Below are 105,074 nucleotides of genomic sequence, written 5' to 3' on the forward strand. Positions count from 1 at the left end.
AGGGTTGACGTTTTCCCCTCAGAGATTATCTTTCAGCTCCTCCTATAGGTTAACACTGCCCTCTGATTTTTTTTAACCCCCCCCATAGGTTAGAATGATTTTCAGCACCCCCTAGAGGTTAAAATGACTTTCTTTCAGCGCCCCCTAAAGGTTAGAGTGACTTTCTTTTGGCTCCTTCTAGAAGTTAGAATGACTTCCTTCCAGCTCCCCCTAGAGGTTAAAACGACTTTCTTTCAGCTCAGAGTGTGGGGTTAATTGTTCCATAAAATTGTATGGACTACTACATTTCAGATACGGTGCTAGCTGCTCAAGACACAGAAGGAGCAAACTGGAAAGATGTGGCTGTGTGAGTAAAGAGTGGGCAAGAAAGTGAAGGAGGAAATTGGAAAATGTTGGACATTGCCTATGGTCTATATTCCTTGCCTCCATTTCCTAAACTCCCCTTTTTTCAAGCCACTGCAATTTATCTTTTGCCCCTTCCACTTCCCTGAAAGTGCACTAACAAGTCTCTAGGGACCTCCCCACCTTCAGGCCCAATGGGAAATTTTCAGATTTTTCAGTCATTTTAATTGACCCTGTAGAGAGCTCCCTCCTTAGCATTGCTGATACTGTTAGCTGCTTTTTCTGGGCCACCCCATCTCTTCTTCAGCCTGCCTCTTAAATGTTGATGCGTTTTAGGATTTTGTCCCTAAGCTGCTGCTTCAGATGATCTGTTTTCGTCTGTACCCATTGCTTTCACCTACATAAGCTAAAGACTCCCAAATCCCAAAAGACCAGATGAGGTCTCTATTTTCCTCTCCAGCCTCATTTCCTATATTAGCAAATTATTAGTATTTTTGTAATGGTGCCTTGGTCTCCTCTTGCCTGTATTCTATTTCCGTCTACCTGATCCCTACCTCCATCCCAAGTTTGTTCTTCAAGATTCAGCTTCAGGGGACCTCTTCTAGGAAGCACTCTAGAGCCACAGCCCAGGCTATTTTGGGTGCCCACCCTTTGTGCTCCCCAGCACATTCTAATCAGGGTTTCCAATGGTCGGTGAACTTCTGTTTATTGCACTCTGCTGGTTTCCTTTAAGGCTTGAACTTAATCTGCATTTACAGTTCCCAGCACAGGGCTCAATAAATACTTGTTAAATTAATGAATATAAGAAATTCCTGGGACTGGGAGTAGTATCTCATGTCTGTAATCCTAGTACTCTGGGAGGCCAAGGCAGGATTGCTTGAGGTCAGGAGTTCAAGACCAGCCTGCACGAGAGAGAGAGAGAGAGAGAGTGCACCCCCCATTTGTACAAAAAATAGAAAAATTAGCTGGGCACTGTTGTGTATGCCTGTAATCACAGCTACTTGGGAGGCTGAGGCAGGAGGATTGCTTGAGCTCAGGATTTTGAGGTTGCAGTGAGCTATGAGGATGCTACTGCACTCCAGCCTGGGTGACAGAGTGCAATTCTATTTTTTAAAATTTCTGAGCTATGAACAGTTAAACAAAGAAAAGCATGTGAACCAGGGGTATTTAAAACACAAATACTTAGATCCTCTTCCCTTCCTTCTGCAGAGGCAGCCAGGGCTGGTGGGCATCAGGATTGGAGCCAAGAAGAGAGCCAGGGCTGAGCGGGGAGCTAGGGTGGCAGCTGGCAGGGCAGGAGATGCGTTATACACAGGAGAAAGGAGTAATTATACTGAGATAAAGGGAGTCAGGTTTCTCAGAAAATGGAGTTACAAAGTAGGGTTAGGCCTGGTTAGTAAAAGGATGAGAGAAAATAGTTACAAACATGGATAGTGTGCACACCGTAATGAACTCTGTGGTGTTAAACTGGAATCAGATATAGTCTGAACTCATGATTTTAATAGATGAATGAATATAGATATGTGTATATGTGGACATATACACATTTACATGGTGTATATATACACAAATTATGTGTTTTCTTTGTGCTCTGAGAAGGCCTTTGAACGATAATACCCCAGTAGCAATGATCATACCTAGTGCCCATTCCTTAGTTTTAGAATACTGTTCTCTATTAAAAAGATTCAGGGCACCTTAGAGCAGTGATTTTCAGCTGATGTGACTCAGCATGCTAGTGGGCCATGAGAAGATCTTAGGTGTGCCTCGAAAAATTTTAAAGATCATTAATTAAATTATTTTCAACAGAAGTTCAAAGCATAGTAAGTATATTCCTTTTCACTCTTATTGCTCAACATAGTTTAAGTGAGCCGCGGAAGTTTATAGGTTCATGTGTGCCTTGAGATAAACAAGGTTGAAAAACACTGCCTTAGAGAAATGGCTGATCACAGGGGCTGGGGCAAGAAAACTACAAATCTGGGATATCTTGTGCCAGAAAGCAAAAACACTGCTCAAAAATGATAGGAATTTATCAAACAGACATAGGAGTAAGCTTGGAGGAGCTCTCACTGTCCGAATCTGAGATAACCTGATTATCAAAACACTTATGGTAATGGATTAAAACTCACTGACTAAAACAGGAGTCTGTGAGTCCACACTGATGCAAATAAATGAAGAAAAGTTGTTCTCTATAGCAGAATGCTAACTAATGAATGTAAAATGAATGATGGGATCAGTCACGATTAGGTGATATCATACCATCAGGCTAGAAAGAACAATGAATACTAAGTCCATGAAAGTCTGATGAGAAGACAGAATATTTATATAGTCTCAAAGTATCTCCACATAAAATGCTTTAATTTCAATGACAAAAAGACTAAGGTACAGTGGAGAAACATGGTAGATACCACCTTAACCAAGGGATCAAGGTTACCATCACTAATAACAGGACGAAGGGACCCCATATGCTTCCTAAAATGATACACTGAGAATGCAGCATGACTTCTGTAGGTTTTCTGTCCAAATGCATAACCTGAATTTAATCCCAAGGAAACAGTCCAAACCCACACTGAGAGACATCTTTCAAAATCACTGGCCAGTACTTTTCAAAGTTATGAAGATCACAAACGACAAGGACTAAGGGATTTCCTGGCTCGGCACCTGTAGCTCAGTGATTAGGGCCCCGGCCACATACACCGAGGCTGGTGGCTTCGAACCCATCCTGGGCCTGCTAAACAATGACAACAACAACAAAGAAATTGCTGGGCATTGTAGCAGGCGCCTGTAGTCCCAGCTACTTGGGAGGCTGAGGCAAGAGAATCACTTAAGCTCAAGAGTTGGAGGTTGCTGGAACCTGTGACGCCACAGCACTCTGCTGAGAGTGACATAGTGAGACCCCGTCTCAAAAAAAATAAATAAATAAAAAAGACTGGGGGGCCTTCCAGATTGAGAGAGACTTAAAATACATAATGTCTGGATTGACTCCTGGACCAGAAGAAAAAAATTTTGTTTTTCCTTTTGCTGTCATACATTATTGGTACCATAGGCTGTAAATAAGTTGGCAGTTTTGTATCAGAGTTAATTTCCTGATTTTGATCGTCATAATGTGGTTATGTAGAATTTCCTTAGGAAATTTATACTGAACCAGGTAAGGGCAATGGGGTACCATATCTGCAACTCATTCTCAGATGGTTCAGAAAAAATGTGTATGTGTGTGTGTGAGAGAGAGAGAGAGAGAGAGAGAGAGAGAGAGAGAGGGAGAAAAAAGGTCAAAGCAAATGGGGTTAAATGTTAACAACTGGGGAATCTGGGTGAAGGCTATATGGGTGTTCTTTGGGCTATTCTTGCAACGCTTTTCTAGGTTTGAAACTATGTCAAAGTGTGAAGTCGAAGTAATTAATACATTTTTTAACTGAAAATAAAATTGATAACCTAAGTTAAATATGAAAGGATTTTTGCTTGTTTACCCACCCCCCAGCTTGTTCTCAAAATACTTTACAGAGGCTTATAAATATGTAAAAATGTAACAAGATAAACTAAAAACAAGCAAGCAAGATGTGTGACCCTGGCAAGAACTTTCTGGGTTTTTTGTTTGTTTTTTTGACATTCAAGTGCTGGATTTGTGAAAAGGAAACTTCTAAATTGTGAAACTGTACAAGATAATCTTGAAAATTTGACAGATCATATGGAGAGGTTTCTCTTTGTTTTGGGAAACAGCCCAAACTTTAATATAGCTATTGGTTCTTATGTGTTCCTGACAGCCTTTCTTTCGAAACTTGACCTGTAATTAGACACAGAGAATGAACTACTGGGATATGGAGGCAGAAAATAATTATCAGTAAGAATAAAAAAATAGACTTTTAAAACACTGGTAAATTTTATACATGTACACACTTTATTAAATTTGCATTCTACATAAGGCTGGCATTTCACAAAACTTTCTATTATTCCAAAAGCTGTTATCACGAAATATAGTGATTATATAAGTTGATCAAGCAAAAACAGTTTTATCTATAGTATTTTCTTATTGATCATCTCTTATACTTGTTTGCAAATAGAAGCCTGAAATATATGATATAATATTAGAATAGGAAGAGAGAATTTTACTTTATAGCAATGATCTTTTGCAAATATTAGTCTCTCTATAAAAATGAAACGGTACCGTCAACAAAGGTAATCTACGGGTTAGTGTATCTTTTACTTATTGAAAAACAATCCCTGCGCAAACTTAACTTTCTAGTCCGTATGAACACTAAAAACTAAACGCAAACCTTGATTTAAATAGTAAAGTGAATCATTTTACCTCTTAGTTCTCATGCCATCAGAACAATTTCAATTTTCTGCTCCAGTTCTACCCTTCCACTGAATTTCAAAAACAAATGTAAATATCATATCTCAAAGTTCTTTCTTAACAGTTCTAAATCATAGCCTAAAAATGATGGCCAAAAGTGTCCCTTTAAGGCAAAGAAGACAGTAGAGTAAAGGTGGATAAATCTCCTGTAAGACAAAACCATCTATTATCATTATAGATGCAGCGACATTTCAACATGGATCTTTATAAGCAGAGTAGAGACACTAAATACCATCAAAGAAATTTTCTTTATAGTGGCCAACATGGGGACAAGCTTCATAATAGATACATTTACGTTAGGTTTGAAGGATTATGGGATTTGCGCAGGCAAGAGCACAAGAAATAAAGCCATTAATGGCCGTTATGATTACATTTTAAAGAACACACCTGATGCGATAACAGCACTACTGCAAGCTAAGTGATGCTCCCTTGTCAGTCATTATAAGAAAATGGGTTTCCCTTCAAGCCATATACTATTACTAGTCTGTGAGTACCTTCAAAACACATCATCTTCCTTTAAAATCCAAGGATTTTTGCCTTCGAAAGACACAAATGCAGTTTTCATTTCTTACATTCAAGAATGGAATATTACGATCTTAGCAGGCAAATTTACACATTAAATACAGGCAATCCAACTGCTACATCTGAACATTAAAAGAAGTCTCTCATGACAGACATTTCACACAGTTATAAATTAGAAAGAACACAACAACAGACTACACTCAGATTTCTGAACTAGCTCAGTCAGGAGTTTTCTCTTTGCAAAACTAAATAACTTACAGTGCCTCACACTTAAGACTAGCACGAACACTGCTCATAGCTCACACAACTTCTTAAAAGCAGAATGCACAATAACATTGACTTTTTCAGCTCCTAAAAGCGTCCTCACACATATTAAACTGCTCTTTACTATAAGGCAGTGTGAACAAGAACTGGATTCTGATTCTAGTGGCAACGTAATAACCAAAACACCAATCACCACACGACAGAACAAACAAATGCAAGGACAAAAAGGAATAAAAAAAAAGCAGCAACCAAAATGGTATGTGGCAATCACACACATAAAGCCCCCTATGTCACCCTACCTTATGATAAACATCCCTTACAGCACGACAATATACTCCAAGGCACCTGAGGCCTCGTAATACCACCCAAGGTACTGACAGCTCCACGGATGCTTTAGTACACAGTGGTTTGTGTGTTAATAACATTATTCATTCATTTGTAGATGCTCCACACATCTGGTCAAGGCAGGAATTTCTTCTCCTTGATAACACCACCTAGAAATATCAATAATATTTTATATATTCCTTAGGGCAACAGGTTTGGGGGGGGAAATTTCAACTATGGTAGCAAAGTCATAAGAACCTGTGGTGACTGATCTGGGCACCCTATAAATCCATTTACATTCTCAGCACAAAAATTAATCCTCACTTCACACATTCCAACAGCAAAGAAGCAAAAAGGGTAGTAATGAAAGCAACTATGTGTTTCTTCCCCTCTGTGAGAAATGGCATGAGCAGCTCAAACAGGAAAAGGAAATGAAACAATGTACTTTAAGCTGATGCAGAAAAATAAAAATTTAATATAACCCAAAGCAATTTGTATATTACTATGAAATGAAGAGATTTGAAACTATGTAGTCAACTGAGAACAACAAAAACTAATCTCTCAAGCAAGAGAATTTCTGATCAATTCTGTCGTATCACTGCTGGAGGAAAGAACCAGGATAGAGAGTGTATCAGTGCCTTCTTTAAATGCATAGGCTTAAAATAGGTGCTCTTTGAGGCACTAAGAAAAAAAAAATCCTCTAAGCAATCAAAAATAAGTGTTTGAGATTTAGCCACTAAATTCAAAATCAGATCACCAAAAATAGAAGTTAGTAAGGTCTAAATACAATTGCAAAATTGAATTTTAGAGAAGAGAGATGCCAAAAAAAGTTAACAGCATCGGGATAGCTGAAATCTGCCAAACTTTAATCCTCATTATGGATCAAAGTTCTCTGCGTGCCTCACTAAACATTTTATGTCAGAACAGCAGTTAAAACGCTGAATCAGAAATGACTAATCAATTGGGTGAGAGATCATCCATCAAGATGAGCGGAGAGCATGGATTGGAGCATGCTCCTGGAGACTCTGCGGGAGCGCTGCCTTTAGCCAGTGAGTCTGAGGACAAGCCACTGCTGCTACTACTGCCATCCAAAATATCTGAACTGAGGACAAAGCAAAAAGAATTATAAGCAAATGCATCTATAAGGGTAAACATAACATGCAACGACATAGTTTCAAAGAACTCACAAATCAGTACAGCACTTGTAAATAATAAAAAGCACAAAAGAAACAGCAATGAACTATGTAATATGCTCTTCAGGTACCCGCCAAATCATAAAGTTACAGAAATCCAAAGTAAGATTCTCGTGCTCTTGGACCATTTGAGTGCCCCCCTAGAGGAACCAGTTTCCATGAGAGAGTTTCCTCCCTCCAGCTCAAGAGATTTCTACCTTTCTATTTCTCTTCTTACCTTCCCGCCAGGCTTGGAGTTAGAAGAATGATTACTCATTGATGTAACCATCCTTGGACTGCCTGAAATATTAACTACTTGATAGTTCCTCTACTCTAAAACAGTCTTTCAACTGCCCTAGAGTCGACCACTTCCCCACTCCCAAAGGACCTTCAATTCCAACACATTTTTTAATGATTTCCCTCTTCAATTATATGCCTTTTATGTTCTCCTCAGTTTATGAATTCCTTACGCTGTTTCCTTTTGCTTTCGAAACCCAAAGGTTTCCCTACTATCTCGAAGACTCCTTTTCTTTGTTCCTTTCAGTTATTCTCTAGGTAAACTTCGAAAATGAATCATCTAAACCCATAGTCTCAATATCCTCTAAGTCCACTCCCTCTATAACCCTGACAACTGGTTCCTGCTCTCATCCTTCCACTAAAACTCCTTTGGCCATCAAGAGCCTCTATACCCAGCCCAGCGATACAGTCCCCATCCAGCCCTGGTGCTCGCTGCTCCCAACAATCCATCTGGCCTGCCTCATAAATCTGGCTTCATACTTCAGCATGGAACTGAGAGCCTCCGCAATTTGACATCAAGCTGTCTTCCTGGCTTTGATTTTCCATCAATCCAATATATAAACTCTATATTTGTCCTGAATTCACTCCTTCACTTATTCTAATACTTACTGAGTGCCTGCCAAGTGTAGGAAGTAGGCTAGATATTAGGAGTATAATGGTGTTTAACATTGACATGGTCCCCACCCTCACTACAGTATCATGAATGCATGCATTTAAATAATGATGCTAATAAATATCTGATTATAATTTGCCATAATAAAGGAAAGCTACAGGGGGCTACGAGGGTATATAACATGGGTAACCTGATATAATCTGGCATAAGAGGGAAAGGCTCCCCAGAGTGGTATCTGTGCTCTAACCTGAAGGATGAGTAGGCACCAAGTAGGTCAAGTTTGGGAGGAAGCAACAGTAGTTCTAGGAACCAAAAGCAGACTAGTGACTAGTGTGGCTGTGATACAAAGAGTAAAGAGAATATAGCAAGGGAAAAGCTGAAGAGGTAGGCAGTTTTAGAATTTACACAGACATACTTCTTATTTGTGAAAAGGAAAAATAGCATAGGATTGGAGAAACAATTATGAATCAGGAAACATGGATTCTAGATTAAGATTGGTCTCTAGCTCCTTTGCAAAAGCCCATTCCTGTCTAAGGTGCTTCAAGTTGAAATGTCATGCATCTTTACTATTATCATGTTTATGAATTTACAAGTTACTATATTACCATCATGAAGTAACTTACAGTGCATGTGGAAGTTTCGGGGCCTCTACGACCCTCAGCGAAATAGGTCCCATCCCCCCAGCTCTGCTTCTCTACTCTTTACTCTTCTAAGTTTCTTCAAAATAGCATCTTGTTCTATCGCCTGTGGATTGTATTTAGGTGGAGACAGACTACAAATAGGCTTCGGAAAAGTAAAAATGAAAATGGAAACAGTATATTCCACACTACTCCTACTCTATGCTCGCTGCTGTCAAATGCATCATTAATAATTCTACTTTTAAGTTACAAGTTCGGAAAGTTTAGCTGGCTCTGATATTTTTTCAACCAAAAGGCAAAATGGGTCTAAAATATGAATTATTCAAACTACTGAAAGAAAGTTGCACAGATAATCCAAGACATTGGAAAATCAAAAGACCTTTCTATTTGCCTTTGGAACATATGTGATTTTTCCTCCTGTAGCTTTTTGCCTAGACTAATATTAAAATGAATTTACTTTCCTAAAGCACATATTGGCCAGGCAGCTGAAGGACATGCTCTATGTTGCTTGGCAGGAAGAAACAGGCTTAGATTAAAATTTGGCCACCAAGCAGATAATCTGAATCTAAATAAAAAACGCCTTATTCCAACCACCAGACTTATGCTGAGCCCTTGGTTAAAAGATTCCATTTGTAATAAGACCTGCTTGTAGGGGGTGAATCCTGTATTCATTCGAATGCACAAAACATGACTCGTGCAGTGAAAACTGGTCTTCCAATGTGTTTAGAGAACCTTAAGAGAAATAAGCTAATGGAAAATTCACCAAGAAAATGAGAAAAAAATAAACATTTCATTTCAAAATGTCTTCTCTATTTATAAAATAAAAATGTATACCATTTTGTTCATAACAGAAAAATAGCATACTTGCATCTAATTTTCACTGCAATTTAGATTCAGAACTTGGTAAACCTTTAACCATACCCTTTCACTCAGCTAAAATCTAGTTTCTGTGCAAATTAACCTGGCATGACTACACATGGTCATGGAAATAGAGACTACAGGTCACAAATCATTCATTGTTATTATATCCATATTAATCAAGCCTTTGGTGATTTTTTAATCCACAGAGAGATCCCTGTACAAAAGTAATTTTCATAGTGTCCTATATTAAATCTTCTACCAGAGTTTCTAAAAGCAACAAAGCCTGGTCCAATTTGGGTTTCTCTCTTCTTCCTTTCCTCGCTTAAGCTCTGATGGAGGTGCTAATGATAATGAGCCTTACTTATACTGATGGCTGAAAGCCAGACACAGTAGAAAAGCAAAGGACCTAGGCAATTCAAATTAAACACAGAAGTACCTGAATCAAAACTCAGCTAATTTATATCCAGTCACTGAATGTACATATTGAAGCAATATTTGAACCGTGCAACCAAAAGTACTTATGACTTAAAGTAACACCCTCTGTCCAGAAAAATAAGGGTGAAAGTATAAGCGAATCATTAAAATATTCCAATGATAAAGTAACAACAAAGCAGGGATGTCCAGTGTGACTCATGGAATCACCCCATCTTGCTCACCCACTTTGTGCTTTGACTGGTCAATAAGCTGGGTTCTATCAGATTAATGGTAGGCATGTAAATGTGCTAGAAATTAGCCACAGCACTATCAAGTATAGGTATATACTTAGATTTTAGTATAACTGACTACAGGCTGTCCCCACACCCCTTATCATGGGCTAAACTGATACATATGGTGTGTTCTCTACTATCTTGCCTTAGGAGGGCCCAGCATTATCTTACTACAACATCTTTTAAGTTCGTAAGACCACATATTTATTTATTTTCCTTTCTTTGTAAATTTTTTTCTTTTATATTACTTTTTAGCTTCTCATTTATTTTATTTTTTTTTTGGTCTTATTATTTTTGTGTTTTATCATTGTCTTTTTCTTCTTCTTTTTTATTGTTTTTTTCTTTTATCATTTTTTTTTGAGACCACCTATTTAAATGTGATCATTTCCATAGTCATGTAGGACATAGGAGTGTTTAAAGTATCAGCACAGATGTCTAAGCTGCTCGTATAAACATCTCTAAGGTACATATCCACACTCCTATTATTTATTAAATAAATTAAGATTAAAACTTGTTTTTTAATGCTCTGGTTTCTCTTCAGAACAAACAAATCTTTTGCTTTCTACTTAAACTTAGTTTTTACACCTGTCACATATTCACAATGAAATTTCGCTACAACACATACATTAAAATAACGTTTGAACCACTAAGATAAATCTAATGATGGATGTGAAAACACAGCCCATCACACTAACACTGTATAGCTAGTGAAGACGTCTTTACTTTACATAGCATGCCGCAGATGCATGCAGTCATTTTGCCAACAGAATGAGCAGCAGAGTAAGAGTTCCCGACATGCAAAAACAAACAAAGCACCATGCAAAGGTGTACTTGTGAGTTACACTCCAACTCTTGGTGTTCATAAGGACTAAATGCAGAAATGTCCTATTTTCTGCCTTGTGATTGATGATGTTCCCCGGATTTGGTTGGCAAAGATGTAAGAATGTTCATTTAGTTTAAAAAAATAAATAAATAAAAAGTACACCTAACTGGACACAAACTCCAAATGGGTCAGTACTAACATTTCAAATTTTAATTATACTTCAAAGATGTCAAAATTTAAAGGTTATTATCTAATATATAAACTTTAATTAAAGGGTTATAAAACTCGTATTTTCCTTTTCTTTGTGGGGTGGGATAGGGAACAAACTATAAAGATTTAAATGATGATGGGCAGTGCCTGTGGCTCAAGGGGTAGGGCACCAACCCCATATACCAGAGGTGGCAGGTTCAAACACAGCCCTGAAAAAAAAAAAAAAAGATTTAAATGATGAAATAATGTCTACTAATGATCTGATCCTTTCTCCACTCTCTAAAACGTAGCAAAAAAATGGTTTCCTTAACCTCAAAGCACTCAAGCTAGACCTCCCATTTGATCCTGCAATCCCATTACTGGGCATCTACCCAGAAGGAAAATAATCCTTTTATCATAAGGACACTTGTACTAGACTGTTTATTGCAGCTCAATTTACAATTGCCAAAATGTGGAAACAGTCTAAATGCCCACCAGCCCAGGAATGGATTAACAAGCTGTTTATATGTATACCATGGAATACTATTCATCTATTAAAAAAAATGGAGACTTTACATCCTTTGTATTAACCTGGATGGAAGTGGAAGACATTATTCTTAGTAAAGCATCACAAGAATGGAGAAGCATGAATCCTATGTACTCAATTTTGATATGAGGACAATTAATGGCAATTAAGGTCATGGGGGGGAGGAAAAGCAGAGAGAGGGAAGGAGGGAGAGGGGTGGGGGCCTTGGTGTGTGCCACACCCCTTCTGGGGGCAAGACATGATTGCAAGAGGGACTTTACCTAACAAATGCAATCAGTGTAACCTGGCTTATTGTACCCTCAATGAATCCCCAACAATAAAAAAAAAAAAAAAATGGTTTCCTTAGTTATCAAGTAGATTGCCATCCAGAATGCAGCTGGTTCCTATCTCTGTCCCCATTTCTTAGAATATGGATATGTGATTCTGATAATGAAACTACATTATAGAAAAAGAAGACTGGGTGTGGTGGCTTACACCTGTAACCATAGCACTTTGGGAGGCCACGCCAGGAGGCTCACTTATGGCTAGGAGTTTGAGACCCTGTCTATACAAAAAATAGAAAAAAATTAGCTGGCATGGTGGCACATGCTTATAGACACAGATGCTTGGGAGGCTAAAGCAGGATTGCTTGAACCCAAGAGTTCGAGGTTTCAAAGAGCTATGATGACACAACTACACTCTAGCCTAGGCAAGAGTGTGAGACACTCTCTGCCCCCAACAACAACAACAAAAAAAGGACATAGAAGAAAAGTTCTGCAAAAGCAGCATCCAATTTTTACATAAAAGGAATAGCTTATATTTAAAATCTCTTACCTACAGACAAAAATGTCAGCATCATTAGTATATAGGGTACCCCAAAGTCTTAGCACAATTTTAAGCTTTAATAACCTCAGAAGTATGAATGCTATTGACTAAAAACATTATTTGAACATCTAAGTATTAAACTATCTTTGACTTTTAAGTAGCAGATATCTTTTTCAGATTATGTGAGCCCTATGTTGGCTTGTTAATACACTGAGTAGCTTCAAATAAAGCCTTCATTATTGTTGTTGTATGCTTTTGTGTGTTGTACCGTGATAGCTCTGATGATCATTCCTGAAAAAGAGTTCCAAAATTGCTTTGAAGGGTTGACTAGGCACTGGCATCAGTGCATAGCTTCCCAAGGGGAGTACTTTGAAGGAGACTCTAGTGATATTGAGCAATGAGGTACATAGCACTTTTTTTAGGATGAGTGTGCAAACTTAATTGTCCAACCTTGTATGCCTATGTTAAAACACACTTTACCACCAAAAAGTGATATGTAGTTCCACTAAGTAGAGCATTTCATCCACTAGTCCTCGACAAGCTTCAGAAGTTTTCTCTTTGCAATCATATACATACCTGGAAAGGCATTCTGCCTCAAAACTGGAGTGCTAAAGTACCAAGGACAGATAGAGATGAGAGAAAAAAGAGACTGTGGAGCTGAAAATAGCTAGAACAATCTAAAATACATCTGTTCTAAGGCTATAAAAGTGCTGATCAAGAAGTCTAATAAACTAGAATAATCTGTGACTACAACTACACATTATCTCACAGAAAACAATGAATAAGTGATTTGTAAAAAAGGAACCATCAGTCAATCCCTACACCTTGGATGTGGCTTATAGGCTTCTTCCATTTAGAGGTTATATAATCCTGCTGCTTTTGTTTTTTTGAGATGGGGTCTCACCATGTTGCCCCTGCTGGAGTGCAGTGACTATTCACTTGCATGATCATGCCGCACTGCAGCCTCCAACTGCTGGCCTCAAGTGATGCTCCCACTTCAGCCTCCCAAGCAGCTGGGACTATAGGTGTGCATCACTGGGTCTGGTGATCCTGCTATTTGTAAAGTGTTCTCATGGGGTTTTAAAAAAAGATCCTCAGCCGTAAAACTCAGGGACCCAAAAGGACCCCCAAATTAAAAAAAAAAAAAAAACACTATAGGATTTAATAGATGGATACTCAAGTAATGAGTTGATTAGAACATATTGAAATCTTTTAAAATATTAGCTGGGTACTGCTACTATCCCTTTCCCTTCCTTCCAATATGCCAGCCTCCAAGTGTTCAACTTCAGATAGAGGAAATTAACTTTCCCACAAAAACACTGAAGGTCTTTAAGTTAGAGATGTAAACTAGGACGGGTAAGACTAAAAAAACAAACATACGTTTGTGTCACTAGACATAAGAATCAGGAAGGATCACTGTAAAAATGAAACCTTAGTTATCACTGTGATGGAATACACCAAAAACTTTAAAAAGATTTTATAACAGGGTGGTGCCTGTGGCTCAACAGAGTAGGGTACTGGCCCCATATGCCGGAGGTGGCAGGTTCAAACCCAGCCCTGGCCAAAAACTGCAAAAAAAAAAAAAAAAAAGATTTTATAACAATAGATAATGCTATTCAGGGCATACCATGCTTAAGAGAATGCTGGTGTCCTCTGCTAAGTCTGAAGGATTTAATACAAAACGCACACGGGGCAGCTACAATCAGTGCACATTACCCACAGCAACCCAGAGACTCTCACACCATCCAGCTGTTGACACTTTACCACACCATTACCACCAATCCAGAGAGGGTGACCTAATAAGAGCTAGGAATGAAGGTGAAGGTGCCAAAAACATACACATACTTCCAAAGGAAGTACTCATGACTCTCAAATAATCTGTCTTTTCATATTATCTACACCTTGAAGATTTCCCCTCTATGGAAACATGCATAAACCATTGAAAAGATTTTAAATTATCCCAAAATACTTCTGATGTGGCTCCTGTTAAATGAATTATACCCTGACATCCTTTTGATTTTGTTTCATTTTTTACCATGAACTGAGATCAGATAACTCTGTGGCCTCCCCAGATTGCACATTGGAGGTGCCTTGGAAGAGTCTCTTGGGCTGGCTTTCTGTCTCCATTTCACCTAAAACAGAAAGAGATGATGCTACTGCAAAACAGTTTTACAAATACAGGCTCAGTACTAAAATAGGGTAACATTTGTTTACCAAAGCTTTGAATACTTCTTTAAGTCATTCCTTTTTTTTTTTTTTTTTGAGACAGTCTCACTTTGTCACCCTCCATAGAGTGCCAAGTAGCTGGGACTACAGGCACCCACCACAATGCCCGGATCAAGCCATTACTTAAAGGCTATTTTCCCACGTGCTTTAACATAGAAGAAATATGCTTCCACATAAATGCAACCAAAAAGTCAACAGTACTAAAAACTACTTCTTTTTCTTTTTTTGCAGTTTTTGGACGGGGCTGGGTTTGAACCTGCCACCTCCGGTATATGGGGCTGGTGCCCTACTCCTTTGAGCCACAGGTGCCGCCCCCTAAAAACTACTTTTTATTCATTATATGTAGCATGCTATAGACGTATTCATGTTCTTTAATCGAAGACACTGACTACATCAGGACTCACCAGAGTAGAAATGAAGTACTCCCAAATAGCTGAATCTCCTAGTGAATACTATTTTATACAAGATGGTTGGCAAAAACTATTGATTTCATATATATTTTAATATCTGAACATTTCCTAAGATGATGTTAAATGGATTAAAAAATGTGTAGTCTGGCCAGGCGTGATGGCTCACATCTGTAATACTAGCACTCTGGGAGGCCCAGGTGGGTGGACTGCTTGAACTTCGGAGTTCAAGACCAACCTGAGCAGGAGCAAAACCTTGTGTCTCCTAAAAATAGAAAAAGTAGCCAGGCATTGTGGCAGGTGCCTGCAGGTCCAGCTACTTGGGAGGCTGAGGCAGGAGGATCTCCTGAACCCAAGAGTTTGAGGTTGCTGTGAACTGGGCTGAGGTCATGGCACTCTAGCCTGGAGCAACAGAGTGAGACTCTATCTCAAAAAAAAAAAAATGTGTAGTATGATAAATAGTAGAAAAGTAAAAAGTTACTTTAGACTATTTGGTGAAAATGAAGGTAAAAATGTGTTTGAAAGTACAACTCTAATTGAAAGCAATTATTATTCAATTCACAAAATTGGTATTATATTGACAACCTCAATCCTATATATTTTCTCAGAACTGGTAATCGAAAATCTTTGCAGCAATGAGAATAAAACTTAACATTTTATCACCTGGAATATAAAGACTAAAAACCTTAAATCAGACAGAAAAAGCTCCTTTCAAAATAAGCTATGAGTTGGACATAGTGGCTCGCACCTGGGAACTCTGGGAGGCCGAGGCAAAGAGGATTAGTTGAGCCCAGGAGTTTGAGACCAGCCTGGGCAACATAGTGAGACCATGTCTTATTTGTGGAAAAAATTATATAAAATAAGCTATGATTTGAAATATGCACATTCCTTGATTTTGAAGCCCCTTATCTGAGCTTGAAAATGGACTGTTAAAGACAATTTGATTCAGGCTTGGTACCTGTCGCTCAGTGGTTAAGGCACTGGCCACATACACCGGTGACATGTTCGAACCTGGCTCGGGCCAGCTGAACAACAATGACAACTACAACAAAAAAATAGCCAGGCGCTGTGAAGGTGCCTGTAGTCCCAGCTACTTGGGAGGCTGAGGCAAGAGAATCACTTAAGTCCAAGAGTTTGAGGTTGCTGTGAGCTGTGATGCCACAGCACTCTACCGAGGGCAACATAATGAGACTCTGTCTAAAAAAATAAAAATAAAAATAAAAAGAGAGACAATTTGATTCAAGGAACGATCTATACTCCAGTGGGAAATTGGTAACTTAAAACTATACGAGATTTTTCTAATAAAAAGAAATTAAGGAAGAACAAATACAACATTCAGTTTCCTCATATTATTAATTCATATTATCTTTCCTCTGAAGCTATTCTGAAAATTACTGAAATTCAGGAAAAATTGTATTTGTATTTGCATTTTGTATGCAGCTTTTAAAAGCTATTGCCAGGTTTTCTACTCTACCTCACAAGCAAAGGACTCTGGACTTTTATGCAAAGAATTTCTCCATCTACTGGTATATTTTGGAATAGCTATTAAACTAAACAACACTACCAATTCCATCAATTTCCTGCAACAGATTTTAAGTTAATAATAACTTTATTTCTAAGTGTCATTTTCACTTAATAGCCACTGAGAATGTTCATTGGATTGCAGATGCTTTCTTACAAGATTAAGGAAAAAGACTGTAAAATAAACTTATACACTAAACACAAATATTGTTACCATTATTACTATATTAGGTTCTGGAAAGAGTATACTATTTTTAAGTTGTCTGAAATATAGCACATTTTGAATCTGTGTATGATCCCATGACTGGAAAGTTTCCCCCAAAGCCACAGGTACCCGTTCCCTTAATATTAGGAAAGTTGATTTGTTTATGGGCCCTGAAGGTTTCTTTGTGTACAAAGAACCCATTTACTAAATTTCTTTTTTAAAGTTATTGTTAAAACTCTTGTTTAAAATGGCAGCTGATACCGGAAATCCTGTGGTCATATGCCCAGGAATAATGGCTAAACCTGTGTTAAGTTTCTTTGCCTTTTTAAAAACGGGAGCCCGGCTCAGCGCCTATAGGTCAAGCGGCTAAGGCACCAGCCACATACACCAGAGCTGGTGGGTTCAAATCCAGCCCAGGCCTGCCAAACAACAATGACAACTTTAACCAAAAAATAGCTGAGCGTTGTGGCAGGTGCCTATAGTCCCAGCTACTTGGGAGGCTGAGGCAAAAGAATCCCTTAAGCCCAGGGATTGGAGGTTGCTGTGAGCTGTGATGCCACAGCACTCCACCCAGGGTGACAGCTTGAGGCTCCGTCTCAAAAAAATAAATAAATAAAATAAAAACAGGAGCCCTCAGGTGGTCTCTGTAAGCATATAAAACTAGCCTTGATGGAGACCATTTTGGTTTAGTGCTTTGGGATTCAAAACAAGGTAGTTAAGAGAGTACCTCATTATATCAAAAACTCTACAGACATGAATATAAGGCAATTCCTGCTTCACTGAGGCATAACTTGATGATGGGGGGGTGAACCTCATATACGTATTTGACCACACAGCATGTTTATGGAAATATCTGCTAAGACATTACCATATATGTCTGCAACTTATCAACTGTGTATCTCTTTTACATTCAGATCACCGAGAGGCAACATATTTTTGGAATATATAATGATAATATGAATATATGAATAAGGTTCAGTCAGGAAGTATAAGAAAATATACACATATCAAATGACTAATTTACAAAATTAAGAATCAGTAGGGCATACATTGGGAAGAATACCCCATATTTCTTTAGGAAAGAGGAAAACAATGCTATATGCTCATTTCTGACAGGAATTCTAATTTTTAACTCATGCTTGGCTAGGTTTAATACTAGAAGTGTGATACCTCTTTTCTTTTTTTTCCAGATTTACTGAGGTAGCGTTGACAAAACTGTATATATTTAGGGTATACAACGTGATGATTTGATATATGTACATACTATGAAATGATGACTGCAATTAGTTTAGTTAACACATCTATCACCTCACCTAGTTACCGTGTGTGTGTGTGCGCGTGTGCGCGCGCGCGTGTGTGTGTGTGTGTGTGTGTGTGTGTGTGTGTGTGTGGTGAGAACTCTAAGATTTACTCTTTTAGCAAATTTCAAGTATACAATCCAGGATCGTTGATTATAGTCACCATGCGGCCACATACCTTTTCTCTTAACAGGACCAAGAACACTGGGCCTAATGCACTTGACTGGACTCTGACTCCGCCTGCTTTGATGAATAAACAAACAGGATGACATGAAGTACTTCCAAGATGCAAGATAGATAGCATTACAGCCCAACAAATAAATGAAATTGATAGTCATACGGGGGAAATGGAGAATTCTTATGTAACTGACTAACTGAAATGCCAATACATGATTTGACCTGGCATATGGCAATCTGGAATAACATGGCATTTTAAGCCATTTAAAAAGATCATTCTATAAGACAAAACACCCACAAGAGTTTATAGAAAAATATACCTTATTAAAAAGTTATTTGGATTTTGACCAGTCTGCGATATTAAAACATTTTTTTCCTTATCCTTAAAAAGGATATATTATCATGTATGCATGCCTCTGGGTGTGTGGGTCCCTTCTGAATATAAATCAGCACTAAGTCTAACAAAAAAGAATCTGGTAAAATGTTAATAGAATATAAGCGGTTGGTATATGGGTGGTCACTATGAAATTCTTTCAATTTTGCTGTATGTTTTAAATTTTTCATAGTGAAATACTAGGTAAAAAGTTAATCTAAGAGACAAATGTAATGAGTGGCCCTTCAACCTTATTTAAAATTGACGTTTTCTTACCTTGAAAATTGTCTTGGACTAGAAACTGGGCTTGATGGCAATCCACTGCTGCTCACAAGCATTTGCAAGGATGGTGAAAAGCATTGCTAGAAAAAAAAACATATTTAACATTAAAATGGTTCTAGTGCTCCAGTTTTCAAAAGGTTCTCTTCGCAATGACAGAGCAACATCTTTAGAATTGCTTAGCTATGTGTGTTACATGTATATGTTTTTTTCTCAAATCATATATTTCCACTGATTTCCCCTCGAGTCACTAGGTCCTTTAAAAGTGAGGTGCTTTGTGTATATGTATTTTCAAGAGTAAACAGCTCAGTGTGTGAAAGAGAATTAATACCTTGTCAATCATCCTACCTTTCCAAGTCCTCTGGTGGGTGAAGGTGCCGGAGAAACTGGAGTGAAGTCAATTCTCTTAGGAGAATATAATTTCTCCGGCTTCTCAAAATCACTATCACTCTGTAAATATAAAGTGTCATCTCTTCACAACAAATTCAGCACATCACAGCTCTTACTTACTACTGCAACACACCTACATTTTTCAGGTAAAATTTATAGAATATGATATTCTGCTAGAAAAGCAGAGATCAAAAAATGAGTATCCATTTGGAAGCAGAAGGGACAGAAATTTGAAAAAGTTAATGAAGCCAGTGAACAACATAAAGGTTTCTAGAAAATAAAAACCAGGCAGACATGGGTAAACTTTACCAGGTTCAAGCTCTCATCCCAAGACTGGCTTATCTGCATTGCCATTTGTAGTTCCCTAAAACAAAATTAAAGGCCATCAGCATTCTCAAATAAGACATATATTAGGCTAGGGCCCAGGGATGTCCAACCTGTGGCCCATGGGCCACATGCAGATTATTTGAGGGCTATTTTGCTTATCTGTGGTGTCAGATATCACAAAGTGTGCACGGACCTTTTCTTTTGCTCATCAGCTTTCATTAGTATAAAGATAAAAGGTTGGACACCCCTGGCTAGACCTTGCTCTTGCAAAGCACTAACCTTTCATGCGCAGTTTCTCTGTTCATCAGATCCAGGCCTTCTTCCTGCAAAAACAAACGCATATGCTAAAGACATAATTTTTTTAAATTAACTCAGAATTTAGCGATAAAGACAAATTTTTATCCAGAGTTTTCTATTTCAAACAAAATAAAAAGACTTTTCTACCTCCTCTGACATAATCAAACTAGAGCAGAACTAAAGTCCTAAGATAATCACCCATGCCACATCTACATTTTATCCACATACTTAGAAGAACTGTAATCTGTCTCCAACTAACTAGAGTTGCATCCTAACTTCTTTTAATAACTAAATCTTCAAAATGAAAATTAAAAAAATGTAAAATCCAAAAAATTTCCCACCTAAGCTAGTAAGTAAAATTTACCCTTTTGATTTGTTGCAGTCTGCTACTAGGAATACGATTAGGTGAGGATGACAGCAACTGCAAAGAAAAAGTAAACATTTACTATTTTCTGAATCACAGAGCAGCAGTCTGCTGTCAGTACTGGTGTACAACCTCTTTCTAGATAATTTTTCATATTCTTCTTAGAAATTTAGCTCTTTAAATCACTGAACATTAATGCACTAGAGGCAGTACATTCAGTCTTTAGAAAGTACACCAGGTGTCCAACCTCAAAGCACCATCTGTCGCTAGACAGACACTGACTTTAGCACTTTTCCCAAATGAATGCAAAGCTGCGTAAATTTAGGGAATAAAAGACTCTGGGCCTTGGAAATATCCCTTATCCCACTTCAGTAAAATAAGAGACTATATGAGATGGGAAAGAAAAAAACCACCAATGTTATTAATTTTTATTACCAATGCACCAATGGAGGAAGACAGGCTAATAAGCTTAGTATAATATTTTGTCTATGATTAACGTCTATAGAAAGTACTTTAAAATTGCAATAAGGAGATTTTGCTGACATGATCTAAATCAATTCTATAATTTGATCACTAATGCTATTGCCACAAACCTTACTTTACTAGTTAAAGAAAAATCAATGTGGAAAGGCAAGGTGTATCTTTAAAATAACTGATGCTTTCCCTTAGATCATCATTTTTTTATTTCAAAATATTAAATCCTTATTTTTTAATAGCACAAAACACAAATGATTGGGGAGCCAAATTATGTTCCTTTGTAATAATCACAATCTAGTCACAAACTGTAAGATACAATTCATATCAACAGATCTTACACAGCTCTAACAGCCATAATATAAACAACTACTATTTATTCCCTAATGAAATGCAAATGAACTTGTAACACTATAAAATCAAATAAGACAATTATCCTGTTTAAGAGGCGCCATGCTATGAAGACTTTTTTGAATACTAATGTAGCGAGCAGGATAAAATGGTGATAAAATGCTCTAAGTTTTTTTAAGGCAAAGGCCAATTCAGGTAAAATTTTACAAAGTTATCCACTGTACTATGATTTTACCTTAAAAGATATCCCTTCTTTATCCACCCCTTCCTTCTTTTTCCTCTCCCAGGCTTTGAAAAGAGAAACACTTTACCAGTAAAATCCATTTACAAAGTAATTTTTTCCATTGTGAAAGTAATACGTGTTTACTGGTGAATTCTGCATAAGGTCATTTGAAAAACAGTACCCTATGAGGCAGGGAAGTGTCACAGAAGACTCTCTAACAGCATAATGTGGATGGGAGCACGGATGAGTCAGTTGGAGAAGCAAAGAGACCCAAGAGGCAGTGAAATTATCAGGAAAAGCCAGCGTGAAGATGGACAAATACTGGGGAGAAAATAAGAAATTTAAATGCAACATCTATATAATATACAACTTGACAATTTTAGACCAAACTGGAAAGTAGACCAGAAAGGAACAGAGAGCAGCAAAGCTGTGTCTAGTATCAGAAATAAGAGAGTAACCTACAGGGGGGAGGCAAGCATGTTGCTGGCTAAAAGGGTTAAGTAATGCAAAGACTGCAAGGGGGAAAGAAATGAAGCCCCTGACCTCAGCAGCCAAGAGGGAACTGGGAATTTTGTAAGAACAGTTCTTTAATAACGGAGTTGTGGTAGAAGCATGGAGATTACAAGCCAGCCAGAAATGAGGGGACTGGGAATTAGAGGCAGTGGAGTGTAGGTTATGCTTTGAAAAAGTTTGAAAGAAAGGAGGAGAGACCTATGAAAAAGAAAACAGTTTGTTACCTTGTATCAGATGTGTGAGTCAGGAGAAGGTGGAAGGAAAAGAGCCGAAAAAGAAGGGAGCAAAGACATAAGACGGAGGAGATAATAGACTGAGCAAAGTGACAAGAGAGTCAAAAGCTTTTATGAACCATTAGGGAGACACGCCACATGTGAAGAAGGTAAAGACACTTCAAGGCTCTGCTCAAAGTGAAAAGTGGTGACGCAGGAAGCTGGCAGTGACAAAAAAAAAAAAAAAAATTAGAATATTGCTTTAGAGAACAGCATGAGGCCAACATGCCCCAAAAGGACCCATCTTCTTTTCCTTCAAATTACTGATCCTCTCAATTTCTGTTTTCCTAATCAAGGCACCACCATTCCGGAACCCCGTCAGGTCACCAAAAAACAGAATTAGTCACTTGGAGTCGTCCTTCTTCCAACCCTTTTATCTATCTAATCCGCTGGTGACCATGAAGATCCTACTTCCATGCACCTCTTTCCTAGAACCCCCCTTTCCATTTCAATCACTGACACCTTACTCTTTGTAAGTTACCTTGGGACTCAGATAAGAGTATTAAGATTTATAGAGCACTTGTGATATAATGTACACAGTGTAATTAATATTACGATAGTTGTGGAAGCCTGCGCAGAGGAGATATAAGGATTACACTCAGTTTTCAAGGACCAGAAAGCTAGAAGGGAAAGGGGGATGGGATGAAGGCTAGCACAGAGATCAACAAAGAGCAGTGAATCACCACCATGGCCCCTTCAGAAATGAGGTATTTCAGCATAGCAGAGCAAAGGGCATTTGTCAGGGAACAGCGAGAGATGAGCCTAGACCAGAGTTGATAAGAATCTTCATATCTTACAAAAGAGGTAAGTGAAGTGTAAAGAGGCAAATTCATTTTCCCGTCTTTGCTGTGCTACTGTTATCAGCTGTATAACACCTATAAACATTTTTCATATGTCCAGCAAAAATAAGTAATATTTTTCTGTATTTTCAGGGAAGGAGGTGAAGTGAGTCAAACCTCCAGACAGCTAACATTTCTCCCTTTAAGTATATTTAGCCACTTTAGCTGGAAATCTTTCTAAAATGTATTATGTTTCCCTTTATTAAACAGATTATACTGAAGAATGACACTGGAAGATCTCTATTCTAATCCCAGCTCTGCCACTTAATAATTGTGTGATTCTGAGCAAGTCACGTAGATGGTCTGAGTCTCAGCTGCTGTTTCTTTTAATTGGGAAAAATATCTTTTGCCCTGCCTACTCATAGGGGTTGTTATGAGAATTAAATGTGTGAAAGTATTTTGCAACATGTAAAATACAAGTGTAGGGTATTACTAGAATTTAAGAAAAACCTAACGGCCCTGATATCCTTAAGAACATAAATTATTATCTGGTTCTATACCAGTGACATCTTCAGGGTTATGTTAACAGACTCTTAGCCCTTATACTAAGCCACAAACTAATTTTTTAAAAACCCCTGTATGCTTTTCAGTTTTTTCCCCTCTCTTCCCTCGCTAGCAGCTCTTAGTATACCTTTCACCCAAATGTACCTCTTCTGATTTGCTGTTTCTCACACATTATTGGGCTGGAAGCTTATTCTAATTGTGCATAAATTTTAGATGATTCAGAGGTCAGAGAGGCTCTCCTATAAATAAACTGATGAACCTTTGTGCACGGACTATGGAAATCTAGTTCAGCCATTTAGAGGTCTGTTTGCTTACATCCAATGTCTTCTACAGAATTAAAGCTGCTGGATAAGTGAGCTCTGCAGGTGAACTGCCACTGTATAAAAACTTCCTCGTAATTTTCCCCAATGTAACCAACTAATAAAGTGATCCCTGACAGCTCTGGCTGTAAAGAACAGTCACAATCAGCTAACTTGTCTAAGAATATAAATATAAGGATTTTAAAGGAGTCTTTACTTTGGAAAACCAGCATGGTTTATAATAGACAAACGTCAGAAACAAACACTCTGCTATTGTTTAAGTCATTTTTGCATTCTAGTGCAAATGGAGACCACTGTTTTCAACTATAATTAGAAGTTAATTCCGACTTACCTTAAAACCATGATGCATGTAGTGATAAATGATAATTAACAATTTTTAAAAATATGTAAGTCTAATGGCAAAGAAAATTTTTTAACCATTTCTCTTTTTTTTGTACCAAAAGCTCAATGGCCACAGCATACGCAGTAAACAAGGTAGGTAAAATAATAAACCCTTCCTTATTTAAAGAATTGTGCACAGCACATAATTTTAAGAACTAAATTTGGAAAAGTGTCTTCTCTAATCCAAATCACTTCAGATACTTACTTCTATACCTACCAAGCTATGACGGCTCATGACGGTTGTACTATTTCTCCGTCCTCTAACAGTATATGGTTCAAAAACCGGCGAAAAGTCACTGAAAAGTAAAAAGAAAATTATTAATGTCTTTTTAATTGAAGAGCTCTTTCAAATATATGAGCATCAATTCTCTAGTTAATAATGAAATCTTCGAGGGCTCCTCATTTCATACAGAGAATAAACTCCTCACCGTCCTCTCTGCAGCGCTTCCCAACTGGTATGCTGTGGATTACAGGTTTTCCAAGATACTGATCTCCTCAGTGGCTGGGAGGCAGGCTCTGAGAGGTATGGGGCGGAGCTCCAGGCTGGTTGCTTCTAGCTGCTTCTAGTCAGGGCTACGCCCCCAAACCGGTTACCACCAGATATGAGCAGCCTCATCTTTTTACCCCAGAGGACCTACAAGTATTACCATTCTTTGTGTGTGTCATGACATGAAAAACGCTGGGAACCCTGTTCTAACGCATGCGCCTGATAAGCACATCTCCCATTATTACCCTAAACATGTGTCCTACCTTTGAACCCTGCTGTTCAACTGAATAAACATACCTGAGGTTTTGGTCATGTTGCCCCTTCTGTGCAAATGCCCTTCCTCCTACCACCATCAGTCAAAATCCTTCCTGCCCTTTCACACCCATCTTGAATACCATGTCCTCCATGAAGGAGGCACATGAATACCTCCATGACTACCATGCCCTCCATGGCATAAACTTCTCTTCATTCAACAAACGGAATGCAGTCATTCCTCCTTTTACCCCACAGAGCATACTCACTGGAAGATGAAATGCTTCTTGAGACTCCTACTTCACCTCTTATTAAAGTGTGCATGTGTCTTAAACCCCTTGGTACAGAGGTGTTTTATTCATCTTTGTATAATATCCCTTCAGTACCTAGCAGAGTGCCATGCCTACGATAAGAGCTAAGTAGCATTTTCAGAACTGAACTGGATTGGGCTTCCAGACACCACAGAGATCCCCTAATTCAGCTCTCTTACTTTTTAAATGAGTAAACAGAGACTGAGAAAGGTTAAATGACTCATTCATGATTATAGCTAGTTATTTAAAATAAGGACCAGGCCTGGTCTCCTCACCTTCTTCCGTCATATCATGCTACCTTTCCAATAATTACTTCAACTGCGACTCAAAAAACAGTATGTTTTTTCTACAATGGTCTATATGCAGGTCACTAGGCTTGCCCAAGTCCCTAGCAATGGCTTGCTTACCAGATTTAAAAGGACAACTGGAAAAAGATCAGTTTATACTTAAAGTATCAAAATAAATGCTGGCCAAGGACAGCAACAGGAAAGCAAAAAGTCACTCCCTCATTCCCTCCCTTTCAAAATGATACTTAACAAAAGAAAAAGCAAACCTGTTTCAAAATAGCAATGTTATCTGCATTTCCAGAGACAAAGATTACTTCTTTCTTCCTCTTCACTGTACTTGATTAATATGTTGTTGGCTACTTCCAGTCCCATCCCCTTTTTGGACTAATGCCATTTCTACAGGGTCTCACAAATTGGCTCTCTACCTAAGATGAATTGTCTACTTATAAAAGTGAAATGTAATAGGCTCAGGAGGTGAGCAGAACTAACCTTCACGATCACAACATTCTACCTTAAAATAGACTCTCTGGGGACTTATTCACATGAAAACACAAGACCCTACGACTAAAATTCAAGAGTCACTTCTCTCCATTGTCTTCTACAATCTGTGTTTTCACTGGTGGCCAGCTGCAGGACACCGTTCTTTTCTTTTATTCACTAAAATGCATTTCAGGCAGTTTTAGAATCTGAAAACATTAGGACAAATCTAAATCACTTACTATGATATAAACACACCATTTAATTACAAGTTATTAGATAAACCCGTGATTTATTAAAGTAAACCTCTGTTAATGCCAGGGTTCCTAAACTAAGCTTGGAAATAGCTGCTCTTACAGACAGGTGTCAAGTTGCAAGTCTAGTTCCAGGGGCTTTGGTCTGACATTCCGTGGTGTAAATTAGGCAGAGCAAGCAACCTGTCAGAAGAGCCAGAAGCTCTCTGTAGTTCCCCTTTGAGTGGGACAACATGTCCCCAGGTAGAGAGAGGCCCCGTTTTCTTCCACATCGCCCGGAGTTTGGGGTCAAACTTTCATTCCACCATGGGACTCAAGTCAGTGTCGAGCAAAAAACTGCCTAACCCCTCAGTCTGGAGAGCCCAAACGAGCTTGAACTCGCACTTTAGGGAAGGAAGACTGCTTGCACGGGGTCAAGGAGCCTCTGAATCCCCTGCTCCATCCTCCCCAATCCTACTCACCTGAGCCCATGGATCAGGGGAGCGCTGTTAGATCTCCTCAGGGTTCCCACATCAGAGGTGTCAGGCTCAAAGTCCAGATCCATTTTCTCCTGAGCCATGTCGAGACTTGCGGGCAGGCGCAGCAGGCAATGCTCAGCTCCTGGTGCTTAGCTATGGACTCCCAAGTCTCTCACTGCAGGACTGAGCTGCTGGGGACTGGCAGCTGGGGGCGGGGGCTAAGGGGCGGAGGCTTGGGGGCGGGGGCTAGGGGCGGAGAAAAGTAAGGGAGGACAAGGAGGGAAGGCGAATGGTGAAGAGAAGAGGATGGAGACTGTGGTGAAATGAAGGGAGAGGATGGAGGGAAAAAAGAGGGATGGAAGGAAGACAAGGATGGAGAGAAAAAGGAAATGGGGACAAGGGAGGGAAAAGGATAGATGGAAAAGCAGGAAGAGTGAATAAGAGGAGGGCTGTAGTGGTAAAGGAAGACGGGCCAAAGGGGACAGGGGATGCGGGTCAGGGGACAGGAGAGTAATGGGGCAAGAAAGAAGTACGAGGTATGGGGAAGAGGAGAGAGGAAGGGGAAGGAGAACTGAGGGAGCAGAGGAGGGGTAGGAAACTAGGTAGCGGTGCAACTCATGCTGCTATCTTTCCAGCCAAGGACCACAAGTGGGACCTGGCTACTGATGCCACGGCTGCACGAGTAGCGCTAGCGCTTTAGACCTGACAGTGGAGTAGGACCCGGCTGGAGGGCATCGGCAGCTCCAGCTCTCCATGCTGAGGGACGCGATCCAGGCCCCCATGCTACGGGACCCGGTCCTGAAGGCTCCTCAGCCCCGGGATCGGTGCTTCTCCCCCCGACCCCCCTCCTGCCTCGAGGACAGGTAGAGGGGTTCGGCCTCTCAGCCGCAGCTGCAGAGCCACCTCTTCCTCTCTTGGGTTCTAACTGGTTCGAGGTAACCAGTTGGGACCAAGATCAAAATCTACAACCTGCCACCACTTCCGCCTCCTACGCTTCCAAAGTGGGAGCGTCCTAGGGACCAATTCTTCCGTGTCCGGGCACCCATTGGGTCCTGCGCAGGCGCCCGGCGGTAGCTCCGAAGGGGGCCCAAGCTCACGGAGCATGCGTGGGAGCCCCGCTCCGGCAACCCGCCTCCAAAGAGGCGGAGCATTTTCAGGAGGCCCGGCCCTTTCCTCTATGGCATTGGCCGGAGTACCCTGGCGCCCAATTTCGAAAAGAACCAGTAGTTTGGAGATGCTGGAGCAGCGGCTTTCAGCAGGAGTTTGGAACAATATTCATGGGAAATAGAGAAAACATGGGGTTTCCACTTTACTTCATTCCCAGGGTGTACGCTTTGACATCTGCGATCCCTGCTCATTTCTTAAATCCCTCGATCTTCTTGATCTTTGTCTAGAAGAGCCAATTCCTTTTTCAGATCATTCCTTTGGATGAACTACTAGACAAAAGAGAAGGGAAACAATCAAAATCAATGAAGTAAAAATAAAGAGAATCTCATGAGAATTCATGTAGCTAGTGAGAAACATCTCCATTTTGCAAGCACCGTTAGCTTCAACAATGTTAGGAAAAGTTCTGAAGAACAGGTAGCAGAATCATTCTATTTTTATTTTTATTTTTATTTTTAGAATTTACGATGTCCCTAACAATCATGATCTGTGTGTGTGAGAGACCTGGAGTTATTTATTTATTTAACACTTACAGCTAGACAGTTCTCTAAGAGTTTTAGAAATACTAACTTTTTTAATCTCCACCATTTGAATGGCTCTGGGGGAGAGAAGGCCATCGCACTGAACTGCAATAGTTAAGAAACTGCCTTCAAAATGTAGCAAAAATAATAATTTTGCCTCTCTCTTCAATTCAGTTGCCTCATATTACATTTTTCAAGCCCAATTGTAATTTTTATTCTTCAATGTTTATGCTTTCTTCTTGTAATATGAAAGGTTTTGAAAGACTTTGGATAGTCTCCTTTAAATTGCCTGTATTTTTCTGCCAGCTATTGAGCAATTTATGTTATCTGTTTTTGAGAAATTTATGTATTTTTTTCATCTCAAGGTCTCAGGAACTCTTGATCCTCATCCTTTCACTCCCAGCTCAATAATTACAATACAATACAATACCCTTTGTTCGGAGTAGCTACTAAATAATCACTTGTTGGACACATGCCTGGGCCCTAATTCTGATAAGTTATAAGCAATTGGGCAAAACCCCTAACTTTCAGGAGCTTAACAATTTAGGAGGAGCCTCGAAGGCCGCTACTTTGGCAACCATTGCCAGGAAAATGTATTCACATAGATCTTGTCTATCTAGCCTTTTTAACTTTTCACATAAGTCTTTTGGGAGGTTTGGGGTGTTTGTGGTTGGGAGCTTGAGTTCAACTTGTATTTGACTTGCTCTTGTGCTAACTAAAGGTTAAAGTGTAGCTTAAGGGTTGCTGCGGTAACTGGCAAAATAAAGAGCTGATTATGACATGTTTGTGGGATACCTTTTATAGATAAGTGGCCTAGGACAGATGGTAGCAGACTGGGACATATAAAGAGAGGAGTAGCATAAGTGTCAAAGTATAGATCTAAGGAAACCAGTTCCCCAAGATCATGGCATATCACTGTGGAACCAGAAGAGCAGATCATGAAACACAGCTTGGTTGGTATAATAATATATAGGTAGAAATGGAGAGAAGTAAAAATGATTTAAGTTTTGTTTTTGCCATTGTAGCATACAGAATTCTTCTGTTTTTGTAATACTTCTTCCTTTTGTTATTCCAACCTGTGTATGTACTATGAATCTTGTCTGTATCTTCACAGGTTTTGGGTTCTTGACATGTAGCTTTTTCTCCAGGTAAAAAGTTCTTCCTCTTTGGTAATAGTTGTAAAGTTATTACCATCTCATATGTTTAGTCATTTCATTTCATATGACTACCTCTTTTCTTATAAACATAGTCCCTTAGTAGCTTTTTCCTTGCCATTGTATGCTTATTTTCTTAGTGTTATTGTACTTACATTTTAAAAAATTAAATATCTCTGAAGCTTATGCAGTATGAAATTTTGTCTATTAATTTAAAATATATTCATTAAACCTTATTACCTACCAAGAATATTAAACTCTGAAAAGTAAAATAAGCAGTAGAAGATCCACTTGTTCACTGGTGTACTCCATATTTTTCTTCTATTCAGATGGTGTGATTTTGACTTCTGTTCTATCCTTAACCACTGCCTTTTATATTCACCCTGTCTTTACTCAGTCTTAACCATATCTTTTGTAACTTTCCAGGTACCCTGGGGATTTTAACAGTGGCTTTCAGTAGTTCTTGGTATTAACCTTGATACTGTGGCTACCTAACTATGGGTCATCATTCTCTTTGGAATTTTTATCAACTGTAAAATAGAAATGATTTAACTACTTACAAGATAGTTGTGAAAGACAAGTTATTTTAACCTATAATTATTCATAGAAATGACTTAATAAGTATTTATTGAATGATTATGAGTACAGAAAGTGTTCAGGAGAATATTCAGAGACATTTCATCTTTTTACTTAAACAGAAAGGTAGAGGAGGGCTGGGCATGGTGGCTCACACCTGTAATCCTAGCACTCTGGGAAGCCAAGGTGGGAGGATCCCTTGAGCTCAGGAGTTCAACACTAGCCTGAGCAATAACAAGACACCACCCTCACCCCCACACTTCGTCTCTTCTAAAAATAGAAAAATTTAGCTGTTTATGGGGGTGGGTGCCTGTAGTCTCTACTTGGGGGTCAGGAGGATCTCTCAAACCCAGGAGTTTGAGGTTGCTGTGAGCTAGGCTGACGCCATTGCACTCTAGCCAGGACAGCAGAGTGAGACTCTTGTCTCAGAAAAGAAAAAAAAAAGGCAGAACAGGCTGGCCCTGGTGGTTCGCTGACACTCTGGGAAGCCTAGGTGGGAGGATCACTTGAGGCTAGGGATTTGAGACCAGGCTGAGCAACATAACCAGACTCCCAAACTCCCTTTCTAAAGAAAAAAAAAAAAGTAAGAAGAAAAGACAAATTATCCCTGGGCATGGTGTTGACCTCCTGTAGTCCCATCTAATCAGGAGGCTGACGTAAAAGGAAGCTTGTGTCCAGGACTTGAAGGTTGCAGTGAATTAATATGAGGCCAGTGCACTAAGCCTGGGTAACAAAGTAAGACCCTGTCTCAAATAAATAAATAAACAAATTACAAAAGAAAGAAGAGAGAGAGAGAGAGAGAGAGAGAGAGAGAGAGAGAGAGAGAGAGAGAGAGAGAGAAAGAAAGAAAGAAAGAAAGAAAGAAAGAAAGAAAGAAAGAAAGAAAGAAAGAAAGAAAGAGAGACCCAGAAAGGCAAAGGAATCTTGGTTTTGCCACTTTGTAGATGTAATTGAACAACCCCTCCAGTATTTGCTTTCCTTCTTTGAAAAATGGGCACCGCGATGGTGCCTACCTTACAGAATTATTGTAAGCATTAAATGTGATAATATATTTAAAGTGATTAGGACAGTACCGGGCATATAATAAGTGCCCAATAAATGGTAGCTATTATTAACCTGTCTTATATCAGGAATGGAACTCCAAACAATCCTCGTGTCTGGTATTAGGTAATTTAATTCTGCCTAATATAATCAAGATTTTTTTTATTCTATTGCCAGAATGAATGGTTATGATCTTACTGATATAACTTGTCATGAACTATCTCAAGACAATCCCATTATTTTAAGTATACCACCGATTAGCTGAACAGGGTTGATGATTGAACCAATTAAGTATGTGAAAACTTTTTGTGCTATACCAATGTCGCCACTAATATTTTTTAATTTAAGAATATTATAGGAGCACAAATGTTTTGGCTACATGTATTGCTTTTGTACAATTTGAGTCAGAGCTGCAAGTGTGCCCATCACTCAGATAGTGTGCAGTGTACCTGCTAGGAGTGATTTTACCCATCCCCTCCTCCCATGACTATTTTAATCAATATCTCTCATTTCACTAGGTTTGTCTTCTCTGCTGGTTCTCTATATGGTTCCTAAAATGTGGTTTTCCGAATTATTAGCATGGAGTTAAGATTTCAGTATTCAATATGGCTCATTAATTGGTGGTGAAAAATTCTAAGAGAGCAGGTGTTTTTTGTTTGTTTGTTTTGAGACAGAGTCTCACTCTGTTGCTTGGGCTAGAGTCCAGCAGCATCATCATAGCTCACTGAAAACTCAAAGTCCTTGGTGCAAGCCATCCTCCTGCCTCAGCCTCCCGAGAAGGTGGGACCACAGGCACGTGCCACCCTTCCCAGCTAATTAGAAGTAAGCAGTTCTTAAAATGTTATGAGACATGGCAGCATTGAAAGAATGTTCTGGTTATTTTGTTTGTTTGTTTTTGAGACAGAGTCCCACTATGTCACCCTCGGGAGAGTGCTGTGGCATCACATCTCACAGCAACCTCGAACTCTTGGGCTTAAGCGATTCTCTTGCCTCAGCCTCCCAAGTAGCTGGGACTACAGGCGCCTGCCACAACGCCTGGCTATTTTTTGTTGCAGTTGTCACTGTTGTTTTAGCTGGCCAGGGCTGGGTTCGAACTCACCAACTTTGGTGTATGTGGCTGGCGCCAAGCCAAAAATATTTATGCCCTCTAATACTACCTGAAATGGAAAAACTTATTTAGGTGGATGCTAAATTCTGAGACATTTGGTTTAGGAAAATAAGCTTGAACTCAAATCTTTGGAGATTAGCTGAGTCCTTTGTTTCTTAGGTGAATAGCTGCGAGGAGCCAGGTTTTATACCATATAAAAATACACACTGAAAAAAAAAATACGCACTGTACAATTATAGTACGAAATGAAACCATGTTGAAAATGATTGGTCTGTGAAATTGGTTCAATTATGTTAGCATCTTACCAACACCCTTTGCGAGCAAGTGGATTCTAAATACTTAGGAAGGTTTTCTTCTTCTTCTTCTCAGACTTTCGGTTTTTTAGATTACAGAAGTGTAGTGTGCCTGCTGTTACAGGGTGGAAAAATTCGTCACAGGAGGCAACCAACTTGTTGGCCTCAGTCATAAGGTGATGATGCGCTAGCCCCCCAAACAGAGAAAACGGGGTATTAGACACAGGACAGAAATGATAGTGCTCCCATCCACCTCACTCCTCCAAGCCTCGCCCTGCCCCTCCTCCCCCAATGGGTAAGGAAACCGTGCCAGGGTTAGTCAAGTAGCAGAGGAGCAACCACGGCGAACCTACACCAGGAGCACAGAAGGGAGGGCCAAGCAAGGAGAAAAAGGCGGCTCTCTGACTGCGCGCCGCTGTCGAGGCTGACACGGGCGCCTAAGCTGATTTCTGCGTAAACCGTGGGTCCTCGAGGCCAGCCGCGGGGCGCATGCGTCGAGGGGCGGGGCCAACTAAAGGCGGTTTGTGTGGTTTTTGTTTGAGTCGGAAGAACAAACCCGGGGGAGCCGCAACGAAGAGAAACGTTGGAGTGGCAAGGTTCAAGACGGTGAAAGCTTAATTCTCCGTTTGCTTTATAGGCTTGGAGGTGGGCAGATTTCTCATCTTTCGGGCCCCAGAACGTGGGATAGGAGGTTCCGAGGCAGTCCTGCCCACTTTGTGTTCGCTGGCGTTAGGGATGCTCGGGCTGCAAAGGTGAGCACTTCCACTCATCTTAAGAGCTTTATCCTCTTTTCTTTTTTTCCCTTTGCCTATCTCCTTACATCATCTCACCAGATTGACATGCCCTTACGTGAACGGGAGCCAGAAAACCTTGAGAACGTCGAACTAAGTAGTAGCTACTTTCTCAACACCGACATGGCACAGGAGAATATGGAGCTGGATTTGGGGCTGCTTCCGAGTTCGATCACCACAGACAGCAACATCATGAAAAGATCCAACAGCGTGCCTCTAATCAGTGAAATTAGGTGAGCAAGGTTGAGATATTGAAGGAGGTGAGCAGGTGTGGGGGTTGTCGGGGAAACTGACTTCCCATAGCCTGCCCATCCTTTTATTTATCAAGGTTCTGTTCTTTATTTAACAAGGTATCGCCCTCGTTCCTGGTGTCCAGAGATCCCACCTTCAGCCTGGGGGAAAGTGGGACGGTTTGACCTGAGGGTGAGCGCACACCCACCCTGAGGTGGACACCGGTCTGAACCTGAACATCCTCTCCTGACAGTCCACCTGGACCTGAAAGCAACAGCCAATTGGCGTGGAGCACGACCTTTTTCTAACTTCACCCCATCTCTTATCCACTCCTTTGAAGAAACTGAGGCTCCTTCCCCTTTTGCCTCCAGATCTTCTGCCATGACTTTAATTTTTGTCTGTTTTCTCAGCTGCTTTGTCACCTCTGACCTTCACCTCCAGCATACTTTGAGACCGAAGTAGCTGTTAAGTAAATTAGTTTGGGCTGTTTTTACACCTAGTTTTTATTTTAGCGAAACGTTTAGGTAGCCAGCTACTCTGGAGGCTGCGGGTGGATCACTTGAGCCCAGGAGTTTAAGGTTGCAGTGAGCTACAATGATGCCACTGCATTCTACCCCATGGGGACAGAGAGAGACCCTGTCTCAAAAAAGAAAATCAGAAAAGTTCAGGTACCATAGAAAATTGATCTCCTAAATTACACATTATCAGTGGGTGATTATAAGGGGGGAGAAAAATGGTTCTTGGGGGAAGTATGAAAAATTTTTACTCTCTTTATGTATAAAGTACAGATAAACTGTATGTGTATGTATATACAGTATGCACATATGTACATGTGCATATATAGCATGTATATGCAGTATATCTGTGCTTTATACATAAAGAGATATACAGTATATATGTGATATTAAAACCTTGCGAAAGGGGAACAACTTAGGGGGAAAATGTTTAAAGAGGCTCCATAGAAGGCCAATAATAGAAAAAGTATTTAGAAACATTTTGCTAAAAGATGGTTAACTGTATTCCCTGGACGTATCTGAAAGTCTGGCTTTACTAAATCTTATTTCTTTTTAAAAAAATTATTTTGAATTATTATGGATACATTATAAGTTCATAATATAGTATCTTTGTAAGGTACAAGCAATGCTGATACAGGTATTCAATGTGAATTAAATCAAGGTAATTGGTGTTTCTAAAATCTATTTCTTAAATTAGGATTTTAATTAAGATCTTGGATCTATATCATAAGGTTTTCTAGATATTGTAAAACTGTCCGAAAAATGCATTCACTACATGTTATTAACTTTGCTGCTCACCTTTTGTGGCATCATGCCAACTGGTAGTTGTAATTCACAATATCATGGACTGTTAGAAAGGGAGTCAGAGACCTCATCTACCTTCCTTATTTAACATATGAGGAAACTGAGGCCCATAGATCTTCAAAATGACATGGACCTTGTGTCTCCTGATTCCTGAACTAGTATTTTGTATCAATATCTAACTTGATAAACTCTTAAACGAATGCAGCCTTTGGATCATTTGAGATAGAAGAGAATATATTGTCACAAAATAAAAAGCAAACTAAGATTGACAAAAAAATACATTACCTTTTTAAACTAAACAGGTAGAAAAATAAAGGTGTGGGACTCTGCATGTTGTGCTGAGAATAAGAACATTCTATAAACTCAGGATTTTGCTCTAATCCTATTGTGAGAATAAAAGAATTGTTATGGGATCCACTCTGCTGTTAGAAGAGTGGAGAGGAGAATGTTGGTTTTATTGGAAGGCATTATGAAAAGAAGAAACAGGTTGTAAATAGATGCTAGAGGATGTGTACTTAGAGGAATATGTGGGTCTTCTTTAATGTAGTAAACACAAGGAAGGGGGGAGGCCAGCCCCCCCCTTCCCTTATCCCCTAGTTCCTAGAAGCAAAGAGATCTCAGTTATCCCTTCTTATCTTACTTCATTCTGCACAGGATAGAGGTTTTGTTTTTGTTTTGCTTTGTTGCTTATCATATTAGAGCATAGTTACAGTGTTGAATTCCATAGCTTAAGATCCTAATAACATGAAGTAGAATTTGTACAGAAAGGTGATACTAATATATTTATCTAGTAGGAATTAAAGATACAGAAACCACAAAGTGGACCAAGTCCAGGGACTCTAGTCCACCAGAAGTAACATAGGAGTAATGTTTGACATGCCTGAGGTCAGGGAACTTGTCCAAATGATCTGCAGGCATATTGTATGCTGTTGTAGCGAGCTTAGGGTGTAGTCACAGAAGTTTTTCTCGAGCAGGACAAATTTAGAGTAGGATTACACTGAGCCTTAGTTGACTTCATTTCACCTCAGTTCTTTTCAATTGCGCGTGCATGCAGGCACACTGCTCACTTTTCTTACTTTTACTTCCTTGCGACTAAAATACTTTTTGTCTTGCCTCTTTCTAAACTACATCTGACATTAAAGCATTCTGTTGACAACTTGCTAAGTATTGTGCCTCTTTCGAGTAATTTTCTAATTTTGCTTCATGTTTCTTGTATATAAAGACCCTGTCTTGCACCAATATTTGCAGAATTAAATTCCTTAAACTTGTTCCTTAAATGTCAACTCTTGAATGCAGTATTATTGTATTAAAGAAGTTCTTGCATTGTTTTGTGTACATCTTGTATTAATAAAAATACCAATGTGAAAAGTTTTGAACCTCTTGGTTCTTTATCCTTTGTATCCTTATAGTGGTATGACTTTATTGCTGGTGTTAATAATTTTATTGAAGGTAGGGTTTTTTTCTTCTCTTTTTCTAACTCTTATTAGGACTTAGAGATTAGGTTCTTGGATTCCTGCCAGTTCCTCCCCTCTTTAAAATCCTCTAGCCTGACTCTGGTTTTTTTTTACTGTTTGGGTTCATTGAGGGTACAAAGATTTAGGTTGTACTGATTGCATTTGTTAGGTAAAATCCCTTTTATAATTGTGTCCCACTCCCAAGAGATGTGCCATACACCATGACCCCCCCAACCCCCTCTCCCCACTCCTTCATTCCCCTGCCCCCTACTTTGTATTAGATCATCTACTATGTTCACATTAGAATTGAGTACATTGGATTCTTGCTTCTCCATTCTTGTGATACTTTACTAAGAAGAATGTGTTCCAACTCTATCCAGGTTACTATAGAAGATGTAAAGTCTCCATCTTTTTAATGGCTGAATAGTATTCCATGGTGTACATATACCACAGCTTGTTAATCCATTCCTGGGTTATGTTGATGGGACTGCAAAGTAATACAACCTTTTTGGAAGGAAGTATGGAGAATCCTCAAAGAACTCAAATTAGACCTCTCATTTCATTCTGCAGTCCATTACTAGACATCTACCCAGAAGAAAAAAAATCATTTTATCATAAAGACCTATGTACTAGACTGTTTATTGCAACTCAATTTATTGTCGCCAAAATCTGACTCTGTTTTAACTGTCATTGCCTCTATTCTATTTGAAAGGTAAACTACGGCCTGAAGGCCAAGTCCAGCCTGCCACTTGGTTTTGTAAATAAAATTTTATTGGAACAGAACCATGCCCATTTGTTTACTTATTTTCTGTAGCTACTTTTCCACTACAGTGGCAGTGCTGATTCGTTACAACAGAAGATTGTACAACCCACACAGCTTAAAATATTTACTGTCTGGCCCTTTGCGTAAAGATTTTCCTCTCCATCTGGTAGGTGAACTTTTTTTTTTTTTTTTGCACTTTTTGGCTGGGGCTGTGTTTGAACCCGCCGTCTCTAGCATATGGGGCCTTCACCCTACTCCGTTGAGCCACAGGCACTGCCTGGTTGTTGAACTGTTATAAACCTGGATAATTGGGGCAGTGCCTGTGGCTCAAGGAGTAGGGCACTGGCCCCCATATACCAGAGGTGGTGGGTTCAAACCCAGCCCTGGCCAAAAACTGCAAAAAAAGAAAAAAAAATAAACCTGGATAACTATGGCCATGAAAAATGATTGCTTTGGGAATGTAACTGACATAAATCTGTTGTAGTGTAGACAGAGATGCTTACTGATTAGTTCATGTGGGGCATTGAACATCCATCCATTTGTCCTTCACTTTTTCCAAGTTAGAAGTAGCATGTAACTCTGTTCTAGATCGTCACCTAGGGTTTATAAATTCACGTTGAATGAGTCATACTGGTTGATGTATATGCTACCTGAGTTTGTTTCTTTCAGTTATAGTCTTTCTAAATAAAGTTGGCAGACAAAAATAAGAGCATACATAAAAAATAGTGGAAGTATGTAACCTATTAGTGTCCCTCTGATTTCCTGTCAAGTCACTGCCAAAGCGTATTTCTGTTCTCACAGGGGAAATGGGAAAGGAAGGAAAAACCAGACCCCTCCATGTATCTCGTCCTTCATATATTCCTGAGTTACTGCTTATTACATGAAATCACCAGGCTACAAATATGTATGTCAAGGCTTAATAGGCTTTTTTTTTTTTTTTTTTTGAGACAGAGTCTCACTGTGTCGCCCTAGGTAGAGTGCTATGGCATCATAGCTCACAGCAACCTCAAATTCTTGGGCTCAAGTTTTTCCAAGGGCGGCTGCGGGGTGAGTGTCTCCTTTGTTGAGGGACCGAGGAGGTAGGGCGGGGGTTCTGGGTTGGGCGTGCGGACCCTCCTTTTCTTGGCGGGGTCCGGGCATGTAGTTCCGCTCCTCGTTATGTGCGGAGGTAGAGGAAAAGGGCTCCAGCCCACTCTGCTTGGCGTCTTCCGTGCCGGCGGCTGTCCGTCTGCCGGTTCTATCCTCAAACGCCGGGACGCTGCAAAAAAAAAAGAAAAATTCCTGGGCTCAAGCGATTCTCTTGCCTCAGCCTCCTAAGTAGCTGGGACTACCTGTGTCTGCCACAGCGCCCAGCTGTTTTTAGAGGTGGGGTCTCACTCTGGCTCCAACTGGTCTGGAACCTGTGAACTCAGGCAATCCACTCGCCTCAGCCTCCCAAGTGCTGGGATTACAATCGTGAGCCACTGTGCCTGGCCTGGGCTTTTAATCGAAAAGGGAATATAAATACTGAAAGGACTTAAATGTATCTTAAAAGTGCTTAGGGAGGTAAGGAAAAGTGCTAGGGAATTCAAAGAAGGGAGGGAGAAATTTCAGGGGTGTTGGTAAGGGATAAGGAAAAGGTTAATGGAGAAGGTGGCATTTGAGATGGGCCTTGTGGATTGATAGGATACATAACAGAAGGGAGGGGGCCTGACGGCTGAGACAGCATTCCAAGTATATAAAACAGACCTGGAGGCAGAGACACATAGGTCTATTCTAGAGAGCTCAATGGTCAACTTTACCTGGATTGTTGCCTTCCAAAAGTTCATCTGCTGACCAGTGCTGATCCCAGGTGAGGTTTTCACCAACCTTTGCCTTTAAAAAAAGTTAAGTACAGCATACTTAAATATATTGCTGCGCAGTTATTAACTGTCCTTGCTGGGTGAGACTGTACTGTACCCTGAAACTGTTATTCCCCTACTTTTCGTTTTTAATACCCAAATGTCCTTTTCCAAAGGAAATGATATTGGTTGATGGTGGATTTTTTTTTTAATAAAAGAATTTACTTGGCATAAGAAAAAGGTAGTAACTATATGTTTGTGCCTAGATTTTGTTTTGAAATTTTACTAGTCCATGAAGTCCAAAAGTCTGGAGCCTCCAAAAGTGGGGAGGGCTTTGAATGTCAGCGTCAAGAATGTAACTGTATTTGGCAGGCAATGAAGAGGTTCACGGGAAGTTGCGAGCAGGAGAGCAAGCTGTTCCTTAGGAAGGTGTCCCTGCTAGTCTGTTAAGTTTCTGGAAGGGAAAGAAGGGAGGTGAGCAGACCAATTAGACTATTGCAGAGTCTGTGGAAAAGGAAAAAGGCTTTGAATTGTTTTTTGGCAAGGAGCCTAAAAAGAATAAGGCAGATGTAAGGGGGAGTATAGAGGTAAAACCTAAAAGGCTGGAAAAAAAAGGTTTTAAAAATTATGTCTTATCTTGGGAGAAACCTAGATTAAGGGCACATAGGAACCAGCTGTATTTATTTATTTATTTATTTATTTTTGAGACAAGAGGTCTCACTCTGTTGCCCTGGGTAGAGTGCCGTGGTGTCATTATAGTTCACAGCAACCTCTAACTCTTGGGCTCAAGCAATCCTCTTGCCTCAGCCTCCCCGGTAACTGGGATTACAGGCACCAGTCTTGATGCCTGGTTATTTTTTCTTTCTTTCTTTTTTTTTTTTTAGTAGAGACAGAGTCTGGCTCCTGCTCAGGCTGGTTTTGAACTCCAGAGCTCAAGTAATCCATCCACATCAGCTTCCCAGAGTGCTAGGATTATAGGCGTGAGCCACCATGCCCGGCCCTGTCTGTATTCTTGCAACTTCCTGTGAGTTTTAAAGTATTTCAAAAAAGGTTATGTTAACCAGTTTGATGAAAGCATTCCAAATTATATATAAAATCAGCACATTATACTCCATAAATGAATTAATGTACACAGTTATGCTTTAATAAAAAAGGAAAAGATACCAAGGTAAGTTGGTGTGTGCCTATAGTCCCAGCTATTCAGGAAACTGAGGTGGGAGGATCACTTGAGGCCAGGAGGTCAGGGCTGCAGTGCACTATGATTGCACCTGTGAATAGCCGCTACATTCCAGCCTTGGGCAACATAGCAAGACCCAGTCACAGAAAAAAAGATAAGGAAAAGGTGACTTCTTCAAGGTTACAAGCTCAAATAGGACTGAGGCCACCTGGGTAGCCAACTGTGAAAGCTGAGGACACAGATACAGTCCTCAGCGGGCAGTGGCCATGCAGCTTCCTTCCATTGTTGCTACGTGAGAATGTGGGCCAGTGTTGCAAAATGCTGTAAATTTTCAATTGTAGCCAGAAATCTAGAATCTGGATTTTTTGTGTGTGAAATCTCAGTGTACACAATGAATTAAAAAACATTAACACCATGTAGGCCAAACAAAACACATCTGTGAAAAAAATCTCAGTTCTATGGACCCCTGCTGTTACCCGTTTCCCCAAAAATAAGACATCCTCCGAAAATAAGACCTACTTACAGGAAAGATAAGACGTCCCCTGAAAATAAGACCTAACGCATCTTTGGGAGCACACCTTAAAATAACTGTCTTATTTTTGGGGAAACAGGGTAGTTATCCCTCTTGTTTGGGTGAAAGTTTGGGAGTTGAGAGGTAATTGGTGCTTGCATATTGCAGCTTCAACCATAAATTTATTTATTTATTTTTATTTTTTGAGACAGAATCTCACTCTGTTGCCCCAGGCTAGCATGCCATGGCTTTGGCTTAGCTCATAGCAACCTCAAACTCTTGGGTTTGAGAGATCCTTGCGCCTCAGCCTCCCAAGTACGTGGGACTACAGGCGACCACCATGACTCATATCTAGTATTTCTATTTTTAGTAGAAAAAGGGTCTCACTCTTGCTCAGGCTGGTGTTGAACTCCTGAGCTCAAGGGATCCTCCTACCTCAGCCTCCCGGTATGCTAGGATTATAGGAATGAGCCATCTTGCCCAGTCTTCAACAATACATTTAAATCTGTTACCGGTTTACTACTGAAAATGATGTATCTCAAAGGTCACAGTAAATAATACTTATCCTCAGTAGTATGATTAGAGGTAAAGTGGCATCCATAAGAATTCCTTTCCTTATATGGAAACTTGTTTATGCTCAGAAGACTAAGGCTGTGTGTGTGTATGTGTGTAAATTTCTACGTCTGCACAGCTGTCTTCACCAAAAAGCCATTTACATAAATGGCATTGTTAAGTATTTGAAATATTTTTTTAACTGTTGTAAAGGATTTTGTATAACAAGTGTTTTCTATTTTCTTCTTAGTGATAATTCACAGATGTTTGAACCTGACACAGTGAGAATAATAAGAAACAGTACAGTATTGATGAGTGAACAGTGTCTGGTAAGGAAATGCTTACCGTAGCCTCCCTGTCTAAGGCTTGTGGTTATTGGTCTTAACCAGGTGGTTCTCAAACTCCAGTGTGCAATATGGAAGGCTTATTAAAACACAGATGGTTGACTAGGTCTCACTCTCAGAGTTTCTGATTCAGTAAATCTGGGTAGAACTTGAAAATTTGCATTCCTAACAAGTTCTCACATTGAGAAACACTACTCTAAACATTACTGAAGGAAAAATAAACACATCAACTATAGCTATGATTGCTTTGCTGCAGCTGCAATAGAATTAATTTTTAAATCCCGTATGGATTTAACTTTGAGATTTTATGTATAAGACCATCTGGCTTCCAATTTTTAAAAGAACATTCAATTTTGAGAGGAAAATTTGTAGACTCTCCTAAAAGTAGTTTCCAGGCTTTTAGTTAGATCTTTATCTCAGATTTATCTTGAATTGTAAATAAAATTTGCTTTTCATGGTTTTATAATGCAGTTTCTAAATTATAACATTTTCCTGCTAATTATCCTGTAAACATAGGGAATGTACTTGCAGATCAGTAAACCAAAGTGAATAAATCATTTATTATGTGATTATTTATTATGAAATTCACATAACATTCAATTAACTTTTTTTTTTTTTTTGGGCAGTTTTTTTGGCTGGGGCCAGGTTTGAACCCACCACCTCCGGTATATGGGGCCGGCAACCTACTCCTTGAGCCACAGGCGCCACCCTCAACTAACTCTTTTAAAGCATACAATTCAGTGGCATTTAGCATATTCACAATGTTGTTCATTGTAGTCTCAAAAAGTACACAACCTTGTCTTATTCCTTTATCATGTTAAGGAAGTTCCCTTCTGCTCTTACTTGCTAAGTAGTTTAATCATGAAAGGGCATTAAATTGTTTCAAGTGCTTTTTCTGTATCTCTTGGAATGATCATGTGTTTTTACCCTTTTGTTCTATAAATATGATGTATTACAATGATTTTCTCATGTTGAACCACCCTTGCATCCCTGTGATAAATCTTTTAGCATCTATATTCATAAGGGATCTTGATCTATTGTTTTCTTGTATCTTTGCCGGCGTTTGGTATCAGGGTAACATGGTCTCATGGAAGGTATAAGAGGTACTTCCTTCTTTTTTATTTTTGGAAGAATTTGAGTAGGATTGGTGTTGATTCTTCTTTAAATGTTTGGTAAAGTTCCAGTTCACCAGTGAAGCCATCTGGTCCTAGACATTTCCTTGTTGGGAGGTTCTAGTTCTTATTATAGGTATGTTGAGATTTTCTATTTCTTCTTAAATCGGTTTGGTAATTTATGTGTTTCTAGGAATTTGTGCATTTCATCTAGATTATCTAATTTATTGGCATATAATTCATAGATTTATTTTATAATATGACTTGTAAAAAATTACAGTGTTTATAGAACATATTTTAGTGAAATATCATAATTTAGAACCAATTTTAACATGTTGCCTCCCAATCTTAAATCTGGACATTTTCCTCTCCCTAGAATGATATTCAGTGATTTTCAAAAGTTCATTAGTGTTATGATAGAAAAAATTAGAATCATTCATTAAACAAATCTTCCTTCTTTCCAATCACTTAGTCATTCCTTCCACAATATTTATTAAGCACCTGCTTGCCTACCAAAGCCTTCTTATCCATCCAATCTTCTTTTCTACTCAGCCAAATCAACAAATATTTTTAGAATTTACTATGTGTTAGGCCCTGATCTAGTTGCCATGGAGATCTAACATAGTTTGGGGACTTAATGGGAGGGGTTCACATCTTAATTGAGATCTTACTAATGAGAAGGAGTTAACCAGTTCGGGATATAGGTGGCAAGGACAGACAATTTTCACAGTAGAAAACAGCCTGCCTGAAAGCATGGAAGTGAAAGGGAGTATGTTGTGTAGAAAATAGAGTGTGTACAGAAAGACGGTTTGAAAGAAGTGCATTATAGCTAGAGTGAAAGTAAAGATGAGGCGATGAGGGTGGAGAAGCAAACTAGTACTACAAGATCTTGTAGGGACTTTAAGTGATGCTAAAGATACTGCACTTTATCAGTGGGAAGCCAGTGAAGAGTTCTAAATTAATGACTGACATGATAAGATTTGCATTTTTAAAAGATTGCCCTGGCTATAGAGTGCAAAGGTAGATTGTAAGGGGGCAAAAGCAGATGCAAGAAAATCAGATAAGAGGCTGTTGCCATAACCCTGGCTAAGAGCTGATGGTAGCTTGGTACTGTGATGTTAGTAGGAATGGAGGGAAGTCTCAGATGCAGGAGAAATTTCAAAGGTGGAATCAATGATAATAAATTAGATGGAAAATGGGAAGCAGTGGAGGCAAAAATGACTCTTAGGTCTCTGGCTTGGGCAACTGATGAGATGGCAATTCCAGAGAATAAGAAGAGACCATTGGAAGAAGAAAATCAGGTTTAGAAAGCAAGATGAGTTTAGCTTCAGACATGTCACATTTGAGGTTCTCTGGAGTCTCCAATCCCAGAGAATATTGGATATACTACTTTGAAGCTCAGGAATGATATCTGGTCTAGAAATAACTATTTAGGAATTGTCAGTAGATCATTATTTAAATCTGTGGGAAGGAATGGTATGACCTATAAAGAGATCTATAGAAGGAGCAGAGTCTGCAGGACAAAGCTTTAAAGATCACCAACACTTAAACATCAGTCAGAAGAATCCAAGGACTAAAATGGAATGGTCAGAGAGGTGGGAGGGGTCTCAGAAGAGAGTAGTACTATGAAAAACCAAGGGAAAGTGGCAAGTCTTATTCTGTCAAGCAGTTAAACAGACTGAAAAGTGCCCTTTGAGCTACTGAAACAGATTGTGCATGAATTTCTTATATTTGCAAGCAATTTCAGGTGAGAAGAGGGATGGATGAGATGCAGAAAGACTGGACTGGGTGGAAGAATGACTGAGAAATAAGGACCTATAAATATCACTGCACATCTAAGCTCACTTGTTTGGGGGCAAGTTGTCCTTTCTATGCCTTAATTTCCTCATCTCTAAAATGAGAATGTAATAGTATCTGCTTTATAGGTTTGTTGTGATTACATTAATCAGTATAAAACACTCAGCACAGCACTGACACATACTAAATGCTCAAAAAACGTTAGATGTTTTCATTAGCAATAGTACATATAGGCAGCAACCGTGTACCTGGCATTTCTTAATACATAATATTCCTTAGGAATTCTAGGCTCTTAATTTGCATAAAGTTCAGTTTAATATAGTGCATATTTAAAATGAACCACCTTATACAACAGATTGTGTTTGGCAGAATTGAAGTCATTTTAACTTATCAAATGATGGGAATTTCAAGGCTTGTTGGTTTAGCTTGCTGTAACAGCACTATGCATATGTGTTTATTTTGTGAAAGTACCACTTCAGGTTATTGTAAGCCTTACGTCGAGTATATACTTTCTTTTAGTATAGAAATGCTGAACTATCTAGGAGAATGACATGATGAATTAGAATGCTTTTAGCAGAAGCAACAAAATCCAATTAGAAGAGACTTAAACAATAAGGAACATTTATTATCTCAAATAATAAGAAGCCCTGAGGAAAGGAGTTTCCAGGGTTGGTTAATTCAGTAGCTGCCTTCATCAGAGACCCAGGTTCCTCCCATCTCTCTACTCTACCATCCTTGGAAGGCTTGCTGGCCTATGTACCTACTAATTAGACCCAGGGATCAAAATCTGTGTATACCATGCTCTGATGTAGTATATTTACAGGTGTTGAGAAGGATGTGTGTGAAGGTATTAGTAGTAGTTATCTGTGGAGATGGAATTATAGGAAGAATTTTATTTTTTACTTTATGCATTTCTATACTAGTTGAATGATTTTCACAAAGCATGAAGAAGAGAGGCCTTTTCATTTCTAGCTGACATATTACAAAATAGAAGCAGCATTCTTGCAAAAATGCAAGCACCATTAAGGAATACCATAAATTATAAGTTTAAAGTTTCTAGCCCCGGGCGGCGCCTGTGGCTCAAGGAGTAGGGCGCCGGTCCCATATGCTGGAGGTGGCAGGTTCATACCCAGCCCAGGCCAAAAATAAAATAAAATAAAATAAAATAAACTTAAAAAAAAAAAAAGTTTCTAGCCCCTACTGGACTGTCCTCAAAATTGGTGTTGGAGGTACCTAAAGTAGTCAAATTCACAGAGACATAAAGTGGAATGGTGGTTGCCAGGGACTGGGAGGAGAAAGGAATGGGGTGGTGGTGTTTATAGGGTATCCAACCTGTGGTCCGTGGGTCACATGGGGATTATACGAGGACGGTTTTGTTTATCTATGGTGTCAGATATTGCAAAAATTATGCATGGACTTCTTTTTAGCTCATCAGCTTTTGTTAATGTTTGTGTATTTAATGTGTGGCCCAAGACAAGTCTTCTTTCAACATGTAGCAGAGAAGAAAAAAGGTTGGACACCCCTAGTAGAGTTTCAGTTTTGCAAGATGACTTCGAGTTCTGGAGATTGGTTGTACAACCGTGTGACTGTATTAAACATTAATGACCTGTACACTTTAAAGTGGTTATGATAATTTTTATTTGTGTTTTAGCATACTTTTAAAAATGATGCTGCTTTTCATGTATTTCAATACAGGTAAAACAATGTTTTAGGAAAAAAAAAATCACTGTAACAGAGGGCATGGATGAGCCGTAAGTTTCATTTAACACACAAATAAAGATGCAAATTTTCCAAGCATTGTAAAAAAAAAACTGTTACTTCACAATTATTTTGTTTAATTAATCGTAAATGTTTTTTCCACCACTCTGTGAAAATCATTCCACCCCATTTCTGATGAGCAGAAACTAGAGGCTCTCTTCTGATTATTAGGACTGTGCCTTCCCCCACGACTCACTCCTTTGCTTTATCTCCTCAGAACTCCAAGTTTGGCATGCCTATTCCTTACTCTCCCACCAGGAATTCTCCTCCTGGCACCTCTGCTGAATCTGGGTGCAGCTGCATCACTTCTCCATGCCTGCCCCCTCCTATTGCAGAGGGACCAGGAGAAATGTCTCATTTTCCTAGCAGAAAAGGTTGTGCTTTTCTTGAGCAATTCATCTGTTTTAATTTTACTCCTTCTGATTAGGTTTTGCTTTTCACATTGGCAGTCACAAACCTTAAATCCAGTGTAGGGCCCGTGGATAGAGCTAGTATATAATACGCTTCCACATTCCTGGCCCTACTTTATGCCCTGTCCATCTAGCATGTGTTTAGTTTATGTTAAGCACTGTTGTAAGCGACTTAAATCATTTCTGGAACCAGGCAGACACATTATGAACATAGCAAACAACCCTTTGTTCAGGATTTTCTAAGTGTTTTGTCTCTAGTACTAAGTAGGAAATGGCATAAAATACTTGGGAAAGTAAAAAATAATTTTTTAAAAATTTTATATCTTTACACTATTAGTTTTCTGTGTTCTCTCTTTTAAATACTAAGCTTGGTATTTCCTCCTCTCTTAGTTCCTTCACTGGAGAAAATTCTTAGGAATCAGCTTCACCCAGCACCCACCTCTTTCTATCCCTCCCGCTTGCTCACACCATGACATTATTCTCTCCAAGGACTACTTCCCTCCAAGGACAATTTTTCTCTAGAGTGCGAGAGAAAGGCTCAGTGAGAAATTTACACAAAAGACACCAGTGAGGTTTATTGACATCTCAGGAAACTCATTATTTCTATTTTAACACTTTGTTTCATGTAGAAAAATTATCTAAGGCAATTCCCTTGCAAATACCACCTGTAGTACCTACTTAATTTGGGGAGAATTCTCTTCCAGAAGCCTTGCTTTGTTCAATTAATTTCCCACATTATTACTAAAGAATTAGCTAATATAATATTTGACCCATTTTGTCCAATTAAGAAAACCTTCCTGTGGCTTATGATTCTATAGTTCAAATTCAAATCCTACCTACCCCAGACATCTCACACTATATCCCTTGCTGATGTCATCAATTTCAGTCAGGCAGTCTTCTCATGATTTCCTGGATAAAGGTTTCCAATGGGAAATTCTAAGCCTTTGTCTAAACCTAATCTGGTCCCTTCCTATCCCTTAGGTGTCAATTAAAAATAATGTCTTCTGGCTCAGTGCCTATGCTCAGTGGTTAGGGTGCTGGCCACATACACTGGGGCTGGAGGGTTCAAACCCGGCCCGGGCCTGCTAAACACCACCAACAACAAAGATAGCCAGGTGTTGTAGTGGGCACCTGTAGTCCCAGCTACTTGGGAGGCTGAGGCAAGAGAATTGCTTAAGCCCAAGAATTTAAGTTTGCTGTGAGCTGTGACGCCATAGCACTCTACTGAAGGTGACATAGTGAGACTCTGTCTCAAAATAAATAAATAAATAAATAATAATGTCTTCCAAGAAGTCTTTCATAATTAGTTTAGAACAGTTTGCCACACCATGTAATTCTCTCTCTTTTTTAATAACATGTCATAATGCAGCTAAAGTCATAATTTTTATATAGATAGGATACAAGGTCTGACAAGTTCACGAACTTGGCACCATGTGCTTACGTTGGCAACACTGTACAAACAGCTTGGTAAGGTTTCATAACCCTGGTATTTCAGTGTTTCTCAGCTAGGTTCATGTTGACATGTGACCGTGTCTTGCTGAGTGGCATTCACTATCATTGTTGCATGTTTTTGTGTGCCATCACGAGAATGTTGGAGGTTAAATTAGAGCAACAAACAAACGTTTCTTGTTAAATTTGGCAAGAGTGGAAGTGAAATCAGGGACATGTTAGCCCAAGTTTGTGAGGATAATACCATGAAGAAAATGACAGTGTACAAATGGACTAAATGTTTTTCTGAGGGGAGAGAAAGTGTCACTGAAGAAGAGAGGTTGGGGCAGCCAGTAATGAACAGAACTGATGAAAACATTGCAGAAATTCATCAAATAGTGCATCAAAATTGTCAGTTCACTGTGAGAAGCATAGGAGACCAAGTAAAAATCAATAGAGAAACAGGAAAATCTTAACCAAAAAGCTTGGCTGAGAAAGATATGTGCAAAAAATGATCCACCAGGATCTCACCAATGAACAAACTAAAGGATAGCTGAAGTTTTCCTAGACCCTTTGGAGAGGAAAGACCATGTTTGGGGCCTTATTATCCCTAGTGATAAAACATGGGTGTCGAAGTGCACAGTGGAAGTCAGCCAATTCTCCACCACCCAAAAAGTTCTGTAGTACAAATAAGGAGTCAAAATAACATTGGTAACTTTTTTTTTTTTTTGAGACAGTCTCCCTATGTTGCCCTCGGTAGAGTGCCATGGTGTCACAGCTCACAGCAACCTCAAACTCTTGGGTTCAAGCAATTCTCTTGCCTCAGCCTCCCAAGTAGCTGGGACTACAGGCGCCCGCCACAACACCTGGCTATTTTTTGGTTGTAGTTGTCGTTGTTATTTAGCTGGCCCGAGCTGGGCTCAAACCTGCCAGCCTTGGTGCATGTGGCTGGCGCCATAACCACTGTGCTACAGGTGCTGAGCTGGTAACCTTTTTTTGACATCAGAGGGGTTTCACATTATGAATTTGTACCAACTGGACAGTTAACCAAGTTTACTATTTGAAGTGCTGAAAAGGCTGCATGAAAAAGTTAGAGAAAAACAACCTGAACTTTTTGCCAACTCATGGCTCTTGCATCATGACAATGCACCAACTCACATGGCACTGTCTGTGATGGATTTTTTAGCCAGTAAACAAATAACTGTACTGTAACACTCTCCCTACTCACTTGATCTGGTCCCCAATGACTTTTTTTCTTTACCTGAAGGTAAAGGAAATATTGAAAGGAAAACATTCGATGACATTCAGGACACCAAAGGTAATATGACAACAGCTCTGATGGCCATTCCAAAAAAATAGTTCCAAAGTTGCTTTAGAGTGTGGACTAGGCACAGGCATTGATATATAGCTTTACATGGAAGTACTTTAAAGGTGACCATAGTGATATTCAGCAATGAGGTATGTAGCACTTTTTGTAGGAAGAGTTCACGAACGTAATGGTAGACTTTGTATGTATATATTTAGGTTCAGGTTGGCATGTCTTTCCAATTAGATTATAAACCATAGTTTTTAACATTATATATTATGAATTTTCTGGGCATTTGAATTATAAACATATGAATATCAGTAGCATGGATTAAACATTAAAATTCTGTTTATTCAAAGATATGTATATGTGTATATATGTGTGTGTGTGTGTGTGTATACATATTTGAGATTTTTTTTCAGGAAAACCTAAATTCTTCACATTTGGTTCATGCCCTATATGACTTTTCCATGAACAGTGCTACTAAATGGGAACATTAGGGAAGAATATCTAAAACTGTGTGTAAACAACAATATTTTCTGCTTGCTTTGTTTTTTTATAGTATGCCTTAAGAATGGACATACAAACTTTTTTTTAAAATTAGCAATATCTAATAGTAGAAAGATACAAGGAAATTGATATTTGAATACCCTGTTGGAACAGAAATTTGTGTAAGCTTTCTGGAACGCAGTTTGGCAATGTGCATCATTAACCTTGTGGGCCAGAAATTTCAACTCTATAAATTTATCCTAAAGAATTAATTAAGGTTGGGGTGGTGCCTGTGGCTCAAAGGAGTAGGGCGCCGGCCCCATATGCCAGAGGTGGCGGGATCAAACCCAGCCCTGGCCAAAAACTGCAAAAAAAAAAAAAGAATTAATTAAGGTTATGTGCTGATCATTTAGTGGTTACCAAAAAGAACAAAGGGACATGTACAAAGATATACTTTAAAGGATGTTATCACAGTGTTATTTATAAGGGCTAGCAAAATATTTATAAGGGCTGGCAAGAGTCTGACTGTCCAACGATAGGGAATAGGTTAAATGAAACAGTCTTTATTACTTTTCTTTGAATTCCAGTTTTAGCAATGACTGTATAACCCCCCACCCCACCCTTGGACAAGTTGCTTAATCTCCCTGGCCCTCAGTTTTCTAATCTTCAAAATGGGAGCCATAATAATGCCTACATCATGTGGTGAGAATTAAGTGAGCTAAAACATGGCTGGTACATAATAAGTGCTGCTTGTTATTATGGTACATACATGTAGTATAATATTTAGCCTTTAAAAATAGTGTTGCAAGGGCGGCGCCTGTGGCTCAGTGAGTAGGGCGCCGGCCCCATATGCCGAGGATGGCGGGTTCAGACCCAGCCCCGGCCAAACTGCAAAAACAAAAGAAAATAGCCGGGCGTTGTGGCGGGCGCCTGTAGTCCCAGCTGCTCGGGAGGCTGAGGCAAGAGAATCTCGTAAGCCCAAGAGTTAGAGGTTGCTGTGAGCCATGTGACGCCACGGCACTCTACCCGAGGGCGGTACAGTGAGACTCTGTCTCTACAAAAAAAAAAAAAAAAAATAGTGTTGCAGATGAATTGTAAGATCTCAGAAAGTATTAAGTTAGACACACACACACACACACACATAATTTTCTAAAAATCCAAACTATAAAATAGTATGTGTGATAGGATTCAGGCATAGAAAAACAAACATTGAAATATTTACCATGATCATCTCTAGATGGTGGGTGATGCTGTTTTTTCCCCTCATTATGTTTTATTCCAGACATTTGTTGCTTTATAATGAGAAAATAGTGAGTCAGTTTATGATTTAAAAAAGATCAGCATGAACAGCAGAGCACAAAGGAATTTTAGGGCAGTGAACGTGATCTATATGTGGATTTGTATCATACATTTGTCCAAACCCGCAGAATGTGCACTAGGAGTGAATGAACCTTAGGGTAAACAGACTTTGGGTGATAATGATGTGTCAATGTAGGTTCATTGATTATAACAAATGTATCACTCTGGTGGAGGATGTTGATAGTGAGGGAGTCTGTGTGTACATGAGGGCAGGGGGTGCATGGGAACTCTCTGTGCCTTCTATAATTCTTCCATGAATCTAAAACTGTACTAAAAAAAAAATAAAGCTGCTCTAAAAAATGAAGCCTATTAAAAAATAAAAAATAAAAGGTCAAATAGGAAAAAGAATGCTGGGTAGCAGGAGACATTAGCTGTAACTAGGCTGTAACCTAGTTTTATAAATCTGCATATAATCCAAGTTACTACTCATAGATAATTAAATAATGGATCTAGAGTGTTTGATGATGGTGGTGATAATGGCGATAATGATAGTCAACCATTTATTGAGCATATACTGTGCACCAGGTGCTGTGCTAAGCATATGACATACATTATCCCCTTATTACATTTAATATGAATTAAACTTGAAAAAGAAGCTCTGGTATTTTGTTACAACACTATTTTCTATAGCAATAGATCATATATCCAATGAATCCCTTTAAAATGTAAGGTATATCCAGAAAAGTTTCCTCATTTTTGTGAGAAGGGTCAGCTGGTAGCATTATTGATTTAATTAGAAATTTCCTCACAGTATCAACCCTGGAACATGATGAGTATGCACCATTCTTGAGTTGCTGACCTGTCAGACACCTCCTTTATACCCATCCTCTGGATAGCAACTGAACCAGTTTAGGGCTGATGAATATCTGAATGTGTCTATTGCAAAGTTAAATAGATGGTGCTATTAGGTACAACCTGCTTTTCTCCTATATGTACCAGAGTAGTTTTTTTTTCACAGTCCAGACTTTTTGAGTGTGGCATTTAAAGCTTTCCAGCGTCTTCACCCTTTGGCCTCAGAGCCTTCTATTCCTCCATGAACTTCTGGCATTCCACTCACATGGGGCCATTAACCTTTGCTAAAACATGCCAAGGCCTTTCACTTGTCTGTTGCTTATGCTGTCAAACTCCTCATCCTACAAGGCCCAACTCTTATCTGTTTCCCACTGCCTACGCACATGTACTTAATCTTTGCTTTTCATTCCTACCCCACTTTGCCTCTGTTTAACACTCATTTCCTTGTCTCATATAATATTTGCTTTCATGACTGGTTTCCTCAGTGGATTTTAAGGTCACTGAGGACAATAACTATGGTTTACTAGTTTATTTTTTTAAAACTCTCCTTCCTCTCTAAGTAGAAAAATAGCTTCTTCTTAAATATAATACGGACTCAAAAATATTGGAATACTTAATTAGCCATATTTTTTTTAATTTATTTTTTATTAAATCATAGCTGTGTACATTAGTATGATCATGGGGCACCATACACTTGGTTCATAGACCGTTTGACACATTTTCATCACACTAGTTAACATAGCTTTCGTGGCATTTTCTTAGTTATTTTACTAAGACCTTTACATTCCACATTTACTAGGATTCACATAAACCCTTGTAAGATGCACCGCAGGTGTAATCCCATTAATCCCCCTCCCTCCACCTACCTCCCCCCTCCCTCCCCTCCCTTTCCCCCTTCTCCCTATTCTTAGGTTGTAACTGGGTTATAGCTTTCATGTGAAGGTCCTACATTAGTTTCATAATAAGGGTGAGTACATTGGGTACTTTTCTTCCATTCTTGAGACACTTTACTAAGAATATGTTCCAGCTCCATCCATGTAAACATGAAAGAGGTAAAGTCTCCATCTTTCTTTAAGGCTGCATAATATTCCATGGTGTACGTATTTTTAAGATAATGAATTATTATGGTAAAGTAGTTGTTAATTGTCAAATACATATGTAGTGACTTTTCAGTTACTCACATACAAATTTTCTGTTGTTATTTTTGCAATTTTGGCTGCCTCTTCCACCTTCTAGCACATGATTGTTCCAAACAAAATGATTTTAATACTTTAAGCAAAATATAATTAGTGAAGTCAAATGTTCCTTAAAACGTCATATGATACATTTTAAAACCCCATAAAAATTCAGACTATCTGCTTCATAAAAACAATTGTTTATCCAACACACTCTTTTTGAGCACATCATCTCCCCACTCAAAAACTCGCTCCTCTTACTCCCTTTCTTGGCCACCATCCCCCTAGGAGCCTCAGGTGATCTAACTCTTTTCCCTCTTTCTGATCATTTCTGCCATTGGCCTCCTTCTCCTCTCTCTTCCCTTTTCATTCAGGCCCTCACTATTTTCAACCTGGTTGTGACTCTCCTTTTAGTCCCTCTTCCCTCTACCCTCAGCGTGTCTCCCATAATGATGCTAGGGTTACCTTTCTAAAGCAGATAGGATCTTCTTGTTGAAAAGAACTTTAAGGTTTAAGAACTCAGAGGAACCTATGCTTTGGGTTTCCTGTTGGGCTCAAAGGCTAACACCCCAAAACTGCAATCTGGTCTTAGCCAAATTTCCCCATACCAAGTTTCAGCCACCCTGAGCTTCTGTTCCCTGAGCATGCCTCTCTGCCTGAATGTTTCTTCCCGGTCCTTGAAATGCCCTCCTTCCTCTTCTCCATCAGGGGTGTCTAACTTTTTTATTTTTCTCTGCTGCATGTTAGAAGAATAAGAGTTGTCTTAGGCCACACAGTAAATACACAAATACTAATGAACGGTGATTAGAACAAAAAAGGTCTGTGTACTTTTCCTGATATCTGATACCACAGATAAGCCAGAAAAAAAGTGCTCTCAAAATCAGCATGTGGCCTACTGGTTGGACACTCTTGATATTTAATTGCTACGTCTGCTATGAAGCCTTCTCCAAGACCCCAGGCGGAGTTCTCCCACAAATCATAGCTGTTTTGGCATTTAAATGCAGCCTAGTTTACCAAGCTGGACTTTGACTTGCGCAAGGACAGGAAAACATTTTATTTATCTTTGGATCCCTAGGACCTAGTTCAGTGCTTTGATGCATAGTAGGTACTCATTTGATACTTTTGAATACACAACTCAATGTGCTCTTAAAAATATACTGTGAAAGGAAGATACAGTAAATGCATTATCTAGCATTTCAAGAAACAGCCAGGATAAAAACGGTGTGGATAAATGAATTCTGAAGATAATTTTCAAGCCTCATTTTCACACTTAGCACCCTCCATTCTTTCACTCTCTCTGGTGTGGGTCTCCATAAGCTTTGAGAAAAAATTGAAAAAGAGAAAGTGCTCTAAAAAAGAGTAAGGACCTAGACAACAAGTATCTTAGCAACCAAGAGTGAAATGTACTAGACTGGGAGTACTTGAAAGAGATTGCTTAAAGTCATTCCTCCTTATGAAAGTTTGGTTTCCTCAGGTAGATTCCAATATATTTGATGGTGTTCTGTTTATGTTTCTTTTGTATGGTTGGCAAATTAGCTCCTAATTTAATGACTGTTTCAGCTTTTTGTTCTTAGTAATGCCTTTTGCTAAACTTTAATGTTGTGCTAAAACTGGCAAGGAGTTGAAACACGTTCTTCTTAGTAAAGTATCATAAGAATGGAAAAGCAAATATCCAATGTACTCAATACTAATATGAAGCCGGTAGATGATCTAATACACGCCCACATAAGAGAAAAACTCAATTCAATTCATGTTGGGGGGAGGAGGAACGAAAGGAGGGGAGGGGATTAAGGTGCTCCCACTTAATGGGCACAATGTAAGAGTATATGGCACACCTTTTGGGTACACGACACAACTGCAAGAGGGACTCTACCTAGCAAAAGCAAATATTGTAACCTAGTTGTTTGTACCCTCACATTAATCTGAAATAAAAAAAATAAAAAACAAACAAAAAAAACTGGCAAGGAAAATGAGATCATTTTAAGATCTAGTGCCATAGGAGAGGAAACAGAGAGATAAGATTTTCTATTGATGTTCTGCCCCATGTTTCTTATGTTAAAGTTATTTTGTTTTGTTTTGAAATGTATAGATTTGATTAGTATAATTTTCTGTCAAGATTCAGTTGGATTTTTTTTTTTTTTTTTTGTAGGGACAGAGTCTCACTTTATGGCCCTCGGTAGAGTGCTGTGGCCTCACACAGCTCACAGCAACCTCCAACTCCTGGGCTTAAGCAATTCTCTTGCCTCAGCCTCCCGAGTAGCTGGGACTACAGGCACCCACCACAACGCCCGGCTATTTTTTGGTTGCAGTTTGGCCGGGGCCGGGTTTGAACCCACCACCCTCGGTATATGGGGCCGGCGCCTTACCGACTGAGCCACAGGTGCCGCCCTCAGTTGGATTTTTTTAACTTGGAACTTAACTAATATTGTTGCTAGATGCATTAAGGTACTCAATAAATATGTTAAGTAATTCAACATTGACTTAACGTTTAGACATAATCAGAATTAAATTAATATTGACTTGTATATTTTAAATTTCAGTTTCCATCTTTTCTTATTTGTACATCTATCAGCCACCTTCATCAAATCAAACAGGTAAGAAGACCTTCAAAACTGACAGATGTTCATTTTTAAAAAGTAAATTTTATTTTTCTTTTAAAAATACCTATGTTTCAGTCATTCTAAGCAGGTCACATGTAATTAAGTTTTTAATTCCAGGAATGGTTTCTTAAAAACAGTAACAGCAACTAAGGAGCCCTCTTTTTCTCTCTTTATTTGGGTTATTATCTATTTTAATAAATTGATTGTTTCTAGAAATACTGTATACTATTATACCTCGAATCTAGCTTCTTTCTTTCAGGGATCTCAGAAGAATGTTATATACAAAAGTTAATTTTCAGGTTTATAATGGCCATAGTTAATGATTTTTTTACCATCAGATGAAGAAATTTTTGACAGATAAAATAGCCTTTTATTTTGTTGTCCTGTGTTTACTTCTTAGTGATCTGAGTTCAGGAACATATTGTACCTCATTGGTTTATGTTTTGTGAGTGCGCACATGTGTGTGCACATGCTTAATAGCACAAGCCCAATACAGAATTAAACCTTTCAATTATCCAAGGATTAGTCACAGAACACAAAAGATCAAATTACCACTCTACCACAGGTGGTAGGATTTTTTTGACCTGGCTACAAGCAGACTTTTTTTTTCAAGGTAGGATTAACTGCTATGTAGCATTTATTCACTTAGCACTGTAATAGGTAGTTTACAGCTGTGGTCTCATTTCATCTGGCAATAACTTGATAAGGTCAGAAACTAAAGAGAGGAGAAATTTAGCAATTTACCCAATGTCCAGAGTTAGTGAATAATAGCAGATTTAGCCCCAAATTAACTGGATTCTTTTCCAGCTTCCCTTTCCATGTTTCAGTGGCCCAGAGCCCATAATAATATCTTGTAACCCTGGTTGTTAGTCCAACTCTTGCTTCCTTTTCCTTTCTCCTCTTCACCCCTGCACTGTGCCTTCCCTTAGGTCTGCTTATCCACTAGGAAGAAAACATGGTCAAAACATTCTTTTGCTTTTTAGTAGATAAAGCTTCCTTTTACTGCTTGTCTTTGTGAATATATAGTGATTTTAGAAATACTTAAAGAATTAAAGAACTTCTAACGAGTAGTTAAAGTGACCTCTGGTTTATCTGTACAGTTTGTTTCATTGCTTTCCCTAAATTAAGCCAAATAGGTGAAAATCGGTTGCATGTTGCTATTTGATCATAAGGCTTGAAATAAAGACTAACTGGTTGGTAATGTAAGTTAGAAAGTGGGTTATTTCCACAGTGATATGTATATATATATATATATGTATATATATATATATATATATATGATAAACATTTAAAATGTTTTTCTAATTGAGCATGGTGGTCAGGCCTGTAATCCTAGCTCTTTGGGAGGCCAAGTCAGGAAGAGAACTTGAGCCCAGGAGTTTGAAGTAGCCTGGGGAACATAGCAAGACCCTATCTCTAGAAAAAAATTTTAAAAACTTATTCAGGAGTGGTGGTACATACCTGTAGTCTCAGCTATTAAGGAGGCTGAGGGAGGAGGATTGCTTGAGCCATGATGGCATCACTACACTCTAACCTGGGCAACAGAGTGAGACCCTTGTCTCAAAAACAAAAACCCACAGTAGATGAATGAGATGGGGAAATAGAAATCAATCTGAGTACTGAATGGAAAATTAAGACTTATTTTTATCAGTTTAATGGTCTAATAGATATGTGGTATCTTAAGTTGCATGTTTCTTTCTATGCATTCTTAAACCATGTCTTCTTTTTCGATATCAAACTTAACCTTTTAAGTTAAATAAGTAAACAGAAATGTCTGATTCTCTTCCCATTACGTTTTTCTTTATCTTTTACAGTATTAATAAGGGCATTGATTTCATTAATACTGGAGAAATAATAGCACCTATCTCGTAGGATTGTTATAAGGATAAAACAAATTACAGTTGACCCTTGAACAATACGGATTTAAACTGCACAGGTCCGCTTGTATGTGGATAATGTAGATCGAAAATATAGTATTCTTGGAATGCAAAACACTCCTACCCCAAGGGCCAACTCTTCATATCCTTGACTTTGGGGCTTGAGTATATGCATATTTCAGTATACACAGTGGGCCTGGAACCAATTTCCTATCTGTACCAAGGGACTGTCAGATATGCATAGCACCTGGAGCAGTGCATTAAAAATCTTTTTTTTTTCTTTTTTTAGAGACAGAATCTCACTTTGTCTCCCTCAGTAGAGTGCTGTGGCGTCCTAGCTCACAGCAACCTCCAGCTCTTGGGCTTAGGCGATTCTCTTGCCTCGACTAGCCGGGACTACAGGTGCCCACCACAATGCCCAGCTATTTTTTTGTTGCAGTTTGGCCGGGACTGGGTTCAAACTCGCCACCTGCGGTATATGGGGCCGGCGCCCTACTCACTGAGCCACAGGCGCCACCCCATTGAATATCTTTTTAAATGAAAAATTTTAAATGTATACAAAATAGAACCTACATGTACCCAACACCCAGCTTTAACAATTATCCATATTTTGAGCATCATTTTTCACGTATCCCTTTGTGAAAGGGAGGTGGAGAGGGTGCTTTAAATTTCTGACATACCTTTTCACCCAAGTTCATGAGCACGAGAAGGACTTTTTTTCTCTTATATAATCACAATGCTTATTGTCATCTAAGTCCATGTTAAGTGTTTCCTAATTCTTAAAAATGCCTTTTTCAAACATGCCATTTGGTTGATATATCTCTTAGAGCTCTCCACTCCCTGTTTTTGTTCCATGCCACTTAGTTATTGAAGAAACCAGGCCATTTGTCTTGTAGAATGCCCCAATTGTGATTTTGCCTCCATGTGGTATTAGTATGTTCTTTTATTCTCTGTATTTTTAAACGTTAATTTGATAAAATTAGCTTTTTATTTTTAAAGAAGCACATAGCCCTAAGTCAATATTATGTTCTCGGTCAACATGTAAGTCAGTGTGGTTTATTTTGTACCTTTCTGTTAGGCAGTTAACAGACAATTCCTTCTCAACTGTGGTTGTTACCTGTTTTCTAGATATGACAGAACTTAGAAATTAATTTTCTCAATGCATAGTAATTCTTCCTGAATATTCGGGAAGTATTCTTTCTGTGTAATTTTCCTTTTCTAATAACAATTGAGCTTGTATTTCAAGAGATTTGAAAGCATTCAGTTTCTAGTTCCCTCTCTCTAAATATAAATAAGTGTCCTACAGAATAGTGTGTGTGTCAGTTTTCTCAGGCTGCTGTAGCAAAATATCACAAATGGGGTGTCTTAAACCTCAGACATGTATTGCCTCACAACTCTGGGGGCTAGAAGTCTAGGATCAAAGTGTCAAGAGGGTTGGTCCTTCTGAGGGTGGTGAGGAAAGGATGTGTTCCAGGCTTCTCCCCTTGGCTCCTTGATGGCTGTCTTCATGTGCACGGGATTTTCTCCCTGAATATGTGTCTGTTTCCAAATTTCCCTTTTTAATAAGGACACCAGTCATCGGAGTAGGGCCTACCCTAACGACCTTGTCCTAATGTGATTACCTCTGCAAAGACACTATTGCCAAATAAAGTCACATTCTGAGAGACACCTGGAGGTTAAGACTGCAGCATATGAAATTTGGGGGGACACAATTCAACCCATAGGAGTTTTCTCACAGTATATAACTTTGTATTTATTTCCTGACTTGCTAAACAGGATATAAAATCATTGGCACCTAGTAAAAACTTAACTTTCTTTGTAGTATAAAATCAATTAAGAATGTGTCTTAGGTTGGCGGTGCCTGTGGCTCAAAGAAGTAAGGTGCCGGCCCCATATGCTGGAGTTAGCGGGTTCAAACCCAGCCTCAGCCAAAAACTGCAAAAAAAAAAAAAAAAAAATGAGTCTTAGGGCCAGGTGCAGTGGCTCACACCTGCAATCCCACCACTTGGGAGGTCGAGGCAGGTGGATTGCTTGAGCTCACAAGTTCAAGACCAGCCTGAGCAAGAGCGAAACCCCGTCTCTGAAAAATAGCTGGGGGTTGTGGTGGGTGCCTATAGTCCCAGCTATTTGGGAGGCTGAGGCAAGAGAATCACTTGAGCCCAAGAGTTTGAGGTTGCTGTGAGCTAAGACGCCATGGCACTCTACCTAGGGCTACAAAGTGAGACTCTGAACCTCCCACCCACCCCCCAAAAACAATATGTCTTAGGTACTACCTCTGTATTTCTAGCATTCCTTGTATTCATATCTTTACAAACATAAGCTTTAGTAACACACATTACGAGTTTCATTTGATCTTACCTTGATTGTACAAATTAAATCAAAGTTAGATATAAGTGTAAGGGAACTTTATGACATGAAGCCATTTAAAACAGATTACACCAGCTGGAGTACAGGTTGTGATCATGATAGGTACAATTTAGATATCATCTGTGTCGTGAGCTTTTCTCTCCTCCTGGCTAGGTTTCATAGGCTATTGAACAGACTTTGTCACCCTTTTCTAGTCCAGTAAAGCATTGAAATTAGATTTTTGTGATATGTTTTTGAGTTTTCTTTGGAACCTAATAAGTACCTAGTCTCTTTTATGAAGAGAAGTTCTTTAAGGGAAAAGCCTAGATTGTTATAAAAGAAATTTAATTTGATCTTAGTTTACAAAGCATTTCATTCTTTCAATAAGCATTTATTGAGTATTGTGCAGGCACTCAGCAACTCAAGTCTTTCAGACATAGTCTCTCAGAGAACAAAAGCTGGTAAGTCACTGTTTCCATTTTACCTCCAATGCTACAAAGGTGAAATCTAACTTTAATGCTGAAGTACAGTAACTCTGTTTAGGTTTCTAGTATATAATACTCTTTGCTCCTGACAGTTTACATGGCTCTTGACATTTTATCTTTATTTTAGCAATCTTATTTTATTACAAGTCATCTCAAATCCATTTTAGAAATAGGCAAGTCATAAATGAAAAAGAGCCAAAACACTTTTACTAACAACCCTCAATAGCTGATGTTGGCTAATGGTCCAACTTTCAATGGGAGAAATATTAAGCAAAATTCTGTGCTATTTCCAGGAAAACTTTCTCTTGTTGATTAAATGATTACAAAATGCTTTAAACTTCTTACTAGGAGGAAACGTCTACATAAATACTACATGGAAGAACTATACTAATAATTACATTTTGCTGAAAAGATTTACTGTTACTATATTGTTTTAGAAGACTGATTATCTTCTTAAATTACCTTTCCCAATTTTCCTCATTTTCCATAATGGTATCAAAATAGTTGTAGTCACACGGGTTTAAGATTGAAAGCTCGAGGTTCATCTTCAGTTATTACTTGTTTTTCTACAGTATCCAATTAGGCTTCTAATCCTATTAATTCTTTAATTCTTCCTTGACAACACTGTCTTGGTTTTCACTGTCACTTCTTTCTTCTGTCCTTAGGGTCCAGATTACTGAAAAAAAATACCCTAATAGATTTCCATTCTCTTCCAGTTTAATCCAACTTCCACAATCAACACTAAGATAACTTTTCTAAAACATCATTCTAATCTTTTTCCTCCTACACAAAACATTACACTGGCTTCCCATTACCTATTGAATAAGAATAGCTGATATGTGTTGAGCACTTACTGTTTGTAAGGCACTATGATGAGAACTTTATAACCATCTCATTATCCTCATTATAATCTTCATGGGGTTGAAGAAACTGAGGCTCAGGTTATGTCATTTGCCTAAGGTTGCACAGGTAGTAAGTTAAAGAGTTTGGATTTGACTCAGTTCTATTTGGCTCCAAAGCCTGTGGTCTTAACAACTATGCTTTTCTGCTCAACCTCTTTTAATTCAAACTTTTCAATTATTTAAGATGCTATAAATCTTGTCCTGTCTTACCTCTTCAGTTTTATCTCTCATCACTTCGCAGCACAAGCTTTCTGTTTTAACTAAGCTAGTCTTAGTGTCTCCAATCTGCCATATACTTTCCATCTAAATTTTGTTCATGTGGTTTCTTCTGCTTAGAATGCCCTTCTCTCCATCCACTGCTTGTCCAGATTTTAAACATATCTGAAGGCCTAGGTCAAGTTTTAATTCTTTCACATAACTCACACCATTCCTCTATTATGGCCTACCCAAAACACTTACTGTTTAAACTATAAACTACAGTCTTTAAACTCCTTTGATTATAACACATTGGTAAAAAAATGTTTAGATGATGAATCATTCTGGGGAGGTGGAGCAAGATGGTGGCCAAGTAATAGCTTCCCTGCAACTGGGCACGGTGAGTCTGGGGAGACAAGACTCCAGGTATCTCTGGCTAGTGGGATCTGCCTATAATCATCCCTTTGAGGATACAGGGAGTCAGCAAGGGACTTCTGGACCCCAAAAGGGGGACAAAAACAGTGGAAAACTGACAAGTGGTTGCATGTGTTGGATTGACCTAATCCCGCCGGCAGCCATAAGTACAAGCAGCAGTGAGACTGCAAACTGGAAAGGCCTTACCTGGGAACTGTTTCGGTGTTTTTGGACTTGGCACTCAGTTGAACTGCCTTGGGGAGAGCTTGAGCAGGAGTGCGGAGAACTTTGGCCATTGTCTAGGGCCCCAGACTGAGCCACTGAGCCAGATGGAGCTAATGGTGTTTGGCTGTGGGCCGGGGGGAGCCATTGTGAGAGAACTGCCCCGGCAAGCTCTGCCCTCAGGGTCGCAGAACAAGGATCAGGCAGGAGCTAGTAACCTAGTGACTGAGTAGCCTAAAGGCAGGGACTGAGCTGCCTTACAGCCTTAACCCTCAGGGGCAGAGTGAAACTGGTTTTGGCACACTGGAGCCTCGGGCTATTGCCCTGGGTAGAGTGCCATGGTGTCACAGCTCATAGCAACCTCGAACTCCTGGGCTTGGCTCCGCCCGGACTTCCATAAGAGCTGCACCGCAACCCCCGACCTGCGACCCGCACCCAACAGGTCTCTGCATGTCCTGACCAGGAACTGCGGGAGCCACGCAACCCTGTGTCCTCCCTCCTGTACCCTCCCTGCCTCCAGAACTGGCCTGCTCATCTGGCCAAGGACTCTGGTAGGTACGTGCCCTCCAGAGCCCTCCCTGCCTCTGCGCAGAGCCCTTCTCCTGGCCTGAGACTGCTGGAGTCTTGGGCTCTCTGTGCCAAAGTCACTGGGTACCAGGCACTCCCAGAACTGTGTGAACCACCTCCCGCCATGTTGCTGGATCTGGGTGTGTCACACTCCAGAGCTGCTTCCATAACCAGAACTCCCTGGCTGGGGCAGCCCCAGAGGCACTACACAGGGTCACTTCCTACAAAGATCCAGCAACAATAGAGTGATCCCGCTGGGGTCGAATCTTGGAGAGATACCTCCCCAACTCTGAGGACGGCCAGAGGCAACGATGAAAAACAACATTTTCATCATCTCAAACAGAAACTGTGTACTCATTAAACAATAATTCCGTGTTCTCACTGCCCCCTCCCCATAACCTCTATTCTACTTTCTATCTCTATAAATTTGGTCATTCTTGGTAGTTCACATAAGTGAAATCATACAATTTTTTTGTTCTTTTGTGTCTGGCTTATTTCATTTAACATGTTTTCAAGATTCATCCATGTTATAAAATATGTCAAAATATCATTTCTTTTTATGGGTAAATAATATTTCATTGTATGGATATACCACAGTTTTCTTCGATATGGGGTGTTGCTATATTGCCTAGGTTGACTTCAAACTCCTATGTTTAATTGGTCCTCTTGCCTTAGTCCCCAAGTAGCTGGGACTACAAGCACGCACCACCATGCTTTGCTTATACCACATTTTTAGTCCATTAATCTGATCATGGACACTTGGTAATAGTGCTGCTATGAACATAGTGCACTAGACTCTGTTTGAGTCCTGCTTTCGGTTCTTTTCAGTATATACCTAGAAGTGAAATTGCTAGATTCTTTGATACTTCTATGTTTAATTCTTTGAGGAACTGTCAAACTATTTTCCACAGAGTCTGCACCATTTTTAATTCCTATTAGTAATGTCCAAGAGGTCCAATTTCTCTACATTCTCATCAACATTTGTTATTTTTCATTATTTAAAAATAATAGCTATTCTAATAGGTGTAAAGTGGTATTTTATTATGGTTTTGATTTGCATTTCCCTAAAGACTAATGATGAGCATTTTTTCATGTGCTTTTTGGCCATTTGTATATCTTCTCTGGAGAAACATTTATTCAAGCCCTTTGCCCACGTTTTAACTGGGTTGTTTGCTTTTTTTGGTTGTCTTTGAGTTGTAGGAGTTCTTTATTTTGGATATTAATCCCTTACCAAATGCATGGTTTACACGTATCTTCTCCAATTCTCAGGGTGTCATTTTACTCTTTTGATAGTGTCTTGTGATGCACAAATGTTCTTTAATTTTGAAGAAGATCAATTTATCTATTTTTTCTTTGTTGATTATACATGTGGTATCATATGCAAGAAATCATTGTCAAATCCATTGTCATAAAGATTTAACCCTATGTTTCCTTCTAAGAGTTTTATTGTGTTAGCGCTTTTTTTTTTTTTTTGAGACAGAGCCTCATGCTGTTGCCCTGGGTAGAGTGCCATGTCATCACAGCTCACAGCAACCTTCAACTCCTGAACTCAAGCGATTCTCCTGCCTCCACCTCCCAAATAACTGGGACTACGGGCGCCTGCCACAATGCCTGGCTATTTTTTGGTTGCAGCCGTCATTGTTGTTTGGTGGGCCTGGTCTGGGTTCGAACCCACCAGCTCAGGTGTATGTGGCTGGTCTTTGATCCATCTTGAGTTATTTTTTTGCATATAGTATGAGGAAAGAGTTCAACTTTATTCTTATGCATGTAGATTGCCAGTTTTCCCAATATTATTTTTTGAAAAAACTGTTCTTTCCACATTGAATGGGCTTGGGATCTTAGCATTCTTGTCAAAAATTATTTGACCATATATAGGAGGGTCTGAGCTGTCTATTCTATTCCATTGGTCTCTATGTCTGTTCTTATGCCAGCACCATACTGTTTTGATTACTGTAGTTTTATAGGACATTTTGAAAATAGGAAAGTATGAGTCTTCTAACTTTGTTCTTCCTTTTCAAGATTGTTTTGGCTATTCATGGTCCCTTGATATTCCATATGGATTTGATGCCATCCTAAAATTCTTCTATTTCTGCAAAAATTGCTATTGGGATTTTGGTAGGGGTTGCATTGCATCTGTAGATCACTTTGTGTAAATTATCATATTAATAACAAGTGCTCCAATTCACGTGTATGAGATGTCTTTCCATATGTGGGTTATTTTTTTTAAATAACTACTTGTTGAAAGTGATACTTGAATATTATAAAAAGTCAAACAAAGTACAAAGAAAGAAAAAAAGAACAAACTATTCCAAATCTTACTTCTCTTGATAGACACTGTTAACTCTGTGGTAAACATTTTTCTGAGCACCTCTCTCATAATTTTGTATAGATATGATCTGTTTTTCTCCCACTTAATATATAATACATGTTTTTTTATGTCAATGATTACATTTAAGTTATGTTTGTTCCATTAGTTACTTGAGCAAGCTTATAGTGACAGTTTGTTTTGGACTGTGAGTAATATTTATTAATATTATAGTATTAATGGTGGGGAAAATCATATAATTTTGAATGGTTAACGTTTTCTCTTTTGAATGAAGAAAGATACAAAGTTTTTCATCTAAACATTTCCTGTATATCTGATGAACTGTAATGCATAAGTAATAGATCTTTGGTGTGGTAATTTGTGCAGCAATAAAGGGTAGAGAACCAGACACTTGTTGACAGATTCATTTATTCTCTACTCTTTTTTAACACAGTGAATAAAAGTAATAGTGCATATAAATTAAACTTTATGAAACCACAGGAACTAAGTATTCTGTTCATTCTTATTTTCCTACCTTTACAGGAAGAAGGCATTGCTTTAATAAATAGAGAAACAATGCATGAACAGTGAGTATTGTACTTTGAATTACTATTCTGATAATTTGTATATTCAATTATATCTTTTCTTTCGGACAGGCAAACTGCAGTACTGATTTCCTTTCTTTCATAGGGAGGTGCAAACAGTGCTGCAGATAAGTCGATCTTGGGAAGAAAGTTTGAACCTGGTATGATATTAACTTTTAAAGAAAATGTCAAATTTTTAATGACTTACAGTGTTGGCATATCTAGTTTTGCTATGATTTCTAGAAATCTAAGCTCTAGTTAGAAACTAAAATTATATCTGCTGCATAAATATTTTTTACTTGTTCTTAAGAAATGGTTTATGATTTAGTCATAAGAGTAACTATTACTGTTTGAAAGTAGGATATAAAATAATTAGTTGTCTGATACAAAACCATGGCTGCTGTGAACCAGCTTACTCTCTGTCCTAGTAAGTCTAAAGAAAGTTCAGTTGTGGCTTGGCGCCCATAGCACAGTGTTTATAGTGCCAGCCAGATACACCAAGGGTGGAGGGTTCAAACCCGGCCTGGGCCAACTAAACAACTGCAACAGAAAAATAGCCATGTGTTGTGGTGGGCACCTGTAGTCCCAGCTACTTGGGAGGCTGAGACAAGAGAATCGCTTAAGCCCGAGAGTTGGAGGTTGCTATGAGCTGTGATGCCATAGCACTTTACCCAGGGTGACATAGTGAGACTCTGTCTCAAAAAAAAGTTCAGTTGTGTTGGTTAAAAGGCTTAGATGACAGAATAATGCATGATTTCATTCACTTCTACATAATTTATTAACTTTATATTGAACTACAGACAATGAATGGGTTTACTGGAAAAAATAATGCATTTTTATGCCTATATAACATATATATCTCTGCTAACATTTTAATATACAACCTTTAATTTAAACATATTTAGAATGTGGTTAAATCTCTTGCTAATATTTTTTTTTAACTTTTTTTTTTTTATTGTTGGGGATTCATTGAGGGTACAATAAGCCAGGTTACACTGACTGCAATTGTTAGGTAAAGTCCCTCTTGCAATCATGTCTTGACCCCATAAAGTGTGACACACACCAAGGCCCCACCCACCTTCCTCCGTCCCTCTTTCTGCTTCCCCCCCCATAACCATAATTGTCATTAATTGTCCTCATATCAAAATTGAGTACATAGGATTCATGCTTTTCCATTCTTGTGATGCTTTACTAAGAATAATGTCTTCCACTTCCATCCATTAATACGAAGGATGTAAAGTCTCCATTTTTTTAATGGCTGAATAGTATTCCATGGTATACATATACCACAGCTTGTTAATCCATTCCTGGGTTGGTGGGCATTTAGACTGTTTTCACATTTTGGTGATTGTAAATTGAGCTGCAATAAACAGTCTAGTACAAGTGTCCTTATGATAAAAGGATTTCTTTCCTTCTGGGTAGATGCCCAGTAATGGGATTGCAGGATCAAATGGAAGGTCTAGCTTGAGTGCTTTGAGGTTTCTCCATACTTCCTTCCAGAAAGGTTGTACTAGTTTGCAGTCCCACCAGCAGTGTAAAAGTGTTCCCTTCTCTACACATCCACGCCAGCATCTGCAGTTTTGAGATTCTGTGATGTGGGCCATTCTCACTGGGGTTAGATGATATCTCAGGGTTGTTTTGATTTGCATTTCTCTAATATATAGAGATGATGAACACTTTTTCATGTGTTCGTTAGCCATTCGTATGTCATCTTTAGAGAAAGTTCTATTCATGTCTCTTGTCCATCGATATATGGGATTGTTGGCTTTTTTCATGTGGATTAATTTGAGTTCTCTATAGATCCTAGTTATCAAGCTTTTGTCTGATTAAAAATATGCAAATATCCTTTCCCACTGTGTAGGTTGTCTCTTTGCTTTGGTTATTGTCTCCTTAGCTGTACAGAAGCGCTACAGTTTAATGAAGTCCCATTTGTTTATTTTTGTTGTTGCAATTGCCATGGCAGTCTTCTTCATGAAGTCTTTCCCCAGGCCAATATCTTCCAGTGTTTTTCCTATGCTTTCTTTGAGGATTTTTATTGTTTCATGCCTTAAATTTAAGTCCTTTATCCATCTTGAATCAATTTTTGTGAGTGGGGAAAGGTGTGGGTCCAGTTTCAGTCTTTTACATGTAGACATCCAGTTCTCCCAACACCATTTATTGAATAGGGAGTCTTTCCCCCAAGGTATGTTCTTGTTTGGTTTATCGAAGATTAGGTGGTTGTAAGATGTTAGTTTCATTTCTTGGTTTTCAATTCGATTCCAAGTGTCTATGTCTCTATATTTGTGCCAGTACCATGCTGTCTTGACCACTATGGCTTTGTAGTACAGCCTAATATCTGGTATGCTGATGCCCCCAGCTTTATTTTTATTACTAAGAACTGCCTTAGCTATATGGGGTTTTTTCCAGTTTCATACAAAACGCAGAACCATTTTTTCCAAATCTTGAAAGTACGATGTTGGTATTTTGATAGGAATGGCGTTCAATAGGTAGATTGCTTTGGGAAGTATAGATATTTTAACAATGTTGATTCTTCCCGTCCACGAGCATGGTATGTTCTTCCATTTGTTAATATCCTCTGCTATTTCCTTTCTGAGGATTTCATAGTTTTCTTTATAGAGGTCCTTCACCTCCTTCATTAGGTACATTCCTAGGTATTTCATTTTCTTTGAAACTATGGTGAAGGGAGTTGTGTCCTTAATTAGCTTCTCATCTTGACTGTTATTGGTGTTTACAAAGGCTACTGACTTGTGGACATTGATTTTATATCCTGAAACATTACTGTATTTTTTGATGACTTCTAGGAGTCTTGTGGTTGAGTCTTTGGGGTTCTCTAAGATCATGTCGTCAGCAAAGAGGGAGAGTTTGACCTCCTCTGCTCCCATTTGGATTCCCTTTATTTCCTTGTCTTGCCTAATTGTATTGGCTAGAACTTCCAGCACTATGTTGAATGGTAAAGGTGACAGAGGACAACCTTGTCTGGTTCCAGTTCTAAGAGGAAAAGCTTTCAGTTTTACTCCATTCAGTAACATATTGGCTGTGGGTTTGTCATAGATAGCTTCAATCAGTTTTAGAAATGTGCCACCTATGCCTATACTCTTCAGTGTTCTAATTAGAAAAGGATGCTGGATTTTATCAAATGCTTTTTCTGCATCTATTGAGAGGATCATGTGATCTTTATTTTTGCCTCTGTTAATATGGTGGATAATGTTTATGGACTTGCGTATGTTAAATCAGCCTTGCATCCCTGGGATGAAGCCTACTTGATCATGATGAATGACTTTTTTGATGATAAGCTGTAATCTATTGGCTAGGATTTTGTTGAGAATTTTTGTATCTGTATTCATGAGTGAGATTGGTCTGAAATTCTCCTTTTTGTTTGGGTCTTTTCCTGGTTTTGGTATCAGGGTGATGTTTGCTTCATAGAATGTGTTGGGGAAGATTCCTTCTTCCTCAGTTTTTTGGAATAATTTCTGCAGTACAGGAATAAGCTCTTCCTTGAAGGTTTGATAGAATTCTGGAGTGAAGCCATCTGGACCAGGGCATTTTTTGGTTGGAAGATTTTTTATTGTTTCTTTGATCTCAGTGCTTGAAATTGGTCTGTTCAGGAGCTCTATTTCTTCCTGGCTGAGTCTAGGGAGTGGGTATGATTCCAAATATTGATCCATTTCCTTCACATTGTCAAATTTCTGGGCATAGAGTTTCTGGTAGTATTCAGAGATGATCTCTTGTATCTCTGTGGGATCAGTTGTTATTTCCCCTTTATCATTTCTGATTGAGGTTACTAGAGATTTTACTTTTGTATTTCTAGTTAGTCTGGCCAATGGTTTATCTATTTTATTTAATTTTTCAAAAAACCAACTCCTTGTTTCATTAATTTTCTGAATGATTCTTTTGTTTTCAATTTCATTGATCTCTGATTTGATTTTGGATATTTCTTTTCTTCTACTGAGTTTAGGCTTAGATTGTTCTTCTTTTTCCAATTCCATAAGATCCCTTGTGAGATTGTTCATGCGTCTCTTTCTGTTTTTCGAATGTAGGCATCTAAAGCGATGAACTTTCCTCTCAAAACTGCTTTTGCAGTATCCCACAGGTTTTGGTAGCTTGTGTCTTCATTGTTGTTATGCTCAAGGAAGTTAATGATTTCCTGTTTTATTTCTTCCTGCACCCATCTGTTATTCAACAGAAGATTGTTTAATTTCCATGCCTTTGGGTGGGGTCGAGCGTTTTTGTTAGAGTTCAGTAGCACCTTTAGTGCCTTATGGTCTGAGAAGATACAAGGTAAAATTTCAATTCTTTTGATTCTGTTAATATTTGTTTTGTGTCCCAGGATATGATCAATTTTGGAGAATGTTCCATGGGGTGATGAGAAGAATGTATATTCTTTATCTTTGGGGTGGAGTGTTCTATACGCGTCTATCAAGCACAGTTGTTCTAGGGTCTCATTTAAATCTCTTATATCTTTGTTTAATTTCTGTTTAGAGGATCTGTCCAGCTCTGTAAGAGGAGTGTTAAAGTCCCCCGTTATTATGGTATTGTCAGATATCATATTGCTCAGACTGAGTAAGGTCTGTTTCAAGAATCTGGGAGCATTTAAATTTGGTGCGTAAATATTTAGAATTGAAATGTCTTCTTGTTGTATTCTTCCCTTGACCAATATAAAGTGACCATCTTTGTCTTTTTTGACTTTAGTTGCTTTAAATCCACATATATCTGAAAATAAGATTGCAACTCCTCTTTCCTTCTGAATTCCATTTGCCTGAAAAATTGTCTTCCAACCCTTGACTTGGAGCTTTAATTTGTCTTTTGAAGCCAGGTGTGTTTCTTGCAGACAGCAAATGGATGGCTTGTGTTTTTTAATCCGGTCAGCCAATCTATGTCTCTTCAGTGGGGAATTCAAGCCATTAACATTTATTGAGATAATTGATAAGTGTGGTAGTATTCTATTCGTCTTATTTTGTGAGAGTCCATTGCTTAGTTTTATCTTTTGCACCAGTGTGGAGGTTAGGTTCTGTCCTTTAATTTCTGAGTTCTTACTTTGCTGCTGATCCATTGTGGTGGTCAGTGTGCAGAACAGGTTGAAGTATTTCCTGTAGAGCTTGTCTTGTTGTGGCGAATTTTCTCAATGTTTGTATATCCGTAAATGATTTGATTTCTCCGTCAATTTTAAAGCTTAGCTTAGCAGGGTACAGAATTATGGGCTGGAAATTGTTCTGTTTAAGAAGATTAAAGGTACATGACCATTCTCTTCTTGCTTGGAAAGTTTCATTAGAGAAGTCTCGGTCACTCTGATGGATTTGCCCCTGTAGGTCAACTGGCGCTTACTCCTGGCAGCTTGCAGAATCTTTTCTTTTGTCTTGACTTTGGACAGGTTCATCACAATGTGTCTTGGAGAAGCTCGGTTAGAGTTGAGGCGACCTGGGGTCCGATAGCCCTCTGAAAGCAGTGTGTCAGAATCTTTGGTGATATTTGGGAAATTTTCTTTTATAATATTCTCTAGTATGGCTTCCTTTCCTCTGGGGCATTCTTCTTCCCCTTCTGGGATTACTATAACTCGTATGTTGGAACACTTCATAAAGTCCCATAATTCTGACAGTGAACGTTCTGCTTTCTCTCTCTTCTTTTCTGCCTCTTTTACTATCTGAGTTATCTCAAGAACTTTGTCTTCTACCTCTGAAATTCTTTCTTCTGCATGGTCTAACCTGTTGCTGATACTTTCCATTGCATCTTTAAGTTCCCTAATTGACTGTTTCATTTCCTTCAGCTCTGCTATATCCCTTTTATATTCTTCATATCGTTCATCTCTGATTTGATTCTGTTTTTGGATTTCCTTTTGGTTATTTTCCACTTTATTAGCAGTTTCCTTCATTGTTTCCATCATTTCTTTCATTGTTTTCAACATGTGTATTCTAAATTCCCTTTCTGTCATTCCTAACATTTCTTTATAGGTGGAATCATCTGCAGTAGCTACCTCATGGTCCCTTGGCGGGGTTGTTCTGGACTGGTTCTTCATGTTGCCTGGAGTTTTCTGCTGATTCTTCCTCATGAGTGATTTCTTTTATCTGTTTCCTTGCCCTAATTTTCCTTTCACTTCCTCTTGCTCTTTAAGTTCTTGTGCCTGTGGACTAAGGGTTACAGGACCAGAAGGGTGAGAAGGTTGAAGAGCAAAAAAGGGATGAAAGAAAGGAGGACCAAGTGATAAGAAAAATAAAAATAGAGGAAGGAGAGGGGGTGGGTAAAAGGAATATTGACAAAAAGAAGAGAGGCACAGAAAGAGGGAGCACTATAGGTGTACAGTAGGGTACTTTGACACAACCTTAAAAAAAACCCACCTTCTGGGGGTGCCCAGTTGGGTGGTTCCCTTGAGGTCAGCAGTTCTTTGCTAACTTGATCAGACACAGTACCCCATCTCCACCAAGTAGAGGGGAAAGACAAAAATGCTATAAATCAAACCAAAACAAGCAAACAGAAAACTTTACGGGATAAAATTGGGTGAAAAACGAAATAATAGCGGTAGAAACACTAGCAAAAATGAAGTTCTAGTTATTGAAAAAGGCAGCAATGGGAAATTATAATTAAACTAGAAAAATTGAGAAATAAAAAGGATCTGTATGGAAAAGGTTGAAATTAAAAAACGAAACAACATCAACAACATCAAAATAAACAAAAAAAAACAACCAAACCAAAAAAAAAAAAACGACAACCAAAAACAAAGCAGTATGTATATGTTATTGAATATTGTCTGGGCCACACGTGGTCTTCTGGGGTGTGAGATGTTAATCACAGTTCTGATACGACTGGAGGCTGCTGATTTCTCAAACCCCAGCAGGTAGACACCCTAAATCTCTCTTCAGCCCACTTAAAAGGCACTTTGAACTTGTAAACTTGCTTAGCAGAAGCTTTCCCAGGAAAGTGCTTGTCGCTGGAATCACTGCTGAAGTGGCTATGCACTTACCCAGTGTGCCAAAACCGGTCTCACTCTGCCCCTGAGGGTTAGGGCTGCCAGGTGGCTCAGACCCCACCCTTAGGATACTTGGTCGCTGGGTTACCAGCACCCACCCGATTCTAGCTCTGCAACCCTGAGGGTAGAGCTTGCCGGGGCAGATTGCTCACTATGGCTCCCTGTGACCCATAGCCAAACACTATTAGCTCCGTCTTGCTTAGCAGCTCAGACTGGGGCCCTAGACAATGGCCAAAGTTCTCCGCACTCCCGCTCAGGCTCTCCCCAAGGCAGTTCAACTGAGTGCCAAGTCCAAAGACACCAAAACAGTTCACAGGTAAGGACTTTACAGTTTGCAGTCTTGCTGCTACTGAACTTACAGTTGCGGGCGGGTTTGGACGGATTGAACACACGCGACCACTTGCCTTTTTTCCACTGTTTTAGTCCTCCTCTTGGGGTCCAGAAGTCTTTCGCTGACTCCCTGTATCCTCACAGGGGTGATGATAGGCAGATCCCACCATCCAGAGATGCCTGGAGTCCTATCTCCCCAGACTCACAGTGCCCAGATGCAAGGAAGCTGTTACTCGGCCGCCATCTTGCTCCGCCTCTCTTGCTAATATTTTTTAATGTCTCTGTACACATTATGATTACTTAGTTGTAGTAGTTGAATGATGTTTTGTTTTCTATTCTGTGGACATCTCAGATAATGATGACAAAACAAGAATTGAGCTGAAATTGGAGTAAGAGAGATTCTGGTTAATGTCAATTTCCAGATTTGGAAGTTATTAGATAAGGAAATGTGTCATTAGCAAAAGCAATGGAATTTTATTTTCCTTTGAGCCATCAGTGCTTTAGATGGGCAACTATCCCACATTTTGGAGTAGGTCCCAAAGAATGAATAGATAATCTTTGAAGCCTGTCACTTTTCATGCTTTGGTGCTAATACAATGGAAAGATGCTGTTAGGAGTTTCTTAACTGGCCCATTTCTACTAATAATTACTTCAAGTGTCAGTGTGAGTAAGAGAATCTGTGAATTCTTGGGAGGAGAAGTGGAATGTGTAGTATACAAGTTTAATTTGGCCTGTATTTTGGAGAAGAAAAAAGCAGATCTAAAAAATTCTGAATTATGAAGTATTGATTTTGTCTACATAAAATCTATAGACATTTTTCATTAATGTAATTATTCCTGCTACCTCATCTGTATCTCAGTTACAGACATAGCATTTTAGTCCTATTTTAGTCCTTTTCTGGACATAGTATTGTAATTTTCAATAACAAAGCACAGTTCAAACTCAAAGAGAAAAGTTTATATTTAGTGTTTGCATAATATATATAGTATGTATTGCTCAATATTGAGTACTCACATTTCTGGATCTTTCTGGGTTGCTGGAAGCCCCTGAATTGTCTCTACCTCAAAAGACAAAGTGTTCCTTTTCTTCTTGAAGTCATCTTGGGTTCCCTGCTTGCTTTAGGATAGTGAGAGCTCCTCACCAAGGTGCAACTAGTGATTAGATCATAAGGACTCTTCCCCATGCAAAAGCTATCTCCTTAAGTATTGATTAGTAAGCAATTGACTGCTTTCTGCTTATACAGAATGACAACAATTTAGACAAATCTTCCTCTCTAAAGTGTACTGATTTAATTCCAGTATCACCAGTGGCTTCTCCCATCAGGGGGATTGGGAAGGTAAGAAAGAAATTCCTGAAAGTCTATGTGCCTTGAATTAATTAGGAAACATGAATGGTCACCCAATCAAATTTTTTGGGATATATGTTTTCCAATAGTGTATCTGATTCTAAGTTATGGTTTTCTCCCTTTTTATTTCTTGAAGTATTATTTACATATAACAAAATTCGCCAGTGTTGAAATGTATAGTTAGATTAATTTTGGTAAGTGTGTTCAATCCTAATCAAGCTATAGAACCTTTCCCACACTCTAAACAATTTTCTTGTGATCCTTTATACCTCACCACTACACCTGTCCCACCCTAGGAAAACAATTATCTGCTTTCTAAAAAAAAGTGGTAGTTTTAAAACCTCTGTTCCAATTTGGTTTTAGCAATGTTTTTCTCCATCGTTACAAGTTTGTGTGAGTTGCACTGGTTTGCCTCCAAGTCCTATTCCCAGTCCTTCATGACAGGTAACAAAGTAAGTTTATGTTATACGAAAATACCAAATTGTTGGGCGGTGCCTGTGGCTCAAAGGGTAGGGTGCCGGCCCCATATGCCAGAGGTGGTGAGTTCAAGCCCAGCCTCGGCCAAAAACTGCAAAAAAAAAAAAAAAAAAAAAAAAACCCAAATTGTTTATACAATAAGAATTTTAGAAACGTAAAAGAAATTATACCTGCAGGTTCTGTGACAGCCAGAGAAGTTATTTCCTTTTAGTGAAATTAAAACATAATTGTTTGTGTTTATTATTTTGTATATTGAAAACCTAGTAACTAAGAACTTGTGAGAACATAAGAAGAATTCAGTAATTCCTTAACCCAGCTTGAACGTAATCTTCCTCTGACCAAGTTTGTTAATAAGAATAGAGCTATCTCTAGAACTTAAAACGCTTAATCCATATTTTTACCTTGATGCAAGGCAAGTCCCAGCCAGACCTGTGGGTCCTTCTAGACTATAGGATTCAAAATTCTGAATCATTATAAATTAGGAGATAGTTTGCTCCTGAGGTATTCATGTTTTAACCCATGTGTAGAGAAAAGCAGTAAAATGATACGATGCTATGTCCTACACAGAGTCCTCTTTTTTTTTTTTCACAGAGTCCTCTTTTTGTGTATGTCCTTAGCTCTGTTATATTGAAGTCATTATTGCTGATTTTGTTCAAAATTTCTTCTTGTAATGATCATGATGATTTTATTTTAGAAGAAGTCAAAATCCCACCAACATTGTTAGACCAAGTATCCTTGAACCATTACAAAGAAAAGGTACTTTCGTCTATCAGCAGAAATAAATATAACTTTAAATTATCTTGAAAACATATTAAAGTCAAGTGTTATATAAAAATTCATTTTTAAAGAATTTATTTATTCAAAATGTATTTGATAAGTTACTAGAGCTTTCATTTTACCCAAATGGAAATATGTATAAAGATATTTTGAAAACTATAAAGTACTCTTTAAATGTGAATTAAGAAATTTAATTCCAGTTTAGTTGGCTATTATGATTTTCACAATATATTTACCAAGCTGTCTTAAATACTTTTGAAACAAGAATGGGAACAAATGAATAAATAAATAGAGTGAGCCAGTCATTGAGTATTTTGGCAAATCTCAACCCTTGCCCCACCACCCATCACACTCATACATAGATATCATGTGAATAGGTTGGTACAAATTAGATCTGCCTACAACACTAAAAATATATATGAAGGTGTGTGTTTGTTTTTGGCTTCTTTTTTTTTGTAGAGACAGAGTCTCACTTTCTCACCCTCGATAGAGTGCCATGGTGTCACACAGCTCACAACAACCTTCAACTCCTGGGCTTAGGTGATTCTCTTGCCTCAGCCTCCCGAGTAGCTGGGACTATAGGTGCCCGCCACAATGCCCGGCTATTTTTTGTTGTTGTTGTTGTTGTTGTTGTTGTTGTTGTTGAAGTTTGGCCGGGGCTGGGCTCCAACCCACCACTCTCGGTTTATGGGGCTGGCGCCCTACCCACTGAGCCACAGGCGCCACCCTGTTTTTGGCTTCTTTATGGAAGTTATTTTGGTTAAATATATGGAAAGTGACCCACCTAGTCAGTAATAAAGGGGCAAGTGGAAAGATCAGAAGTGATTTGTTGTTCTTTTTTTTTTTTTTTGAGACAGAGTCTCACCTTGTTGCCCTTGGTAGAGTGCCGTGGCATTATAGCTCACGGCAACCTCAAACTCTTGGGCTCGAGTGATCCTCTTGTGGCAGCCTCCTAAGTAGCTGGGACTATAGGCGCCTGCCACCATGCCCAGCTACTTTGTTTTTATAGACGGGGTCTTGCTCTTTCTCCGGCTGGTCTCGAACTCCTGAGCTCAAGTGTTCTGCCCGCCTTGGCCTCCTAGAGTGCTAGGATTACAGGCATGAGCCACTGCACCTGGCCCAGAAGTATGTTTTCTTCTCCCACAGTCCTGGGCCCCACTTCTCAATGCTACCCTCACTAAGCTATGCTCTTCTTCCTTTTGAAAGACCACCATGTATCACATATTAGTATAAAGTTTAGCTAAAATGAGCAAAGAGAAATGGGTAAAGAGGAAAGGACATTAAACTTTAAAAATGTATACTTGTGAAAATCCAGTAAGATGGGGAAAGAAGTGCAACTATAAGGAAAGAAACTGAAATACACTTCAATGTTTTATGTGTTTTAGATTTATTAATGGCCTATTCCTAACAACATACGTAACTTAATATGTACCTTTTATTAATATATTCTAAGACCAAGACTTGATAAATTCTGGAAAACACTCTTTTCTAAACTGAGCACGTTGTTTTATGAAAATGTAACAGTGAATAAGCTTTAGGGGTCTTTTGCCTAGGGGTCTTTTGTGAAGTTTGGGCTAGTGTTGAAAAATACTAAGGATGCCAAAAAAAAATGTATACACATTTAAGAAAGGAAAAAAAATTGTGTTAAAATTATAATATTCAAGTCACGTTTGACTTCTGTGGTTACAAGAGGTGTTCAAATGTCACTTGTGTTCATTTTTTGTTTCAGTATATGTTGAGTATTACTATTTTATTTGTTTATTTTTTCTGAGATAGAGTCTCACTATGTCACCCTAGGTAGAGTGCCATGGCGTTACAGCTCACAGCAACCTCAAACTCTTGGGCTTAAGCGATTCTCTTGCCTCAGCCTCCCAAGTAGCTTGGGACTACAGGCACCTGCCACAATGCCCGGCTATTTTTTTGTTGTTGTTATTGTTGTCATTGTTGTTTAACAGGCCCTGGCTGGGTTTGAACCCACCAGCCCCAGTGCATATGGCTGGTGCCCTAACCACTGATCGATGGGCACTGAGCCTGAGTATTACTATTTTGATACAGATTTTTCCTTTCTTAAAATGTGTATGTGTTTTTGGCACCCTCTGTATTTAACTCTATCAGTAGTTTAAGAGCTATTGGGAAGTTGGGATCTTTTTAAAAAGTGTGCTTAATTTGCAGATGGTTTTTACCAAATTAAAATAGTTTTTCTTTTAAGATATTTATACATAAAAATTTCATTATTATTGAAAGCATCTGTATTTTTCTTAGAATTTATGATTTAAGAAATGGTTTTTATAGTTCAATTTTGACATAATAAACTTGGTTTCTACCCTGTGTCTTAGTAGATGTGACATTTCTCACACACGCCTCTTATACCTGGTTTTCAGCTGCTCTGGATAACAACTGCCTTATTGCTTTGAGGTATTCCTGAGGGAACTCCAAAGTGAATTCTGTGTATACCACAGAGTCTTTGTTTTAAGTCATATCCTCCTAAGCATATCCTATAGCAGATAAACAGAAATCTAATTTTATTTAAATTTTTTGAAATTCATTTGGGAAACAACAAACTATATTCTACTTGGAGCCCATTAATAAAATTGAAATGTTAAGGGAGAGATGGTATAAAAATAAAATAGAGATCCTGAGGACTAAAAAGGTTAAAAAAAACCCTGAAGATTCTGTAAAGTGGAAGAGAGTATGAGATCAAGCTAAAAGTATCCAGTGTATGAAGGCATATTTTATGGTGATCAGTAGCAGTTACTTCTATAAGGAATGATCAAGAGCAAATAAGACTCCAAGTGGGAATTCTAAGAAATCTTGAGACATAGGGCAACTATAAATATCATTTTACAAGTAGGGGTTAGAACAGAAACATTTAATTTTCTTCTATGAACAATTAGTTTTGGTTTGTCATGTTTTCAGTTTAAACTAAAAAGTAAACTGTAAAAGTAAACTTTTCCATAGTGACATAGTGTGATCTGGCAAGGGACAAAATGCTAGACTGCTTTTGAGCTTTATGAGCCATGATTACACTCCTAAGGAAGGTCTGTGGAATCTGTCTGTAGGGATACTTTGCAATGGTGTGATCTTAGTGTTTTCTCATCCCACGACATTCTACCCTAGTAGTTATGGGCTTGAATATCAGTTTTTCTCATGTCTAGATACAGTTATTATATGAATGTGAAATGTGCAGATTTGAACATTCACTTCCAAGGCAAAAATTAGAGCAATGCAGTTTTTCGAGAGATGTTTTTCTTTAATCTCTAAAAGTAGATTTATTTCGTTCATTGTATACTATGGAAGAAATTATCTCTTTAGTTCATTGTATATGTTTAGTAAAATAAAGATAGTAACAATTTACAGGTTTTAAATAAGGAATGAGATTAAACTCATTAGACAGCCATGCTATATAAGCTATATATAATCATATTGTAGAATTTAATCATTTAAGAGAATGATAATCATTAAAATCAAAAATAGATTAAGTATCATTATAGACATTGCAAACCTGATTTTGTCTAAAAAACAATTGTATATACATACATACTCAGGAATTACTAAACAATAGTTATCTCTGGATAATGGTGACTTTGTGTTTTTCCATATTTTAAAAATTTCAATGAAAAAAAAATTTCAATGAGGGCGGCGCCTGTGGCTCAGCGGGTAGGGTGCCGGCCCCATATGCCGAGGGTGGTGGGTTCAAACCCAGCCCCGGCCAAACTGCAACAAAAAAATAGCCGGGCGTTGTGGCGGGCGCCTGTAGTCCCAGCTACTTGGGAGGCTGAGTCAAGAGAATCGCCTAAGCCCAAGGATTTGGAGGTTGCTGTGAGCTGTGTGATGGCACGGCACTCTACCGAGGGCGATAAGGTGAGACTCTGTCTCTACAAAAAAAAAAAAAAGAATTCAATGAACAAGTATTACTTTTGCAATTAAAAGCATAATAAAAATGTTAAATAAAACACATTTACCTTGACTTCTATTTTGTCCTAGGTGAAATGGCACTTGAATATCAGCCAAGAGGTTTTTCCAAGGCACAACCAATATGCTTTCTTCTGATACTTCCCAACTGTCAGGAAAAAATGTGTGGTGAGTATTAACATGAGGTTTTAAACATTAGTCATTTTCCCTTGGCTTTGAAGCCTACTTTGGCTAGTGTATGTATTCATAAATATGGTATATTATTAAATATCTTTAGAAGTTATAAGACTAATATCCCAAATTGATACTATCAACTTGAGTTCTTTTCTCTAATGTGTGTGTGACATTAATATACGGTGGATATGTTTTGTGAGGTTTTGGCATTAGATTGAGAGGTATTAGAGGAATATTTATATGTAAAAATGCATCACTGGAAAAAAGTCATCTTCTGCCTGTCTTTTCTACCTTGGATTTATTTTTATTTTTATTATTTTTTATTACGCATTTTTTTGTTAAATCATAACTGTTTTAACAAAACAGTTACAATTGTGGGGAACAATGTGCTGATTTGATATACAATGTGGAAAGCTTAAATCAAACTGATTAACATAGCCATCATCTCTCTTATTTGTTGTGGTAAGACATTCATACTATACCCTTACCTTGGAATTTTGTCTGCTTCATTGGGTTGAGAGTATTGAAAAGTAGGCGTAAAAAAGCATGCATTAAAATAGAAATGGAAAATACAAGAATGGATTTCTATTTATTGTTACTGTCGGTTTTGTTGTACAACTCTTCTGAAACTACCCTTGTGACTAGTGTCAGTTGTTTGCATCATTTATTTTGCATTCATGTGTAAACAAAGCAGACTGCACAAAGAGATCTCTTGAGTTCTCTTAGCAATGAGTGCCATTTTCTTCTCCTGGTCTATCTTCAGATACTCTTGATGGAAATAGCAACATGCTGGATCATCTGGTAATTCACCAGCTGAAATCAGCACTGTCACAAATTTTCTTGTGTCACCTTCTGATATTGGTTGTCCAATTATAGTAGGAAATGAGCTTTCACTTAAATGATTCACCCATCCCAAGATTTTCCCACCAATAGAGAAACACACACACACACACACACAACAACAACAACAACACACTCACACAAAAATCAACGCCAGCCCCATATACCGAGGGTGGCGGGTTCAAACCCGGCCCCGGCCAAACTGCAACCAAAAAATAGCCGGGCGTTGTGGCGGGCGCCTGTAGTCCCAGCTACTCGGGAGGCTGAGGCAAGAGAATCGCTTAAGCCCAGGAGTTGGAGGTTGCTGTGAGCTGTGTGACACCACGGCACTCTACCGAGGGCCATAAAGTAAGACTCTGTCTCTACAAAAAAAAAAAAAAAAGTTAGAACAATATTAGAATTGTGTGGTATAATTCAGACTATCTCCTATTTATTTTTTTCTCAATTTCCTAAAATTCTGTTTATCTATGGAACTTGCACATCTAATTCTTGTGCATGCTCTTAAATTCAGTATAATAATATTTTCATAGATGTTGTCCTTGCCAGGAGCAGTGGCTTACACCTGTAATCCTAGCACTTTGGGAGGCTGAGGTGGGTGGATTGCTTGAGCTCGGGAGTTTGAAACCACCCTCAGCAGGAGCAAGACCCCATCTCGCCTCAAAATAGAAAAATTAGCCAGGCATTGTGGTGGGCACCTGTAGTCCCAGCTACCTGGGAGGCTGAGGCAGAAGGATCACATGAGCCCAGGAGTTTGAGGTTGCTGTGAGCTAGGCTGACGCCACGCACTCTAGCTTGGGCAACAAAGTGAGACTCTGTCTCCAGGAAAAAAAAAAAAATAGTAATTGAATAGAAAGAAAATGATATGTAATTGGGACTTCACTCAGTTTGTACTCAACCTGATTAACCCTGATCAATTTTGTATTCTAATTAAATGTGGAAAAAAGACAATGTTGATAAATTATGGTCTTTTACATTTTTATGAATTACCTTTTATTCATTATCATGACTACTGATTTGATTAAATCCAGGCTTAATAAGTTCGGGTTTTTCTGCAAGAATCATGTGCTTCCAATTGTTCCCTAAGGGCTATAAATGTTTGTTTAAATCTCAGTTTGCTATTGAAAAGTCCTAAGTTGTTTTTAAATAGGAAAAATCATGTATTTAAAATTTTAAATTTAAAGTGCTTTAAGTGGGGTGGCACCTATGGCTCAGTGGGTAAGGGTGCCAGCTCCATATACCAAGAGTGGTGGGTTAGAACCCAGCCCCGGCCAGTTAAAACAGCAATGTGAATTGCAACAAAAAATAGCTGGGCATTGTGGTGGGTGCCTGTAGTCCCAGCTACTTGGGAGGCTGAGGCAAGAGAATCGCTTAAGCCCAAGAGTTGGAGGTTGCTGTGAGCTGTGGCACCACGGCACTCTACCAAGGGCGACAAAGTGAAACTCTGTCTCAAAAATAAATAAATAGGGACTGAAGCCAGCTTTCAACAAAGGCTCCCGTCCAGAAGGAGAGTTAAGGGACAGGAATTTAGTAAGTATCCTGGTGGACTTGAGCCTCACCAAGAGAGAAGGCTGAAGAACGCACATCAACACCGCTGAGGCAAGTTGTGATCACAAGGACGCAAACAAAAGGTACAAAATCCACCACCAAGCGGACGGGAGTCCCCCTCCCCCATGAGACCGGCTCAAGAGCCCCACAATTGAACAAGCGGGCAGAAATTAAAGGCCCTCCCACTACACTCCACGGGAGAGACCTTCTAAAAACTGGACCTACCTCCCCTACTGGGGTGCAGTGGCGTTCTCCTGCCGGACATAGGGCTGAATAAAACTTTGGGAATCCTTTGCCGGCAACCCTGAATCCCCAGCGCTCCCCTCCCGCCCACTGAGGTCCGGAGGCCTGTCCCCCAGGACTTCGGATCCCTGGGTGATTTCTCAAGGGGAGTGGACAGTCCCCGAGTTGCCACTGGTCAGCATTGACTCTGAGGCGCACCGAGTGAGGAGAGGGCACCGGGCTGAGGGGGAGTCACGCCTCGCGGCACTTCCCTGCGGTGCAGTGCACCAACCCTCCCCGGGCATACGGGGCCCAAGACTGAATCAGACTCTGGCCTCCCCGCTGAGAGCTGAGAACCCCTACTCTCACTCGGGGTCTGAGGGCCTATCCCCCAGGAGTTCGGCTCCTTGGGTGATTTCTCGAGGGGAGTGCACAGTGCCTGAGCTGCGTCAGGTCAGCGCTGACTCTGGGATACGTGAGCGAGGAGAGGGCACTCTGCTGAGGGGAAATCAAGCCTTGGCGGCACTTCCCTGCAGTGCAGTGCAGGAGCCCTCCCCGGGCACAAGACTGAATCAGACTCTGGCCTCCCCGCTGAGAGCTGAGAGCCCCTACTCTCACTCGGGGTCTGAGGGCCTATCCCCCAGGAGTTCGGCTCCTTGGGTGATTTCTCGAGGGGAGTGCACAGTGCCTGAGCTGCGTCAGGTCAGCGCTGACTCTGGGACACGTGAGCGAGGAGAGGGCACTCTGCTGAGGGGAAATCAAGCCTTGGCGGCACTTCCCTGCGGTGCAGTGCAGGAGCCCTCCCCGGGCACAAGACTGAATCAGACTCTGGCCTCCCCGCTGAGAGCTGAGAGCCCCTACTCTCACTCGGGGTCTGAGGGCCTGTCCCCCAGGAGTTCGGCTCCTTGGGTGATTTCTCGAGGGGAGAGCACAGTGCCTGAGCTGCGTCAGGTCAGCGCTGACTCTGGGATACGTGAGCGAGGAGAGGGCACTCTGCTGAGGGGAAATCAAGCCTTGGCGGCACTTCCCTGCGGTGCAGTGCAGGAGCCCTCCCCGGACTGTAGTATTGCGTGAAACTGAAAGAAACTCTAGCTTCCCCCCCCCCACTCCCAATCGGGGTCTGGGGGCCCATCCCCCAAGAGTTCTGATTCTTGGGGGATCTCTTAAGGGGTGTGGACCCAGCACAAACTGCGGCCGCTCAGTGCTGACTCTGGGGCGTGGGACAGAGGAGAAAAGGGTCGCCTGAGTGCCCACACCAGAGCAGCAGTTCCCTGGAGGTAGATCAACAGCCGTTTTTTCTTTAACGGCAGAACGCTCACTTCTGGATATTCTGAGGCCACACCCCCGTCTCCCTGGGCAACCAGAGGAGGCCACCGGTGACACGGCTCACAAACCCGGGAAGCTTCCAGGGCGGGGCCGACCCAGAGAGTCGCAATTCTCCAGCAGCAAAGACGTTTGAATTCAAAACAGCCCGTCTTCTGTAGGCGACGACAGGAACAGAGACAGAACCTCACAAAGTTGTCTGTTCTGTTCTGTTCTGTTAGCAGCATCCATCAGGGACGGGGCTAAGCCTGAGTGAACACCTCCTTCCCATCACCTGCATCAAACACTCAAAGATGTCAGGCCCCATCTCCTCCTGCTAGATAGCGGCAGTCTGCGGGGGCCTGGCAGACTTCCTTGCGATTCAGGCAGGTGCAAACCCCTGGAGTGTCTGTTCACTGCAGGCAACTGGGTTAGCCATCTGCAGAGATACCAGTGACTGGGTCCGACGGAGGGGCAAAGTGGGGAAGGAGACGTCAACCTTCCCAGACTGCTCTGTTTGCTGGGTGGCTCCTCCTGACTCCACGCTGCACTGGGGTGAGCTGTGTCAGAGGAGTCACCAGGCCCCTGTGACCCAGTTCCCAGAGACCTCTTGAACCCTTCCACCCGAGACAAGTGCCGATTGAGACAGTTGATTCGGACCTTTTGAACTGGGCTAATAGACTGAGGACTTTTCAGGCGGTGCCCTGGGTGTGCGATTGTAGGAAGGTTTGATTCTCCTTTTCCAACTGGGGCCAGAGGTGGGCAGGCAGGGTGACTTAATTGCTGATTTTTCCACACAGCTGAGACTTCAAGCCAGAGTAGAAGTTGCAATAGGATCGAACAGAAACCAGCTGAAAACAAGACAGAACCACTTTGCTCCACCACACCAGACAGGGCCCCAGTTTCTCAGGCCACAACACTGTACGGGCCCTCGATAAAACCCCAGGGGAAAAACCAAAGGGAGTAGACCATGGGGCGGAATCAGCGGAAAAACTCTGGTAACATGAATAACCAGAATAGATCAACCCCCCCAAGAAAAGATACGGCAGATGTGATTGAAGATCCCATTCATAAACAACTGGCTGAGATGTCAGAAGTCGAATTCAGAATTTGGTTTGCAGACAAGATTAATAAAATGGAATTAGGAATTCGAGGAGAAATTCAAAAATTGTCTCAAGAATTTAACGAATTTAAAGACAAAACCACCAAAGACTTAGACACACTGAAACAAGAACTTACAGCCCTCAAAGATATGAAAAATACAGTAGAATCCCTCAGTAACAGAATGGAGCAAGCAGAGAAAGGATTTCTGACATTGAAGATAAAGTCTTCGAACGCTCCCAATCTCTCAAAGAGGAAGAGAAATGGAGAGCAAAAACGGATCACTCACTCAGAGAACTCTCAGATAATTCGAAAAAACACAACATAAGGGTTATAGGAATTTCGGAGAACGATGAAGTGGCTGCCAAGGGCACAGAGGCCCTTCTACATGAAATTATGAAAGAAAATTTTCCAGACATGCCTAGAGAATCTGAAATTCAGATAGCAGACAGCTTCAGAACCCCAGCACGATTCAACCCCAATAAGCCATCTCCCAGACATATCATAATTAGCTTCACTAAAGTTAACATGAAAGAGAAGATTCTCAAAGCAGCCCGGCGAAAGAAAACTATAACGTACAAAGGTAAGAATATTAGAATAACTGCAGATCTCTCTGCTGAAACTTTTCAAGCAAGAAGAGGCTGGTCATCAACTTTTAATCTCCTAAAGCAAAAAAACTTTCAACCCAGGATCTGTATCCAGCTAAACTGAGTTTCATCTATGATGGAGAAATTAAATACTTCAATGACATTCATATGTTGAAAAAATTTGCCATAAGTAAACCAGCTCTTCAGGATGTTCTCAGACCTATCCTCCACAATGACCAACCCAATCCTATACCACAAAAGTAAACTCACTCAGAAACTTCGGATCAAACTCCAACTTCCACACTGGCGAAAGGATTAAAAATGTCCACTGGACCTTTGAAAAACTCGATACCCAAAATTCCACCAGACTTATCAATACTCTCCATCAATGTGAATGGCTTAAACTGTCCTCTAAAGAGGCATAGGTTAGCTGACTGGATACAAAAACTCAAGCCAGATATTTGTTGCATACAAGAGTCACATCTCAACTTAAAAGACAAATACAGACTCAGGGTGAAAGGATGGTCATCCATATTTCAGGCAAATGGTAATCAGAAAAAAGCAGGTGTTGCAATTTTATTTGGAGATACAGTAGGCTTTAAACCATCAAAAGTAAGGAAGGACAAGAATGGTCACTTCATATTTGTTAAGGGTAATACTCAATATGACGAGATCTCAATTATTAATATCTATGCACCCAACCAGAATGCACCTCAATTTATAAGAGAAACTCTAACAGACATGAGTAACTTGATTTCCTCCAGCTCCATAATCGTTGGAGATTTCAACACTCCCTTGGCAGTGTTGGATCGATCCTCCAGAAAGAAGCTGAGCAAAGAAATCTTAGATTTAAACCTAACCATCCAATATTTAGATTTAGCAGACATCTACAGAACATTTCATCCCAACAAAACTGAATACACATACTTCTCATCAGCCCATGGAACTTACTCCAAAATTGATCACATTTTAGGTCACAAGTCTAACCTCAGTAAATTTAAAGGAATAGAAATTATTCCATGCATCTTCTCGGACCATCATGGAATAAAACTTGAATTGAGTAACAACAGGAATCTGCATACCCATACAAAAACATGGAAGTTGAATAACCTTATGCTGAATGATAGCTGGGTCAGAGATGAAATTAAGAAAGAAATCACCAATTTTTTGGAACAAAACGACAATGAAGACACAAACTATCAGAACCTCTGGGACACTGCAAAGGCAGTTCTAAGAGGGAAATTTATAGCACTGCAAGCCTTCCTCAAGAGAACGGAAAGAGAGGAAGTTAACAACTTAATGGGACATCTCACGCAACTGGAAAAGGAAGAACATTCCAACCCCAAACCCAGTAGAAGAAAAGAAATAACCAAAATTAGAGCAGAATTAAATGAAATTGAAAACAAAAGAATAATACAACAGATCAATAAATCAAAAAGCTGGTTTTTTGAAAAGGTCAATAAAATAGATAAACCTCTGGCCAACCTAATCAGGAAAAAAAGAGTAAAATCTCTAATATCATCAATCAGAAACAACAAAGACGAAATAACCACAGACTCATCAGAAATCCAAAAAATCCTTAATGAATATTACAAGAAACTTTATTCTCAGAAATATGAAAATCTGAAGGAAATAGACCGATACTTGGAAGCACACCACCTTCCAAGACTTAACCAGAATCAAGTGGAAATGTTGAACAGACCCATATCAAGTTCAGAAATAGCATCAACTATACAAAACCTCCCTAAAAAGAAAAGCCTGGGACCAGATGGTTTCACGTCAGAATTCTACCAAACCTTTAAAGAGGAATTAGTACCTATATTACTCAACCTGTTCCAAAATGTAGAAAAAGAAGGAAGACTACCCAACACGTTCTATGAAGCAAACATCACCCTGATCCCCAAACCAGGAAAAGACCCAACAAGAAAAGAAAATTATAGACCAATATCACTAATGAATATAGATGCAAAAATATTCAACAAGATCCTAACAAACAGAATCCAGCAACACATCAAACAAATTATACATCATGACCAAGTTGGTTTTATCCCAGGGTCTCAAGGCTGGTTCAATATACATAAATCTATAAATGTAATTCAGCACATAAACAAATTAAAAAACAAAGACCATATGATTCTCTCAATTGATGCAGAAAAAGCTTTTGATAATATCCAGCATCCCTTCATGATCAGAACACTCAAGAAAATTGGTCTAAAAGGGACTTTTCTTAAACTGATAGAGGCTATCTACAGCAAACCCACAGCCAATATCATATTGAATGGAGTTAAATTGGAATCATTTCCACTCAGATCAGGAACCAGACAAGGCTGCCCATTGTCTCCATTGCTTTTCAACATTGTAATGGAAGTTTTAGCCACCGCAATTAGGGAAGAAAAGGCGATCAAGGGTATCCATATAGGGTCAGAAGAGATCAAACTCTCGCTCTTCACAGATGATATGATTGTGTATCTGGAAAACACTAGGGACTCTACTACAAAACTCCTAGAAGTGATCAAGGAATACAGCAGCGTCTCAGGTTACAAAATCAACATTCATAAATCGGTAGCCTTTATATACACTAACAACAGTCAAATTGAAAAAGCAGTTAAGGACTCTATCCCATTCACAGTAGTGCCAAAGAAGATGAAATATTTGGGAATTTACCTAACAAAAGACGTGAAAGATCTCTATAAAGAGAACTATGAAACTCTAAGAAAAGAAATAGCTGAAAATGTTAACAAATGGAAAAACATACCATGCTCATGGCTAGGAAGAATCAACATTATCAAAATGTCCATACTACCCAAAGCAATATATAATTTCAACGCACTCCCTATTAAAGCTCCACTGTCATATTTTAAAGATCTTGAAAAAACATTACTTCGTTTTATATGGAATCAGAAAAAACCTCGAATAGCCAAGACATTACTCAGAAATAAAAACAAAACAGGAGGAATCACACTACCAGACCTCAGACTTTACTACAAATCGATAGTGATCAAAACAGCATGGTACTGGCACAAAAACAGAGAAGTAGATATCTGGAACAGAATAGAGAACCAAGAGATGAATCCAGCTACTTACCGCTATTTGATTTTTGACAAGCCAATTAAAAACATTCAGTGGGGAAAAGATTCCCTATTTCACAAATGGTGCTGGGTGAACTGGCTGGCAACCTGCAGAAGACTGAAATTGGACCCACACCTTTCACCATTAACTAAGATAGACTCTCATTGGATTAAAGATTTAAACTTAAGACATGAAACTATAAAAATACTAGAGGAGAATGCAGGGAAAACCCTTGAAGAAATTGGTCTGGGTGAGTATTTCATGAGGAGAACCCCCCGGGCAATTGAAGCAGCTTCAAAAATACACTACTGGGACTTGATCAAACTAAAAAGCTTCTGCACAGCTAAGAACACAGTAAGCAGAGCAAGCAGACAGCCCTCAGAATGGGAGAAGATATTTGCAGGGTATATCTCTGACAAAGGTTTAATAACCAGAATCCACAGAGAACTCAAACGCATCAGCAAGAAAAAAACAAGGGATCCCATCGCAGGCTGGGCAAGGGATTTGAAGAGAAACTTCTCTGAAGAAGACAGGCGCACGGCCTTCAGACATATGAAAAAATGCTCATCATCTTTAATCATCAGAGAAATGCAAATCAAAACTACTTTGAGATATCATCTAACTCCAATGAGACTAGCCTATATCACAAAATCTCAAGACCAGAGATGTTGGCGTGGATGCGGAGAAAAGGGAACACTTCTGCACTGCTGGTGGGAATGCAAATTAATACATTCCTTTTGGAAAGATATATGGAGAACACTCAGAGATCTAAAAATAGATCTGCCATTCAATCCTGTAATTCCTCTGCTGGGCATATACCCAGAAGACCAAAAATCACAACATAACAAAGATATTTGTACCAGAATGTTTATTGCAGCCCAATTCATAATAGCTAAGTCATGGAAAAAGCCCAAGTGCCCATCGATCCACGAATGGATTAATAAATTGTGGTATATGTATACCATGGAATACTATGCAGCCTTAAAGAAAGATGGAGACTTTACCTCTTTCATGTTTACATGGATGGAGCTGGAACATATTCTTCTTAGTAAAGTATCCCAAGAATGGAAGAAAAAATACCCAATGTACACAGCCCTACTATAAAACTAATTTGGGACTCTCACATGAAAGCTATAACCCAGTTACAACTTAACAATAGGGGGAAGTGGGAAGAGGGGGGTGGGTAGAGGGAGGGGAATCGGTGGGATCACACCTGTGGTGCATATTACAGGGGTATTTGCGAAACTTGGTAAATGTAGAATGTAAATGTTTTGGCACAGTAACTGAGATAACGCCGGAAAGGCTATGTTAACCACTGTGATAAAAATGTGTCAAATGGTTTATGAAGTGAGTGTATGATGCCCCATAATCATATCATTGTATACAGTTATGATTTAATAAAAAAAAATAAATAAATAAATAAAAAGAATAAAGTGCTTTAAGTAATTAGAGGTAGCATTATCATTGTGAAAAATAGAAATGTATCTTTATGAAATGAAGTTGAGAATGGTTTAAATTGCCTCAGCTAATGAAACAGGAACTAAAATATATATAAAATTATTTTTCTTGTTGTTGGGAAATCTCATGTAGGTATGCCTCTACATGGGAAAAAGACTGTGGCACTGGGTGGCGCCTGTGGCTCAAGGAGTAGGACACTGGCCCCATATACTAGAGGTGTTGGGTTTGAACCCAGCTCTGGCCAAAAACTACAAAAAAAAAAAAAAAAAAAGACTGCGGCACTAAGAACTTTTTGCCAGTGACCCTGATGGAATTTACCAGAATAGATATATATGTGGGGGAAGAGTCTATTCAGTTATGAACAGATGAAATCGAATATTTATAAGATGACCAGGGTCATGAAGGTCTCCTGAAATTAGGGCAGGATTCTGTTAATTGGCTAAGAACAAATGAGCTGTAGTTATTGCCGTGTTACTCAGCTTCTTTACTTGCCAGACCTTTAGTGGGCCAATTGTGAGCAATGAGGGCACCCTCAAGGAATGAAGTACAGGTGCAGTGATGTTTCTTGATGAGATTGGAGCTCCTTGACAGTCAATAAGGTCCATATGCACCATTAAGACTTTACCAGGGGTCCTCAAACTGCGGCCCATGGGCCGCATGAGGCAGTGTGATTGTATTTGTTCCTGTTTTGTTTTGTTTACTTCAAAATAAGATATGTGCGTAGGAATTTGTTCATAGTTTTTTTTTTTTAAACTATCATCCGGCCCTCCAACAGTCTGAGGGACAGTGAATTGGCCCCCTGTTTAAAAAGTTTGAGGACACCTGCTTTAGACTAAAAGTTTTGTAGAATATTCAAATACAAAGACTGAGGATGAAGAAAGTAAATAGGGGTGAGACTGCTGCCAAGTTGTATACGGAGCTTGTATCAGGAATCTTGGTAATCTTGACTATCTCAACTCAGACAATTCCTTCTACTTTGTTCAGCTAGTGTTTTTTTTTGTTTTGTTTTTTTTTTTTTGAGACAGAACCTCAAGCTGTCATGCTGGGTAGAGTGCCATGGCATGACAGCTCACAGTCTCCAACTCTTAGGCTTAAGCGATTCTCCTGCCTCCGCCTCCCAAGTAGCTGGGACTACAGGCGTGCGCCACAACGCCCGGCTATTTTTTTTTTTTTTTATTGTAGCCGTCATTGTTGTTTGGCAGCCCAGGCTGGATTCGAACCTGCCAGCTCAGATGTATGTGGTTGGCGCCTTAGCTGCTTGAGCCACAGGCGCCAAGCCTGTTCAGCTAGTTTGTATTGATTTAGCTGTACACTAGGAGGCTACAACTCTCTATAATATGCTCAGAATCAAGGATTCCGTAGTTGGTTCTCCATTGTTACCTTGTATGTTGGGAGGATCTATTTCTTAAATGATTTTCAATTTATTGATTTTCATATCAGAGCATTTGTAACTTTTTCATGAAGTTTTGTGATTGATTTTTAAAAACCATAAGACTGTGTTTTGTCCTTCTAAACCTGCTAAGGAATTGTCATATCATCAGTTTGTCATAGTGAAGTGCTGTCATAACAAAGTACCATAAACTGGGTGACTTAAAACAATGGTAATTTATTCTCTCATGGTTCTGGAGCAGTGGTCCTCAACCTTCCTAATGTTGCAATGTACTTTCATTGTTAAAAAGGGGTCGCGACCCATAGGTTGAGAACCGCTGTTCTGGAGGTTTTAAATATAAGATCAAGGTATTGGCAAGGTTGGTTTCCTCCTGGAGGCTCTGACGGGTAATCTGTTCATACGTCTCCCCAGCTTCTGGTGGTTGCTGGCAATCCCTGACATGCAGACTCATCACTCCAATCTCTGCCTCTTGTTATCACATGAGGTTCTGTGTCCCTGGGTCTTTCATAAACTTTCTTATAAAGATACCAGTCATTGGCTTGGCATCTGTAGCTCAGCAGCTAGGGCGCTGGCCACATACACCAGAGCTGGTGGGTTTGAACCCAGCCTGGGCCTGCCAAACAACAATGACAACTACAACCAAAAAGTAGCCAGGCATTGGCGGGCACCTGTAGTCTCAGCTACTTGGGAGGCTGAGGTAAGAGAATCACTTAAGCCCAATAGTTTAAGGTTGCTGTGAGCTGTGATGCCACAGCACTTTACCAAGGGTGACATCAGAAGACTCTATCTCAAGAGTCAGTTAGTTCATTGGGACCTTATCTTAATTAATTTGATTATATCGTCAAAGACCCTATTGCCAGATCAGGTTAAATTTGCAGGTCCTAGTGGTTAGGACATAAACATGTCTTTATGGGGACACAATTCAGCCAACAACAATGTAATTTTGGAATTTTGATTTTACTTGTTTCATCTATCTTAAATTAGTTTTTTATTTTTATTTGTTTATTTTTTGTGTGTGTGGTTTTTGGCAGGGGCTGGGTTTGAACCCGTCACCTCTGGCGTATGGGACCGGCGCCCTAACCCTTTGAGCCACAGGCACCACCCTTAAATTAGTTTTTTAAATTGTCCTATAACTCATCTTAAAAATGGAAGAACAGGGCGGCACCTGTGGCTCAGTGAGTAGGGCGCCGGCCCTATATACTGAGGGTGGCGGGTTCAAACCCAGCTCCGGCCAAACTGCAACAAAAAAATAGCCAGGCATTGTGGCAGGCACCTGTAGTCCCAGCTACTCGGGAGGCTGAAGCAAGAGTCGCCTAAGCTCAGTAGTTGGAGGTTGCGGTGAGCTGTGATGTCACAGCAATCTACCAAGGGTGACAAAGTGAGACTCTTGTCTCTAAAAAAAAAAAAAAAAAAGTAAGAACAAGAGGTGACTATAAAGCCTCATCTTAAGCCTTAAATCTGTGTTCAATCAAGAATTCCTATTTTACTTAAAATGTTATAAAAAAGCAGTGCTCGGGGCAGCACCTGTGGCTCAGAGGAGTAGGGCACCAGCCCCATATGCTGGAGGTGGCGGGTTGAAACCCAGCCCTGGCCAAAAACTGAAAAAAAAAAAAAAAAAAGCAGTGCTCCAAATTTACCGTAATGACTCACTGAGATTCAGCATGGAAACTTGCTGTAGTAATGAGTTGGAGTCTCATCTCAGGAAAAAATATATCGTTCAAAAAATTTTTCTTTTTAAGAGACAGTCTCACTTTGTCACCCTCAGTAGAGTGCTGTTGCATCACAGCTCAGAGCAACTTCTGGCTCTTGGGCTTAGGTGATTCTCTTGCCTCAGCCTCCTGAGTAGCTGGGACTACAGGAGCCCACCTCAACGCCCAGGTGTTTTTATTTTATTTTATTTTTATTGCAGTTTGGCCGGGGCTGAGTTCAAACCCACCACCCTCAGTATATAGGGCCGGTGCCCTACTCACTGAGCCACAGGTGCCGCCTTGTTTTTAGAATTTTTGAGTCAACCAATAAAACTTGTCATTTCATGTATATTCAATAAATATCTAATGGTTTCTGTGTACAGGAAACTATATTAAAAATTATAGGATATGGGAAGCGCCTGTAGCTCTAAGGAGTAGGGTACTGGCCCCATATGCTGGAGGTGGCGGGTTCAAACCGAGCCCTGGCCAAAAAAAAAACTGCAAAAAACAAATTATGGGATATACGAGGATGAGCAACTTATCATATGTATCTTCAAGCAGGGTAACAGAAGTACAAAAGTGATAATGATACAAGGATAATCTATGATAAGATGACACATACATGAAAGGACCCCTGTACTATAAAAGTAGAATAGAAAGATATCAGAATCATAGAATCCTAGAATTAAAGGATTTTAGAAGTCTTAATCTACCCCTCAATGTAGGAATCCTTTTAAGAGTTACAGGCAGATTATTTTTTAACCTTACTTTGAAATCTTATAGGAACAAACTGACTCCTTTACAAGACAGTTCATTCCATTGTTGGACAACTCTCACAGTTAGAAATCTCTTACGTGAGAAAGGGGGGATGGGTGTAGAGTTTGTATTTAGATGGTCTGTTTCATTGGCTCTTTAGAGTTGAGACAAATCGAATGAGCTATTAAAAGCACATGAGTTAAGATTCTAATTCTGCACTAATCTTTGTCCCTGCTCTGTGAATTATTAGTACTCCCACTACAGGATATATTTAATCGTGTCTCCTAAATGCATTTTTAAAATTTACCTATAAGCAACTATATATAAATATCCATGATGAAAATGCATGTGTGATACTTTGGATATCTATAGGGAAAACTAATCACAATTTGCCCAAAGTATGTTTTTAAATATTTTATATCTTAAAAGTTGAGCTTGAAAAATCTATCGTATAGGTAGACTTCACTGTCAGATAGTTGACATTGTACTTTTAGAAAAGATAAGGGAGCCATAAGTACTCTGGCAAATAAGTGGCTTTGTTTCTCTGAAATTCTGTAATATCTCACAGATTTCTTACAATGTGTTTCTTAATCCAATGGTAAAGAGGATTGATTTTCATAAGTGTCTATCATGTATAGATAGACAGAATCATGCATTACGTAGGAATCTTGGAAATTTGCTCAACACTCTCAAAGTGGGAGACTTAGTGACTATAGTCTCTCAGAATAAATGCATTAAATGAATGTGGTTATTAACTGAATCCTGTAAATTGACCAATAGATGCTTGTATCCAGTTGGAGATCTCTGTGGCTTTCCTGACTGCAAAGTAAATTGGTAATGTAATTTGTTCGTGTGAGCCCTTTGCGGGAGAGACCAGACTACATTCTTAACAAATACAGGAGTGAGGAGACATGCCTTGTAGTTTCAGCTCTGCCACTAGTTCTGTGTGGCTTTGGGCAGGTCTCTTCACCTCTCTGGGCTATAGGGGCCCAAGATATAAGATAGAGTTGGACAAGACATTTATAACGTCCCTTCTGACTCTTTAAATTTTATTGATTTCATGAAAACATCACATGACAGTGAAAGTCATGGTGGCATTAAACTTCAGAACATTTTGAAAAAATATTTAGGAAATTAGAAAGCTTTATACCTAATATTTTTATTCTTTCTGGCAACAAGAAACTCATTTTGTTCAGCCTCATCAATAGTTTCCTCTCTTCTTTGAATTATGCATGATTTATGATGAAATGTAGAAAGCTAATTTCCCCCTGGTTTCTTGTTTTGTGTGAATAAATGATCCTCTTAGGATTTCCATATTAATAACAAGTTCCCACTGACAAAGCATCCACCATAAAATTGTCTTTATACTGTAACAACAGCTTGGGACAAAACAAAATAAAGATATACTTGGTATGTTTGTTGCAGAGAAGCAAGGGAGACATGGCCAAAAGCTACTTGAACTTTGAAAACACTGTCCAGTACAAATTTGGAAGTTCTCAACTTACTCTAACAAGCAGACTATCAGCAAAAGAGCTTTCTCTTTTTCTTTATAATTATTGTGTGGCTATAAGAAAATCCCTCTAACATCAGTTTAGTTTATTTCTTGGCATAGTTTTTGTGTTTGGTAACTCTCCATTGAACACTAATGAAAAAGGACACACTTAAAAAGTCACAAACAGCTGTCTTGTGACTTTGTGCTGAGAAAGGAACTACTTTAAAATTACATTATCCAGCAGAAGAACCTAATTATACTTTCCATTTCTAGTCTCGCTCTTCTGAGAGGAAAGGTTTAGTTTGCTTCCTTAACTAGATGTATATAAAACTCTACATGGGTTTATAGAAAATGCTATTCTTGTATGATCTTTCCATAAAAATCCAAGATTCCTTTCAACTTTTCAACTTGATTTGGAATACATTCCTCCACCACATTGATTAGCAAAGATTTAGATAATTTTTATAACATATGAGGCTGTTGAGAGTATGGGGAAAGAGGTACTTGAATTTGCTGTGTTGGATTCCTAATGTCCTTTTATGAGGAAGTTTGGAGATATATATAATTTTAATAATTTTCTTATTAACTAAATATTTTTTCAAAATTTTCTGGTTTAATGCCACCATGACTTTCACTGTCATGTGATGTTTTCATCAATAAAATTTAAAGAGATTATATATAATCTTTAGATATTAACGACAAGCCTTTAAAAGGTGCACATCTTTTTGATATAGCAATTCCTTTTTTTTTTCTCTTCATGCTCCCCACCTCACTCCATTCTTTATGTTTTCAAGGAACTTTATTACAACCCTTTCCCCAAACCCATACCCCAAATACAGTAAGAAGAGGGTGTGGTTAAGACACTTTCTCTTTGGGCTCGCACAAGCAGCCCCTTTTTGTGTGCCAGGAAGCCCAGAGCCACTGCTGAAAAGATGCCAGTCAATCCAATCAGCTTCAGCAGGCTTGGCACAGAGGGCAGATGTCTCTCCAAGAAGGTGTAGTGATGGGTCACGCAGGGACATCCACCAATTCTGGTTCTGGCTGCCAGATTTCATCCTCTGGAATCTTCCCCGCAGCATGCAGGATCTCTCAGGCTGCTGTCTCCCCAGCCTCCACAGCTCCCTCCATGTAGCCACTCGTGTGTGGCCGTCTCAGTGCCCACTGGTTGGCGTAGTACCTTCCATATTGAGTCATGATCCCAGGGGGAAAGTAGGAGGTAGCAGCCCCCGGAGTGCTGCTCCTCACACCAGTTCTTCTCTTCATAATGTGATGGCTTCAGAGCTTCTTGGGATCCTAGAACTTTTGCAGAGAGCTCACAAAGTTTCTTCATCCTTTCTTCTTTGGTAAGACATGCCAGCTTTCTGGCTTTGTGGGCAAGGATAAATCCCATTACTGCAGCATAGCTGCCATCAGGTTTGGTGTCATCCAATGTGTAGGAAACTGGAGCTTCCTCCCCTTCAATAATCCTGGTTCCACAGTCATCCTTTTTCCTCCAGAAAGGCTCATTGTAGTAAACTATACACTTGATAACAGAACACAGAAGCACACGAGTGATCAGCTAGTTCCTCATCAGTGGCAGAGGGGGATTGAAGTGAATCTTCAATCCCAGAGTAGGAGGAATAGCGCAAATCACGTGTTTAGCCTCATACGTCTCATGGTTTAGGGTCTTCGCAAGGACATTTTCTCCTGTCTGGTCAATGTAGGTCGCAGGCCTCTCCAGCTTCACTCTATCCCCAAGAAGGTCCATTATCTGCTCACTCACTTGACCAGATCCACTCACAAATTTCCTCTCCTCTCTGGTTACCTTTCCTGCTCTAGGTTGCTTCTGCATTCTGTCACTGTCGCTGCACTGCTGGACCAAGTGACCTGCTTGCCAAAGCTTTGCCTCCGCTGCTCATCTGTGATACAGCAATTCTTATGGGAATTTTTCTTAGGGAAAATATGGGACAGATTGAAAAGGATCTTTATTGTAATGTTATTTATAAACGTGAAAAACGTAATTGCGAAAAAAAAACCTACTGTCTTCAACAAGTGATGCTGGAGGGACTAACCACGTGCAAAATAATGAAGTTCAGCCAAAAGAAGGAGTGAAGTCCTGACACCTGCTACAATGTGGATGAATCACAAAATATCATGCTAACTGAGAAAAGCTAGACACCAAAAGGACAAATACTATTTCACTTATGTCAAATAGTTAGAATAGACAAATTCAAGAGACAGAAAGACAGGTCACCAGGGGAGGAGTGGGGAGTTATTCTTAATAGGTATAAGTTTCTGTTTGGGGTGATAAAAAAAGTTTTAGAACTAGATAGTAGTGATTATTGTACAGATTGTGAGTGTAATTAATGTCACTGAATCGTATACTTAAAATAGTACTTTTATGTAAACAACAACACAAACCTCATGTCTAATAATCCTAAAATCAGTTAAGCCAGCATTTCTCAGCGTGTTTTATAAAATGTGAATCAGTAAGTGTCCTGAAGAATTAACGAAAAGAGAGTCCGGGGGAATCTGTGGTCAAGTAAATTTGGGAAACTCAGACTATTTTCTTTGCCATTCTGAAAGCCCAAGGAAGAGGATATGGTATGAACTTTTTTCAAACTGTTTAACCTATGTTCTCTTTTTTGAGGGACATCTTGTGGGATTGATATTATGTAGCATATCTGTTGGGAAACATTGGGTTAAACAAATTGCAGTACATTAGTTCCATGGAAATCTCGGCACCCATTAAGAATGATGACATGGTCATATATCACTTGATGTGGAAGGATATTTACACTATATTGTAAAGTTAAAAAGCACTGTGATTAATGGGATCTCATTTTTGTTTTTAAGAAGTATATGTATATATTTTATATGGATATATAACAGAAAAATGTCTGTAAGGTTGTATGCCAAAATGTTTAACTTACTGGGAGGTGGGAAGATTGATGATTTTTATTTTTATTTGCTTTTCTCTTTGCTTGTCTATATTTTCAGATTTTTCCACATAGAATATCTATCACTTGTATAATCAAGAAATAATAGAAGTTAAAATAAATATATTTTAGAAACTCATACGTGGTTATTAATTACGTGAGGGTGGGAGAGAAAAGATCAGGATTCTCTTACCTCTATTTGAACTTTTATTGAAGGAAAGTCAGAGAACTTTTCAGTTGTTGAATAATTCTACTTATTTATAAATTCTTTCTGGTATTGAGCTAAAATCTACCTTCTATCCTTTGGTCCTAATTTGTCCTAGGGAATGCCATAAAATAAGCAAAACCTACCTCCTCACCCATAGATGGACCTGCAAATATTTGGCAATGTCTACCTATGTCTCCACACATTTTTCCTCCAGAATTTCTATTCCAGTCTTTTTTCTTTACAGTAGTTTCCAGACTACATACCATTCTGGCCATTGGCTTCTGAAGATTTTCTAGTTTATCAATATCCTTAAAGCATGGCACCCAGAAATGATCATAATTCTCAGTACTTTTTCCACATCTTATTATCAGTTCCTATGAAATTGTGGTATTAGAAGAGTCCCCTGATTAAAAAGTAATTTAAGGTTCGGCTCCTATAGGTCAGCAGCTAGAGTGCCAGCCACATACACCAGGGCTGGCGGGTTCAAACCCAGCTCGGGCCTGCCAAACAACAATGACAACTACAACAAAAAATAGCCGGGCATGGCAGGTGCCTGTAGTCCCAGCTACTTGGGACGCTGAGGCAAGAGAATCGCTTAAGCCCAAGAGTTTGAGGTTGCTGTGAGTTGTGATGCCACGGCTCTCTACCAAGGGCGACATAGTGAGACTCTGTCTCAAAAAAAAAAAGTAATTTAAGAATACTTCCCAGTTCAGTGTGACTGTGCTCTGAATCCTATCCTAAGTTATATGAGAGACACTCAATTATCTATTTCCTCTGTCTTTTAATCTCTAAGCTACACAGGTGGATAAAGCATTCCAGACCAATTTCTCATCTGGTCTACTGCATTTACTAAAATGTTAGTAGAGCTCTTTTACCAAACACTGAAAGGAAAGTGAGAGATCTTCCATACTGATGGGGAGGGCAAGGAGTTCCTGCAGCCTGGCCAGGGAATTTAGAGAACCTCTTATCCTATGCCATTTTCTATTCTTTGTCCTGGTCATTGGTGGCAGCTTTTCTGACATTTGATCCATATTAGAGCTGAGTTAGACAAGGTCAAGCCACATGGAGATTTATTGGCCTCTCAATTGAAAGGAACTCCACAAGATGACACTGACAGGCCAGGGTTCATGGTGATGTGTAGAATGTAATTTTTTGTGCTTGATCTGCTCCCAGCTCTTCTGCCCAATCCAGCGTACACATTGCTCTTCTTTTCCGCCTAATGAGTCCCGAGCTTTTGATTATTCGTGCCATTCCTCCCACACAGTAGGCATTTTTAAATTGATCCTTATAAACTGAATGTCCTAGTTCCAAATAACACTGGGTCCAGTGATTTCTACCATGCCTATGTGCCTGTGTTCAAAGTTTGTTCGAGAGTAATTGCTTAATAGTAGGTACTATGTCTTGGTATGTACTTTATACAGGATGTTTAATGTTTAATACTAGCTAAGGAGAAATAACTTTATGTCTTCAACTGCTGGAGAATTTTCCATTCATTCAGCTTTTAAAGTCAGTTTTATTGTGGTATAATTTACATTTTTTTTTTGCACATTATGCCCATTTTAAGCTTGCAGTTAAGATATAGGCCATCACCACAGGAAATGTTCACTGTCCTTGCAGTTAACCTTTGTCCAGCCCCACCACTGGATTTAGTCTACCACTGATCTCCTTTTCTTCACTGTAGATTAGACTTCCTTTTTATGTTAATTAATAGAATTTTATATACATGTAATTATGTAGTATGTACTCTTTTGTGTCTGGTTATTTTTGCTTGGAATAATGTCTTTGAGATCTATCTGTATTGCTTCCTGCATCAGTAGCTCATTACTTTTTATTGCTGAATCGTATTTCATTGTATGTATATGGTACAATCTGTTCATACTTTTACTTGTTGAAGGGCATTTGGGTTCTTCCCATTTGAGAGCTATTAGTAATAAAGCTGCTATTAACATTTGTGTTTAAGCCTTTATGTGGGTGTGTTTTAATTTCTCTTGAGTAAATACCTAGTAGAATTGCAATATTATATAGTGTGGGTTTAACTTTATAAGAAGTTGCCATCCTGTTTTCCAAAGTGATTTTATCATTTTATGTTCCCACCAGGAGTGCATGCTCATTTGTGTAGTACATATATGTAGTTCATTTAAACATCTTTATTTTGAGATCCTACTTTTCAAAAGCATTTGTTGTGTTAAATGCTTTTTGAGAGGCTTGGCTCCCCTAGCTCAGTGGTTAGGGCGCCGGCCACATGCACCAGGGTTGGTGGGTTTGAACCTGGCCAGAGCCTGCTAAACTAAAATGACAACAATAACAAAAAAATATAGCTGGGTGTTGCGGCAGAAACCTGCAGTCCCAGCTACTCGGGAGGCTGAGGCAAGAGAATTGCTTAAGCCCAAGAGTTGGAGGTTGCTATGAGCTGTGACACCACAGCACTCTACTGAGGGCAAGGGCAACATAGTGAGACTCTGTCTTAAAAAAAAAACATGTTTTTTGAGAAAAGAAATCCATGAATGAGGGTGAGAGAATGGGTTTAAATATGTTTGTTTTATCAAAAATGTTGATCAGATTACTACGATTTTAAAGAACTTAATTTGTGTATCTTGGGTTTTGATATTTGTCCAACTGCAATTATTCATCACTGTTTAAAACAATCAACTAAAGTGCAAACTTCCTTCAAAAGAAAATCCAATTTGATTTAGAAAAGAAACGGACCTGACTTTTTTTTTAGAGGCTCCTAAAATTCTTAGGAATAGCTCCAAGTGACTTCCCACTTCTTTTGGTTATCTTAGAATTTCAAAATAAATCATATTCATTTAAGGAGAAGCTCTGACTTGCATAGGTCCCGGTGGCATACTAAATGTATGTGGCCTCCTTAACTCCCTCACTTACTGGTGGGAGAAGAATCTGATTTCATTGATACTTGCAAATATCCTGTTGTTTAGGATCTATGGGTATCTGGAAAGCTTTAGTTTAAAGCATAGTATCTAACCTTTTGGATCTTGGTGACCAGAAAGTAATAAAAAAAAAAAAAAAGCAAAATAGGATAGTGGATGTATTTGGTCTGTTTCACCATTCCAAAGATCTAAGGGTTTATAAGGGCACGTGTTACCAGGCAACAAGCTTTTTGCTAATTCCACTTTACCAAATTGGAACTCCAGCATAAGTGTTAGTGTTGTCTGAGTTTTATCTGGGAATCCCCAAATAAGGGCAGGAGAAGGAAGCCATTTGTGTACTAGATAATGTAGTCTCACATTCACCAGGCTATCAGCTAAAGGAATTTGCTGTCTTCTTTCCTTTATTGCAAAATCGGGGGTAGTATGGTTTGCCTTTGGGGATCTCTAGCTCATCATAAATGGTTTGCACCAAACAGATACAACATTGTTTTTCTTTGTGTCATAGGACCCACATAGCACATCTTATCCATGGGCAGTTTGGGGTCATCAGGCAATGCCTGCTCCACACCAGAAGTCTAACTAACCCCTTCTGCTCTTAGCCTTTTTGTTCCCATGAGAAGCTTTTCATTACTCTCCAATTTCCTCTAAACCATTTAAAAATACTTACTCTACACAAAGGTTCATCTTCCCTTTGTAAACCGAATATTGAAGGACTGCTCACATTCCAGGTTACTACATTATATTGAATTTTTCTTAGTGGTAAGCCTTTCTGGAAACCTGAATTCCTCTTTTGACTTTGTGGAATTTTCATTATTCAGTGATAACTAAAACCAGGGAAAGACATATCTCTGTTCAAAGTGTTTGATTGAGAAGGTCAAAGTCCAATATTATTTCCTATGGATGAAAATGGCTCTGGGGGGGCGGCACCTATGGCTCAGTCGGTAAGGCGCCAGCCCCATATACCGAGGGTGGCGGGTTCAAACCCGGCTCCGGCCAAACTGCAACCAAAAAATAGCCGGGCGTTGTGGCGGGCGCCTGTAGTCCCAGCTACTCGGGAGGCTGAGGCAAGAGAATCTCTTAAGCCCAGGAGTTGGAGGTTGCTGTGAGCTGTGTGAGGCCACGGCACTCTACTGAGGGCCATAAAGTGAGACTCTGTCTCTATAAAAAATAAAAAAAAATTAAAAAAAAATGGCTCTGGGGGTTTTCTTTTTTTCAGATACAAAGCTGATTTCTCAGGAAGTTGACTAGCCTTGAGAGACCGGGCAGGTTAACAGGACGTAGGCATTGCCTCTCTACTGATGTATTATTTATTGTTAGTTATATTCTGCTTCTTTCCCCCCAAAAGACTTGAATTAGGGACAACGGAAGTTGATAGGGTTTGTCTTTAGTTTCTTTCAACCTTGTTTTCTGCTGCCTTCTTCCCTCCAGGTGTCCTCTCCCCCGCTGGTATCTACCCTAGCCTGCCCTCTTCCAAAAAGGGCCTTTGCTCCCGAGGCTCATCATCTTCCCCTTGTCTAATCAAACCCCTTTCCTAGAAAGTCTGAAATCAATTTGATCATTCTGATTAAAGTTCTTCATAGGAAAATTAAAGTGACCAATAAATTTAACTCTGGGGAGAGGTGTTTGTATTTTAAAGCAGTAATTTAGTTTTAATTTTAGTCATTGGCATTGAAGGGGGTCAGGGAATGCTATAGTTGGAAGCTTCTGTCCCTTCTCTAGGTCTCCCTCAAGTATGACATGGAGTGGGCAGAAGCTGCTTGGCTCTTCTGACGTCTTAATTATTGTCCCTGTTTATTTAGAAGGAAACTGAGGTTTGGGACGGTAATCGCTTTACCCAAGTTTCCTCCTAAATCAGTGGGGACAATAATGGTACCTACCATGCAGGGTTATTGTGAGGATGAAAGTGTCTGCTGCATGTAGAACACTAGGCTGCCTGGAAAATAATAAGTGCTTGTTGTTCATGTTTACAAACTGATCTCAAAAAGGAAAGGAAGAGGCCAGCACTAGGTAGCCTCCAGTTTCCCTTTCTAGACCTTTATGGCATGGATACTGGGTTTCCATTTATGCTGGTGTTATGGGGTTTTCTTAAAAATAATTTGAAGTAGGGCGGCACCTGTGGCTCAAAGGAGTAGGGTGCCGGCCTCATATGCCGGAGGTGGCGGGTTCAAACCCAGCACCGGCCAAAAACTGCAAAAAAATATATATATATGTATATATAAAATATAAAAAATATATAATATATAAAATAAATAAATAAATTGAAGTAGGGAAGATAGGTTGATTTAAAGAAAATCATTAAGTTTCAGGTATGAGGTAGTATGTGATATGGCAAAGTGATGATTAGTGTAAGTGAATGCCTACTTCAGTAATTCCTTGCTGTACAATAAGTTCAAAGTCCATACTGGGATGGCCACTCTATTTCATACTGCACCTGTTTCTCCCTCCTCGCAGCATTCCTGACCCCTTTTTGCCTGTCCTACTTTTTCTTTCTTCTATAGGACTTATCTTCTAACATACTATATTGTTTACTTATTATTTTTATTATTTGCCTGTCTTTGCTAGAATATAAGCTCCTCCATGGCAGCAACCTTCTTCTGTTATGTTTAGTAAGTGAACAAAGTATCTAACATGGTGCCTGGTTGGCAGGAGATGCTTAATAAATATTTGGTGACCAACTGAAGGAGTGACTGCAGCATTCCCAGTCCTTCATCATCTGGCCCCACTCTGTCCTCCTGCCTCACTTCTTGCTATTGTTCCCTCTCTGTCCGTGATACTAGTAGTCTCCCAAGCACACCATGGGAGCCTCCTTCTCTGTGCCTTTAGACATTTTCTTTCCTCCGTCTTGGACAAATAATCATGGACATATACAAAGATTAAATTGTAAGAATTCTCTTCACAATCTGGGTTTGTATCAGAGAAAAATGTGAAAACAGCCTCAATATTCATCAATAATTTATAAGTCAAAGGTATTGCAGGAACTTGAACTTCATGGAGGGAAGTTTTGCCATATGTAGTATATCAAAATTATGAATGCAGATAGCCTTTTCCCCAGAAATGTTGCTTTTAAGAGTCCAAATGAGTGTGTGTTGATGAGTCACTGAAGTGCTGTAGTCACTGCTATTAGACTCTGCAGTGACAGAACTCATTAAATTATTATGTAGAGCTATATTTATTGGTGTGGGAAGACCATAATAGCTAACATTAATTCAACTCGCTATGTGTCACGCACTGTGATAAGTGTTTTTATATATTTTTATCTCATTTAATCCTCATAACAACCCTGTGAGGTAGTTACTGTAATAGCCCTCATTTTACAGAAGAGGAAATGGACTCACTCAAAGAAGTTAATTTAACCAGGATCTGCCAACAAATAAGTAGCAAAGCCGAGATATCCGAAATATATTATGACAAAACAGTGTGTATGCTGTGATCCAATTTTGTAAAACAAAAAATAAAAAAGGAAAAGAAAGAAAAGATATATAAAAGTATATACATGTAGGGCGGCGCCTGTGGCTCAGTGAGTAAGGCGCCGGCCCCATATACCGAGGGTGGGGGGTTCAAACCCAGCCCCAGCCGAACTGCAACAAAAAAATAGCCGGGCGTTGTGGCGGGCACCTGTAGTCCCAGCTACTCGGGAGGCTGAGGCAGGAGAATCGCCTAAGCCCAGGAGTTGGAGGTTGCTGTGAGCTGTGTGATGCCACGGCACTCTACCGAGGGCCATAAAGTGAAACTCTGTCTCTACAAAAAAAAAAAGTATATACATGTATATAAAAAGATTGGAAAAGATATTTCAAAATGTTAACAGTTGGATGGTGTCATTGGGGGTGATTTTTATTTTCTATTTTCACTTCTCAGTATTTTCTGATTTTTCTATTAAATTTTGAGGCTGACACGGAAGAGGGAAGTGAAACCAGAAGACTCGTGATTACTAAATTCAAACAGTCTAGTGGTTATGTGGAATAATAACACAGATATGG

The 105,074-nt window shown here is 39.3% G+C and overlaps 2 protein-coding genes, 1 non-coding gene and 1 pseudogene across 16 annotated transcripts; 2 read left to right on the forward strand and 2 right to left on the reverse strand.

Annotated features, from left to right (window-relative positions):
* Nucleotides 1-4,217: 4,217 nt before the first annotated feature.
* Nucleotides 4,218-27,758, reverse strand: PABIR2 (PABIR family member 2). Of its 14 annotated transcripts, none has more exons than XM_053580708.1 (10): nt 26,722-27,758; nt 24,410-24,488; nt 20,316-20,372; nt 19,934-19,977; nt 19,637-19,691; nt 19,286-19,387; nt 18,935-19,020; nt 18,287-18,348; nt 14,487-14,583; nt 4,218-5,970 (listed from the first exon to the last, which is right to left on the reverse strand). In XM_053580708.1, the coding sequence occupies exons 1-10, from the start codon at nt 26,817-26,819 to the stop codon at nt 5,901-5,903; spliced, it is 750 nt and encodes a 249-aa protein (XP_053436683.1). In that variant the 5' UTR covers nt 26,820-27,758; the 3' UTR covers nt 4,218-5,900. The 14 variants fall into 14 exon arrangements, with proteins under 14 accessions (XP_053436683.1, XP_053436676.1, XP_053436682.1 ...); XM_053580701.1 differs by having other exon boundaries at nt 4,218-6,902; XM_053580707.1 differs by having other exon boundaries at nt 18,287-18,351.
* Nucleotides 27,759-33,474: 5,716 nt separating this feature from the next.
* Nucleotides 33,475-80,535, forward strand: PABIR3 (PABIR family member 3). Its single transcript, XM_053579102.1, is given in 11 exon segments — nt 33,475-33,599; nt 33,717-33,789; nt 55,704-55,757; nt 65,620-65,663; nt 65,767-65,821; nt 74,192-74,284; nt 74,657-74,745; nt 75,465-75,526; nt 79,532-79,555; nt 79,558-79,622; nt 80,416-80,535. Coding segments are annotated over 11 exon segments (789 nt in total). The 5' UTR covers nt 33,475-33,489.
* LOC128578815 (small nucleolar RNA SNORA57) lies at nt 38,246-38,394 on the forward strand. The gene has a single exon (XR_008377924.1). It is a non-coding gene; the product is annotated as a small nucleolar RNA SNORA57 (small nucleolar RNA).
* Nucleotides 80,536-95,885: 15,350 nt separating the features above from the next.
* LOC128577063 (amine oxidase [flavin-containing] B-like) lies at nt 95,886-96,914 on the reverse strand (annotated as a pseudogene).
* Between the last annotated feature and the right edge of the window lie 8,160 nt (nt 96,915-105,074).

This window comes from Nycticebus coucang, chromosome X (genome assembly GCF_027406575.1).
Source record: "Nycticebus coucang isolate mNycCou1 chromosome X, mNycCou1.pri, whole genome shotgun sequence".
In the NCBI taxonomy this organism is placed as follows: Eukaryota; Metazoa; Chordata; class Mammalia; order Primates; family Lorisidae; genus Nycticebus; species Nycticebus coucang.

Excerpts from the sequence above, each read along its gene's own strand:
- PABIR2 (XM_053580698.1), bottom strand. The coding sequence starts at position 26,819 with ATGGCTCAGGAGAAAATGGATCTGGACTTTGAGCCTGACACCTCTGAT. Across the intron at positions 19,388-19,636 it reads GGGATGAGAGCTTGAACCTG|AGTGATAGTGATTTTGAGAA; the intron begins GTAAAGTTTACC and ends TTATATTTACAG. Across the intron at positions 19,021-19,285 it reads CCACCAGAGGACTTGGAAAG|CAATGCTTTTCACCATCCTT; the intron begins GTAGGATGATTG and ends TTTTTTTTCTAG.